This window comes from Pezoporus wallicus, unplaced genomic scaffold (genome assembly GCF_028554395.1).
Source record: "Pezoporus wallicus isolate ANWC-B61680 ecotype Strahan unplaced genomic scaffold, APGP_CSIRO_Pwel_v1 contig_5069, whole genome shotgun sequence".
NCBI classification, from domain to species: Eukaryota; Metazoa; Chordata; class Aves; order Psittaciformes; family Psittacidae; genus Pezoporus; species Pezoporus wallicus.
Genome location: NW_026642361.1, coordinates 6,775,317 through 6,919,495, shown reverse-complemented (window position 1 = coordinate 6,919,495; position 144,179 = coordinate 6,775,317). Strand labels below are relative to the sequence as shown.

At 39.9% G+C, this 144,179-nt stretch overlaps 3 protein-coding genes and 1 long non-coding RNA gene across 6 annotated transcripts; all 4 read left to right on the top strand.

The window, feature by feature from the left end:
• The first annotated feature begins 6,506 nt into the window (after nt 1–6,506).
• On the top strand, nt 6,507–19,847 carry RAB21 (RAB21, member RAS oncogene family). Its single transcript, XM_057429450.1, has 7 exons — nt 6,507–6,790; nt 13,948–14,007; nt 14,192–14,299; nt 15,785–15,848; nt 16,673–16,727; nt 17,165–17,253; nt 18,146–19,847. The coding sequence occupies exons 1-7, from the start codon at nt 6,644–6,646 to the stop codon at nt 18,283–18,285; spliced, it is 663 nt and encodes a 220-aa protein (XP_057285433.1). The 5' UTR covers nt 6,507–6,643; the 3' UTR covers nt 18,286–19,847.
• A 10,834-nt stretch (nt 19,848–30,681) lies between these two features.
• Nucleotides 30,682–63,354, top strand: TBC1D15 (TBC1 domain family member 15). 3 transcript variants are annotated; one of them, XM_057429361.1, is made up of 17 exons: nt 30,683–30,825; nt 40,123–40,221; nt 40,455–40,529; nt 41,258–41,396; nt 42,951–43,161; nt 47,467–47,569; nt 48,567–48,764; nt 50,276–50,404; nt 51,507–51,610; nt 51,917–52,011; nt 53,358–53,474; nt 55,669–55,769; nt 57,059–57,158; nt 57,535–57,632; nt 60,535–60,651; nt 61,214–61,300; nt 61,989–63,354. In XM_057429361.1, the coding sequence occupies exons 1-17, from the start codon at nt 30,802–30,804 to the stop codon at nt 62,193–62,195; spliced, it is 2,004 nt and encodes a 667-aa protein (XP_057285344.1). In that variant the 5' UTR covers nt 30,683–30,801; the 3' UTR covers nt 62,196–63,354. The 3 variants fall into 3 exon arrangements, with proteins under 3 accessions (XP_057285345.1, XP_057285344.1, XP_057285346.1); XM_057429363.1 differs by lacking the exon at nt 30,683–30,825 and adding an exon at nt 31,299–31,319; XM_057429362.1 differs by lacking the exon at nt 61,214–61,300 and having other exon boundaries at nt 30,682–30,825.
• An 8,351-nt stretch (nt 63,355–71,705) lies between these two features.
• On the top strand, nt 71,706–123,290 carry TPH2 (tryptophan hydroxylase 2). The gene is made up of 11 exons (XM_057429472.1): nt 71,706–72,077; nt 75,382–75,534; nt 76,714–76,897; nt 77,006–77,106; nt 79,368–79,435; nt 84,658–84,854; nt 86,651–86,786; nt 92,254–92,380; nt 115,161–115,256; nt 122,620–122,753; nt 122,844–123,290. The coding sequence occupies exons 1-11, from the start codon at nt 71,973–71,975 to the stop codon at nt 123,016–123,018; spliced, it is 1,476 nt and encodes a 491-aa protein (XP_057285455.1). The 5' UTR covers nt 71,706–71,972; the 3' UTR covers nt 123,019–123,290.
• A 15,595-nt stretch (nt 123,291–138,885) lies between these two features.
• LOC130609928 (uncharacterized) lies at nt 138,886–140,205 on the top strand. The gene is made up of 3 exons (XR_008974916.1): nt 138,886–139,105; nt 139,566–139,634; nt 139,982–140,205. It is a non-coding gene; the product is annotated as an uncharacterized LOC130609928 (long non-coding RNA).
• The last annotated feature ends 3,974 nt before the right edge of the window (nt 140,206–144,179 follow it).

Here is a 144,179-nt window from a genome sequence, read left to right as displayed (position 1 = left end):
TAGTGTTCTTTTCCTGCCCCCGTTAATGTCCCTGATGCCTAGAAAACCATCTCCAGTGCCATGATTCTTTTTAAGCCTGAAGTCCAACACTTCAGGATTGCCTCATGCTGTGTGCTCTACTGTTTGGTTTAAGAAATGAAAGATGAGTCATTCGTGAAATACAGCTGACTGTTCATAGCTGGTCTCCAGGTCATTCTATACAGATTTTCTAAGTGGACTGCCACACCATTTCAGTCCCAACTGTACAGGTAGAACACAAGACACAGACAAGTTTCTATGATGAAATTAAAACTAATTTTCTGTTTTGTTTGGTAGTCTTTAATTGATCAGGTTGAAGGAGGTGATCCTGCCCCTTTACTCTGCTCTCGTGAGACCTCACTTGGAGTATTATGTGCAGTTCTGGTGTCCTCAACATAAAAAGGACACGGAACTGTTGGAACAAGTCCAGAGGAGGGTCACAAGGATGATCAGGGGACTGGAGCACCTCCCGTATGAAGACAGGCTGAGAAAGTTGGGGCTGTTCAGCCTGGAGAAGAGAAGCCTGCGTGGAGACCTCACAGCAGCCTTCCAGTATCTGAAGGGGGGCTATAAGGATGCTGGGCAGGGACTCTTCATTAGGGACTGTAGTGATAGAACAAGGGGTAACGGGTTAAAACTTAACAGGGGAAGTTTAGATTGGATATAAGGAAGAAGTTTTCACTGTAAAGGTGGAAAGGCACTGGAATGGGTTGCCCAGGCGGTGTTCAAGGCCAGGTTGGACAGAGCCTTGGGTGACATGGTTTAGTGTGAGATGTCCCTGCCCATGGCAGGGGGGTTGGAACTGGATGATCTTAAGGTCCTTCCCAACCTTAACTATTCTATGATTCTATTATCCCTAGCAGTGTCCCTTTATTGGGTTTTACTAGCAGAAATGCTGCACTCAAGGTTCTCCGTGTCCGAGTTGTTACAATTTTGATACAAGTTACAATGTGTCCAAAACAAGTGATAGGGTCCCGTGTGTAATTTTTCACTCTTTTATGCTTGTTGAATAGATTATAGGCTGCTGTTATTTTTATATTCCACCCATTCAAACTGATCATGCAAGCTTCAGAAGCACCATTCATAGCACATTTCTTCTCTTGCTCATTTCTTGCTGTCAATACAAAGCAATGTAGGTGTCGTTGTATTTATTCTATCAGAACCCTCTTCTGTTTTCACCTTGGTTGCCAACCAGGAGGTCTAATCCTTATATATGAAACCTTCAGACCAGTTCAAGTGTTGGAATGCTGACAAATGCTCCACAAAGCCCCAACCTCACACTCGTAGCAGCCAAGGACCTGACAATTCATACTGCGTGTCTTCTTCGGGGGCCTCTCCCCAGAATAAAAGTGCTGCCACCAAAGTGCTCTACACTGGCTCTGTACCCCAGCAGCCAAACCTCCCAGAGCAGGGCTGCTCTCAGGGCCCCCACACAGGGCTGAAGAGTGGGATCATGAATTAATGCTGGAAGGAGTTACACCACCATTTGTTTCCTCTTCATTGCTTTGAGATTCTGTGCAGTTTCCATGCGATACCAGTATTTAAAGGGTGGCTTCAAAGAAGACAGAGACTCCCTTTTCACAAAGAGTCACACAGAAAAAACAAGGGGCAATGGCCCCAAGTTACTCCTGGGGAGATTCTGGCCGGACACCAGAGGAAAAGTTTTCACTATGAGAACAATGAGCAGCTGGAATGATCTCCCCAGGGAGATAATATGTATTTCCTATAATAAATAAAACACACCCACACATAATTTTGAGTAATGTTGTCAGAGAACACATAGATTATTATTATTACAGCTTAATTATTAATACAGCAAGAACTGCAGCGACTTAGATGGATGGCTTCAAAAACATACACTAATCAGTGAATCATATTCAAGATAATGGCCAAATTTGCCGACACTGAGGCACCTGGAGAAAAACTGTAGGTATGACTAGGAGAGCAAGAATGTAAAAGAGAGGGGGGAGAAAATGAGAGGGTTTTACTTCCTCCTCATTCTTAGCCCAGATCATTATTCCCTCTCCTTTCCTTCTTTTCCCAGGGAATAGCAGAATTGCAATAAATTAATAAACCATTTACCTGACTACTTGAGTCCCTCCTTTTTTCTTCCCCTCTCCCCTCCTCACTCCTCGTCCCCCCTCCCCCCCTTCAGATCTCCAGCATCTTTCTCTAAGCTTACTCTAAGGATGCTGATTGCTCCACCTTGCCATCAAGATTTGCTCTTGCTTTCACCCCACTCTTCCTTTGCTAAAGAGTTCAAGGGATGTTCATTTCGGGGAGAGAAGGAGAAGAAACAATGAACAGAGTATTTAGAGCTGGAGCAGAGCCGTTGGTCCTGCAAGGGAAAATGCCAAGAGCAGGGGAGAAATGAATGGTGAAGCAGCATGCTACTTGCTGTTCCCAGCACATGTCCAGGATGCTGCTTGTCAGTGAGTGGATCTATCAGGATCGCATGGGGATGGTATTTGGCATTGCCATCTGTGCTGCTGTGAATGCATGAAAAAGATAATCTGAAGTGGCAAAGGGTTTAAAACTACTTATGCCAAGGGCGATGACATTTACAATACCTTTTCAACACAGAGAACTGAACTTTTAAAAAATAACCACCTTTTCCTTGATAAGAAAAAATACCAGTTGTCCCTTGCTGGCACTGGTTCCTAGCTAGAAATCAGATTCTATGTTTTACTTGTTTCTACAAATTAGAAACAAATTTCACGCCACATTAAAGCCTCTAAGGACATTACTGAACCTGTCAAGAACATCCCCACAGATACACAGAGGCTCTCAGTGGTGAGTGGGTAAAGCATGTTCAGAAAAATCCCTCTGGGTCAAGATTCTTCTTGAATTAATTGTTCTTTTCAGGTTCACATGCTTTGCTCTTTATCTTTATTCTTCATTTTCAGAACATGAAAAGTCTTTTTTGGATGAAACTGCATCTTTGCACTTTATTGAATTTTCTATCACAGATTTACACAACCCAAACTAATGACCTCACCCTAGATACCATTATTTTTGATTGATGTTGATGTTACCTGTGATTACCATTTGGCAGAACAGTGTTCACTGTCTCTCTGTCTAGACAGATGTTTTTATCAGTCACATCAGAAGGGCAAATGCACATATTTCATTCTGAGCATCTCTCTTTTCCGACAGAACTGAGTCAGTATTGCTAACTTTATTTTAAGTGTTTTGGGGTTTTGTTCTTGTTGTTGTTATTTTTTGTGCAGGGTTTTTTTGTTGTTGTTGTTTTTTTGGTGGTTTTTTTTTTGTTTATTTGATTGGGTTTTGTTTGTTTTTTTATTGTCCTGATTTCTTGCTTTTATGGACATCTATACAGTTTCAAGGAATCATTTGATCTTACACAACTATACATTATTTGGTTGAAATTTCAGTCTATTTTTCTTTTCCAAGTAAATTGGACAAACTCAGAGCATTTTACTGAAACAATATTATGCTCAGAGGTACATTCCAAGGGAAAAAATGCAAATATAAGAGTGACATTATCTGCAAAACAACTGCCACCTTTATAATTTAAAGGAAACTTGCAATTATCCCAGAAATCAGTTGTGTGTTGCCAATGGCACAGGAGGTGTTCAAGTTGTAGGTTCGACCAACTAGGGTATCTCCTCCATACAGCTACAAGCATTTAAGCTTACAGTGAAATTAAAACATCCCACACTTTTATAAGGACACTTAGTAATGCAAGATGAAAGAAGGGTCTGATTTTCACTTTCAGAGATGATGCTGCCTGTGAAGTAAAAAGGTGGAGTAGACTCTGACCAAGAATGATAAAAAGTAATGGCAATGGATACAATGGCACAATTTGGTTTGGTATAATAACATATAGGGTATTGTAGTTTATTTGTGAAATAGAAAATACGCCTCAAAAGGCATTTTTCATGCAGATATCATCAGCAAAACAGGAGGTCTGTAAAACTATTTTTAGGAAGCTATGTAAAAAGAGGAAGCACACAAAGTTAAATGAAAGAGGCACTGTCTTCTCAAATACTCTGAAATAAAATGCACACTTCACAAATTAAGTAAACACTATTAAAATAAAGTAACTTGATATCTTCCACAGATGGTTAAACCTGCAGATTTTAATAAGTCATAGGTATCAGATTACAGAGAAATACGATGGTTCAGGTAGCTCTGACAGAATTTTTTGTTCTCAGACAGATGGGCCTTTTAATATCATTTAGTATTGGCAGCTGAAGTTTTGGAAGGCACAGGACTTCTCGTACAACAAAACAGTAATCACAGGCTCCTGGTGAGAGAGAAGAAAATAGAAATGAGAGAATACAGCAGTTATTCACAGCAGCCAACTGTCAGTGGGAAGATGCATCCTCTGACTGCAGCACAGCAGAGGGTTCCTGGAGAGACAGTCTGCAGGATTGAGCTTCAGTTGGTGCCTTACACTTTGCTGTGCTTTCTGTTAGGAAAACAGTGTTTACAGGTGCATTCAGCATACGGACTTCACAGAGGGTGTCTCTCCTGTTCCCTTTTCTAAGCTTCAGCTTTTTTCTCTCTGGAAGATATGTACAGAACCTGCTTTTGTTGAAAACAGTAAAAAGCTACAAGAACAGGAAACTGTTTCGATAGCAGTCTTCAAGACTTCCTTCCATACAGCCCTGTGGTTCAGCAGATGCACTTGTCACCAGCTATCCAGGAAAGCCTCAATCTGCTGGGCCCTGCAAGCACCTCCTCCTCATGAGCAATGATTTCCATTGCTTCTGGCAACCGTAATCAATCCGAGCCTGATCTTACCTTCTCCTTCCATTCAGCCTGAAAGAAGAATAACTAACATGCCAGTCAGTTTTACTGCCTGTACACAGAAGGCATGACTGGGAGAAGCAAGCATTGCTTTACAGCAAGACAGTTTTATAGTAACTTGCTGAAGCCCCTATGTGCTAATAAAACCGGGAATTTATTTAAAGGAAGATACTCCTGTCGACTGTGTTAGCATTGTGTTGGGTTTTTTTTTCCTCCTTGTCCTAGTCCCTTTATTTACACCTGGATAAAATAGAAGTATTATTTATGTCTTGAGAAAATAAAACCAATCCACTTTGTATGTGAACATAACACTATCCAGTAATGAGGCTTCTTGCTTCAGGAAATTTGATCTTTGTTCTATGTACTTTCCTCTACTCTTTCTCACACAACAAAGTATTAATACTCTTTGACAAGATAAAAAGGAAATTGCACTATGGTGCCTTCCCATAAGCATTATTTTTCTTACCACTAAATGATCCGTAGAGAGAAGTTAAGCTGCAGCACTTTGGATTGGTTTGTGAGGATTGCTTTTAACTAAGGAATGATGTCCAGTTTTACAAGGCAATTACTAGCTCTTGAATGAATGAAACACTACCAGACCCTTATAGTCATGGAACTCAACATTTTTCTTGTGCTTTATTCATCACCTGCTCCTACATCTCATACAGCACTTAACCATGGGCTAGGTTTTCTGCAAACATTTAGAGACTCATATAACTTAGTTCATATGAATAGGGACACTGAAGTTGGAACAAAACCTGTGCTTGCTATGTTTATAATCTGGTTTTAGAGGATTTGGCCTCTGCTCACAGGGAGATGCTTGGTAGATATATGTGCTGCATTAGAAAGCCTCAATATGACATGTAAAAGCAAATCCAGGTGCACTTGTAAATCTTGCATGGGTTTCTATCTCTACCAACAGGATTTATATTAGATATTAGCAAGAAGTTCTTCCCTGTGAGGGTGCTGAGGCGCTGGCACAGATTGCCCAGAGAAGCTGTGGCTGCCCCATCTCTGGCAGTGTTCAAGGCCAGGTTGGATGGGGCTTGGAGCAACCTGGTCTAGGGGAAGGTGTCCTTGCCCATGGCTGGGGGCTGGAACTGGATGAGCTTTAAGGTCCCTTCCAACCCAAACTGTCCTATTATTCTATGGCACGGCACAGCTGTGTGTCACGCTCGGGCTTGCGGCGTTGCCCTCTCGGCACTCCCCAAGTCGTTCCCCTCAGGGCGTTTCCTGGGACAGGCCTGAAGAGCAGCTCCCCCCACCGAGGCCGGCCGCTGCTAGCAGCTGCTTTCGCCCCAGCCGCATCTCTGGCTGCCCTTTACGCGCAGTGGAAAAATCCAGCCGCTGTCGGGACGTGATTCACCCTCCGCGTCCGCGCCGGACGGCCTGCCCCTCCAGCGAGGAGGCCGCCGCCCGCAGAGCTGCCGTCAGGCACGTACACTTACTCGCACCGCTGCTCCCGCCGCCGTGCAAGCACCCACGCAGCAGCGCAGAACCCAACCGATCCCAGGCAGGCCACCGGGGCCGCCGGAGCAGGAGGACGAGCTGCCGCCCGGCTCCGCCTCCGGGTGGTGCGCGTGACCGGGCGGCGCCTGACGTAGGAGGAAGAAGACGCCATTAGGGGGAGCGGGGCTGTCGGTTGGGGGTATCGTTGTGGCTCTGGGTGTCTTTTCTCCCCTACCGCCTTCCCTGGGGTTCGGCGGTTCCTTTCCATCGCTCCCTGTCTCGCTCCCGTCCCTCGGGCCCTCCTCCTGTTCCGTCGCGGGTTCCCCGTCCCGGTGGGCGGCGGTGTAGACCGTTGATGTGAGGCGGCGGCGGCCCGGCTAGACTCGGCTGCGGGGCGCGGATGGCGGCGGGGGCCGGTGCGGCGGCCGGGGGCCGCAGCTTCTCTTTCAAGGTGGTGCTGCTCGGGGAGGGCTGCGTGGGGAAAACCTCTCTGGTGCTGCGCTACTGCGAGAACAAGTTCAACGACAAGCACATCACCACCCTGCAGGTGCGGGCCGAGCTGGGGGCGGGCGGGCGGGGGGCCCTGGCTCGCAGCCGCCGGGCTGAGGCGAGGCAGGGGGGGCGGGAGGAACTCATTGCTTTTCTCCTCTTGTCCTGCGCGCCTTCTAGGGCTGCTCGCCGGTGCCAGCTGCCCCTACGTCTCTGTGTTCGCCGCTCACCGGCCTGCCCCTTCCGCCCTAGTGCCCGGGAAGGGTTGGTCCTTAAACCCGCACTAGTGTTTCGGTGTTTGCCGTCTTGTTTACCGCTTAACGGTGGACGGAGTGATCACTGCTGTGCTTTAAATGGTGGCTGTCCGCTGCCGAGTTTGCTGGAAGCTGATTTCCTGGTGCTGTTTACTCCTCAGACTTAAGCTTTCGATACTTAAAGGCCGTGTTTCTGTTCTGAATACTAACCTCGGTTTTTTTTTTTTTTCCAGTTATGTACTTGAATGTCTTCAGTTGAATCTTGGGAAGTATGATTTGAAAGTAGTGTTATTGTAGTCATTGGTATAGGACTGATGACTAAGTGCTTCATATGTGCTGCATTTCTGTTAATTACAGTCTTTTTCATGTTCTCGGATCTGACTACTTGGGCTACCTAAATACTGCTGTTTAAAGAGACCAGCTTTTACAAAATGGGTTATGAGATTAGGGCTTATGATCTAATAACAGGAAAGATTCTTAAGGCTTGCTTGTCACATTAGCTGCACGAATTTGGCCTGTTTCTTGCTCTGCTAATTTATAAAGAACTAAAAATGTGGCAGGGTGTCTGCTTGAAAGTAATGTTTTTTTCATTACCTGCTAGTGCTGAATGGCTAGTATGCCATGGTAGAGAATAAAATGCTTATATTGTACATGGTCTCAGAAAACATGTTTTAACATACGACCCACAGTGTGAAGTTTAAGTCTTTCAGGATGTCTCTGCTTTACTTCTTCATTTGTAGTGACAGTTGCACAGAATCTTTCTTAGCAGTTGTGTGTGTATGAAAGTGTGGTTTTAGCACTATAATGTTTATTGCTCTTGATATTTTGTTTTCTAAATAAAGAAATAAGCCCTGCCACCGTGTGGGCCACTAGTGGCTTTTGAACACTTTCAGGGATCTGTGAAGAAGAAAATAAATAGTAGGTAATGCTGAAAGAGAGCCTTGGGGTAGTTGTGTGCTATTCCTATATACTTGGGGAAATTCGTGGGTATTTAATAGTGAAACTTACCCTTAAAAAGCAAAGGAACATTAGAGATGTGCTAGAAACAATACAGCAAATATTTCATAAACACATACCTATTTTTGCTATAAAGAGCTAAAAAATTAACATGTTTTGAAGCTTTGTTATCCTATGTTCATACTTCGTTGTTGGATGAATCTGTTCATAGGTTTATTAGGCGTGGTGTGGCATTAGGGAAAGCTGATTGTAGCTCTGATTGCCATAGAGGTAACTGATATTTGTTATGCTATAGAAATGACTGGTAGCCCATAAGAATTACAACTACAGCTGAAGTGTAGCATTGAGCAAACAGTTGCTTAAAGGCCATAAAAATGATTGGGTATAGCTGAATTCTCTTTTTCCATATAAAAAGAGAGGAACTGAGTAGTTTGTCATGTTAATGCAAGTCAGTAGTTTGTGGGTGTTTTTGTGTGCCTTTTTAGGAGGGTGGGTTGTTTGTTTTTGTTAACCATGTTCTTTAAATCTGTAGTGGAAAATCTAAAATTGGAATACAGACTTGGGTCACAAATGTTGGAAAACAGACCTTTAAGAATCTCCAAAGTGCTGGCAGGAAAACATCTCTAGATACTGTGACTGTAAAGCTTTTGGTTTTGACTCTCTGGAGAGGGGTGTGTGTGCTTGTGCTTGTGGAGAAGTGGAAGCACGTGCCCACACCTGATACAGAAATTTTGGTTCTTCACTGTGATTAGGTTTCTCGTTGATACCTGTATCTTTTAACTGACTGCACTGTTTCTTAGCTCATTTGCTTTTTTTTGTTCTTGGCCTCCTTAGACACATATACTTCTTATTGATTGTAAAATGCCGTATCAGTTGCTGTTGAATCTTGCCTTACATAACAGAGTTGTGAAATACCTTAATTATTCTTGGTTTTCTACATTTTACAGTTCCAGAAAAACGTTGGACTAAGTTCTTTCACTAGCAAATTAAGTCTTTTTTCAGATATCCTAGTTTCTCCTTATTTTTTAAACAATGAAGTGATATTTTTGCAAAACATACTTTTTCTTAAGATAGAAGTCTTACTCTGATAAGGTGGCTTTGTTTCACAGCATCAGTTCAGAGTTCTGTACCAAATTATTTTGCTCCAGTAAAGCCAAAATCAGGTAAATACTTAGCTCCTGATTCAGCAAAGGAGACACAGTGATGAATCACATGAAAGGATCACTAAATGTTGAGACAAGAGGCTCTCCACATACAGTGTTCTCTCTTTTAGAATAAGAGAAACTATTGCATAGTGCTTAGTTCCAATATGACCACAACAAAAAGGGTGGTGACAGTGTAGCTTTCTGGAAACTTACTTAGTGATGTTGGCTGGTGCTTCCTGCAGTATGAGCCCAGTGATGGGGGTGAGCACAAGAAGTCTTTAAATTGGTCAGTGTGAATCTTTAATGTATATCTGTACTTTCATATCAGAGTTCTGACGCTTAAGTATTATTCTGTTTTGAAGTTAACCTGTGTACCTGTGAAACTCGCCAAATAGAGTTTCTTTCTGTGCTGGTTACAGATGGCTTTTAGTGAAAGGGAGCTGTTCCTCTTTTCTTTGTGTCCTCTTTCCCTAAATGCTAGCTAGAGGGAAATGGTGAACTGGAACTTCCTTTGAGGTTAGGAGGCTGTTGGGATGTGTTGCTGTAGGTATGTTAGAATCAAGTCATGTCTATGTTAGCATCATGTCGTATCAAGATATCGATAACCTGCATATTGAAATTAAATTTAAAGTAGCTACTGACTCACAGAAGCTGACATTTATCTAGAATAATGTGAACAAACTGATGCAGAAAAGGTAGGGGTTGGTGCAGGTAATTAATGCAATCCAAAATGTGTTTTCAGATCTGATGGGACAGTTAAAATTGGTTCCCATTCACAGAAATATTAAGATCAGTGCTCGTCTTGATAAAATAATTCTGAGCTATAAATTAGTATCGAGTGAACTATGCTGGAATTGCTCCAATAAACCTCCTGGCATTTTTTTAATTTGGGTAGACACTTTGTTAATTATTCAAGATAAATAGAGCTTCTGTGTGCTAATCTTTAAAATGTGTGGTGTGCTGTTAAATATCCAACCCGAGAGACCCGCTGATGGTATATGGATCCTGATTGCTGCGATGGACTTGCATAACCTGGAAAAGCTATATTGGCTGTCTAAGAGAGCTGGGGCTGGGAGCAAGGGGATGACAGTGCCAGGAGGTTCAGTGCTGTATGCAGTGTTTGTATGCCTTGGTTGCCTCTGCTGAAGATGAGGCAGTCAAGGGGCAGGTGACATACACTAAAGTGACTTTCAAGAGAATTTTTACCAGCTGGGTCTTCCTTATGTTCTACTCGGGTCCCTTTATCAACTCCTAACAGGGCCTGATAAACATTTGAAACTGAGCTCTTAGAAGAAAAAACCCCAAATCTTTCTATAGGCACATGAAGACAATGAAGTTTTAGCTCTTAAAATTGCGTTATCCTTTTAAGTGCAAAAGTAGTCTTCAGACCAGTCATAAGACACTAGAGCCAAATACCAGAATTAGTACCTTGCTTCAAAGAGCTGTTTGAGTTTACCTTTGAATTAACTGTGGTCTCACATATTTGTGGGGTTTTGAAAGGCCTAGCAAAAATGAATTGTCATTGTAATGAAAATAATATGGAATTTTATTTATGACTTACTGATTGTAAGTCAAGACACAACTTGGACTTCAATCTGTAGGCACTCAGTTTAGTAAATTCTTGGGAGATTAGAAAAAATGTTTTTAACCCTATATATAATTACCTAATGCTGTCTAGACTGTCTGAATTTCAAAGGCTTCGACCTCTTGGCAGCTGACTTTTTTTTTTTTTCCAAAGGAGCTCCTGACCTATCCCTAAACAGTAGTTAGGCTTTTCCTTCTGTTTTGGGTTCCCCCCCCAGTGGTTTCAATCAGTTTGCCTGATTCATTTATTTGGATTGAATAGTCAGGTGAACTGACTTTTCAGCCAGATTTGTAAGTCCACCTGATTATTTTTTCCTTTCTAAGGGCATAGTCAGTGAAGTAGTAGTAGCCTTGCTCTTCTATGAGACAAAAGGGGGGGGGGGGGGGGCTGTATTAGGTAAATATTAGGTGGTTTGTCACTGTGGCTGTAAACCCAACTTTACTGATAGTAAATACAACAAACTTGCCCATACCTATTAATTCAGTAACAGAATCTGCTAACAGTGTTCAAGTATATGAACACAGTAAAGAAGAATGAAACATTTAATCTGTAATGTAGTATTGACTGTTTCTCACAACATGTTCACAAAGCCTTCTGTTCATTACTAACCATGATTACTTCAAACTGGGTTCTAGTCCTGTTGTCTGACAAACTTTTTAGACAAACTTGCTTGTAATCTGGTTAACTGATACAGGATTGTCACTCTTTAATTTGGTTAAGGGCCTAAGACTTTAGACTAAAACTTGATTGGTACAAATTCATCAAGTTTTAACACAGACAGCAAGTACAATAGCCCAGTGCTAAATACTCTTGCCCTAGTCTTTGTTTTTGTTTTTTTGCTTTGTTCAGAAGATACTAAAAAGCCTTACTTGAATGTATGGGTCTTCTAATACTTGGGTATATAGCAAAGGAAATACTTAGTGCTAAAAAGACAGTATTGCTATCAAAAGCTGTGATGACCCAAAGGACTGGTGATACTTACCTTTATCTGACAGAGCAAATATTAAAGTAGGCTTATCCCCATAGATATTTGTGATATTAATTGGGCTAATGTCTATAGCCATGATGATGTAACTTTATGGATATGGAGTTCTGTGTGGTGGTTTTTTTGTTTGTTTGTTTTTTGGTTTGTTTTCTTTTTAATATAAACTCTGTTCCTGTGAAGGATTTTTCGGGCTTTTGGTTCAGAAATGTGATTCTTGGTCACTTATGTGAAATTCATATCAACTGAACAGGTCTGATTGTCAGTGTTGTGACAAAAGCAAACAATGATCAAAAGAGTTTTTTGTTTAAGATTCATAATAGAGTATCAAGTAGTGCAGTACAGCAGTGTTAGGTAAGCTGGATTCATTGTGTCTAACCATATCTTCTCTTAATGTGGCCCAAGAGTTGATGGATCAAAACTTCTGAAGTCACGTCTAAGCTTTTGGCTTTTAAACTGTGGTGTAGTAGAACAAATTATGATATGAGGACAAGGCACTGATAAGATAAACCTTAAGGACAGCTAGCTGAAAGCCATAAACTTCTCAGAGTTGCTGATTAAAGAACTAAAGCTTTCCTGATGTGTAAGATGTTTGTTAACTTTACTGTTAAGATATTTGTTACGAGTTGGCTGGAGTGTTAAATACTTTTAACGTGCTGTCTAGAGCTTTTTCTGAAGCTTATGCCTCCTCACTGTAGACTGCAGGAGTAGCATTAATGCTTTAGTTGTGTCTAATACAATGGCTATAATTAGTTCTTTGCTGTCTCCTTTTGGAAAGTTTTTGTTTCTCTAGTCTGCCTTCTCTTTGTTGTGTTTATCAGACTTCATGGAAAGCTTTAGAGGAACATACTATTTACTTTGAAAAGAGAAGTTTTGTGAATCGCCTCACCTGAGGTCATACAGATACCAGACTTGATGTTGGGGAAGTAGCTGAAGACCAGAACCTACTCTAGCAGCTGAGTGTTGGATGACTTTAACTGTAATACAGGCTTTGCTCCAGAGAGGTGCTTTGATAGCAGTTTAGGCTGGTGTAAATTGAACTATCAGTACATGTGTGTACTGGTTGCTTGTGTAGTTAAGCAGTAAGCTGGATCAAGCAGCTGATGTGGCCTATGACACTTGTTACATGCACGAGTTAGATCAGTGTCTGGTGAGTGCTGATAGAGCTCATGTTGAACTGTTAAGAGTCCAGCCTAAAATCATCTGGGATGAATGTACTGTAAAATACCCTGAGCTCTTGTTTGTAGCCAAATGCAAGTTGAGGTGAAGCTGAAAGGAAAACTGAGTATAATTTAAGGCAAAAGTCAGAAAACCTTGGCAACTGAATTGTATGATGATAACCTGCCACTGATAGCTTGCGGAACAATGAGAGCAGGTTCCAAATGCATTGACTCCTTCAGACCTTGTTCTAGACTATTAAACTTGTATTAAATTATGCCCCTTTTTAGCCACTGAATTATACATTTGGTATCGGAGGTGGTGTTTAAAAATGTAGGTTATGCAGGCTTGGAGAACAGATATACTCTTGGGCTGCTGAAATTGGATAAACCTTGTGATATACTCTGGTCCTGTAAAACATTTTCAGAAGGTAGTGTAGTAGAACTCTTAGAGAAGTTTGAATGCTTATTCTAGGGCTTTTCTTATCCTGCAGCTTGCTTTTGTGTTAGCTGAAAAGCATATTGCTGAGCCTTCATGAACAGTTGGGGGAGGGGGGGAAACATGACCCATACCCCACCATTGCTCCCAAAAAAGCCCCGCAAAACAGATGGGGAGAGCTGTGGGCTCACTTCAGCAAAAGGAAAAGATACAGACAAGGAAATGTGCAGAATGCCAGTATTCTGAGACTTTTAGTGAAAAACTGTTTTATTTTGATTTAGTAGCTCAATGATAGTGAATTACTTGGTCTCATTCCTCCAAATCAAAAATCCAGTTAGGCTGGTTCCCACCCAAAGTTTGTGCACTCTTGTGAAATGCTTTGAGGTCAGCTTGGACTTATCAGTGTTGTGAATTCAGAGTCTTTACACACGACTCTTATCCTCCCCAAATCATTCAAAACAACAGCAAAAAGGTGTAGTAAATGATTGGCTTAAGCCAAATTTATTTAGAATAGACTCCTGTCAAACTGTAGTAAAATGACTAACTGGCTTAGTATTGACTCAGCCTTCTGGCTTAAAGAGTATTTTGATCTAGAAATCTGTCTCTTATTGATTCAGATGTTTTTATTAGTAAATTAATCTGAAGTCAAATGAGACATTTGTGTGTAAAATTTAACTCATCTGTTTTACTTTCCAGGCATCTTTTCTTACAAAGAAGCTGAATATTGGTGGGAAAAGAGTAAACCTTGCAATATGGGTATGTTCACTTTCCTATTTTCCCTCCCCTAGCTAAATATTCTGTTTTGCTGAAAAATTACTTGGACATATTAGAACTCAAATGTTAGGCACTTCTTAATAAAAGTAAAATTTCAAAGTCTTTGGAGTTTCTTGAAGTATTGTTTGCTTTGTCTTAAATGCTAACAAGTGTGTATTAAATGCAGGATACAGCTGGTCAAGAAAGATTTCATGCATTGGGGCCGATCTACTACAGGGATTCTAATGGTGCCATTCTAGTATATGATATAACAGATGAAGACTCTTTTCAAAAGGTACTGGACAGTTCTTACCTCTGTGGGAGTTGTAAACGGCAAGATAATCTGTGGTATGTGTGTGTAAATGGGAATCTTCTGTTATCAGCAAGAGCAATACATACTACATTTGTGAATTTAGTAGAAGTGTATGTCTTACTAGCCTTCTTTTGAAGGCTGACTTTATCAGTCTAGTGAAGTTCTATCAAGGTTATTCAAAGGCCATTAGAGAATTAGTTGTGAATTACCTCCCATCTAATGTGACAGGCTACAAACATACACCAGAACTGTTGTGGTAGTACACAGTACTGATCTCTAATGTATAAACCAAATTACTGAAGGATATTGAGTGACATAACCTTTTTCAGATCTGAACTCTGTAATACATGATCGTGGAAACATTACTTTTTCAGTGGTAATAGGTATTTGGACTTCAAATCCTCATCAAACCCTTAAATTTTATGGCTAATTATAGCAATATTAGTTGATCATTCTGAGCAGGTGAGGTTTTTACCACCCTTGTGTCAAATCTGTGCTGTCACTATAAGATGTTCCAGCTGAAAACTGGTGACCCTGTTTCCTAAGTGAGTTTGTCTCCGATTAACTTGTGTCAAAACTAGTAGGGCTTTAGTATAGAGGAGTAAGAAACTGTGGTTGTATGGGCAAGGCTTGGGTTAGCAGTGATGGAAGTAGTGTAAGGCTATAGTTGTGCAACAGTTTAAGTAACTCAAATAGTGTGATGCAGGGCAAGTAAAGTGTTTGTGCTAAAAGTTAAACTCTTGCCTTCCATCTGCAGAATTGGAATGACTTGAGTACTACTTTAATGTACTCCTTTTCACGTGGAGCCCTACTTAATAAAATTCTGTGGCTCTTGGAAAAAAAAGAGGGAAGGTTAATTGGCAGAAGTTATTGCATACCTCTGTATTGTGTATATCCTAACTATTTTTAGGTTCTTGATCACCTCGTCATGATTTAATTCCCTAAAAATAACAGTCCCTAAGTCAGTGCACTGATCAGACAACCTCAAAGCATGATAACAGAATTGATAACAGCTAACTTAGCATCACCTGACACTCTTGTCCCATCTGTTCTCTTGGGAAACAAACATCTGTTATAATGTAGCCTGAGCTACTCAGTTCGGGTACCTCTGCCTTTAAAGTACCATTTGTGATCTGTCAGTAAGTGCCTGTTGATAAAACATCTCATGCCTGACCTAAAGTGACCATTGCAGTGAACTTGTTCTTTGGAGTGGGTCTAACACAAGTGTGGTGAGTTATATTTCTGGAGTAATTGAACTGTTTTATTTATGTCATTTGCTCTTAATTTCAGCTGCTGAACAAGAGCCATGCATAGCTATATAAAGAATATTTTGTCCATCTGTGTTGCTCTAAACACATTTGTTTCCAGATTAGAGTAAATGATTAATGAAGGAAATCAGTCAGTTCCACAATAGCTAAGCTAGTAGTAAGTATATCAAGTGAGAATGAACTTTTGTTCTTTTTGCAGGTAAAAAATTGGGTTAAGGAATTAAGAAAAATGTTGGGAAATGAAATCTGTTTATGTATAGTAGGTAAGTCTTTTTTTTTAACATGAGTCTAATGACTGAATCAAAAATGTTTCTTTTAATTAATAGCATTTTGCAAACATTGCTTTGACAGCTTGTACATGTGAAGTGGTGAAGTTTATGTTAATTTGATACTTAATGTTCAGTTGGAGCTAGAAGTTTCTGTAGATCACCTTGAGGAATTGAAGAGTTAATTTAAAAAAAATTAGCTATTTAATGATAGTCATGTCAGAAGTGCATGGTACAGACACCTGAAGACTGTAGTCCAACAGAGAGAAACATAAACCTCAAATGTGTATGATCGTTTTTGTAGGTACTCAAATGTCATGTTTTCTACTGTTTTCAGTGGCATAGGCTGGATGCTTGTCTTTCATAATCAAGTGCTTGGGGAGTGGAGCAAGTCTTAAAACTTGGGTATTTCAGCTCAAACAGAACACAACAGAAATACTGGATTTAGATTTAAAATCATATTTAGTAATTAAAATACTTTCAGGAAGATAGATGTAAGGATATCCTACAAAAACTAGCTCTGTAGCAGGGATAAGCTGCTAATAAATTATGAAAGAAAAGCAGAAGGCTGAATTGGTGGTTTATATGGAGTTACTTAGCTATCTTGATCTCTACAGAAGTAGAACTTCCTTTTCATTGCCTGTAAATGCTTTAGTGAAAGCAGATTTTTAAATCATATCATTGTGTTCCAAATTGAGACCTGTGTAAGATCTTTACTGGGATAGCTTGTAAGAAAATGATGGGGTACAGTGATTACCTGATTACTTCCTTTTGGGTAATTTTGGAGTACAAAGATTTGAAGATTGAATTGTTTCCAACAGGTAACAAAATAGACTTGGAAAAAGAGAGACACGTTTCAGTGCAAGAAGCAGAAACGTAAGTCATGCCAATTACTCACAGAAACAGTCATTGCAGAATTATGCTGGAGTAATACACTTGTGATGGTGTCAATAACTGGCAATATAAACCAGCAGTGCTTAGCTGGCTGCTGTGTTAAATGTTCTGTTTGTATCAGAGTCCTGGAATGTCCTTATTGACAAAAGCATCGTTTGAGAGTTGTACATGGTTAAAGTCAATGCTTTTAGTTTTTTTTAGTTTAGTTTCATTTCTAAACATGAATTTTTTCTTTATTTAATCTGGTGTTTTTCATCAGTCACAGCAGTTTTAACCACAGAATTCCCTTTGTGCAGCACATGTAGATTAACTCTGAACTTGGAATAAAACCTATTGTGATCATCTCCTTGCTTCATGCAAAATAGCTTAGAAAGTTTTAGTCCTTTTAGTACGATCGAGTTCTGTATCTGTTCCTACAGGTATGCTGAATCTGTTGGAGCAAAACATTATCATACTTCAGCTAAACAGAACAAAGGAATTGAAGAACTGTTCCTTGACCTTTGTAAAAGTAGGTATTATCTAGTTTGCTGGTAAAGAGCTCATTCACAAAATGCTAAGGCTTTGTAATGCTTAAAACCATAATGTAATGTAAACTATTCCTAAGAACTTACTTCATCTGAGTCTACTTCAAGCCACTTGTGTACTGTAACTGCTCTGGGAGCTTGATGTATGGGGTGCTTACAATATTGCAACTTCATGCTCTACTCCAAAAATGTCTTATCATTTGTTGGAGCACTAACTGCTGTTTCACTTGTATAAATAGTAACCTCAAATCAAACCTCATGTGATGGGTCTCACTATTGCCTCCTTCAAACCCTCTGCTTCAGTCTCTTTCAAGGATTTTCTCAGGTGATGTCAATTACAAATCATAAACTTGGAAGTTGTGGTGATCCAAATTTTACACAGCAGTCTAAGCAAATGTTAAAAATCAGTGTAGGGTAGCCTTGTAATACAAGGAAGTTGTCATATTGATTGTTGTCTTATGATACAAGAGTTTAAGCAAAACTTCACCTGAATGTCTGAGGTGTAGGTTGAGGGTTTGTCTTGTGGGGTGGGGTGCTATGTGGGTTGGGTTTCTTGTTTTCTTTCTTAACAGGAAGTTTTTGATATGGGTGGGTAAATCTGGCTTTTGAAGTTGTTTGTTCTAGAGCATCTGAGCATCTAAAGTGTCCCTAGTCAACATGAGCTGCTGATGTTTGGTGCTTTAGGAAAAAGATTTAAGTATGTTCTTTCAGCTATGCCATGTGGTACCAGAGTATCACTTTAAGAAGTACTTACTTCCAGATAATAAATAGAACTGATCTTGCTAACTTTGTGCATGCACCTCAAATGGATTAAGATCTCAAAGTCTCGGATCCAAATGCAGTGGAATATCATCTAATACATTTCTTCCTTTACAGGAATGATAGAAACTGCTCAAGTGGATGAAAGAGCAAGAGGCAATGGCTCCAGCCAGTCAGGAATAGCAAGGCGAGGTGTACAGATCATTGATGATGAGCCACAAGTACAGAGCACTGGAGGGTGCTGTTCTTCTGGATAATTATAAAACTGTGCTTCACTGCCCTCTCAATATGAAGACTGCCATATTCCAAGTCACGTGTTCTTTACCAATGGAGTAATAGAATTAACAGTATTTAAAAGTAATCACATGTAACACTGCAGAGACCTTAAGTGCTAAACTAGTGGCATCTGTGACCAGAGAATTGGCATTTTCTACAGTGGTTAACAAAGCAATTACCAATGGCCTTTTTACATATTTTTCGTTAATGAGGAATAATATGCATGTAGAAAAGACCTACTTAAAGGCTTCATTTATATTCTTTTAAATCAGATCATTATTTAATAACTTATATACATTGTTGTTGGAATGGTATACGTTTTGCAGCTCTTTGTATTTTGTGGTAGATTGAACTGTATCACTTCTAAAATGCAAACTGATTTTTTTTAAATTAGCAGATATCTGAAGTAATATTTTTGCAGGGCCTCCACAAGCCTATAACTGTCAACTACTTTGATATATTCTGTTCATTCTGTATGCCAAGCTGGTAAAATACATTGTAAATTACATATTAAATATTTTATCTGCTTTTACAATTGCAGGTGCGGAAATATGTACATCAGTCTTGTCAGTAGTTGTGAAGTGAATAAGTCAGTGAAAGATGCAAGCTTTTCATGTGTATTGTTGAATTGTTCATTCTATCCCCATACCTGAAAAAAACAGCTTTTTTTTTTTTTCTTGGTACATTCATAGCTACAGTATTTTTTTTTTAAGCCTTTTCTGGCAAGCAGCAGTATTTAGAGTATCACCTTAGTGGGAAGAGAATGCTTCCATAGACTGCTGTTTATCATTGAGGTGTTTAACTCCCAGCTAAAACACTTGGTGCATGCATATATCTTGCCTCTGCAGTTACTTTGGCCTCTCAGAATATCACCCAAAGTCAAAGCAGCTGTAGCCCTCATCATCTGGTAGCCAGTAAACCAGGTGCATGGGAAACACTTAAGCTTCACTAATGCATTTGTCTCCAACACAGCATTATAAATTATTAATGAGCATATTTCCCCCACACACCCTGTATTGCAGGACTTGAGTGAGCTAAAGAATTGGCATTAACTAGGACTGCTTCTGATTTGGAGTGATTAAATGGAAGATATGAAACTTGCAAGATGTAACTCTGGGCATACTAGATGGAACTGAACTTACTTCTGACTTGCTGTTTCTCTTGTAAAGTGTCTTGAAGCCCACTTAAGTTTTGGGTGGAGGGTTTTCAGAAAAGGTGTACAAAGTACTTTCACAAGGGACACAGATAGTAGTAGCTGGAACTTCAAAATGTTTTGTGTTCTTGACTTTTTTACTTAAGTTGTCATGCTTGGAAAAACAGTAAAGGTGATGTCTGTGACAAAGTAGAATATTCCTTGGCCTTCCTTTCTCTGAAGGGTAGAATTAGTATTGCATATGAATGCATTGAATGTTGTGGGTATGTTCTGATGCACAAAAGGGGTAGTAGTAACTCATCAGTTTGTGTAAGAGAAGTGTGCTGTCTTCAACCTGATTTTTTTTTTTTTAATTATTTTCTCTGAAATAATAGATGGCTTTGATACAGACATGTCCTGGTGCATTTTTTCACTTTCTGCCTAAACTGTGGTGTAGATACTTTCTATTAAGCCACCATTGTTGTGCTCTTTGGCATGATTGTGTGCATGATGGACAAAGGCGATATGTTCACACTAGTGAAGATAGTTTGACTGCACAGAGCTTTGGTGTGAATCTAAAATTCATGTGTGCATATGTAGCAACCCTGTTAACATTCTTGTGTCTAACTTATCGGTGAGCCTTGCCAAAACTGAAAACCAGGTCAGTTTCATCAAAAACCGGTACCTTCAAGTCAATACAGACACTGACAGGAGGACTGAAATTGGCAAGACTTGATGCGCACAACTGGAATCTCCTCATAATAAGAGTTCCAGATTTTCTGATTAAAATATTTTTTTCCAGTGATGGAAGGGAAAAAAAACCCAAACAACAAAACAAGCAACCGAACCTCAACTAGACTTGATAAGTGGATGAGTCAGAAGGGCTTACGTGCACCAGAGCATATATGCACTCTCCAGAGCAGAGATTTTTCTACTTCATTGAAGTGGACAGATGCAGTTCTGGTCTGGAAAGCAATATTAGGTATTTACCCGAGAGAATGTTACGTTTGACCGCTTTGGAGTAGAAGCAATGTGTAGAATATATTTTGTCCTGCAGCTAGAGTTTCCTTCGGTGTATTCTGTGGTAGGGGCATTCTTTGTGACTTTTGTCTATTACAAAACTAACAAAAGCCATGTTGATACTAACTCTTAAGTCTGTTACAAAACTAAAACTATTACTGCTGAATATTTAAGTGGGGATAAGAAAGCTTACGATTTTGTACGATTTCATTTGTATTAGCAAAATATTTTTTAAATAAATTCTCATAAGTTACTTACAGCATGAAAAACACTCCCTAGTAACCTTCCTTTATTTATGGAACTTAAAAACTGTGCTTCGCAGGGTATCATTATATTAGCTCACAGAAGAAATATGACTTCATGAAGACGGGGAGTTTGGTTTCCAAGACTCAAAAACATGGATTGATTAAACTGAGTAACACAAGACTTCAGGTAGTCATTGTTAGATAAAAAAGACAGTTACAGGAAAAATAATCTTTACTGAAGATACCTAGAGTGTTCTTTGCATTAAATATATAGGAAGGTACAGATAGCTTGGTTTGCTGTATTTGAGGAGGTTCTTACTCAAGTAACCTGGTATTACTGCTGTGAGGCTTGAGTTTTGACAGTCTCATTTGCTGGGAACTGCCTAGATTGTATGGCTGTCTAGCTCGTATGGCTTGTATGTCTTAAGGAAAATTTGTTGCTAACTTCCATTGCTAGAAACAAGCTAGTTTTCTTCTAATAAGAGTGCAAGAGAATAACTGCATCTGTCTTTTGGAACTACCTCTGTTGTGGGATAGATAAAACCAGCCACACCTCCTACAGCTGTTGAAGAATGTAGCAATTTAGTTTCTAGAGTCCAAGCCAGATGAAGAAATCTTTAGAAAAAGGTATGAGGTCATGGAAGGTGGCTGGAGCTCAGATGGAGTTTTCTGAAAATGTTGGATGATGTCAGGAAAGAACAGTTTAAAGAAGCTAAGAGGAATAGGAGCCCTGCTTGAGGACAGATGGAGGTTAGGAATCCCCACAAGCAGTAAGTGATCTGAGTGATGGAGTATGGGAATAAGGTGGAGCCAGCAGTCTGTTATTTCTCTAGACTTTCTTGTGGAAGGAAAAAGAACTAGAGAGACAGGCTAGTAGGAAAAACTGAAGGTGTTGCTTCACTAACAAGATACAACTAACTCAGAACAGGCTTTCAGACACAATACTAACCTACTTAAAACTTATTAGAATATGCTAATTTATGAGCTATTTACAATTAACTGACTTAATCTTAGTTTGCATAAAAGTTAAGCTTTTTTTTTCCTCCTTGACATATCAGGAAATGTATCTTACATGAGCGTAACCTTTACTACAGTTGCGTCAAGGAGCTGCAGATGAAGGCCAAGATCCTTGGCTCTAGTTGCTGCACAAGCTTGACAAAGACAGCCCCAAAACTAGTTTGCTTTTAACTGTGCTGGGCACTGTTGCTCATGCTACTCTTTGAGGGATTCTGCTCAACACCAGGGCTTTCCTTCTGTTTAGGACAAAACTGTACATCTCGGTGATGTACCAGTCTACTGAATTTGGGCTTTTTCTGTCAAATAATGACTGTTAATCTTCCTGCTTGCATTTTTTGGAGCTGTCATTGCCCACTGTATTGAACAGAACAGATATTGGAAGTGACTTAGAAGAAACTGAAGTCAAGAGGGTTGGAGAGTGTAAGAACTACTTTTTTGTCTGTTGCCAAGTAGTTGATATGCTGTGAGAGATCCAAATTAATGTAACAGACCTCTTTTGAGCTGTTGAAACTGTTAAATTGCGGACCCTTTAAGTTTAACTATCAATCCATTCTGAAAGGCCAAAAAATCTGGGACTTGATGTAAGAGAACAAATAGTTTCTCATTTTCAGAACAGGAAACTTGAACTGCCTAATCAGGCTTTCCTTAGTGGAAAGAGAAGAGGAAAGCACTTGATACCTAAAGATTTAAGTGCTGTCAGTGCTATTTGATCATACAAGCATTACAATGATTGTTTTCCTGGATTTTTTTTCATCTGATAAGCTCATATAGTTTATGAGGCTTAATCAAATAGAATCCTTTCTTTGAACATAGAGAAAATGTTAGCAGGGCAAAAGCCAGTACTGAAAACGACATGGGATTTTTAACATCAGGTACCTTGATATTGTCAGATGTTGTAGGAATATTCAATTTGGCATTTGTGGATAAAAAAATTTGGAGGGGAAGAAAGTATCAGAGGCTTCACAAACCTTAACTTTTCTAGTGCATTGCTACAGTTCTTACAGTTCTAGAGTTCTTAATGACATGTTAGATATTTTATGCACTAGTACATTTACATGAAGAGAATTCTGTGATAATTCCAAATGATCATTCAACTGGAGAAATGACCTTCTTTAGCCTGACTGCTGTTCTATCAATGCCTAATATTAAAAGTGAAAAATGCATGTAAATGGATCAATAGAAAAGAGGCAAAATGCATACTGAAAATCAATACAAGTAAAGAGAGGTGGTAATTCTTGTTACTGTCATATCTGAAAATGGTATCTTTCAGTTTAGGAAGTCACAACTTGAAAGTTGATGAACAGTCTGTAATGTGCCTGAAAAATGCTGGTGGTTGTTGACAGTGGCCTGGCTTACAAAGATTTGGTAAGAAGTGAGACCATGGATTTTTTTTGTTACAAATACAGTAACAAATTTCTGAACCCATCTAAGTGTGATGTGATGCAAGACGGCTTTAAAATGCCAAACCAGGCTCAGCAAAGTAGCCTTATGTTATGCTAGTGCATATCCCAGAAGCTGTACTGTGAGCAGGGACCCATCAAAATGCAGCTTTGATTCTCAAAACTGCTATTATACAGCCCAGATTGTAGTTCAACAGCAACTGTTTCTTCCTCACATTTGCCAGTTCAGTGATTGCCCCAGACACACTGCCCCTATGCAAAGGGAGCAGCAAAACCAAGTCAAACATGGAACCAAAGGCTCAAGACTGGGAATTTTTCACCCATTATGTTTGTATTGTACTGGTGTCCCATTTCCACAATGAGTGCTTGAGCACACTTTCCCAGTGAAAATTGCTTTTCAGCTGATGCTCTGGATTTGAACTGGATGGGCATTGCAAGTGAAAATAGGAAGCAACAGGAAAAGCAGGGCAAGATAAAAAGGAGTTTGCATAATTCCTGATTTAGCTGTTATTAGCCCTTTCACTTGCACTTTTATCAGTATCTATATCCTACTAGTTTTGTGTCAGTGTATTATTTTTGTTTGTTAATTTTTTGGTCAAGAAACTAAATTCCTAAAGAGCTTTTTAGGGTAAATGTATTTCCTTTATCAATTTAGTCTTTCCAAAGGCTGTCCAGTATCACATTAAAGGGGCTGTATTAAACAGTGAAGAGCAAGTGTGCTGCCTGTAGTTACACCCTGCAGTCAGAGTCCTATGGTGACTGTTTCAAACAGCAAGAAGCAATAGAGTAACCAATATGCCTCTCGTTGCCAATATACTCGCACGTTGTTTTTTGACGTAAAGCAATTTCAAAACAATCCTCAACCATAAGATGTGCCCATACTGGTTAGAAAAGTTGGCTTGAGGCTTAAAATGACACTAAATTTTACTTTGATTTGAGCCTTCAAGGCATCTCGACCATCCTTCAGTATGTGAATAATGCAGTGCTTGGCACCATGGGACACCAAGTCTTTTCCAGGGACTTAGCTTGTATAGGAAATGGAGCCATCTCTGAAGTGGATTAGGATGGCAAATGACGAGAAGGAAGTCCTGTATTAGAAACACAGACCTATTCTTAGCATTGCTTTTTGAACAGCTGGGATGAAATACAGCATTGACTATTCCATCCTAAAACAATTGTTCTGTTACTTTCCTGCTCTTTCCAGGAAATGTTGCTGGTTGGGGGTGTTGTAATACATATGTAGAAGAGGTGGGGTTATTACTATTTGTTCCTAGCTCTGGCAATACTGTGCCAATTGCACACAACAGGTCAGTTTCTGTTCAGTCATCACTCTTGGATATCTTCCAGTTAGCCTCTGTGGAGGCTGGTGTGGTCATGAATTTCCCTTGCATTGACAAATGCAGAGCATTTCATGTTGATATCTGCTCTGCTTCTTTTATATTTAAAAGGGTTCTTGTTCCATTTGGAAAACAGAGCTATTGTAAACTTGTAATCAGTTGTACCAACCATAATGTTATGGTGAATCTTGTATGTTTTGGGTTGTTTAATGTTCTGGAATTCTATTTAATACTTCATATGCATAGAGTAAAAAAATACCAGGTTCACAAACAGGAACTCACAGCTGTGGTTATGGATACACAAAACGTGACACAGTGCAAATACTTGAAGAAAGTTCATCATTCACTGTACTGCCTACATGTCTTGTTGCATCTCCATGCCTTCACACTCTAAATACAAATAAATGCTGCTGGGGAATGGGATTTCCTTCCTTTTACTGTCAGTCTGTGCATACTTAATTTCTTTTTCCTTGTCCTTGTCTAACTGTGGCAGAAGGCAGCCAAGCATGGAAAATTATGATACTTGCAAGCTCCACTTGTACAGGTTAGGCTTTTTAATGTTTTCTTAGAGAAACAGGCTAAGGCTGTCGTATCTTCATTTCTCAGTTTCTGCATTGTGGTAGAGACAAGATGCTTACTGGTTACAGAGATTATGTTCTTACTAGCAAATAAATTTGGCCAGGGTTTGTAAGTTCTGGCCTTGAGAGCAAATAGCACAGTACAGCTTTCTTCCAGGTGGTTAAGTCCTCTACTATGTTTTAAATCATATTTACATGCTGCCTGCTTGGATTAGCTGTGTTGTTCCCCATGCTGTATCAAGACATAGGTCTGAGGAACCTTAAGTGGTATAATTACATAGAAGAGCATGCTCATGACTAAACAGCAGTGAGGCTAGCTGCTGGTTAGCCCCCCCAGGCTTACTTGGTTGACTTGAGTGGATGTAGCCACAGCCCAATCTCTCTCCTCTCCTAATTGCGGAGTAGGACACAACTTTATCTTTTCCTCTTGCATGTGGAGAAAGAGAGTGTGACATCTAAATCCTTGGGTATCTCCTTTATTGTCTATAATGTAACACACTGAGGACTGGTACCTCCTCAGATATGAGGAACTCAAGAGTAGCCTGGTCTGGAATTTCCTCCTGGGTGTCTTGCTGCACCCAGAGTCCAGGACAGCACCCTATTTACTGGCTGCCTGTTACCTGTGACAAGCTGGAGTAGCCTGGAAAAATTGGAGACTGCATCTGTCAACGAAAGGTTTGGAATATATCCATTTCCTGGGTGTGGGAAAAAAGGTCAAAGGGAAAGACATTTTTGGCATTGTTTGTTACTCTGCTGTGCAGGTTTTGTTCGTACAAATTAACCCCGTGATGGAAGGACTTGACAGAATCCGCACTTATCTTGTGTGGGCCAGCTTTTAATGTAGTTGAGCATGTAGGCAGCTGACACTGAATACAGGAATGGATCTTGAAACTGCTGAAATGGCTGTGTGAACAACAATAGCAGCTGCTACAGCTCTTGGCATGGCATAGCAGTAATAGCTATACTTGCAGCTGTGATGGCAACAGAACTGACGGGAAAGCCTGGAACACTTTCTGGCTTCGCACTTGGTGCTAGCTCAGGTGCTGTGACTACCTTTATGTGGCAGAAGATTCCTTATTAGAGTAGTTGGGTACTTAAAATCCAATCAGGAGTGAGCCATCAAGCTGAAGACACCATCCTCCTTAGATTCCCATCTGTGTAGTGTGTGAAGGGTTGGACTTAAGTATAAGAGCTATAGCCTCCCCTATTGTTTTTTTTTAACAGGCTTATGGAGAAGGCAGAGGAACCTCCTAGCACAACATCAGCCTATGGAACTTGGTGTTGTGAACGATTCAGGTCTATAAACTGAAATGCTGTAATACAGCACTACTGAGTGGGAATGGACTGGTTGGAAAGCAGCTTTGCACAGAACGATCTCAGTGTCATGGTGCACAAGCAGTTGGGGATGAGCCAGTAAAGACTGCCAGCACTATCCTGGCTTGCATCATGAAGAGCATTGCCAGCAGGCTGAGGGAGGTGATCCTTCCCCTCAGCCCTAGTGAGAGACTTCTGGAGTCTAATTCTGGGCCCCCCAGTACAAAAGAGCTATTTGCTTCCTGGAGTGAGGTCTGTGAAGGGCTATCAAAGGTTATTAGGAGATTGGACCATCTGACATACAAGGAGAGGCTGACAGAGCTGGGACTGTTCAGTCTTGAGAAGGCTCAGAGGATCTTGTTGGCATTTAAAAATACACTATGAGAGGGGGTAAAGAAGGTGGAGCTGGTCTCTTCAGTGGTGTCCAGTGAAAGGGCATGACTAAATGGACACAAACTGAAATACAAGAAATCCCCCTTAAGCATAAGAAAAATCTTTGTTAACAAAATGATGGGCCTATCAGCATGTATGTTTTAAATTCTATGTTTGAAGACTGAAGGAACTTTTCTTCCTCATTCTAATCTCTTCTTTTTGAACTGTTTGAGTAGGGCTAGGCACAACTCTAGGATTAGGAATGTTTTAAACATAGTTTTAGTCAGGTCATTGTTTTTCCATGTTTCTTGCTCATGGGTTATCCAGAACTCCATGACGCTTCTACAAGCATTCAGACTCCATTGAGCTGCAGGAATGTTCCAGTATTTGCTGGTCAACAATTTTCTTTTCTTTAATTGTATGTTTCTTATACTTCTTGTTTTCTCCAAGTCTAGTTTCCAAAGCCCCAACTGCTGCTTTTCTTAGGGAGTAACAGAAGCTAGTTTTGTCTCTGTTCAGGTTTTGAGCTGCAACTCGCTAGTACAAGCACTGATAACCTTAGCACACGTCTGGCAACAATAACCAGTCCTAACAAGTTAAATAATCTTTATCTAGATTAAAATGTTTAATGAAATCAGTCTAGAAATCATTCACCATTTCCTGCATGTTTTCACAGCTCACTCTTTCAAAAAATTTCCTGAGTTTCTCTGTATTAGCCTGTTCCCTGCTAAGTGATCCTTTTTTTCCCATCTTTCTTCTGAAGAGTTCTTTTGTCATTATCCTGAGTCACAGTTCCATGTTTGGCAAAGCAACTCTGATTTTGTGCACAGATACATAAACCCACTGTGTTAAGCCCCTTTTCCCCTCATGATGGGTGTACAGTAGCTGTTCCTTGCTGTGGAGCCTCCGTTTTTTTCCAATTCCCACTCTTGTTTAGATTCTTCTTGACTGGCTGTACAAATGAATATGGGAATGCTGGAAGCTTAAGGGAAAATGTATGGAGATGCACAGGTTAGCATTCAGTGAACCTAGAGACACTGTTAATTTAATTAGCATGTTTTTAATAATGGGAACACTGAAAGAAAAAACTTCTAGTAGAAGTACTATTACCGTAGTACTATTAAATCTCATAAAGGAACAAGATCCTGCTGTGATAGATTCTTTAGCTTGGTCTCTAACTTAAGGAAGTTAACTTGAATGGCAGTATCCTGAACTGGCTTTCCCTTAAGTAGCCAGATTTGTTGAGAAGCAGCCATTAATGCTGTAAGGAATAAACAAAGTTTTTCACCATCCTCAGTGGATAAAATAAAAAACACTTGTCTTGTTCAGAGCAGGACATGTAAGTGTCACACAGAGCATGTCTAACCCCCACACATTGGTTTTGATCCCTCTTTCAGTCCTTCATCTGAGAATCATGCTTCTCAGCTGACTGCAGGGTGCCTCTGCAGCTGTGTTCCTGAATCTGCCAAGAGGTCATATGGTCTGTCACAAAGCAAAAGTGACCCTGAGCAACCTGACCCAACTGCTAAATTTGTCCTGCTTTGAGTAGTGAGGCAGACCAGATGATGTATAAAAGATTTTTCCAACCTAAATTATTGTATGATCATATGAAAAAGAAGGACCCTGTCCAGTTCCACTAACAATCAAAGACTAGTTAAGAAACAATACATGGATGCAGACAGATGGAATAGACAAGGAAACAATGAGACAGTGTAGCAGTCAGCACAATCACTGGGGGTTTTAGGTCATCAACCACCTACTTGATATCAGTTTTATTCCCTAATCTAGGACAAAAAGAATAATAAGAAAACTTGGTGCACTTCTAAGTCAATTTTTGCTCCAGGAAGGTCAGCTTGAGGAAAAAACCTTCCACACAACTTGCATGAAAATTTTACAAATAATAGGCATAGTCTAACGTTGTTGACTTGATGTGGAAGCTGGACTTTGGCAGTGAAAAAGCGTGGGAGGTAATCATCCTCAAAACAAGGAAGGGCATTTTATGTTGGGCCCTAAAGAACAGTGAGAGTTGGTAGATGTACAGAAGGAGCTAGATGAGAGGGTTAAAGTGATAATGGGCTAGACAAATTACTTCTGCAAAAGCATTCTGCAGGAGTCCAAGCAGATCAAAATGGTGTCAGCTGCTGTCAGTGAACAGAATGTTACCAGTTAAAAAATGTTCAGCTGTGTGGACAGACAGGAAAAGGTACACTTTGGTGCTGTTGTAAAAGAAAAAGTCTGCAAGGGAGCTAGCTATGTGAGAAAATCCAGAAAGATATCTAAGGCTGAAGCATCAACCAAGCGGTATGCCTCGCAGACAGAAAGATATTAAAGAGAGAGAGATGGGTGCCAAGAGAGTCTGGAGGAAGATAAAACCATATTTTCCGTTAGCTACCTGTGGATGATAAAAGAAGATTTTAATTTGGGTCAGGCTTAATGGCCGTAGTAGAAATAAAGCAATGAGTCATGAGATAAATATATACTTACTGACACAGTTACAAAGAGAGGGAGGCTTTGATTCAATATGCTAATGGTCAAGTCCAAGAGACTGGAGAACTAGAAGTTGGCAGTCATGCTAGTGGAGAGAGCAGACTTCAAGGAGTCCGTTGCAGATACAGGCTAATGAAGCTGATGGGAATCTTAGTTCTGAGCTTCTTCTGGGAAAGGAGCTTTGAAAGAAACCTTGACAAAACAGGTTTCCTCCAGAGAGTCACAACAGGCTCTCACAACTTTGAAGCAAGTCAGTATTTGCCCTGAGAATTGCAAACCTGGGTTTCCATAGTACAAAATACAGTATGGGTGTGAATATAGGTAAAGGAGTTTTTAATTTGAGAAGTCAGAAGCAAATTATAATGCTATTTTATGACAGCGACAAAAAAATCCGAACAACCCAAACCCAAATTAACTTTGCTCCCTCACGGTAGCAAATCACTTCCCTGTGAGCATCTCATTCATCTGTTTCAAATGAACAGTATTTGGGGATATACTATTTGCTAAAAATATTTTATGATAAGATGTTGACAAATGTCTTAAAACATCTTTATTTATAGCTCTCAGGAGGATCAAATGTTGCGGACATTAAGTGAAAGCTAATTAAAATAATACCGTGCATTATAGGTTTTTTTAGGTAAAGACCAACCAACATCTCTTGACATCTTCAGGAGAATTCTTCCAGACTTTATAAATCTGGACACCTGTGAATGCTAATGAATTGCTAGCATGGATGAGATTACCATAATTAAGATTTGGCTTTATCCCGTGATGAATATGAATGTGTTATGTGTCGAAAGCCATCATCTTCAAAGCGGTGTAGTTTTTATTAATGGTAAAAAAGTGGTCTGTGTGCAGCTTAATGGTACATACAGGCAGGTATTTCCTTCATATTTAAACCGTGCAACTGCAGGAAGAGCAATAAAACAACGACAGAAAATACCACGCGTGTTTTGCATCAGTCATTCAACAGGTTGTAATTACAATCTCCGGTAGCACAGAAAAACCTTAAAGATGAGAAAAAACTCGCCTTGTTTCCCCTCACCGCCACACGCGGGATCCAGCGGGGCGACTGCTGCTCTCCCCGCGGAGGAGCCCTGCCGGCACGGGCAGGAGCGCTGCTGTTCCGTGAGCCCCGGCTGGGTACGCCTGTCGCTGCTGCCTTGTCCTTCACTGTCCCCGTGCCCCCCACACTTTCCGGTTAAATCTGTGCGGAGAAGAACCCGCGGACACTAGGCCAAGGCCATGCCTAGCGGGGGCCAGTCTGGCAGGGAGCTCCGTGAAGGAAAAGAGCAAGGAAGAGAAATACCACCACCCTTCCCCTCTGCTCAGGCAGCGGTCCGGATGCTAACGGGCCGCAACCCCCCGCCACGGTCCCCTCACACCGGGGGCGTGGCCTTCCCGCCCCGCACCCTCGGCTGAGGCCCCGCCTCTTCGCGCGTGGCCGCGGCACTTTCCCCGCCCGGGCGGGGGCGCCTCAGTACGCACGCGCGTCGGGGGGAGGCGCGGCTGCGGCGGGAGTGACGGGGCTTGTTGTGGAGCGGCGGGGGAAGCACGTGAAGAGCGCAACGTCATCATAAACACTCGTAGGCAACATGGCGGCTCCTCCGAGCGGCAAGGTAACGGCAGCGCGCTGGGCCCCGCTCCCGCGAGGATGGCCCCGCCGCGCCCGGCGCTGCGGTCGTCCTGGTTGGCGGGAGCCGCGGGAAGGGGAGGCTGGGCCGCTGTGTGGCTTGGTGAGGGCCTGTCCTACCTGCGGGACGCGGGGTCTTACGGGGCCCGGGCTCACTCCTCCGCACGCGGGCGGTCCCGCCCTCTGGCGGGCCTGGCGGTGACGGCAGGCCGTGAACCCGCTGCGCCGCCCTGCGCCGGCTGCTGGAGGGGGTCGCGGCCTTCGGGTGGGACTCGGGCCGTTGCCTGGGGCCTGTCGCAGCTGCTGCTGCCCCAGCTCGCCCCCCGGGCTGCGCGGAGAGACGTCTGCCGTGTAGGAAGAGGCCGCTCTGAGGCGGAGTCGGACAGCCCTGGCGCCGAGGGTTAGTCTCGTCAGAGCAGGCTCTGAGGCCGGGGTGGGGGCACGAGGCTTGTCCCGTCTACGTGGCCGCGTGTCCCGGAGGTGCTCGTAGATGTTCCTGGCGTTTCTCGTGGCCTGCGCGCTGTTAGTGTGCGGGTGTTCTCCCCGGGTGGATATAAAGCCATGTCCGTAAGGTAGTTTGGGAATGTAAAGATTTTTGCATGCCGCCGATCCTTGCCGAGTGTTCCTGAATGAAACAGTAACGCTTGACAAGGATTCAGGTGGCAGTCCTGCTTTGAGGTCACAGGAGAAGGTATTGGCAACTTTCTCTGCCTCCCTGCTCTCCCACCGGCAGATCCGAATTGTGTCCGTGTGGTTTTATTGTAGGAATATTTTTATTCCGTAAGTCCACCTCCTGAAAGTGTCACTTTGCAGTGCTAGCCTCCCGAGCATGTGGATCTTCTATCTAGGATTTAAAATCTCAGTGTAGCATCTGACTGTGTGTAGGCAGGAGTAGAGTGTGGTAGTATTCAGTTTCACTTGTCCAGCATATGGCAGCAACTGATCATTTCAGCTCGTGCTGATTTCGGCATAGGAGAACATAAGTAATTACCTATGTCTGTGCTTCTCTGAGGGTGCTGAGGAGTGCATTTAGCTAGCAGGAAAATTCAGTAGAGATCTTGCTTGTGCCAGTTTGCCATCTCCATTCCAACCAGAACTGGTGGAGCCGGCAGTTTGTTCAGCTGGAGTTGTTACAACTTTAAAGTTCTTTACTGCTGTTAGGTACAGTTAATGTAAAGGTAGCCTTACTGTTTTCCCAGCTGTTTCTACCTGTGCATGCCCAGTTTTTATGTATACAGGGAGAAGTTACTTTTCTGGTTTTGCCCATTTTAATCTCAGCCCAGCAGTTTATTGAATGATGGTAAATATTTTCATTTTGCAGCTTCCCTTCCTCCTGTAGTTTATCAGGATTTTCTTCAGGAAGTTTCTCCTGAAAGCGGCTATATTAGGATAGCTTATATCAGAGGCTAAACCTACTGTGGATTAGTTGTTTGTGAATTTGGTATGTACTCATTGTTCCTTTAAAAAAAAAAAGGCTGTTTGCCTGAAGCTAAATCTCCAAGATATTGCAAAACTCCGTTTCAGTTATTCCACGTCCACAATATAAATGCAATTTGTTAACATAACTTCTAATTCAGTAACATTCTTTGCTATGTGTCTTTTGGTACAGAAAAAAAAAATCAAAGTTGTGTTTTCTCAAGCTTCATGTAGTGGCTGGGCTGGTTTGAAGTTTCACTGCTCTCAGTAGGAGCAGTTCCGTCCTCCTCCCCACCTGTGTGTTGCACTTCTGCTCCCTTGAGTGCTGTTCTCATTTGATCTCTCAGTGATTTGATTTAGCAAGCTGAAATAATACATAAACCTTTGTATGCCTATTTTTGGCTGGATTGGTTTTTTGTTGGTCTAGGGAGCACATTGGATCACAAATTGTTCCTTTGGATGGCAGCAGGATTTTAGAAGTGCTCACAAATTAGTGAAACTTCAGTGCAGGTGAAATAAACACAGTGTAAATTGGTACAGACCTGGCATTCTCACTTAAGGCATTTTGCAACTCTGTGTGTTTCCAAGCTATGGGTGTCCTAAATTAATAACACTTTTCTTTCTGACTGTGCAGTGTTGTGCAGGGAGGTGTTTCAGGTGATAGTTTTCTGAAAGAGTGGCAGGCATTGGTTTATGGGGTGCTTTAATCTCATTTGGCTGATCTTACACCTGAAAGTAATCTGTTTTAATGTGTATGTTCTTTTCTGCAAAATACTACAGAAATTCCCATGGCAATGTATTAGACAGCAGTGATAGCCTGCAGTGTCTTAGCTTTTATCCAATCTTGCTTCGGCAAACCATGTAAAGTGGTTTCTATTACTTTTTTTACCCTGATGGCCTTCCCCTTCTCTGTCACTTCTTTTTAATTTCCCAGACGTTGCCAATATTAAGGGATTCACAACTCTGCTATTTCATGTTGTCTGTGGTTTCTGCTCCATATGAATTATAAATTTGGTTACCTCACATAACTGTGTTTGCTGCTTTACTAGGATTTTTGTTTTGTTTGGTTTTTCTTACTGTTTTGTATCTTGGAAGGTTCCTTTTCAGTGTTTTTTCTCTATATGCTTAGCTTGGTTCCAAAAAACTTAAGTTAATGCTGTTGAGTTTTGGAGTTATGACTCATCCCTTACTAATGCCCATCTGCAGTAGAACAGTCTGAGCTTCAATTTTTTGCCCTTTCTTAGAGTTGTCATTTTTTTCTGCAAGTGACTTGGCAGTAAGGTCATTTATTTTCAGTGCTTTTGGCTTTATGCATGAAAACAGGTTTATTTTCTCTTTCTGTTGCTTAGCAAATGGCAGTGTCCTTAATTCAGAGAACTGACTTTGGACTCACCCTTATAATACAAAATTGTGTTAGAAAATGAGATTGAAGTTGTGCATGAGGAGAAGTGCAAACTTCTGTCTTAGTCTGTTGGTGTATAGGCTATTATTACAGCTGGTCTAAAGACAGTACTTTTTTTTTTTTATGCTCTTGGAGTTCAGAGTGCCTTTGGCACATGGGCTGTCAGATCTTTCTCAAATTACCAATTGACACATGGGCTGTCAGAGAAGTTATTTTTCACTTGCCTGTGTCCTTGTTCTTGAAGTTAAAGCTTCAGAGCTTTAGGTGGCTGAACAAGCTCAGGTGTTTGGAGATTTCAGCACCCAGAAGTGTTTGAGTAGCAGTGTAGCTATTACTAAACAATAATGTTGCAAATATTGTGGTGTTGGGGGGGTGAGTTGTGTTGTATGCTTGTGTGTATGCTGTTGAGTGGTTTGGTTTTATTTTTATAGCCAGGACCAGCAAAGAGATTTCAAATATGATCTGTTAAAAGTAGCTTTGCATCCTTCAGGTAGTCTGTTGGCATAGATATAGCAGATTATTTTAGAGATGTATGTATTCTGTGGTGCTAGGCAGTGTCTTGCTGCACCTTACAATAAAATTTGGCGCCACAGACTCGTATACTATGCATTGCTATGCCATTTTATTAAGGACTCGTTTTTCAGCCTTTATAATTTACTATATACAGAATAATAATCCTTTCTGAATATATTCTATTTCACAGGTTTTCTCCATGAACAAAAACCTATACCTGTCTTTGTGTCTTCTGAATTAAGTTAAAGATTCATTATGCAGGAATGTAAAACAGTTTACTGATAACTGAAATTTCTGTATATTCTTTCTGTTTCTGTTCATTAAAGATTTCCCTTGCAGAAGTCTTCACAGTAGAAATATTGCATTATCACCTCAAACCCTTACTCTTGGTACCCTGAATAGACTTGCATTTTCAGTGGTATCCCCCTATTGCATAAGTAGCAGTAATACTTTGGGGTTCATTTGTCAATGCACCTCAGGTAGAACTTGAAAACTTACTGTTGTTAAGTAGGAAATGTTTCTTATCATATGTGGTTCCTGGTGTGAGCTTTCTCATATTTTTCACAGTGTGAACAATATTTGTAGTATTTTCCCCAGAAGTTGTAGCATATCTTCTGTGGAGAAGAAAAAGTCACGTTGGTCAAGTAATACTCACTTCATGCTTTGCAGAGCACTCAAATGTGCCCGTATCTGCTCCTTGAAAGCAGGTTATTGATGTATTAGATACTTTGACATGCCCAGTGACAGTTCAGCACTAGATATGTGAATAAGCTCTGGGGAAACCTTAGCTATTCCAAAACTATTCCAGTGATGGAGGTGGAATTTAAAGCAACATAATGCAAATTGTTTAAATTGAGTTGTATTTCTTCTAACTTAAAGCACAGATCTAAACTATGATACTTGCAAGAGCAAGAGCATAACATATGAGCAGTCAGTGGACGTGACATCAGCTTGTACTTAGGTGCCCAGCACAGGCAGGGTGGGAGACATGTGGGTAAGGAGAGCAGGACCCTGGGGCTGTTCTATGGTAGCTCCAGATCCTAGCTCTTTTTTGTTGCCTACATTTTACCGTCTTTGTGTGCAGTGTTGTCTTTCACTGGCTGGTAGCACAGGGCTTGTCAAAACAAGCATTTAATCCCCAAACTTTGCTTGTCTTCTAGCATATATTGTAATTGTTGATGTACTATGCTGAAAGCCTTCTGCTTGCCTATGTCCTTGGCAACAAAGAGCTGCAAACATTGCCTGTTGACTGCTCATTGTAAGCAGTACAATGAGCTGGAGATATGAATTGTCCGTGCCGTGTCCTTACCGTATTAAGAATGATACAGTTTATTTCTCAGAAAGCATTAGTGGGACAACAGTGGGTCTTAAAGTTAATTTCTCCTGGACATAGAATATAAATACTTGATCAGTTTTTCAGAACTTAACCTAGCATATGCCGTGACATGTAAATTAAGCCTACATCCTCTCGCTTCCCTCTGTTTCTTTTTTTTTTTATGTTTGGTGAGTAGACAGCTGTTGCTTCATGCAGCTTTCCTGAATTTTGTGCTGTACTTCCCTGATTTTACAGGCCCTCTGCCAGTATATGAGATGGAATAGCTGCAGTCTCGTGTGGCACAGTGCTGTTAATGTCTGACTAGAATGAGCTGTGACTTTCCCTTTGACTTCTGTTGCACCTGTGGAAAAAACCCAGGTCAAGGTGGCTTAGCAGCATTTGAAGCTCTTGCATCAATTTTTAGCTTTTGGTAAGATTCTGGATCAAATAGGCAATAGGTCTAATTTAGAGAGCTGGAAAAATGTGGTATAATTTATGTTTGCATATTGCAAGCATGGACTTGCTTGAGAAGCAAGAAAGACATATGAACATAAACTGCTCAGGAACATATCTGAAAAAATGAAAACTTAAAATTTCAAATTTATTAAAGAGGAATGCTTAAGTCATACAAACTTTTTTGTTCCTAATTCCTCCATAATTTCTTCATAGAAAAAAGTTGCCGAGTGCTTTTCCAGTGATAAGGTAGTGATGCTTCTGATTTGTGGCATTTGAGGAACTTAAGGATACCATAGATGAATAAATCTGGAAACTTTTTTTGCATTAGAACTAGCTTTAAGCTCGTGAGAGGTCTGAAAACCTTTGGGTAATTCTGATACATGTACAGCTGCAAGACAATTAAAATTTAAAATAACTTTTGAGATAGTTTAGCTTCTGTCACGTTACATCTCCTTTTCCTTTGGTTGTGTTGATGTGTGCTTTTAACAAAAACTGCTGGTTTTTTTTTCATTTGTGTTTTTGCTGTGGGACCAGTAGGGTCTGGCTTTCATGTATGTAATAACAGCTAAACCTGAGGAACATTAATCTCTGGAGAGTTCAACAGATGTTTGCAAATAGACATAGAAGAAAACAAATCAACCTTTGTTTAAATCTGTAGTTAGGGTTCTCATGGCTTTACAGCCTTTTTGGTCTCAAGTGTCCGAGCAACATATGCTGCTTTGCTTCCCTAGAGTTCCGTTTCCATGACTGGTACGTTGTGCAGAGCACAGGTTTCTTACTGGGTGGAAGGGTGGAAAGGCATTTGGGGTGAGGAATACCTTTGGGTTTTGATTAAAATCCTAGGCACGTGTCAACTTACCTAGTTGTCAACTTATCTGGCCTTATTAACATTAACTTGTTTTTTCTTCATGATGAACTTACTGATGTTGTGTAGACTTAGAGGAAGGGTGATGTCTCTAATCATAGGAAAAGAAAATGGAAGATTGAGCTTGACTCTACCTACTTCTCACCTTTGGAAGAGAAACCATGATGAAATACGTGAAATAATGAATAGTACAAAACCAAGGTGAGCCAGTAGTGTGTTTTGCTGCTTCATAATACAAGGAGCAGAATTGACTAACTGAACAGATAATGTTCTTTAAAACCCTTGAATTGATTCACACAGTGGACAGTGAGGCCTTTCTAGATTACAGACCTCTGTCTCTGAAGGCAGAAAGTTAATTGATGTTTGAAGAAGACCGGGTTGCTTCCCTGTGCAGGGGGTGTTGACAGGTAATGGTGATGCTGGTTTTAGTCAGGTTTAGGGGGGGTTGTAGTTAGTTTAACTGCTAATAAGGGAGCAAGGTTTCATTATCCTGCCCTGCTCATATCTAGCTCCTTGTACTGTCTTCATATGTGCCAGGATCTCACTACATATATTTTGCGTGCACACCCTACACAAGTCATTAGTATTCTAATGATGCTTCTGTTGTCCTCCAACATTTGCTGTCTGTTTTCCCACATCTTATTTCAAGACGCTCATCTTGCATGTTCTGCAGTAACCTACTGTTCAGGCAAGTGGCAGCGTATGCTGCTGTTGCCTGGTTTGTTGGGCTGCTGAGGCACTGAGCGAAAATACCTTTGTGGGCGTGGGCCACATGGTGTGTGGGCTTGAGCTATACAGTGTTACAGCTGTTGTCTTCTGATGGATGTTTCTTTATTCAAATCTAGCTGTTAGTGTACTGTCTTTCAATTTGATACTTTCCTTAGTACTTGTGTATGTAATTTAACATTACTTTCCCCTCTTTAAATTGACCAATAGCTTGGTCAGTGCTTTAATACCAGAAAACAAAAATCTATCACAAACTACATTTTACTGTAAGGTGCATTTTTGATTCTTCAGCTTAAGAACAGTGTGAAATACAGCTGCCCAGTGTAGCTAATCTTCAGGTACTACCACTATAAAATCATAGTCTCAAATTCAGTTGTGGATTTATCTTACAAAGTAATGCTGAACAGAGCAGCTCAATATTTTTGGTAATTCAAAAATGCTAACTTCCAAAATGTTTTGCAGTGGGAATAGCTGTTAAAGCAATTCCTAGGTAATACTTTGTCAGATTAATGCTATGTTTTTCTTCAAATTAGTTCCATTATTGCATCTTGGAGACTCCCATCTATGTGTGACTTAACGTTTTTCTTCAGTGATACAAAAAAAAAGGCACTTCTAAAGCTCAGTTGTATGAAATGCTTCATAACAGTTGGAAAAAGTAAATACAAGCTTGCACCTGTAACTGGTTAAGAATAAATCCCAACAGCTTGGCCTTCTGGCCTTTCAAGCTTGGAGAATTTTTTCTCTTGCGTAACAGCTCAATCACCTGCACTGTGAGAAGGCCTCTGTTCTACGGATACCTTCCAAATTTCTAAGCATGTTCTTGCTTCTTTGGTTTTCTCTCCTGTGTTAGTGGAGCACGGGGCAGGGACCTGCTATGAAGAGCAGTGTAGAATTTTTCATTTGCATGACAGCTGTAGTGTTGGGAACATGTTTTTGTTTCCTCGAAAGGAAATGTTTATCCTGAGAAATTAATGGATGGAAAATAATAAAACCAGTTACTAGACTGCATACCTTCTAGACTGAGAAGGCATACTCTTTGATATTTACAAACATTGTTGGCAGAAATCCACTTCTGTCAGTGTAACTCTGATACAGATATGTATGATTGATCACTTTTGTTGATACTTCTGACTAGTTGTGGTAATAAATTAGGTCCAAATAGCCAGAAGGGAAAATTTGCATAAATTCCAGAGTTGCCCTGTTTAAACAGGGACTGAACATAATCACAAGTATTTGGTAGAAATAGAGAGACAATATTTTTTGATAGAAAAGATCAAAAACCTGTAATGGAGAAGAGGAAAGAAGGTTTCCAGTATTTGAAAGGTAACTTGATGTTAATAATCCTTCAAGAGGGAGATTACGCTAAGTGACCTCTAGAGGTTTCTTTGAAGTGATATTTTTGTGATTAAACAGAACAGTTCAGAATTGTGTAAAGTGAAGAGAAATAGAAGTAGTAAATGTACAACTGGAAGGACGAGTTAACTGGCTTTTATTGGTATTTTTAAGCTCTGTATTCTTGTCTGGCTAGTTAAGCTTACATACCTAAACTTTTAGTTTAGTGGCCTGACTGCAAATGTGAGAATTTAAAAAAGCGGACAAACAAGTAAGTTCAGAAGGAGATACTGGTATGTTAGTACTAAAGAAGTATAATATCTGTCTCTGATTAGTCAAGTATTATTAGGTTTTGCCTTAAAAAATATGTAATTCTTGAGGAGGTGCTTGCAGCTTGGCTTGAAAATTAACGTGGTTATAAAAAAATTACTGTTACTATTTGATGCATTTAACTTCTACAAAATCTAAGCTTGGTATATTAGGGACTTTTCATACTTCTTTTAGAGAGTTGTTAAAAACAGACCCTGTTTACATTGTTTATAGAGCTTTTAATAGTATGTATAGCATATAGCTTTGAAGCCTGCTGAATTTTGATAGACAAGAAATCTCTGATTTTTCTTTTTTTTTCTTTTTTTTTTTTTAAGAATACTGTGAAGAGTTTTGTACATGCTTAGATACAGAAGTTATGTGGGCAGCATGTACTCCTACAAGCCTCTTTTAGCTGACAGTTACATATTCTGCCTTTGGAATGGAACCTTTGCCATTCATGTAGGCAAAGAATGTAGGATCAGGCCATTATTTAATCTAAGGCTGCAATTTTTTATTTCTGTGGAGCTCATCTTTTGTACACCAGACTTTCCATTTTTAATTTAAATTATGGTTATCATTTCAACATGCTTAATGGCAAGTGGGGGAATGGCAGACTATGTAAGAAGGCCTTTTAATGTTTTACAAGCTGTGTAGTATTTCCGTATGAACCTCTGCCTGCTGCTTTAAAAAATACCAGGTACCGAATGTATTTTTTGTGATTTCGTGGTGAAGTAATAATAGTCTAATTGTTGCTTAGAGAGCAAGTTTAATGTGTTCCATTTTCTACTTTTTCTTGATTCAAGTGAAAGACTCAGATCTTGGGGGTGGGAAGAAAGGAAAGGTAGCACATCCTCTAACAAGGTAGAGGTGCTCAACTTATGTAGGTGAGTGAAGATGATAAATTAAAATACTTGGTTTTTTTTTTTTTTCATTGCTTGCTTTGTTATAGGTTGTGTATGAGCAAGAAGGAGTTTTCATTCATTCATCCTGCAGAAAAAATGATGACCAAGACAACTTAATGTCAGGAGTACTACGAGTCATAGAAAAGGTACTTGAATAATACATTTATGGAAGCTTCACCTGTTTGTTGGTGAAGCACACAATGTGTTTGGGAAATCTTGGGTATCTTTTTAAGTATAAGATTTCATAAATGAACAAACACCATGTAATGTTTAATTTTCATAATTTTTATGTGTATTTATATATGTCACTTGTACCGTGATCTGACACAGGCAGCTTTGTTGTGAGTATTGAATTTTTTTATGATGGTTTGTATTGTAGGAAAATGAAGTAATAGTAGAGTGGAGACCACTGGATGATACTTTGGATACTTCTAATATCCTCTGTGCTGGAAAGGTATGTTTGTTAGTTATCGATGTTCTTCATTCTGTTTCTCCAGACATTTTATTTTGTATTAACTTATGCATAGGTGATCTTGTAACTGGAAGCAAAAATCTATTAATGTGATTATCACTGGTATTAATAGCTATGTGTAGGAATAATTTGTGGACTACAGCCCAGTTCAGGTTATTGCTGTACATGTGTAGGTGACTGTATTTATGTTTTACTTGATTCACATACAAAATAGAAGGGAACTATCTGTATGAATAGTAAAGACCAAATGAATGTGTGTATCACAGTCACCAGTCCCCCACATCTACTATGTTGATTTGCTCTTCATAATTAGACTGAAAACAGAGAGGTACTGTTCTAATGCAAAATAAAAATTGAAGTGTATGTGGGTTCTAAGATGCAGTGATGTGTGGTATTTCAGCAATATTAAGAGGATGCAACTAAGGAAGAAAGATGTAAGTTTTACATTTAAATAAAAGGTTTGTTGTGTTGGTAAAATCTTCAGGAGAGGCTAGGATATTTCAGTACCATGTTGAATTTATTATGTAAATCTTTTCTCTTAGTCAGAAGTCCAAATTTCTTGTATTGACTGTATCGTGTTCCTTAGGATATTAATAGCACAGATTCTTTTAATTTGTGAAAATGGAGATGCTTGTTCTTGTTAAAGCTGAGAAACTAGCTCAATTTTCATGCCTTTTTTTTTTTCTTTTTTTTTCTCTCCCCCTCCTCAGGATTCCAGTTCTGTTGTTGAGTGGACTCAAACTCCTAAAGAAAAATGTTCCCGAGGAGCTGACCGTCCAAGTAGTTATGAAGCAGAATGGGACATGGTCACCACAGTTTCTTTTAAAAAGAAACCTCATTCAAATGGAGGTACTTAAGATATAAGTGGGGTTTGGTTTTGTTTTTACTTTATGGTAACTTTAGGTGAAGAATTGCCTTTTAGGTATAAAATTAATTTTATTAGGAATTGAAAAGCTGTCTGTTGTTTGCAGTATGAAATTAATCTTTGGGTGAAAAAAAATCACTGTGGAATAGCTGCCATCTGCCTCTAATTCCTTTTTGTTTAAATTGGTGGAGAATTGTATTGAAAATAAATGTTAGAGCTAACTTCTTGCTGTGACAGTCATTAGATGATGTAGCAGTTTTACCTGCGTTGGGCTCTCGCATTCTTTCAAATAAATGGTATGATCTAGATGTCATGTTAGAAAGAAAAATGAAAATGTAAGTGGTTTACTACTCAAATGCCTTTCCATGCTGCAGCCGCAGGGGGAGATGGAATGTACAATCATGTGGTACGTGGGTCTTTTTTATATGGTCTTTTTTACTTCAGCAAAATAATATTATAGCTACATCATTTTTGTTACAGTGTCTCAGTAGACATGTTTGGGGAAAGGGCAGTGATTCTCAAATAATCTTTTTTCCCCTCTGATTCTCTCTCTTTTCACTGTACTATTTCTCAGTCTGCAACTGGAGAACATTGTGCTTGTCTCACCATAGCTGTGATGGTTTTAAATGTCATCTATGTCATGTGTGAGTGCAGGGTTTGGACTTTAGTTTATTGATGGTTTTAGGTAAAGCACAGTCCTTGCTCCTGAAATGCTCCTGTGTTTGAGAGGAGCTTTTAGTGCGAGCACAATATAAAGCTAAAATCAGCATCTCTGTCAGGCATAAGATGGTTTATTATGCCACTGGTTTGTATTGATTTTTCATCTTCAGGTGTTAGAGTACATCTTCATCCAAAGTGAGTGTCAGTGGTCACTACCGACTTGGATTATGCTCTTTGCTGCTTCTCATTTCCAGTTGCTGTAATTTGATGGGGGCAGGCTGGGAGGGGGGGGAGGGTCAGGTTCCCTGCAGGCATGCTGGCAGTTTTGTGTCCTCTGGTAAAGTAAAATGTAATCCCTTCTTTTTGAATATGTACAGTCTCGCATGGAGTGTATATATACTTGCACAGTGTGACAGAGGAGTGGGTAGTGGGATTTTCAGTTCCTTCTCCCTTGCTTTGGTAGCTGTCTTACCACATATCACCTGTGCTGTGTCCAATATGTAGCACACAGTATTGTAATGTATACCATGTTTAGTTTGATGAAGCAGTACTACCTGGTGGAGGTGCTGGTGGGATTCATCTTTCTGCTGGAATTTGATACAGCAGTTGTGTGTTAACTGCTGGATCCTTTTATAAACTGTAGGCACAGCTTTAGGGGAGCAGTCTGATCTACTTGTCCCTTATTTTTGGAGTCTGTTAAAAGGTGAGGAGGCACAAAGAGAAATCCAGAAATAGCAGTTACAGTAGTTATGGTACACATTTCATCATCAGAATGAATGCTGGGTTTTGTGCTTGTTTTTTAGGAACAGTGACAGATACAATGCATTTGTAATTGCTAACGCTGGAAGTCAAAATTATGTGGTCATTTTCTTTTCAAGATACTACAGCTCATGCAAATGGCGAAAGCAAGTGGTCATTCGTGTTCAGTTTGACAGATCTGAAGTCAATCAAACAAAACAAAGAAGGCATGGGATGGTCTTATGTGGTGTTCTGTCTGAAAGATGACGTGAAACTACCAGCTCTTCACTTTCATCATGGCGATAGCAAGCTATTGATTAAATGCCTTGAAAAGCACGTTGTCCTGAATCAGTAAGTATCAGGCAACTCTTAATTCTGATTTAAAATACAGATCATTGGTTTAATGAATTTCAGATTAATGCTTCATGATGTCTTCTAAATACCCTTTTTTATTAGTAGAATCAGTTTTCAAGGTGACTCAAACATATGCATGTGGAATGCAGGCTGAAGTTTTAAAATTGTTGGATCAATTTATGAAATAGTTTAGAATCTGTTGAAGTGGTACCAATTCCATAATTACTCAGTAGCTCCCTCTGGCGGGTACAGAAGCTTCTTATGAGCACTTTGTAAATTTAAATCCTTCTTCCTGAGCCACGTGTATTAAATTGGATAATTTGTGTTGAAGTTTGTGATCTTCCACTTGATGTGAATACAGATATTTCACACAGATGTGTGAGGTAAGTTACAGCACTGCCAACTAAATCAATGTGTATATAAATGTTTTCCCTCAGGATTCTGTTCCCTGTAACTTCTTGCCATGGGAAATGTTTCACAGTTGATCTTTATTTTTCAGTCATATGAATGTAAACATAGTTAGACCTTATCATGGTATTAAATACTTGGCTTTTGTTGTATATATTGTGTCACCTTCAAGTTTTTCACTTAGAAAAAATCCTCTATGATTGGCAAGCGTGAATGCAGAATGAAATAAAGTGTTCTGCTCTCACCATGTAGGCATAAGAATAATATAAGAAGGCAGCAGAGTAAATAAGAGTAGGTAGAGCATGAGGAAACAGTAAGGTGTAATAGGTACACCTATAGCAGGTGTAAGATCAGTGTAACAGATAATCTGTTTTCAGAAGTGTTTTGTTAGCACTTATAATATTCTGATGACAGACTGTAAGGTGGATAGTGAAATTGTTGTGGGGAAACACTAGGAAAAACCCCTGTTGTATGGCGAGTTGATGAAAGCTTTATACCCTCATGTAATCTGTTGCCTATATATTTCAAATTTTTAACTAATTCCATAATAGGTATTTAATGGACAGGACCAAGCTTTAAGTAGGCTTACTGAGAGCATTTGACAGTGTAGCAAACTGGTTTGCATTAACTTAATCAAAACTTTGTTCTTGTGATTAACTGTTGACTAGAAACTTACACCTTCTTTCCAGTTAGTCCATTGGAAGCTTTATCAAAAGCAATTTAAAGCTAACGAGTTCATGCTGCTGGGTTTTTTAGTTGCCAGTATTTGAAGAGGTGTGTGCATGTGTCTGTATGTACACAGACATACACATAAAAAGCAATAAGCAACAGAAAAAATTGATAACCAGAATGTAGTACCGAACTACCAATCTGTAGTCATTCTTGAATTAATTTTGTTGGAGTTCCATGTATTTAGTGTTGAGACACCTAGACTAAGCTTATATTTCTTTTTTTTTTTCCTCAAAAGCATAAAATATTTACACCATACTGCTGTTACTGGAGTTACTTTGTCTTTCCATAACCAGGAAGTTTTTTGTTTTTTTTGACTTTAGGGTCGAAAGTTTTTAAAACTACTGGAATCTAACTTACTGGAATACGTTTAAACCATTTTATGAAGCCAGACATATAGGTTCAGTTAAGTGTTGGTCAGTTAGTTACTGCACATAATGTTGAACAGTTTGTGTTTCCAACAGGCATTATTTCCAGCTTTATTGAGTCATGTGCTGTAAATAATTACATTGCACATTACTACGCAAAATTAATGCTTATTGGTGAATCACTGAATGAAAATGAAATAGGTAACTGATTTTGATTCCTGTTTCAAATACTGTCTCTTTCGGATAGTCTGCGGTGAGTGGGTGGTCACCATTCTTCCTTTATTTGACCCAGTGAATTTCTAGCCCTTGTCCTTTGTAGCCTCTTGCCAGGTGGACGTTTCTCTTTGGACAGTGTAAACTAGTAGCTGTCAGGTGGGGAAGGAACTGGATGAAGAGAGGCAGTCATGTCCTTGTGTCTGTTTTTGAAAGAAGGCAGCGGTGTAGAGTTTGCGTGGTCTGATCCAGCAGTGGTACCCTAGGGAGGTCCAGGAATCCTTACCAGATGAAGTTTCTTGCTAAGGTAACACAGGGGATCTTGAGGTGATGTTCAGGCATCTAGGATATGCTGAGCTGCTTAATATTGCCAACTCAACACAGTTCTAAGTATTGATGAACACAACAGCAGATACTTTGGAAACTTCAAAAAACTGAGGCAGCTATGGAAATGAAATTTGAATGAAATTAAGCATTTAGCTGAGCAGGAACTTCCAGTTTTAGTTTTCTTAGCTTTCTCTCTTGCAGTTAAGGTCTGCTTCTGGTACCAAATTCTTTTCTGTGGTCTAATCATGAATTATGATGATTATGTTCTTCTAAGAAAGAGAAAAGAACAAATGTAAGTTGTGGAAATGGCCTACTCCAGTGGCTATACATTTCTGTTGTTTCCTAATGTTTATTTATGCTTTAGTAAATGATATATCTAAGCTCAGAACCTCTTTTCTGGATGCCAGAAGCAAATCCTTGGCAGCAAAATTACTTCTTATCCCAGCCTCTAGTTTATAATACATGGGATATTGGTGTTAAGGCAGAAAGTTCAGCTTTTCTCTAAAACAGCTTTTTGTCACAGGTACTTTCTTCCTCTGTTCCTATCACCTCAAAAGTTTTTTTTCCTTATAAAATGAAACATTGTTGCTGAAATCAGTGTGTGGGAAGTTGCTAAACTTGAACTAAATATTTATAATTTGCTGCTTTGAAGATACCCAAATAACCCAAGTAGCTGTTGATACCCAACTGGCTGTCCAGAGAGAACGTTTAATTAAAATGGAGATAATGGTACAAAGTTCTTTGTTTCTTTTGTTCTTTTAGTTAAGGAAAACATAATACATGACTCAGCCTTTGCCCTTGTCCTGCTTTTTAGCAAAAGTCAGTTGTGCTTCATTAACTGTTCCTGCCTCAGAACTATGACTCTGGTGTCTGGCTGTCTCAAAATGAGATCGCTTGTTGCATTTCATATCCGTCCGTGTTAACAGTGTCCTGTCCTGTTGGAATGGGAGAGAGATAAGGCTTAATTAAAGTTCTTATCTTTGACTTTAATAACATGGTAGATGGTGCAGGTACTAAGAAAAATAAAAGTAATTTTTCTTTCAAAGATGAGAAATAGTGGATTTGAACTTTGGGAGAGAGCAATAAAAGTAAGCCTGTGCAATGGATTAGCATCAGATGGCAAAGTGTTTTGGCTTGCCTAGCTACCAACTCTGAGGCCTGAATGTCAGCCTGGCTTCTGAGCTGTTCTCTCTTCTGTCACATACTGAGCTGTAAATTGGGAGTTCGGGAGCTGGTTAATGAATTGATGGGGCTGGCAGGAGAGTTGGAACTAGATGATCTTAAAGTTCTTTACAAGCCCAACCATTCTGTGATTCTATAGTCTATGCCGGAGGAGGGGGAAAGCTGGAATGTTGGGTTGAGGGGGTGGGAGCAAAAGAACAGATTAAATACTAGTAGCAGTGTGGTTCCGCTGCCTTTGTTGTTACTGTTTTCATCTGCCTGTGCAAGCCTGTCAGAGAAGAAAATCTTACACTGAAGAACAGGAGTGTACAAAGACCTTGAGTTAGGCCAGATTTGGATAGTGTCCATTTAGCTTTTGGATTCTACACAGAAATATACTTGCAGACTGTACTGGGATGGTTCTGTTTCACAATACAATGGCTGTGGTGTTTTTTTAGCTCCTGTCAGTATGAATCTTAGAATTAATTCTAACAGTAGCTGTTTTAATGCGGTTGGTTAAAAATTCATTGATGTGCTTTCATACATTGAAAAGCAATTTGTATTCATTTATGTAATGTTTTACAGGGCATGCTAATGTAAGACTTAGTAACTGGTAAAAAGAATTCCTGAAGTGTATGTGGTGATGTGAGCTTTTTTCAATTCTTCTGTTACATTAAACGAATTTTGGCATATATTGTGTTGAGGCTGACAGTGTCTCACTAAATTTCGTTTCCTCTGTCACCTCTTTTTTTGCCTGTTGTCAAATACAGAAAACTGTAGTTGAAAAAAATTATTTACATGTGGGTGACAAAGTTTATCTTCCAGAGTAATTTCTCAAATATTTCTCAAAAGCATCATGATTTTTCACAGTATGAAAGAGTACAGTTGAGCATTAATATTACGACTAATCTTCTGAAAAATGGAAGTCCTGTTTGTAGTGTTTTAGCTTGTGAACTTGTGCCAAGAACTAAGAGTGATCTTGCATCAAACCTGCTTTCATTGTACACCTGAAATGTGACTTCAAAAAACAGTGTTTTAAAAATGTTTTCAGGAAAAACTAGTGGTGCTTATAGAAACGTTTTTATTTTTATTGCAGATCTCCCCAGGATAAACGGGTTCTTCTTGTGAATTCTCAGAACAAGTCTCTATCTCAGTCTTTTGAAAATCTCTTTGATGAGCCATCATATGGCTTATTACAAGTATGTATTATCTCTGAATTTTTTATTCTGAAGAAATGTCTTAAAAAAAGCCACCTACAGTGTCACACAGACACTGCCTGAACTATTGCCATTGTAGAAGCAATGACTGTGTCCTAAAATGAATGCTTGCTGTAGAAAGTAAACTTGCTTATTAGTTGTTTTATGTGTTCTAAGAAATTCTTAATCTCCCTGTGGTATTATTTCAAAGCTATTCAAGTTGATGTTACCTGCTATTCCATACATTTGGATTCAGATATTTTTATAACAGGGAATAAGGAACAATTTTAGGAGTTACCAAAATGTTAATTAGAATTTTAAAAATTTTTCTTGATTATGTATTTTTTTCCTTGATATTTTTGACAGTTTTGAAGTGATGTTGGAAATAGAGCAGCAAAGAACACAATATTGCGGAAAAGAGGTTTTGGGTTGTTTTTTTTTTTTTTTTTAATGCTGAAACTGCTCATCATTTAGTGGGGTTTTTGGACTTAGGAAAGTCAGCAGCAAAAATTCCAGTGACTTGAATGAGGCCAGAGTTTCAACTAAGTGATTTATTTAATTAAAGAATATATTCCTGAATGAACTGCATTAGTTTCTGGACTTAGTTGTCAAATGAATTTTTTTGTGTGAGATTCCTAGCAGAGTACGTGATGATTCGAGCTGCTTTCTCTGTGAAGGTAGAGAAGCTAGGCATAAAGATAATGTTTTGTGGCATTAATCACTGGAAAGTAAACAGTAAATCTGATCCACTTTTATATGTAGATCATGCATACTGAGCACTCTGATATGCAATTTTTCAAATCAACCAACAGTATTATCTAATACTCAAGATAACATTTTTTTAATCATGTAATGAATGTACTATATGAAACCTCTGATACATGAAACTTCAATAACTTTGAGATGTACAGTATTTGTCCTGTTGTTTTGCTTTGAGTACAAGAATTCCAAATAATCTGAGATTTTTTGTATTTTACTTGTTTTCCTTGTTATAACACAGAAATTGAAGAAAGATCCATACACAGTAACAATGGGAAGGTTTTCCAAAGTCACAAACTATATTTTTGACAGTTTCCGTTCAAGCGACCCTTCAACTCAACGGCGACCACCATCAGAAATGGCAGACTTTCTCAATGATGCTATTCCAGGGCTGAAGATAAATCAGCAGGAAGAACCAGGGTTTGAAGTCATTACACGAGTGAGTGTGTAAATGCATATGAAACAGATGCATTGATTCCTTTTATGCACACCTTTAAAGGAATAAGAGTTGAAGCTTGGCGAGTTACAGTGTTTATGCTTGGTTATTGTGGCGTATGCTGCCCTACCATTTGTTCACAAGAAAAGATCATTGTCAGCTACATCTAGAATGTCATTTTTATGCCTGCAAATATGAGCTTTGCTTTGAAAGAAAGCTTGTCATTGCTGAAATGGGGATTATTGTTACACAGAGTCACTACCTTGAAAAATTACCCATTTCATGTTTAGTGTTTCCTCTGTGGTCAGCTAGAGCTATGTTAAGTAAAATTGGGATATGGATGTTAATAACCAACTTTCTTGGCTAATCATTTTAACATTTCAGTGTGCTTTAAGAGGACTAAAAAGATTAAAACAAAGTATTTAATTGGATGATTAATGTCTAGGTTGTGTGAACATACAGATTTATGTGCGACTTGAACCAAAGCTAGGATGAGCTTGTAATGGCATTATGAATCACTTTAGGCTTCTATTAGTGTCTTTTACAGACAGGTGGAAAAGATTTTTCTAAATGCTTGTGATTACTATATAAGCAGCTTACATGTTTTTAGAGCGTTAAACTGGATTGAATGTTATTTTTTTTCTTGAGTTCAGAATAGTGTTACTAATTTAGCAGTAACTGTATGAACTATGTGATTCTAAGAACTTGCTGCCTAGCACTTAGTTTATTAATGAGAAAAAGTGTAATGACTGCTACATACTGAAAATAATATTAACCCTAATCTGGTAAATGCGTTAGAATTCTAAAGACTTAAAACACAAATTGACTTGATGGTTGCCTTTATCAAAATACTTTTTAGATAGAAAGGAATTACAATGAATTTGCTGTGTTTAAACATGCAATTTGGGAACTGAGAGTAACCCCAAACTGTGAAACTTTAGTGGGTGTTAGGAGTTCTGAAAGCACATACAGTCTTGGGTTTATTTTTATTTTTTAAGGGCAGTGTACCTAAATTGATCTTTCAGTCGCACTGCAGTCTGTGTAAGCTTATCATCTCTGAACCCAAGCTGGTTTTCTGCTCTCTTATGATGCGCTAGTGTGTATCAGGAATGTGCATTTGAAGTGAAGCTTCCTATTGTCCTTGTTTTGTTGTGTTGCATGTACCTAGTTGCATAATGGCTTTTAGTCCATGGGAAGCTAGCTCGGAGGTGTCTGTGGGGGTAGAGGTTATTTAAAACACACACATTCTCTTCCAAAATCTGAAATACTAGTATGTATACCCAGGCCTTCAGCATGGAGTATCTTGCTTTAAAGATCTGCTTGTACTGGTCCACGCTACTTGCTAATGTGGACACAATCATAGATCCTTGGAGTTGCCAGCTGAGGTGTGCACATGTGAAAATGTAGTTGCACTCGGTGTAAGAAACTGACGAGCTTAGTACTCTTTGTGCAATTGTTTAAAACTAGTGAAGCACTTCAGTTGGATTCATACATTGTATTTGCATATGTTTCAGATTGATCTAGGAAAACAGCCTGAAGTTAGTAGAAGAGAGCCTGTGTCGGCTGAAGAATGGGCTAAGAATATAGATGCTGAAGGAAGAATTTTAAATGTCGACTACATAAAGCAATCGATATTCAAAGGGGTAACTTGTTTTTCTAAACTCAGCAACACCTGTGGCTTGATTCCAGCCCCTTTTTCTTTCCTTCACAAACTACGGTTATACTGTTTTCATTACACTTGTAATGCTTCATGCAGGAATTTGAGCCTCAGTATTGTTGGAGAGACTTCATAAAGAATGATCTGATGAAATACCTCAGCAGTCTTGCAACCATACAAAGTGCTCTACAAGGAGAGAGATCTGTGTGGCTGGCTAAAGTGACTGAGTTGGAAACACAAAAGCCTAAGTGCTAAAAAAGAGAAATCAAAGTGCTTTTTAGGAAGACACCAGTGCTTCAGTGTTAGGAAATCAGTTTTTGTTTGTTTGTTTGTTTTTTTTTAATTGAACTGAGGGGTTTTGTAATATGAACGTGAACTTAGTCTTGGTGTTGGAAATCTGAAAGCTTTAGTTACAATGAGGAATTAAGGTGGCCTTGGACTGGTAAACTGGGGAGTGTGAAAGCAAAAGTGTATCATTCTCATGACCAAACTGCAGGAGTTGAAAGAAACTCTTTGGATGAGTGGGATGTAATTCAGCTAGTACGTTTTCATCATCTACAAATGACGAGCATTACTTGGAAACATTTCTGACAAATAAGCATCCTTGAGTAGACACTGGTATTGATTGCTTGGAAGATTCATCTGTGTGTTGGCTGTCTTGTTAGATAAAAATGTTTGAGCAAATAAAAAAAATGAAGGGAAGTCTAGCCTTCAAGATCAGTTAAGCAGTGTGATGTTTAAATTCATAAATTTTAAAGGTCGTTTTGTTTTTTTTGTTTCTTGAAGTCTCTGATGCCTGCAAGGTTTTTATTTCTAGAAGTGAAGCAAAAATGTAGGAAGAAAAGTCTTTTGTAAAAAGTTTTTTTTTTATCTTCTAAGAATCCAGTGCTTCTGCAGTTTTTTGCTAATCATATTCTCTTCCTGCTGTTTCCTCCAAGTATGGTACCTAGACAGCAGATAAGATTTGGCTGCAATGTGAAAGGGAAGCTTAATTAATTTTTATAATTGCTTTTAAATTGCTTTTTAAATTGCTACTTTAAGAAGTATTGTATCACTTCAGGAATGTTTCATATCCATTTTATCCCTAGGGTCTCTGCCATACTTTAAGAAAAGAGGCGTGGAAATTTCTTTTGGGGTATTTTCCTTGGAATAGCACTAAAGAAGAGAGAGCAAATCTGCAAAAAAGGAAAACGTGAGTACAGCGCGGTTGTTTCTTTTTAATTTAAAAAAAAAAGATTTCAAAGCTTCTTTTGTACTTGAGGCATGCAGTGAAGTGGAAGGGGTTTTGGAAACTTAAAAGACAGCTTCTAAAGGCTGTGGAATGCAGAGAAATGCGGAGACTTTCTTAAAAATTACTGTTACATTAAAGTAAAAATACTATGTAAATGGTGGTGGTATCCCATTTATGCCAAAGAAAAATGCAACGAATGAATGCTTAAATAAAGAAAGTATAGTAATTAAGCATGTTTTGGTCTCAAAATTATCTTTTCTTCTTCAGGGATGAATATTTCAGGATGAAACTGCAGTGGAAATCTGTCAGTGAGGAACAGGAAAAACGAAATTCAAGATTGAGAGATTACCGGAGTCTCATAGGTAGATTTAGATTTAGAAATGGACCTAACTGTACAAATGTGCACACTCTTACAATTCAGTATAAACTTGAAAAAATGTAAGCTTTTGAGTAACCTGTATGAAGAGGCACTCAAAGCTGTCCTAGAGGTATCTGAACATTATGTACTCAAAACTTTCTCAGCCAGAGTAATTCAGAGCTTTACATGTCAGTGTTACAGAATGGCTGGATTTTTTAACTTTTTTTCACTTAGTAACAAAAGGATCTTTATTTCATGTTACTTCCTGGTGTAGTTTTACTTGGAATGACATATACAATAATGACAGTGTAAGAATGTGAAAATGCATTTGTCCATATTTTAAAATTTATTATAGGGATTTGTATATGTGCATTCTGACTTGTGGGGGGTTTATACCTACTTCTAAAGACTTCAAGTTCTGCTGACTATTAGCAGTTTGTATCCTCAGATCTTTATGGTAGTGAGATTTGGAAACCATGTTTAGGATTGCTAAATAGTTGTTTCAGGGAACAGGGTAAGATTGTTTTTGTGTTATTCTGAGTTGTGAACTAAACTTTTTTCAGCCAGTTATTCAGTAGGCAAGCTGAAAGGGTTGAGTCTAATCTTAGTAGATCAATCTTAAAGACTGTGTATATTACAGTTTTGTTTCTGTTGAAGCAGTTCGGTTCCTTTTTAAATGTTGGAAATGTAAATGACAGTATTAGGCTTACATTGTGAAATAGATCCAAAACTACAAATTACTACTTTTATTAAAGCACATTCAAAATTTGGCTTATTTCAGTACATCAAATCCTGAATTTTTATTATTCAGGAGTATGCTGTGTGCTTGCTATTATTGAGGCATGAGAACTGCCTGATGGAACAGGCAATTTCAGCTCACTATGAATTGTATGAGCTTAGAAGAATTTATAAACATGCTGTTGTGAACTATCACAGTGTCTCTGAGCTGATCATGTGTTAACTTCCTACTATGGCTTATGCTGCGTTACATAGGTATTCATAAATGGCATTGCATAGCTAACTCACATAAAATTGTTCTTAATCCATGTAGGTGTAAAACATTTTAACTGAATTATAATCAGGAAGTATTCCATAAAAAGTATTAACAAATAAAAAGGGGCAAAAAGCTTTAAAATCTATTTATAAGCAAATCATTTTATTGCAGCCAGGAAGGATTTTCTTTCTTTTAAAATATTCTTTATTTTGAAATACCATTCAGTTATGCAGTTGTCTTAAACACTTCAAAGCTTTGCAGCATTGTTTGAGGAAAAAAGCAGCAGCTTAAAAATCATTCTGAACTCATTTGATGCTGGCTTTGAAAATGTTTTTAAATCTGGACTGTTTCCTTAGAAAAAGATGTAAACAGAACAGATCGGACAAATAAATTCTATGAAGGTGAAGATAATCCAGGATTGATTTTACTTCATGATATTTTGATGACCTATTGCATGTATGACTTTGACTTAGGTAAGTTGTGTTCCTCTGAATGTAAAAGCCTTTTTAGTTTCCAAAATGCAGCTTTGATTACGTTAAGGCCTGTTAACACAGTTCAACTTGTTTTGATTGCAATGCTTTTTGTAACTGTCAAGATGTATAATTTAATAATGTAGATAACTTTATTCAGTTTCTCATCCTGTTTCTTCCTTTTATCAGATGCTTATCACGGGCATCTGAATTCATCAGCTGAGGTGGGATTGGGAATTAAGTGACAGTTTGTCTTCCCCATAGTCCTGTTGGTTGTTGTGGGTTTTTCTGTTGTTATTTGTATTTTAGTATTGAAGCGGGTTTGCTTTTTAGAGTTTTATATGGATTTGGGTCTCTGGAGCTTGAGTGTTACATCCATTTTTACAACTGATATATCAATAAAAATGGTAAACTAGCTGCCACTGCTGTAATTAAAGCTTAGCATACTGAAACAGCTGTTTGTAAACATAGATGTTTACAATACTTCAGAAGATGGTTCTTGAGGACTAAACAGTCTGTCAAATTACGCTTTAGCATACACATCTGTTGCAGAAGGAAGAGCATATAAGGCTTTGCTTTAATCACAGCGTATATGCAATGTGTTGGTTGGGGATGGAAAAGATATTTCTTGTTGGTTCTCCCCTCTACTCCTGCCATGACATTTGGCTGTTGTGTACTTTTTTGTGTGTGTATTCTGTCTCAAAATAGTGTGGGGTTCTAAAAGCTCACTTTTTGCCTTCAAAATCTGGCACAAAGTTGGAACAAATGTTTGATTGCTAGGAAACTTTCTGCAGAGGCATAGTACTTGTCAGCTTTTGTCCTTTCTGTCAAGTCTGTAGAGGAACTAGATCTTTGGCATGGAAAAGAAAGGGAAAACTGATTTAGACTATTTAAGCATGTAGCTCTGTTCCACGTGTCAACCTGCATTAACACACAGTGACATATAAGTGAAATTAAAGAACATGCAACACCCACTATTAAAAACATTGTTTAGATGGCATGCATGTATGCAGTGGATAAGTATTCTGTTTTATAAACAAGCAAGAATAATGGAAATATAGTACTTTTGACATTGTATCTGGTCCAGGCTTCTAAGCTACTCAAACATTCGTACAATGCTGCATTTAATCCTTCAACAGCAGCTGTAGAGGGATTTGAGTAATGCCACAAACTGCCAAATGGGGAAGGGGACAGAACAGCTGTTAATACTGCATTTTTCTGAATGAATTCCGTGAGTCTGTATTAATAAAACTGATTTTATTCTTTAAGAGGCTTTTAAACTGTTTTGGACAAAATTTTCTCTACATTTGTTTTTAATTGGCTATGTTTGGGGAATAAAAGATCTTCTTTTCTTTCGACATATGAACTTGATTCACCATTTATAGGCACAGAAACCTTAAGGCACTTCCTTGAATCAGGTCGGGATATGTTTCATATTTCTCACAAGCAATTAATCCCTTTCTCCAGTTTGATAGGTAGTAGTCTTTTTTTTTTTTTGTTGATAGCTGCTTGATTACGTAGATGGTCTTGGGCTTTGTTTATTTAAAATACCATCCTAGCTGAACAGTTCGACTTCCCTAAATACTGGAATCCTTCAAGCATATTCAGTGCCAGAAAAAAGAAATGCTAAGTGCAGAATTCTACATAAAAGCTATTGTACCGCATGTTTTTTGTGGGATTGAAACTCAACATCTCTTCTTCTCTTTGAAAAGAAAATCTTCAGTTGAGGGCGGGGGAAAGTGGGAAGACATTAATAGATTGTAAATGTCTAGAGGGAAGTGACCAATTCAGATAGAAAGGAGAATAAATACAAGTCTGTATTTGTGATGGTGCAAGGTATATATTTAATATTCTTGAAAATATCAATATATGCTCCTGAGCTCTAAATGAGTACTTTTTAAATTAAAATTCAATTTTTGATGTTAGCTCAGTTTGTATGTGTTTGAACAACTCTAAACCTGTGTTTATATGTTTTATATTCTCTGTAGGTTGGCAGAATCAGCTGCTAAATCTTGTTAGGTCTGCTGGATGTTGGTGGTTATTAATACAAAAATGTCTTTACTGGTGGTTGAGTGGGAACACTATAGTATCTGAACAAACTTGGTTTCAGTCATTCAACACCTTGAAAAATTACTGATAAACTGCTGAATTTAACTAAATGCTTATTTGCCTTTTTTTCCCCTTTTTCTCCTTCAAGGTTATGTTCAGGGGATGAGTGACTTGCTGTCACCTGTCTTGTATGTTATGGAGAATGAAGTAGATGCCTTCTGGTGCTTTGTATCATACATGGATCAAATGGTAAAAAAAGGCTTTTTTTAGCCCATCAAACATATAAGCTACAGACAGCATTTGGAATTAATTTTATTTCATGCATTTCAGTGGGTTTTTTCAATTCTTTTAAAGCAGTCATGTTTGAAGTTATGTTTTCCTTGACTGGCATTCCTTATGGTGGGTTTGTGATACTATTACTGTGTAATGCAGACAAATTCAGCTCCTTGGAAGTTCCAAAGTAACTTGGAGACATCACAGATGAATTTGTATTAATTGTGTCCTCTTGCAGGACTTTGTTCAGGATAAGGGTTCCCTGTCACATCTGCTTTTCGGCATAGGTTAAATGTGTCCTGGGTTCAGCAGTAGCAGTCATTTTTCTCCTTCTTAGTAGCTGATGCAGTGCTGTGTGTCTGACTTTCAGCCTGGGAACAGCACTGATAACACCGATGTTTTTAGTTGTTGCTCAGTAATGTTTACTCTGACCAAGGACTTTCTGAGTCTCATGCTCTGCCGGGGGGAGGGGAAGCCAGGAGGAAGCAGAGACAGGACACCTGACCTAAACTAGCCAAAGAGGTATTCCATACCACAGCATGTCATGCCCACTGTATAAACTGAGGGCAGTTACTCGGAAGGGCTGGGTCACTGCTTGTGTCAGGCTGGGTATTGGTCGGCGGCTGGTGAGCAGTTGTATTCTCTTCCCTTGTTATTTCCCTTATCATTATTATTATTGGTGGTAGCAGTAGTGGTTTGTGTTATACCTTAGTTACTGGACTGTTCTTGTCTCAACCAGTGGGAGTTACATTCTTTCGATTCTCTTCCCCATTCCTCTGGGAGCAGGGGGTGGGAGGTGGGGGGGGGGGGGAAGGGGGGGGAGTGAGCAAGTGGCTGTGTGGTTCTGCGTTACTGGCTGGGCTTAAACCATGACAAAATGCAATTTAGGTTTTCTACAAACTGAAGCTTTTGCAAATTGTTCATGTGGCAAAAAAGTATGTGACTGATAGGAGAATACAAAAAAATTGTCTTTTGGTTTGAGTGCAGTGGTGCTGCTTGGAGGTACAGAGCATAGGCTAATATAAAACCATCACTTATTACATACAAATGTGTTATCAAAGAAACATAATTCACTGCATTAGTTAAACCATTCAGCAAAAGGCAGACATTTCTCGAGGTAGAAGTACAGTTAAATATCCATGTTATATACCTGAAGGGTGAGAACCATTTTTACAATAACAAAACTTTTTTAAAATTAAGAACAGCTGTAAATATCAAAGTTGTCATTGACAAAAATGACAGTGCTAATGTTTCATTCCGTGCAGCATCAGAATTTTGAAGAACAGATGCAGGGGATGAAGACACAACTAATTCAGCTGAGTACTTTGCTGCGTTTACTAGACAGTGGATTTTGCAGTTATTTAGGTAGGTGTATTATTCATGCACACTAACTGAAACAATTTACTGCATTCTGTATGCATTGATGTCCTTGCCAGTCTTTAAACATAATTCCAATAGTAATATATGAATACAGGACTTAAACATTAAGAACGCCTAAAAGATTTCAGTAATTGCTTCGTGCCTATTGAAAAACATGGTGCCCTTGTTGGGGATGTTAAATATATGCCCTCCTCTGGCAAATATCTTTGATTCTGAAACAGGACTACTGTCTTAAAAATCAGTGGTATGATTCTGTACCTGTAAAGTGTGGTTTGTTCTGGGTTGGTTGGTTTGTTTGCTTTTTTCCCCTGTTGTCTTAACCAAATTTGTTGTTTATGAAATGTAACACTTTTATTCCTAGAATCTCAAGACTCGGGCTACCTATATTTTTGCTTCCGATGGCTTCTTATCAGATTTAAAAGGGAATTTAGCTTTCAAGATATTCTCCGACTCTGGGAGGTAAGATGATGTTTCATTGCACAAACTCCAGCAGTCTTTGGACTTCAGACCAAAAAGCATGGATCATTCTGCAAAGTGGTTAATACTCTGATAGATATTAAGCTGATTCCATGCAATGAGCTGAGGACAAACTAGCGTATGTTACATGTTTTTAGCCAAAACAGCAACTTGGGAACTCAATGAAAAATACTCCTAAGAGCTGGTGGAGATAAACTGGCTTTTTCAGAAGGTTTGGACAGGGTCCTTCAGATGAGGGTCTGAAGTGGAAGTAGTATGTGGAGAGTATCGATTACCTTTGACTGCAGAACAGCTTATGCTAGAAGAAGCAGTGTGTGTGTCTGGTTAGTTCTTTGATATTGGTAGTGCTTTATAGATTAAGTGGAATGAAGCACTTGCAGGGAAGTTTCTATGTTAGCCAAAACCATAAAGAGGATGATGTCAGAAGTTCCAGTTAATCTTAATTGTGAGGCCTCAAGATGCCAAATAACATGATTTAAAGCATCCAAATGTAGAAGTTCTGATAGTTCCAGGTTAATGAGTTCTTTTTTTTTTGATTTAGGTAATCTTGGAATCAGATGGAGTAATTCAGGTGAACTGGTATTTTTGTTGAACATTCTTTAGTTCTTTATTCCAAGAAAATTGAGAAGTATGTCAACAGTACCGGTTTACTGTCTAAGATGCATTTAACAAGAGCACAGTATGCACTGAAAACTCCCAAAAAAGAGAATAAATGTTCAGATGAATGGAAGGAGTATTTTCTAGGACATAATGTCCCATTGAGTTGTGTTGGGGAACAGAAGGGTAATGAAAAGAATGGGACGGAGATACATAAAGTTCGTACTATAATGAAAAATAATGTTGTTTCTGGTATAATGGAAAATAATGTTGATGCTTTTATTCACTTTTTCCACTAATGAAAAAGTACTCGCATAAAAAGGAGGACCAGTATTTAAAACTGTCTAAAGTAAATCTTTTTTAGCTTTTTATTATCCTTTGGTGGCATTTACTATCACAGAGTAATGAGGTGGTATTCTAACTGAAGAGGACTAAAAAGTTTATTAATAACATTCATAAATAAGGGAACCAAAATGTACAAAAGCAAAAGAATTCTTTTATTCCAAGGTATAAATGGTAATGATTTTTGGGAGATAAGGTATCACCAATCTCACTTCCCCTCCTCAGTGTGCTATGTCATCTTAGTATGTTTTTAAAGACTAATTTTTCTTTTTAAATTGACAGTGGTATTTTTATTTATATAGTCACAGGCTAGCATGTTTTTATTGCCTCTGTTTTAATGTGTGTATACATTTGCATACAGAAGCACACTCTGTTTCTAGCTCTCAAGTACTTTTTTCTGTCTTAGGAAGGTGAAGGAAACCTATTGATACATCATAGTCTTGTAGGTTCTTTCTAGTATGTCATAATGTGCGTTTACAAGTATTCTGTTTCTTTGCTAGGAGATACGGAAGAGAAAGGGGGTAACTTGTTTTTTTAAAAACAAGCTAATTAAGGAATGGTGTTCATGTTTTTATGTGAAAGCTGGTGTCACCTTTGTCACAGTTGGAAGTCCAGCTTCAGTTATGAATAGGAAACAAGTTTTCTATTCGTAAATATGCCACTTCAGTGGTATCAGTGGGTGTACGTGTGGGATTTCCACAGGCAAGCTGTAGGCATAGGGGAGCATTTCGCCTTTGTAACCAGCACAGAGAAATTAGCAGCTTTTTAGGGTATTTCAGTCTGAGCAAAGTTCGTGTGCTTTTTTGTAATAGCACATGAATTAAGTGAACCCATTTGAAAGCAGTGTTACCCCGTGATGTATTCACTTGCAGAGGGTAGAATGTGGAGAAGAGGAGGTACCATGTGAGATGCCATTCCCAAGTTCTAGGACTTCTGGACCATTTTTGCTCTAATCTATGAATTTCAGGGGTGTTCTTTTGGATCTCCATTTCTGTCCTTGGAGTTGCCTGAGCTACTAGGGTAGCAGTGGATACTTTTTGCCTGTTCCCACTAGCTGCATGTCTTCCAGTGTTTCATCTCAAAAAAAGGAATGAAGAAGATTGTTCTTTAGACTGGTTATTAGACATGCACATTAGAGATGTGAGATACCAGTCCACATTAGCTGGAGTAGAGGCTAAATCCAAGTCATGTCTGCTTACTGAGCAAGAGCTGTAATCAGATTGTGGTAGAAAATGTAGGTGGTTAAATCATTGTTTTATGGTGCAGCAGTGCACATGCTAGAGAGGTGGCAGTCCACCCTGTGTGGGTAAGTTGAGACGCACTGTGTTTGCAGTTATTTGCAATGCTATATGCCACACCTTTTTTTTGGCCTCTGTGGGACCAAAAGCTAATGTGTCTGCAGTAAGTCAGAAGGTAACACCCACCTACCCCCAACACCTGCTGCAAGTACGTATGTTTGGGCTTTTGTAGTGAGGGATTGGGAATAACTTCAACTTTTTTTATAACCATCCCTTCTATAGGGATTGCTGAGCATGATGTAGTTCTACCAATTCACATGTAATGCAGATATATTAAGCCATGCAAATAATTTCTTAGTTTTAAAGACTTCTGTGTAGTTGGTAATTTTAAGTAGGAGGATTTCACATGAACTGAGGCAGAACACACCCATTCACAAGACCGCCAGCTCAGGCGGCTTAACAGCATTATAGTGGACAATCTGGTAGACACAGAGGTCTTGAAGAACCAGATAAGCATTTGGTGACTCAGGCTAATTTTGGTCACTGATTGGCCAAAAGAAAAATTTCAAGTAATGGTATATACTTAGTTGCCTTCAAAAATAGGTTATTGTTAGTTAAGCCCACTTGGCTTGAGGGCTTATTTTCCAAGAACTACTTTCTGGAGAGAAAGCATAAGCATTTCAGAAGTGGTTTTCATATTTTAACAGGTCATGTGGACGGAACTGCCTTGCCAGAATTTTCATCTTCTCCTTTGTTGTGCTATCCTAGAATCTGAAAAACAGCAAATAATGGACAAACACTATGGCTTTAATGAAATATTAAAGGTACCGAATTCTTATGCATTGTTTGAATATCGATTAACTTTCTGGAGTTAATGCAGTATGTTCTTACTTCCTGCTGGTGTGAAGAAAAAGTGAAGATTTGATGTAGATGGATATATCTTCGAAAGGGTTAAATGCAAGCTGAATGTCTATGCATTCAAAATGGTTTATTTGATGTGTGTATTTAGGAATAAGATCATTAACAGATCTCTCTCTTAGACTGCTTAATATGCTTTATCTTAATTTTTGCCTTTTCTTCCAGAATCTTATTTGTTAACTCTTTGAAAATGTGAGCTGGGCGTACCTAGGAGGGCCAGATAGTTTGTCACATTTAGAAGTACTATAGATTCCTCTTGCAGGTCTTGGTGTCAGCCAGCTGCTGCATACTGCATCTTTCAGTACCCATTTGTCAGAGCAAATGGAGCTTATTTAGCATTTTATAGCTTAAGGGGCAAGCTTGTAAGTTGATACTTACTAGCAGTGCAGTACAGTATTAATGTATTTTACAATAACACATATTTACCATTTATCACATTTTTACTATTATTTGTGAATATATTTTTAGCATATCAATGAACTGTCTATGAAAATTGATGTGGAATATATACTCTGCAAGGCAGAAGCAATTTCTATGCAGATGATGAATTGCAAGGTAAAGCTATTTTGAATGTATCTACTGTGAGCATTTATAGACAGTAAAAATATGTACTTAGCTGTAAGTATGCATGTGTGACTTGCAAAATAGCTAATGACTGGGTATGCTCAAGAATGTGCTGTATCTTTATAGCACTTATAATCTAGAAGTCTGTAAGCAAAAAGGATTAATTTTACAGAGTAACATCGTTCACTGGGGAAGAGTAGGATCGTGCCTTTTGGTCGTGATTTTGTAACTCCTACTAGTTAACCTCAGTACAAGTAATTTGATCTTCAGTGTGCTCAAGAAAAAATGAGGTGAAAGGTGCATTGCACTGAAAGCATACCAGGCTTATTAGGCAGAAGCTAATAGTTCACTCAATAAAACTAATTTCAATAAGATGAAGTGTAATAGTTGTTTAGATGTCTAATTTTATAATGAAGAATATATTGTTCATAAGGAATTGATTCCTGAGCCAGACCCTTTTGCTGTTTTTTTGAAAAGCCAGATACAGGAAATGGTAACTTTAATGGAACTAATGCTGAGAGAGATGGTTTCATTACAGCTAAATTCAGATGAATGATTACTTACTACGGCTGGGGCATGGGCTTGGGGGGATGACACCTCATTGTAAATGTCTTTATTTATTTATTTATTTATTTGATTACAGCAATTTTTAGTACTACTTGGGTTTTCTGCTTTTTAGGAATTGCCTCAAGCAGTTGGTGAGATCCTGGGGATGGAAAGCAGTTCTGCAACACCCGATTCAGATAATGGAGAAGATGAAAGCGGAGCCATGTTGACTTGTCCAACGTCATTATATCAGAGTATCTCAAGACCTGTAATTGCTGCCAATGGTACGAGAGACAGCACTCAACAGATGTCTGAGACGCAGAGCCTGACACCTGCGTAATCACAGTTGGTTACATTGAAGAAAGACTTTTACTGAGCACGTTTTTTTTAAGCACTTGAGAGATGGATATTTAAGTTTGGTGTTGATTAAGCTTTTCAGAAGGAAAATCTGTACTGTAATGCTCTCTCATTAAAGCTTTACAACATGACTCAACTTAACTATTTTTGTAGTTTCTTCTACCAAAATAGCCTTTTGTTTCCAATAACATTCCTTAATATTTTTGTAGCCAAGTGCATTTTTCTTTTTGCTGGTGAACTGGAAATGGATGGTGATTAAGCATGAATTTGCAAATTCTGCATTTGCTGAGCGTTCACACGTACTGATTTAAGTGTGAGCTCTTTGGAGCAGATTCACAATAGGAGCTGAAGCTGCTGTACAAAATTTTCAAGCTGAAGAGATGCTGATGTGTTAAAGAAGGATCGTTTTGTAAATGAATGGGGTTTCCCTATCTCAAATGTTTACAAAAATACTTCAAAGTATTTGTTGCTGGTTGAATGTAGATTTGAAGTGGACATTTATACTTACACAGTTGAATGTCCAAAAACTGAATTTTGTGTAACTGGGAGTGGTTGAACAGTATATTTTTACATTAACATATCTTCCCTTTATATATGCATATATATATTTACACACATACAGACACTATATACATAAATGTTTGTGAATACTAAAGAGGATAATCATATTTTCAATATCTGAATAAACTTGACTGTTCATTCATATGAATCAGTTTGACCAAATTAATGCAAAGCTCCAACTTGTGCTCTTTTTCAGAACTTTTCTAACTGAAGGTAACTTTAATGTGAATACATTCAGTCCTACACTTGAGATAATTTTGCAGTTGATTTCTTTCAAACTTTACTAATGTTTATCTTTGCTAATATATTAACTGATCAATTAACTACTTGCCCTGTTTTTATGGCAAGATTATTTGGAGAATTAATAAGCAGATAACTGAAAAAACAAACCACAAACCAAACCAGTAATTGCAATTAACATGAATGCAAATTTTTTTTTTTTTGTACATGCAGAAGGCAGTGTGAGTTTATTCCGTGCCATGCTGATGTCCTTTGACGTTATGTGAAATTTAACATAACTGATTCAGTGTATTTGATATTTGGTAACTATTGTACATATATAAAATAAAAATCAAAGCTGATTTAGTGTTTTTAATTAAATCCTATTTAGAGAAAAAAATCTAGTTGTCTGATTGTTGATATAAGAACATGAGACAGAGGGGATAACTAACAATGGTTAGTCCATTGGTATATTTATTTTGTGAGTAATGAAGAGCAGTGGGAGTATCTTTTTATTGCAGAGTGGAACATGCCTTTCATCTTTGGGCAACTGATATGTGGGATACAGTGGAGCTCTTCTGGAGCAGTTTTACTTCTACAAATGTTATTTGTGCCATCTAAAGCAAATACAAGTAATGCAAAAAGGCTTTAATAGATAAATCAAGTTGTTACAGTAATTTGAGACCTGATTAAACTTCTGTCACAACTTGTGAACAAACACTGGATAGCTGAATTGGTATAGATTTTTTTTTTTTTTTTTAATATAGTCAATGTGCTATCTCTCATCAGTTAATAAGAAATGTCTGATGTGGTGGAAGTCAAGGACTGACAGCTCAGTGTATCTGTAGCCTTTCATTTCCTGTCCAGGAAATTACTGTGAAGCATCGTGCCTTTGTTCGCTGTTGAGCATTGTGCATAAAAGCATTGGAACTTATATAATCAACACTTTGGTTCAGATACACTAAGCAAGTTAGTTTCAGTATTTTTGGAGCACCTAGTTGGCTTTGAAGTGTACTTGCAGAGTGGTTTTGTCAAATTATATTAAGTTGAAACTGTAAGGGGGGGAAATGTCTAAAACAGAAATGCAATGGGCGAGTCTGTCAGTTAACTGTGCATGGTTCTTTGTTATTCAGGATATGCAGCCACAAAAATATCTTGTTATATGCAACATATTAAGAGTTGAAGAAAACCATAACTGACTGAACATGAATATTCAGATGTTTAAGAAAAGCATGTTTAAGTGGATTTCTATAATTTCTTAGAATGAACAGCTATGGCTTCCTAGAAATACTAGCACCCCTTAAAGTTTGCCTTTCCATTTTGGGTATGATTCTTGATCTTTTCCTCTTTGTATTAAGCACATGAATTTCAAGGTTGAGATGTTTGCTCCTGAATTAACAGTGAACAGCTGCTGTGGAAGGCTTGGAGTAGGTATGCTTGCTCTGCCTCCCAACAGTAAGATCAAATCCCCCTTGCAGCATATGTTATCTGTAGTTTCCTTCCTGCCAACCTTGCAAAGAGCTGCAATCACGAAGAGCCTCATCCTCCACTGAACTACTCCTGATTCTTGGGGATGAATTTAGCCTAAGCTGATGAGACAACAGACACTAAGAGGTCTGAATCAGGATCATGATGGCTGAAGAAATGCCAAGGGTTGGAGGTTCCGGATGCACAATTTTGTTTTGTATGTGAATCATTTAGATGGCTTAGAATTAAGAAATATGAACTAGCTGAATGTATTTTTGGTTGTAGTTGTCAGGCTATAAAAGAGGCAGTACTTGCTTAGTTCCAGCAAACCCATTTTGTTTTTAATGCTTTACTGGAAGATAATTATCTTTTGGAGTATTTTAAAGCTTTATACTTTTCAATCCTAGCAGTATACCAGTGTTACCTATTACAAGGTAAAAATTATGTAGGTCTTCTTGAGAGAGCTTTTTCTTAGTTTGCCTGTGTGGGCAATTAAATTTGTTTCAAAAGTACATTGTTGGGGTCTTTTTCTTCTGTTGGAGGGCACTGGAATGGGTTGCCCAAGGAAGTTGTGAATGCTCCATCCCTGATGGTGTTCAAGGCCAGGCTGGACAGAGCCTTGGGTGGCATGGTTTAGTGTGAAGTGTCCCTGCTCATGGCGGTAGGTCCTTTCCAACCCTAATTATTCTGTGATTCTAAGAGGATAGTTTACAAAAAAAGGAATGTTGGCTGAAGCTTCTTGGAGGCTTGGACCAATGAATATTTATAGAATGTTTTTGATATTAGGAGGTTAAAACATGAAAGGATGATATGAAGTTGCCCATAGCCATAGCCATCACTTGACACATCAGTTGTATTGACTACATTTAGGAAATACATGCCTGTCCTGTTCCTCTATGATGACCATGCCTGTACCTAGTGAATGTTATAGCCAGTGGCCTTCAAACGTATGTGAAGTGTGGAGGTATGTGTTCATTGTTGTGAGTAATCATGGAAACTACATGTATGTTATAACAGGTTCTGATTGCTTTAAGAACCGGATGTGGAAATACTGTGTTGCTTGTATTAGGAATTGGGCTTAATTTTAATCTGTAGTTTAATTAAAATTAAGGTGTTAAAGTTCCACAAGCCCAGTTCTTAAAACCTTGAGTTTTATAGTGGAGAAATTTAAGATGGTTTTGGTGCCTCTTCAATTATTCTTTCTTGTTTTTTCTTACATATTACACTATGAAATTCTGTAGCCTCACTTATTCCTCACTACTTTCAAATGCACTCATTAGCACTGAATCAAAGCTCTATTGTTGCGACTTTTCAGGAAGCAAAAAGAAAGTATTCTCTTAGCTTCCATTTTTTGATATATTTTAATTCAAAATGTGAGGCACTTTCTCCTCACTTTTCTAAACAATTCTCTGTTACAGAATTCTTGCCTAACATGAAAAAAAGGTTTTATTATAAACGATTTGGCATTCAGAATTTGGACAGTGAATAAGTTTTGTATTGCTAGCATGATTCATGCATCCTAGTGTGATGCAAATGAAGTCTTACCAAGTTTGGGACTGAAATTCCATAGGTAGGTAAAAAATATCTCTTCTAGTTAGATTGTTCCATGTCAGACACCACAAATAACAGTGCTGAAGAGGTCAGTGAAATGTTAGAAGTGCATCTATGTATTTATTCACGTTACAAATGGGGGTAATGATTTGTTTTGGAGATACATTCCTCAGGCTCAAGATATAGTCAGTATTCTTGTACAGGTGCAACTTAAAGCTGGAGTTTGGTCCATGGGCTGTAGAAAACTGGCTGTTAACATGATTTTGTCTGTGGGTGGCTAAATACTTTAACACATATTTTTCAAACCTGTTGACTTTTCTGAACATTTCCAGTCATTTGCTGGTGCCATCTCTGTCTCTCTGAAAGGCTGCTCTTAGGAGAGAATTTCCATGATCTGCTGTATGGTGGCTGGGATTAAAGCAGGAAATCCCAACCCTTGGTTCTGTGTGTGCAATTACATACTATATCTAGCTCTGCGTTGACATGACTGTATATGAGCATGATAAGGTGATGAGATGCAGATACCTAACTGAGCACTTAACAGACATTTCATATAAGCTTGCTATTATATTTGATTTAAAGATGCTTTCAAACGCACTTTTTATAGTGTTAAAAGATGAGTTGTGCTTCATGTTTAGTGGGACTTGAAAATGTCTGCTATTCAAGTAAGTGATGTTATTGCAGTGCAGGCCTTGTATAAATTAAGCTTGAATTTGATTTTTTTTTTCATTCAAGTGGGGATTTTAAACTTTTTTTTTTTTTTTAGAGAATAGGTGCAATTTTTTTCATGTTAAATCACTATATTCTGGCACAAACTAATTTTCTGATGAATTGCAAACAAAAAATATATTGTAGGCTGTCACTTTTTGCCTCATCCAAAATTAATTTCAAAATTAAATACATATTTCAAACTGTCCATGTAATTCAGGTACATGAAGTCTTCTAGATGGGTTACATTTGAAGAAATTCAATTATAGTATATATTTGGATTATACAGGCTACATGTACCCTACGTTAACATTAGTTCTCAGGCTGTTTCTATATACATATCTTGTTATTAACCAACTAACTGCAGAGCCCTGTTGTTCAGAGCTTAAACTTCTGCCCAGTCTAGCAGTTCAGCAAATGGTGGTCACTTGTTTCCCCCGTGTGGTGTGGTTGACCCAGATCAGCAGCAAGCACCCGCCCAGCCCCTCACCCACTCCCCGCAGGATGGGGAGAGAGTAGAAAGAAGGCAGGATGGCTCATGGATTGAGACAATGACAGTTTAACAAGGAAGGCAAATTCTGCTCCCACAAGCAAAGCACAAAGAGGATTTCATTCACTACTGCCCCATCAGCAGGCAGATGTCCGAGCACTTCTGGAAAACAAGGCTTCAGCACAGGTTCCTTGGAAAGATGCATGCCATGACCATGAATGTGCCGGCTTCCTCCTCTCCCTGAGCTTTTATTGCTGAGCACAATGTTATGTGATATGTTCCTTTGGTCAGTTTGGGTCAGCTGTCCTTGCTGTGTCTGCTCTCAACCTCTTGGGGAAGAAGTGAGAGCATGTTAATAGTGTGCAAGCACTGCTCAGCAACAGTTGAAACATAGGTGGAGTGTTATCAATGCTGTTTTAGGCACAGACCCAAAGTACAGCACCATAAGGGAAGTTAACTCCATCCCAGACTAACTCAGTTTGGTGTGATGACACATTCTTCATGGTATCTGACATCATGTTAGAAAAAAAAGTGAATCCGTCCTGCTGAAGAGGACACTTCTTAAGTGCCCATCTAGACCTGATGCAACATCTAAGCATCTAGTTGCATCTAAGCAACTTGCATTCAGCTATTCTGTTGCTTGTCATAACTGAATAAGATGAAACACCAAAATTTCCAAAACACTTTTTGGTGTATGAATTGGTCCAGATGTCCTTTAGGTTATGTGGATGCATGCCACATTCAGGCTTGGCTGTTTGAGAGCTTTCACATACTCTTCTGGTTATATTGTTAAAGTAACCGATGGAAGAAACCAAGAAAGTCCTTAAAGTACAGATATTTGGGTTCAGAGACTTGATAATTCCTCAAGCAGCAAAGCAGTGCAGCTACTGCTACCAGAAGCGGCAGTCCTGGTTCCTTGTTCTCTGTCCAGTGGCACTACCTCTTTTATGCTGGTATGATTAATTTGCGTAGTGTATGGTGAATCACATGAAGGACCTAACAAATTGCAGGCTTAACCAGTTCTTTTAGCCAGATCAATCATACCACACTTTTTTTTCACTATGAAGTATATACCTGAATATATACATCCGGCAACTTAGTTAAAATCACAGGTTTACAATATTGGAAGGCACTTTTAAAAGCTTGTCAATAACAGAACAGGCTCAACTATCTCCTGCTGAAAGGCATGACTGTCTTCTGCCATTATGTCCATCCATTGAAGGATATGAAAGTATCCATTTGGAGGATAACTTCATAGATCCTGCAGTCTATTAGGCAAGCACTTTTCAGGTGTTTGTGGACCTTCAGGGCAGTTTGAATGATAGCATGTAGCTGGGGATTTTCTGTAGCTTCTGACTCTGCCTTCTCTTGTAAATGTGCAGCTGGTCATCTACAAGTAGCCTTTCCCCTGCCAAGATCTGTTTAAATCTTGTAACTGTTACAGCATCCCTGAGGTAGGTATAGTCTGGGAATTTACAGGTGGTCTCGAGACAGTCACTTAGGCTATTATTAAATAGTACAGGAGATGAGGGTAGGTACTTATGGCTGTTCTCTGTACCCTTTCATTTAGCAGTGAAGCCACCCTTTTGCCCAATCTATTAGTTCTATCTGGACCTGGTTCCTTATCTGTCTTGTGAGAATGTTATGACAGACCATGCCAAATGCTTCACTACCATCAAGATGAATGACGTGTATTGTTTTCCCTTGGTCCACAGAACTGTCATAAAAGGAAATGAGATTTGCTTGGCTCAATTTATTCTCAGCAAATCCATCTTGACTGTTTAATCATCTGTTATCTTCGAGGTCTTTACAAACAATTTTGGTACTTCTGTTTTCTCCAACAAATGAAATTAGACTGGTCTATAATTCTTCAGCCCTTCATCCTCCCCAATATCTTCTTGAAAATGGACATGATTTTGGTCTTTCCCCAGTCTTTTGATGCTTGTCCAATCCCTGAGTTCTTGAAATAGTTATTGATGGCAGAGATCTAACAAGCCTACTCTGTAAGCGTAGTGTCTGTGCCAAGTCATTTGCTATCCCAAATATCCCAGATTTATCTGAAATATTCTCCAACATTGTTTCATCTTGTTCAAAGCTAAAACCTTACCTCTCTGCCCTTCCTATTAATTATGATAGAACTATGGTCACAGTTGATTCTTTCAGCACAGAATGATGTTAAAAGCAAAGAGCATTACATACTTAGATCACTTAAAGTTTCTTTTGTCCTTTCCTTGTGTTTGGTAGTGGACTAATACTTCAATTCTGATGGCTGCTGCTCTATTTATAAAAAAAATTGCTTTGAATGTCCTATACTAATTACTTTGAATTTTGCACTGTAGCCTTTGTCTATGTGTTACGCTTCCTGTATTTAGTAGCCTGGTCCTAGTTTTTATTTCCTGTAAGCTTCTTTTTGAATTGAAGGTAATGACCAACTTATGATAATACTAGTGACAGGGTAGTAGGAGACTATACTTCCTCTACAGTGAAGCAGTTTCCTGATGAAACTTTTTTCCCTGAAACAAGGAAAGAATTGTCTTTTTGCTCTCGGTTTCCTCCCCTTGGGGGCTGTAATAACTGAATTTATTGAAGTCCTCTTTTCAGTTTCTGCTTTATTTTCATAACTCTCTTTTTGCTGAAGAACAGAGATTTTTGAATATCTGCTTCAATGAATTTTCAATTCAAGGGAGAAGCAATCCCTCCATGGGATTAACAGGCAGACAGAATAGTTAAAACAGTTCAACCACTTGAGTCTTCCCCACCTGTGATGTAGTACCTGGTGACACAGGGTACCTTTGTTTTTGCATTCATGAGTCATCCTGAAGAGGTTATGAGCAGAAAACCTTTGCCATGCTCTAGTTACCACACAGAGCTGTGATAGATAGCAAGGCTACTGGGTAGCAGGGTCATTGATTTGTCTGATGTCCCAGCTGCAGGGCTAGCATCTAACAGTAGAGGAAATCATGCTCTGTCATGATGGTAGGAGAAAGTAGGGCTTGGTTTCATCTTTGGAGCAGTTGGAGAGCACAAAGTAATCTCACTCTCATAAATTGTTCAACTGCAGGAACTGTGTCTGTGTATCTCAGGCAGAGCAGGTAGGAATATAAAAGTCCATACCTGCTTTCCCATCATTAAAAATAATAATAAACATGACTGAGAATGTCTCTTGCAACCTCAGGATATGAGACTGGGCTAATACATGAAGACATGCTTTCCTCCGACTGGGAAAAAGTAAAACTTTGTAGTTTAGTGTAATAAAAATGATTGGTCTGCATTACAGGAGCAGGTAGAGGAACCAAATATTACTACAAACTTGTTGTCAAGCAGAAGAAAAGGAGCCTTATTACATTTTACACCTGGGAAACGCTGGAAAAGTGAAGCTAAAAGGGTGTGTTTCAGGCTTCCCTCTGAATTCTGAGGCAGCTCAGGAGTAGCTCTGTCCTGGTCCTGAACATAACACATGATCAGCCATTTTAAGAAAGGGATCATCTAACTGACAATGACCGGTTTGGACTGGAAACTTTTGCTGATTTTTGTTAGTTGTGACGAATGAGAAGATTCCATGATACTCCATGGATGTCAGGTATTTATTCAAGTAGCTCATGGGTAAGTTTTGGAAAATGGAAGAAGTGGGAAGGAAAATTATAGGGGAGAACAAGTGCAACGGTGGGTGACAAAATGAGTGTTTGACCTCAGAATGGTAGTGTAAGAGGAAAATCTTAAGTCAATTTTGTAAGTAGATTTGAGAGACTAAGAATGTACCTTAACACTGCAGTCGTTACTGTTTCAGCAGATGCCTTCTGTGCACTGAAAATTTCTGAGCTAATAGTAGCCTTAAGCAGTAAACAAATTCTTAAAAACAAACAAAAGATCCCCAAATCAAACATGGAAGCATACAAACACCCCCAAACCAAACACCGTGTCCAAACCCAAGAAACTTTACCCTGAGATGTATTTCAGAGGCAAATGAAGTTGTCATATAAATACAGAAGATCTCCAAGATCCGTATGGGACTGTTTTACCCCCATAGGTGTTTAACTGCTTTACTGATGTTGTGGTTAGTAGAGGTTCTCAGGATTGCAGTCTGGCCCTTACACAGCTGATGCACAAACCACAGCCAGTGCTGCCTTGATGGAAAAGCATTCTCCAGTTAAGCATTCTCTCTCAGTTGAAGTAGGCTTTGCATGTTGCTCATCACCCTTAAGTACATCAGGTATGTTAAGGTTTTCACTGCAGGATGTCATTTTTGTCCCTTAATTCCTCTTCTTTGAACCAGCCTGTTTTTCAAAGCAGTACTATACAAAAGGGAGAGATGTGAAGTTTTACATCGAAGAATCTCTTACAATGTACACACAGCTCTTCCGTACGCAAAATCGGCCTCTACCCTTGGCACTCTGTCACCTCGTCCCCTCCGGGCCCTGTCCCCGCACCGCTGAGGCCGTGGCTCCTCAGACCCCCGGGCAGCGCCCTGGGCTGCACGCCCTCGCCTGCCCGGCTTCTCGGGTTGGGTCTTAAGCGGCTCGAAGGCGAAGGCAGCCCACGGGTGCCCCTGCTGCAGGGGAGCGGCGGGGCTGGGCCGCTCCCCGCCCCGGCTGAGGTAAGCGGGGCCCGTGGGCGTCGCTGGCGGCGGCGCTCGTCACCCGTTGACGGGTGTCCCCTAATCGCGTTGCCATCAGCCTCCGCCGGGGCGTATAAAAGGGGCCGCGGCGGGTGAGGCGTGCAGAGCGCGGCGCTGACCCCCCCTCCCTCGCCCGGCCGGCCGGCCCCATGCAGCCCGCCATGATGATGTTCTCCAGCAAGTACTGGGCGCGGAGGGGCTTCTCGCTGGACTCAGCCCTGCCGGAGGAGCGCCCCGCCGTCGGAGGACTCACCGTGAGTGGTGGGGTGGGGAGCGGCGGCAGGCCGGGAGTGGGAGCCGCGGGTCGGGTCGGGTCGGGGCCGGTGCCAGGAAGCCGACCCCTTCCTTGTAACTTTCAGGGGAAGGGAACAATTCTCCCGCGGTTGCAAGGGCCGGTAAAGCCGACTTTGCAGTATAAATCGGTCCACGCTGCCTTAAAAGTGTCCTTAAGTAACTGTAAAAGTTTTGTTAGACGTACAAACTTTCCTGCAGAAATGAACCGGCTTGCTGTAGGAATAATATAAAAGCACTAGGATGCAGTTCAGGTAGTTTTAAGTGCTTGAATTTGAAAGGCTTTGATTAGTTCTCACGACTGTACGCACCAGCAGAATCTGCCCTTCCAAGACACTCAGACACACAATATATAAAGCATTCTTGGCACTGTGCAGATCACACTGCCTCGGTGCCTGTGGCACTTCCGTTGCAGGGCAGCTGGATTTGGGGTTTCCCAGCTTCTGCCGACTCGCAGGCACACAAGGACCTGTGTGAGCATTGTGCAGGGGATGTGCATCTTCCCTGTTGGAAACCCTGTCAGGGGGGAGAAGCGGTTCTCTGTCTGTGAGGTGATGATAGCGGTGCGACAGGTGATCTCAGCCGTGGGGTAAACTTCTGTATACTCACTGGTAAATGTATTTGAATAGGTGTACTTTAATAGCAGTAAAGAATGTTAGTTGGTGCTAATAATCTCATCTGCTTTGAATATGTGAGATGTTCAGGATTATGAAGTTTTTGCCTCCTGTACAGTTTTGCAACACATGAAGGTCCAGATCACTTGAGAAGAACCAACAGAATGCACCAGTTTGTACCAGCTGTGAACTGGCTGGTCATCTTCATAGTAAAATGTGAAATATTTGATTTGAATATGCTTTGCTTCACTTAGAAATACTGAATTAAATAGGATAGATTTGTTTTACCCTCTTTAAATTTGAGTTACTTCACTGAGTTCTGCTATAGATGACTTATTCCTGAGTACTTGTGCTTGCTCCTGTTAATTTATTTTCATTATGGAATTTGATTTGTTAGCCTCTGTTTAGTTATGAAGTGTACTAATGAGCATGGCTGATAAGGTTTTGAGTTCAGCCTTCTCTACTGTGTTCATAACAAATAGGTTTCTAGTTTTTATATGCTTGAAAGGGGTTTTTAGCCATCACTTTGGGTAATGTTTGCTTGAAAGCATTACGGAACCTGTGACAATCTTGGAAGGTGCTAAGTGCTCTTGTTTCCCAGAGGAGTCGATGGTGTTGAGATTCTCAGACACTCAGTTGACTACATGATCCTCAGTACAGAACTTCTAGGAAGCAGCGCACAGTGAAAAATCATGTATGCTATAAAGGTAGAATCTTCGTCACTTCATGTGGAGGTTGGGTGCTTGATGGATGTGAAAAGGACTCAGCCAAATCCCAAATATTGAAGTTAAAACAAAAGTGGCCATCCCTTAAGCTATCCCTGAGGAAACCGCCTACTGAGCAGAATCCTGTAAGCTCAATTACTAAGAAATAAACATGCTTGAAACCTTTCATATATCATTCTAAAAACATAAAAATTTTTCCAGATGGTTTTCGTGAAGTTTAATAGATGGTGAGAAAAGACCACAGAGTCTTTTTGGCATGTCCAGTAACTAGTTTAAGAGCTCACTATTTTTTTTTCTGGGTCACAAAGCACTTGATACTTGTACTTAAACTTGAGAAGAAACTTCTTCTCAGTGAGGGTGATGGAACACTGGAACAGGCTGCCCAGGGAGGTTGTGGAGTCTCCTTCCCTGGAGACATTCAAAACCCGCCTGGACGCATTCCTGTGTAACATTATCTAGGTGTTCCTGCTCTGGCAGGGGGATTGGACTAGATGATCTTTTGAGGTCCCTTCCAATCTCTAGCATACTGTGATACTGTGATAAAAACTTGTGAAATCTAGAAGTACAGGGAGACCCTTTGCTAAAGTCCATTGACATGGGTCCACAGATTTTCACAAGTGGATAGCCTACCTCTAAGGAGAAAATAAGAACAGAGATTTAGTTTGGCTTCCATCAAATGTTATGAGACCTGTTTAAAACTTCATATTTGGATTATTTTCTGAAAGCTGCTTTACTGAAGGACAGTTTAATTCACATGCAATAGTTGTACATGATTCTTAACTTCTATCTTCATGTATCTTTAGTGACTCTATTATGGATGATAAAAAAGCAGTTAGTGTCTCACTGGAGATTTGATTTCTCCAGGAGGCACAACCTGGCTACTGGAAAACTCGGGCTGTTTTTTGAAAATCATGGTTGATATTATAACAATTCTCTATAAATGCTGTACTATTGGCATCTCAACAAGATATTTAAGATGAGAAAATTACATTTTTTGAAAATGCTGACTTAAATTTGGCTTAAAGCAGTCTTTGACCTCCAAATTGTGAGAAGAATGTAGAAGTGGCCAAGGATGGTGTCATTTTCTCCATGTTTTTGAGTTCCTGGTCCAGCTCATCTTCAATGGGAGGTACAGTTTTTTACAATGAGAACCAGCAGCCATTGAATAATCTCCTCAGGGCAGTGGTGGGTTCCCCACACTGGACACTTCTAAAGACTCACCTGGACAGGGTGCTGGAATATGTTGTCAGGACTGTGCTTTTGCCAAGAAGTGTTGGACCAAAACATCCTTGAGGTCCCTTCCAACGTGGTGTTCTATGATTCTGTGATATAGTCTATGCATGTTTCTGTCCTTGTTTGTATAATCAACAGAGGTTTTGGTTTTTCAGGAAAAATGGCATTACATGAGACCATTAACTGTACTAAAAAAGATAACATAAAGCTTGTGTTTTAAATGTGATGATTAATACAAACATACAGACCAGTGTAAATCATTGTAAATTGACTGAAATAGGATCACTGAAATTTTGCAGTGCAATTTCACAGCAATATTCAGGTTAGAATAGCGAAATAGCATCACTGCAGGCTTTGCAGTAATTTAAATCATCTCCATTTGCTTTATATTTATTATTAATGATAGTATTGCCCTAATAATATAATAATATTTGTATCCCAAGCATTCCTATGCTTTTCCTTAAGCTTTTTTTTTTGTGGACTGGCCTCTTACATGATCATCTCTGATAGCTGCCTTTGATATGTGATTCTGGTAAATTACCAATTTACAGGTAAATGCATTGCCATTTAAATTAAATCTGGATGAATTCCATTTAGCTACTTTCTAATAAAATTTTCTCTTTGAGTAAAAAGACTTAAATTTGGGAAATGCCTATTTGCATCTGAGATGATGCTGTTTCTTTATACATTTGTAGCTAAACAGATCAAGTTCTGGGAAGAATGAGGAAAAGAAAGGGATTAAGGGAAATGGCAAAGGTGAATCTGTTTCTGAAGGTGGAAAGACAGCCGTAGTGTTTTCCTTGAAGAATGAAGTTGGTGGATTGGTGAAAGCTCTCCGACTCTTCCAGGTAAAGCCTGCAAATCATTACGCTGACCAGACTGAGGAAGGCTATTGAGGTCAGGTTATTTGTTGGTATAAATCTAATGGACCATGGCAGAAGGAATAGAGTGCAGTTACACTTTGCAGGATTGAATAAAAGTAACTTAAAATTTAATGGACCATTCAACAAAGCATTTTGGGCTTGTGAAGGGTTTTCTGGAATGTGGTTTACGAGCAATACTGATGTTTGTGCCATTTGCTTTAGGTTTCTGGTGTGTGATTCTCAACAATGTAAATTAGATTTGAAGTTGTCTGTGCAGGCCACAATGAAAGGAGGCATTTTCAGAGAGAAGTTCAGAATCTAAATTATATACAGTCAAGTGGTGGTGGCAGTCTTGCTGCAAGACAGTGTTCAGTCATTAAGTTAAATGCACCTTTAAGTGCTTGCAGGGTCAGGGTTTCATGTGTCTAACTAGAATGTAAATGGTGAAGTATTGGTTCCCATATGGATCCCCATGCAATATACAGTTTTTTGTCAGTCTGCTGGTACTGCACGTAGTCTGCTTGACTTACTAATGATTGAAGAGGGCTTTGGGGTGTGTCTAAGGACAGTGGAGGCAAAGCAGTGTGATAAAAGTGTTAGGTTGTTAAGTCTGTGCAGTGCAGTGAAGAGAAAGTGAGCACACTCGAATCTAGTTAAATTAACATTATTATTATGTACATTGCCTAATAAAATTGCATTAGAATTTAGTGTTTATAGCAAATGTAAGTATAAAATTTAAGCATAAAATGCTCCACCCCTGGCAGTGTTCAAGGCCAGGTTGGACAGGACCTTGGGCAGCATGGTCTAGTGTGAGGTGTCCCTGCCTATAGCAGGGGGATTGGAACTAGATGATCTTAAGGTCCTTTCCAACTCAAACCGTTCTGTGATTCTATGCAAGTTATAATCCTATACTTTCTTCTACAAGAGGTTATTTTGATAGATGAAATGAAATCATTAGTTAACTTTCTTCATTAAGAATAATAGTTTTATTTTTACTTTCAGTCTATAGATTCTTCTGTTATCAGTATTGTGTCACTAATTGTGTAAATACAAAGTAAGTACTTTCAATGCAAACACATTTTAATAATTAGGAAAAGCTTTAATGAGGAATATGCCTTCTAGCTGGTATGTCTGTATTTCATCTGTTATTTCATCTTTCCACAGGAGAAACATATAAGTATGGTTCATATTGAATCACGAAAATCGAAGAGAAGGAACTCGGAGGTGGAAATTTTTGTGGACTGCGACTGCAGTAAGAAAGAATTTAATGAACTAATCCAGTTGCTCAAGTTTCAAACGAATATTGTCTCTCTCAATCCACCAGAAAACATCTGGACTGATGAAGAAGGCAAGGCTGCTTTTGTATCACTTGATTTAGACACTGACAAACGTTTTGCACAAGTATCTGCATAGTCTTATATGCCAGTACATTCAACTCCCATTCTGTCTTCTGCAGATCTTGACTGTGTACCCTGGTTCCCCAGGAAGATATCTGAATTAGACAAATGCTCACAAAGAGTTTTGATGTATGGATCTGAGCTGGATGCAGATCACCCTGTAAGTGTAATGTAAAATTGTCTTGTAGATGATCTGTTCAGGTTATTTGCCGATCAAATAAAGAGCCTGTTAACTGCTGATTCTGAGTGCTGTTTTGAACATGTGATTTTCAGAAGGTGGGGATTTAGTTCTCTTCAGTAGTTTCAGTGAATTAATTTTTCTGTAGTAGGGCACTCAAAAAAGAGATCTTCTAGAAAACTTCACTGTTCAACAACTATGTCCCCTTTTGTTCTGCTTTCATTTATTTGTTTTTTTTTTAATGAACTAGTTGATAGAACAGTTTCAAACTTTGAAGAGTTTAGATCAATATGACCTTTGGCTCTGCCACACGTAGCTCTTAGGTAAGAATTGATATTGACCTAGGTGTCAGAGAAGAAACAATTATGAAGGAGTACTTCCTTGGGCACTCAAGAAGTAATTACAAAACAAAATAGAACAAGATGTTCTTGTTTCTGCATGAATGCATCAGATGAGAAAGTGCCTCACGTTGTTTTCGGACTTTGATGACAGGAGACAAGCCTGCATTTCACGCAAGCCGTATGTGCACCCAAATGCTCAATGCAAGAGGCAGAAAAATAGATTTGTTATTGTTTTATTTCATATGACTGATGTCCGTAAATGCTTAACCTCTGAGTCTTTAGATGGCAGATTATTGCAAGGGTTTATGGTACATTTTCATGTGTTACAGATCTAAGTTTCTACCTTTGGACAACTTGGCTGAAAGATGCTGGTGATAGCTAGTTATATTCATTCCTAAAATAGGCTGGATTAAACTGGTATTGTAGGAAATTTCCAGTTGAAAGGAAGTAGGTAATGAACTAAGATATCGGACTATAAGAATGTCTTGTAGTAGAATCAGATTAAACTCTACCTGTAGGTGGTAATCTCCTGTGGGTTTTGTCACACACATTTTTGCTGGTATTGTCCAAGATAGTGAAAAGTGTGTTTCTGCATTTGTGACTGCAGAAAGACCAGTTTGGTGTAGGGGACTTTCTGGTGATGCATCTGTATACCATGGTACTACAGGGCTTGTGCGGACACCTCTCTGGTGACTGCCTTGGCTAAGGAAGAGCAGGTACTCCTAGTGGCCCTGGGTCTGGGGTTCTACTTCAGTGCAGAAATGGCACTCAGGCTGCTGCCTTCTGTCCTGTCTGCTCCACAGCTTCTACAGCACCCATGCCATGGTGAGAGCTCAGGCGCAGACCCTCACACCTGTGTACACAAGCAAAAGGACATCAACATGATGTCCCCTAGCAGCCCCACTTCCTTGTCTCCAATGTGACCTGCCTGCCTATCAACCATGATAATTGTTATCACCTTGTTTGGTTCCCAGCCATCTCTACCATGTGCGAGCCCTTCCCCCCACTGTGGGCCCTCATTTGGGGAGTGCGTTCCTAGATTCTGGTTTCTGCCATATACTTCTTGATGATAAACTAGGATTTACCTCACATTTTCTCAGAATGGAAAAGCCTGTTGATTACCTTCAACCATGAACAGTAATCTGGTTCAAACAGAAGCTGTAGTGGCAGCTCATTCCAGCCTTGAGTCAGTGGCTGTGACGGGCCATTTGATACTCTTTTATGTTCTGAGCTGGTGCCTTCATTAAATACTTGAGTGCTCTGCTGAAAATCTGCCTTCAGTTTTACAGACAATGAAAAAAGACATTTGCATTATATGAATATATATTTTACACTTGGGGGATCTCCTATAAACATAATTTACACACCATTTGTTAGCCTATGTGGAATGCTAGGTGTTAGAGATGGGGGGAAAAAAGCCCTGTGAAATCTGTGATGAGTCTTTCAAAGGCCGCTTCTGGTGTCTGCCTTTGTGGTGGTGCATGGGTGCCAGAGGACCAAAGAGAATTACCCTGTTACAGAACCAGTACAGCACCACTTCAGCATCAGAGCCCTAACCCACTCCGTATTGGTTAACGGTTTTAGTCTCAGTTTCACTACACGTGACAGACTTTTAAATCCCGTGTACCATGTTTTCAGCTCTTGAATGATCTTCAACTGAGTAAGTCAGCACTTTTGTCAGAAGTTATTGATCAGACAAGGAGGAACTCAAAAAAACTCCTGTGAGACTTTGGTAGGGAAAAAAGTGGAGGAATCCTTATCTTTTCTTGCAGTAGTGTAGCTAGTGTTAATCAAAATACAGTGTAATTTAGTACTAAATAAACACTTTAATGATTTATTTTGTAATTCTTACAACCAATTTTCTGTCCTTATTGTGAATTACTCTCTTCTTCCTTGCTTAAGGGATTTAAAGACAATGTCTATCGACAGAGAAGAAAATACTTTGTGGATGTTGCCATGAGCTATAAATAGTAAGTACTGGCATAATTCTTCCCTGTGCTGCTGACTGTTTAGGATTCATTCTTTACTTCATTCTGTAGGATGGAAGTTTAACAGTAGACAAAGTCATCCTTTAGACTTTGACTAGTTTAGTGTAGGCTATAAATGGCAAACCTGATGCTTGAAATCCCATTATGTTTTTGGTACAGATACAGGCAAGTAAAGCATTTGAAAGGTAAGCACTATCTCTTCAGCATTTTATTCATAGCTGCTAAAACTGAAGAAACTCATTTACAAATGCTTGTATGTCTTAATGACAGACTGATGCACTGCTGAGTTGTACATGTCTGTAATCCCTTTGTAATTGGACAAGCTCACTGTAAATGAAATTAGTGTTTTCTTTTCATGTGCTTAGTATCCTGGACGCTGCAAAATGCCATTAATTGTTTTTGCTAACACAGCTCTAAATTTCTCAAAATTCAGTCAGTGAATTTCTCTATAGTGGAAGTGGTGTTGTTACCATGAGTGGAAATCAGAAAACTTTCTGTGCTACCTACAACCACCTACTGTGTTGCAATTTTCTTGTCACAGAAGTATTCAACTAATTCTAATCATATTCTAGCTTTCATTTGCAACAGGCCTAAGCTCTCATTCTCAAGGGAATGAACATATTAGTTTCATATTCTTTTCCATTTTACCACACTTTTTCAGGTTTTAATTCTTCTCCTTTGGGATTTGTACCTATTTAAAGAATATAACACTTTTTTTTTTTTTTTCTCCTTTCATAGAAGGCGCATTCTGTCAGGAAGCAAAAAAAGGGGTGAAGGTTTTTCATTTCCGTTTTTTTGTTTTTCATATAGGGCTAGTATATGGGCTGCAGAAAGCTGGGGGGACAGGAGGATTGACTCTGCTTTGTGACATGTAATCCTGATTGTATTTCTCCTTTATTTCTGTCCCATTCCTGTTGTTAAGCTATTACCAATCTAATAAATTGGTAAGTGCCAGTTCTGGTTCCCCTTTTTTCCACTCATGGTGGCATTTATTTAGCTGGGGGCTCCTGATAGTCATCCAGCATACTGAGCTGCTGCATGCTAGGAGCAGGGTGCTGGTTGGTAGAGAAGCTTCCTAGGCTGACCAGGTAAGTCCTAAGTTTTACAGCTTTCAGATATAAATTGAGACAGTTTTTTTGTCTGTTGATTGATTTATTATCTTCTTTTTTTTCTAGTCTGATGCTTGTGGTAGGTTTAGCTTCTTGCCTAGCATTTCTTGCAGTAAGAAATGGCAAGCAGGTACCTGTGGGTGAGGGCAGACTGTGTGTGTTCCTAGAGCTCTTTCATAAGTTGGACAGTTCTCCATTCACCCATGATGGTAACAGTAGTGCCACGCACTTCACAGCTGCTAAGTTGCTGGAAATACCTTCTTTCCTTCTCCCTCTCAGCTGGTTAAGTGCTGGTAAGATCATGCAGCTGGCTCGCTAGCAGTGGTTGGTCTTCTGCTACAAAGAGGTGTTTTTTTTTTTTTTTTCACTCTGAAACCAGTGAGAAAAATCTTTTCACAAAACTCACATAGAGTAATCCTGCATACCCCCAGAAAAACAGATAAAGGAAAGGAAAAACCTTTTCTTTCTGTAGGTATTGAAGGCTCAAGAACCATTTCTGCAGGCACATTACAGAAACCAAACAACACAAACCAGATGTTATTTGGGGGTCAGATCTTGTACTACAGCAAAACTTCTCAGAAGTGCTCCTTCACCCTATTGATCTTTTCAAACCTTTAAAAGATTTCAAACTCTCCAGTTATTACAAGCAGAGGGAAAACAAAATGCTTCAAGTATTTTTACCCAGGGACTACAAAATCTCTGGGAAGCCAGTGCTTAAAGCAGTTACTTTGAAATGGCAAAAGCTCATTCATACTCCACAGGTCTCACGCTGTGGTTATCTTAACCCCAGGCATGTGCCATGTCTGCTGGGCTATACTGTCTCCAAGTATGCCTGTAGAGACAGCCCAGAGGGAGACATGTAGCCTCAGCATCCTGCAGCTCAGCCTAAGCCACGCAGAGGGAAGGGCAAATCAGCTCGGGAAGGATTCCATGCTGCTACAGCTAAGCTGTTTCTGCTCCCTGTGCTGAGGAGCTGAGATTTTTGACACTACGCTGGAACAGTCTTATCACTAATAACTATTTACTTACTTATACAAAAAGAAAAGCTCTGTTGTAAGGACTGCTTCCCTTAGGGATAAATTCAGAGCATTGTCTTGAAACTCTTAGTGTCTTCCAGGTGAGTGACCTCCCTAATCACTTGCTGAGGCTTGATTCATTTCTACTTTTCCTTTGCCAGGAAAAAAAAAAAAAAAGTATTTTTTAAAAAAACAAAACCAAAACATTTGTTTCCTGAAAAAAATAACAGCTTTGGATGAAAAAAACTGGCTACAAGGAGTTGGCTCTGTAAATAAATTGTTGAATTGAAAATCCCTGATCAGCATTTCCTTTATGAATTGCTACAGTTATATAGTGGTAGATGCTCTGCTTTGTTTGAACATAAAAGAGGCCTCTGTAGTGGAGAGAGAGGGAGAAACACTAAGAAGGGAACTTGGAGAAGCAGCTATTTGCTGGTGCTGGGTGATAAAGGGAAAGACACATTAATAGAACACAGCAGTAAAGATCAGCTGTATGAAATAAATGGGCCAAAAAAAATTTCCTCCTTCCTTCACTTAGCTTCTACCCTAAAGATAGTGAAAATGTGTTGATGTTGCTAATTAATCCTTTGAGACTGATTAGGGATTGAAAAAGTGTTGAGAAAATTAAATCTGGAGGAAAAATACTACGTTTAAGAGGGAATTCATATTATGAGTTGATAGCTCATGACCATGGCAAAATGGAAAGACCCTGTTTTAATAAGGGGAAATAAAAATTCAGGATGGCTTGGCTTGTGGAGTCAGCCACAAGAAAACTGGCTATGCAGGCTGGCCATTTATGTGATTTACTGAAATGTTTGAGTGCAAGGTGGGTCTTGCTTGCTGAAATAAGAGGGCAAGAACAATGAGCTTTGCAGAGCTGAGTGAGAAAGGTATAGGTCCTCCCTCAAGTCTGGCTGCCTTGATCCTTTAGATAAAGAAAGCAATGCCATGATCAGCTAGAAATAAGATCAGCTCTCCTAGGCATAAATCCTATTAAGGAATTAATGTTCAGTGAACCTTACTTCAGTACTAGTGAATTAATTGAAACAATAACTAAGTTATAAACCTTTTAGTGAGCAGGGACCAAGCTTCAGATCCTTGGTTGTGTTATACCTCTCTAGTGGCAGGCTAAATAAAAACCTGAGTTTTTCACCTGGTACACACACTTCTTCCTCCTTGCTGGGCCAGCGCTGACCTGTACTGGCAGCATCCACAGTAGAGGTCAGGTATGAAAAAAAGTGACAAGGCTACTGAACAGTATTCTGGCAACCTCAGGTGGATGGAGCAGTAACCTGCTTGTATCTGTCATGTATGGTACAATTTAGAATAGCTGTTATGTTTTCCGTGAGCTGAAAGGCAGCTTAAGGCTGATAAAGTGTAAAGGTGAAGACAGATACTAGACCTGAAGGACTCACTCCTGCTGCAGAATGGGCGCAGACCCAGTACAGCTTCAGCTGATGAGAAATGCTTCACTGAATGTGTTGCAATTCCTGTCATGTCTGCAAAAGAGTGGCTGAAGGGGAACTAGCGGGTGTATTGTATGTTCAGTGAGTCCTTAACAAGAATGAGTACCTCATACAAAGTAGCCTTTGACTGACAGATAACTGCTGTGGATCGAAATTCTTTGATACAGCGAAAGGCAAGGGGATTAAATGGGAAGTTTTCAATAAAGATGAGAGAGCAGCCACAGTAAGCGTGGGGCAGATGAGCCTCTCTTGTGCACGTAGGGACTGCATAGCAGCAATCACCATATGACATGAGGGCTCATTCCTTGTTACCTTGTACAATGGAGATAGGCAACACTATGAACTGGTCAACAGCCAAGATGGAAAGTTCACCCCCAGCAGAAGCCCAGCACTGCAGTTCCGCTACGGCAGGATTCCCCATGCCCAGTACACCCGTTCAGCTACTGTCCGTGGTACTGGAGAAGCTGCAGCACTGGGCTGGGAGCACCCATGTCGCCAGCCCTGTACAGGGGAGTGGGAGATAGGGACTGATGGGGAGGAGGAGGATCCTCTGAATCCCTTTGCCAATGTGTAGTACATTACAGTGCAGGAAAAGAAGATACTTGCAGAGAAGGCAGATTGTACAGGTTACATGCTATAACATGAATTTTAAATCCAGAGAAAGATTATAAAGTGTATTCTAGGGAGACCTGATAATGTGAGATGATGGCCCATGACCATGGCATGGGAAATTCCTTGCAGCTAAATACAAGGTAGTGTAAATTGGAAGGATCCCTTCATACCCTTCACACTATCAGTTTTGAATTAGCTATAACCACTCAAGGCAAATCCTGGATATCAGAGGCAGGCTTACAGGTACTCTGGAAGGCTTTTCTGTACATCTATAGAAGGGCGAAGAGGCAGGGGAATGGTGCAGAAGAAAGGAAAAAGTAGTTAAAGGAGAGATGTATTTAGAGGCTTAGTTACACCTAGGATAGGCTGTTGGCTCTGAGGTGAGCTTCCTCATGGTGTCATCCTGCATGAATTTGGTGTTCCAAACATATCTGCATATGTAAGCAACCATCTAAACAATAAATATATGTATTTCAGCTGGATCCACACATTTCTAAACATCCATGTAACTGCCTGATCTTCACTTTGTAAAATGCTAGGTAATGATGCCATGTGAATAGTAAGTATTTTAAAGAATGCATAGTAAGTGCAGTCTGCTGATGGTCTTACTGAATCTACAAATTAGACTAAATAAGGATCTTCAGCTAACCACTTGCTAAGGCATCAGTGACAATAAACGGAGAAATATTACTCTGGTATAGGAACATGGCGTATAAGAAATCCATCTTTCTACTATGATATATATGAAGATTAATAGTTTCATTGCTTAGTAAGAAATACGATTCTTAAGAAATGAATGCAATATGTACAACGTAACATAAATAAGAAAGTCTAAGATAAAAGCATCTAGCTGTAATTTCAAAATAGTTTTTAATAGTTTTAAAAGTTTGTGTCTTCCTTTATTTATTTAAATAATGATTTTTACAGAAATTTTGCCATCCTCAGTCTGTCCAGAATCTGGTTGTATTCAGATGTATTCTGCATTATTTTGTTTTTTACAGTGGTCAGCCCATTCCCAGAGTGGAGTACACAGCTGAAGAAATTAAAACATGGGGGGTGGTATTTAGGGAACTTAGTAAACTCTATCCTACCCATGCTTGTCATGAGTATTTGAAAAACTTTCCCCTGCTGACTAAGTACTGTGGATACAGAGAGGATAACGTGCCTCAGCTGCAAGATGTTTCTGTTTTTCTTAAGGGTAAGTTCCATATTTGGTTTGTCAATATGTAAATAGAGTTCCATGAAAATACTCTTTTTTTGTTAGATACAAAGCACATGGCATGAAAAGACTCTCTGCATTGTCAGTGGACTTTAGTTTAGCCAGAAGTATCATTCTGGTTTTGACATTCTCCATGGCAGAAAGTTTGTTGAGTCAAAACAGTTGTGTTTGTGTATTTGCAAGTAGGAATTTGAGTTAAAAAGCTGAAGATGTATCATGTAATGTTATTACTTGATGTTCCTCTCTTCACAGAGAGAAAAGTCACTCACTACAATGAAAAGAAAGAGCAGAGTTAGCTCTGCTTTTCTGATTGTACCACAGGGTGGGAGTTCTGATAACTGCAAGTGGGCATCCCCCTAAATATCCAGGCAGGTAAAAGAGGGAATAAAATGACAAGGTAATTGAATTTAAAGAGGAGAGCAGGTTTGGAGGACAGGAGGCTTCCTGAGTGCTCAATACCTAAAGTCATATTTATATATTGAAAAAAATCAATGTGACTGCATAGGTGATCTGGTACCTCTCTTTAATGTTATTTTTAAAGTGACCAGTATATTACATATTTAAGTTTGAAAATACTCTTATTTTTCATCTGTAATGGAAATTTATCCCATATGGAAGAAGTGGCAGACATGAACCTGCTATTCTTAGCAGGAGAGGAAAAGCCACTAAAGAGTTAATTTAAGATTTTAATTTCTCCTCAAGGATCTTTCAGATACACATGCTTGTTCCTTAATCCTCTTGCTCAGGAGCTTCAGGAGCTCCAGAAGTAAAATATGGTAAAGATGGGTGTTTGGAAAAAAATATTATGTGTTGTTAAATGTTATGAGAGGAATTAGCAATGCATTTTGCCCCAGATATGTGTTGAAAATCTTTAGCTAAGAGAAATACAGAATTTGTAATGAAAGGCTTCCTTTCTTCATCCATAATTTCTGTTTGTGAACACCTGCATCTGGTAGTAACTGTCTCATCACTCTTAGAGTTTGGCTATGTCCTTCTGGGTGTCTCATGTATTGTATTACGGTCTCTAAGGAATGATGCTAAAGTGTATGGTTTCTTTCTCCCTAACTAGAAACTCAAACCCTCACACTCCTTCAGAAACAGGTTTTCAGGCTAAATACAGCAATAGTAGTGTCTATTAAAAAACTGGAACATCCTCCTGTAAACACTTGGAAAGAATAAAGAATGAATTTGGGAGAGAATTGTGCTTTTCAAAGTCACTGAGTGAAATTATTTCCCACTGGGACCAATCTGACAAAGAAACACTTCGTTAAATATTTAAATGAGGATCTCAACTGAGAAAGCCAGTATTTTACTGTCACAAACCATAATTTATCTGTAAAAATAAGAACAGATTTAATTTAATCCTGCTCTGTTCTGTTAGTTTTTAATGTATGTTACAGAAGACATCTTCTGTTTTCAAAATTTCTCTCCCATTTGGTACCAGACATAAAAATCTATGATTTGAGAACATCACTTATGGTACCCTACCATCTTTTCTAGATGAATGTATTCAGACCCACTTTGAAATACCTCAAACTGTTTTCATTAAACGTACGCTATCAATGCAAGGTAGTTCTCCTATATAATAGGTGAAAATTATGTGTGGTGATCTTCAGCCATGATTCTCCATGTCATGCTTCTGGTACAATAATTGACAACATATCACTACCTGTCCTCAGAAACTGATACAATGATATATATATATATATATATATATATATATATATATATATATATATATATAATGTGGTATTTTATTATCTCCTTCACTTCAGAAAGGTCTGGCTTCACAGTGAGACCAGTTGCTGGATACTTGTCTCCCCGAGATTTTTTAGCTGGCTTAGCATATAGAGTTTTTCACTGTACTCAGTACATACGACATGGCTCGGATCCTCTCTACACCCCGGAACCGTAAGTTGCTACATTTGCTTTAGTTTTGAGAAAATATGCTCACTAGATTCTTAAACGACCTAACTGAATTTGTCAAGACTGAAAACAGGAACCTTCCTTCAAGTGTAAAAATCTACTTACACCATGGATGACAAAACCTTTTACGTTGGTGAGCCAGAATTTTATTCAGGGGCTTCTTTTGGACTTTTTGCAAGGCTCTTAAATGACTGGGTTGTTTATATGGTGGGTAAAAAAATTCTATCTGGATTATATTTCATTGAAAAATGGAGTTTTGAACTAAGCATTTTGAACAAGTATCTAAAATTTTATTCTCTGGTGGACAGCTAAGGAAAGAAGTTGGGGAAAGAAAACCCTGAATCAACTGAAAAAAAATGTTTTCAGAATTACGATTTGGTTTTCTTACGTCCCCATTTATCTTTCTTTGGGTCAGACTCCACAGCTGACCTTCATTTATCTCCAGTAACACAACACAAGCAAGTCATGAGGCATTAGTCTCTCAGCCAGGGAGGATATTAGCTATAAAGCCTGTTATAGGGGACATGTTAGAAATAAGAGGCTTTCATGGGACAGCATTGCAGCTTTTCTAAAACAGAATATTGTGAGTTTGGATGAAATATTTCAGCATTTGGTCTCTTGTTGAAAAGTAGGGGGAAAAAAGATCAAAGCGATTGTAGTTCTTGTCGTGTTTTATATATGGTGTGCTCTGTACAGTAATAACAGAACAATACATGTCAGTCAGATAATATGGAAGTAGTTTTACCAAAGTCATACGCTGATCTTTTAACCACAAGGAATGACATTTTCGCAGTGAGTCAGTCATCAGGTGGTTAGCATGAAATTGTAGCTGTTGTTTAGTCAGCTTGGACTACTTGAGTGTATTTTTTTTTTTGCCCAAATTTACACAAAGGATTCATACATATATATTCAGCTCCAGCCTTGCAAACATTTGGATGCATGCCTAATTTTGATTTCATGAATAGACTGCCAAAACCATGGAGTGATATTTTTGGATGTGAAAGGATTAATGAAACCGCGTATTAAGCAGGAACTAAAAATGCTCTAACATTATTCTGGCAGGAGTCACCAGGTGGTGCTGTTATACACTTATCTACTTTTTTCCTCAGCATGTGAACTGGGCAAAGTATTTGCTGAAGTGCTGTGAGGTTAGTTTTGTGTGTGTGTTTTCCTTTTGGGAAAGAGGTGGTAATCCCTGAAGAAATTAATTCATTTCTGTAACCTCTGTAATTATAATTTATAATTTGTAATTATAATTTTAATCTCTTAAATCTGTGGGCAAATTGCTGCAGTGTAAAAGAAGGGTTTTCATATATGATGCTGGACCTCTTCTGATCTATCTGAAATATCTCTAGATATTAAAAAAAGAAATTTGGAAGTACCAGATTTTGCACCCATGATTTCCTCTCCTGTGGGAAGCCAGTGTCTCAGATCACAGCACCTGCCAATATTCAGTAAAAGAAGGATGACATTTATTAACTTAATGCAAACTAGAAGATCATTTTAATCTATTGATAGGGGATTTAGGTACATAACTCCAACAGGAACAAAGGAAGGAACATCTTCCAGGAATCAATTAAGTGTGTCTGTGCTTTTCTTGATGTTCTCTGGTTCATTGATTTGTATATTTGAGACCCCTGTACTTTTCAGGAGGATGCTGCTTACATTCACAATTATGCAGTGTGTTACAGCTGATCCTTAATAGTAATGGCAGCTGCTTTTTTTGTAACCTTTCTGGTCATGGTGCCTGCAAAGTCACTGTGTAGTAATAATAGTTCAGTTTTTGGGCTGAACTTAAAAATCCAGGTTATAGTCTTAGCACCTTTAAATTTAAACTGACAGAGGACTGAAGCTGTCATTTTCTAATGCTGTTACTCTCGTTTTGCAGACCTGTTTCTTCACATAAATTCAATAGTGTGTACTGACTATTAGGAACTCCATAGAAAAATTCTGAAAATACCTTTTTAAATGTGTTTTTCTTTTTATATGTATAGTTAGAGCATATAGTAAGTGTTATCAGAAATACAGAGTGAAATCCCGTTTTTTTTTTTTTTTAAATCAATGGCAAAACTAAATTGACTTGAGAGGGGACAGCTCTTTGTCTCTGCAGTAGCTGCAATGCCCTGAGATCTGCTGGTTGATATACGGGGCCATAACGAGATTTGCTGCAGGTTCCTGGCTTGGTGAATGTTGCATTTCAATGACATAAATCTGGTAAAAAGACTCCCTTTGACTTCAGTGGGCTTTCCATCAGATTTAACACCCAGGCTATAGAGCTAGATACAAATTAGAGAGTTCATTTGGTTTGATCTGTATCACTACTATATGCATTTTAGAACATTTCTTTCTGAGTTTCATTATGTTTCTACTACATTCACAGAGCTATATAGATTTCCTCTGCTCTGCTAACTAATTTACTCCAAGAAAAATCTTTTGCTGTGAAAAGTGCATTACAAAAATCTTATTTTCTCTGAGCAATGTGTGTGAATAAATTAAAGGAACTTAATTATTTTCTGAACAAAACAAAACAAAAGAATCAAGCTTTGGTAGTTAAATGAAGAATTATATTGTTTAGGCTATCTATAAAGGGCCAGGCTGGCAGGGACATCTAAGAGACTCCAGTGACAATACTGAATGGTAGTTGATGGTTCTGCCTGGAAGATTTTGCTTTGTTGTTTTTTTTTTATTGTTGGTCTTTTTTTTTTTTTGTTCATATGATTTTTGTTTCAAGCTCCCCTCTTTATAACTGCATATTAAAAATACTGTTTTGCATAGTTTTAATGGAAGAATCTGCAGGCTAAAGGCATGAGACAAATAACTTCTGCCTCCTCATCCTCCTCCCCTTGTCAGGAGAGACAAGTTAAAGGGGCTAGGCTTTGTCTGTTCTCATTTTGTTTGCAAGGGTAGAAGTGACACAAAGAGCCTGTGTCCCAGTTCAGAACAAGGAATAACACGTCTTTGCTTATTTGTTTCTGGGAGTTGTGGCTTTAGCACAGGAAAACAGAGATGTAGACACTCACGCAGGTACCAATAGTAGTGATGCTGCTGTAGAAGCCTTACCCAAAGCCAGGAATTTGAAGCCAGTTCCAGTATATCTTTGCTCTTGTTATTTGAACTACTGATACGAAGTTAAATACATGTGGTCTGATGCAGTGCAGCATAGGTGAAATACTCAGGAATCAATGTTGATTTCATCAGTGAAGATGAGAAATGAGAATTGGAGTTTGAGCGCTGGACTTCCAGAGAATGGGCTTTGTCGCCCATTTCTGTGTTGGAAGGTGATGGTTGGAGGAGTCAGGTTCCTCCAGTGAATTGTTTGGTTCTGGGAATTCTCTGGGTATATCTATCAGACTACAGACTCATTTTTACTGCTGTCCTTTGCATTGTTAGCAAGCTAAAGCTTGCAGGAGATGACAGAAGAAATTGTTATGTCTGGAACTGGAGGAATTTAAGAAAGGTTATTAACCATTGATGATTATCTGTTCAAGCGATGCAAACCATCTCCTGAACAAAGAGACAGATATCATGCAGAGGCAGTCAATTTTTCAAGTCTGAGCTCCAGTGAGGAAAGGAGTATTATTTAACCTATGGGTCTTGTGGTAGGCTACTTTGATCATCTCACAAGACTCAGAGCATCACCAAAGGGATGTGGAGATCATAAAAGAAAAGCCTTCTTACCATCTGCTTTTGGAGAAATTGGGAATTTCCAGGGCTCTGAAAGGACATGCAATGGTGTAGAAACAAGGGAAGAAAGATTACTTTCAGGACAAGCTTTATCAGGCAGTAGAAAACAAATGCAAACAATTTTCCTTATGTAAGTATGATGTCTGATACCATTCCTGCCCACCTGTACATATCAAACATGTTTTATGGGTGCTGACTAAAAATACTGGCACACAGCAAATTTGAGCACTCAGCCCATATTGCTACAACTGGATCTGTAGTCAGTGTTCATGGATCATGTTTGTTTTATCATGCCAAAAGTACTTTTTGTTTTATCAGGAGCAAGATTATCTATTCACCTCCCTTGCTTCTTTGGGAAATACCTGTGTCTAGGAAGGAAGAGAAATGAAACTTGGTAATTTCTCTGTACCAGTGAATGAATTATCTGTATATGAAATTGGCTTAAACTTTTCATGTACAGCTTCAGAATGGTGCTTGTCTCACCAAAAGGTGTGAATGTAACATGAGCAAATGTTGCTAAGCGTCTGTCAGTGAGGCCGTCTGGGCTGAGAAGAGAAGCTTCTATGTCTCCCTTCAGTACTGAAACTCTATTTGATAAGCTTTTGGTGAAGCAACCTAGGAATGCCAAAAATGCTAATCTTCATTTGCATGCATTGAGAAACTAACTACTACTATCTACCTAGACACAGTTGCTGCAGCCTTCTTGGTGAAGAATAATGAGTAAGGAGACTTTAAATAATACAGTGTTGTTTTTCTGTTCATGATTTATCTGAAGTGTCAGGTTTTCTGTCTTTCCAAACAAAAATAGTTTATAAAAGACAAATTGGATGATTTTGGATAGAAAGCAGAAAACTTGATGTTTTCTCCCTGCCTTTAAAGCATTTGTTTACAGCTTAAGAAAAAGAAAAAAAGATAAAAAAGAAATGTCTTTGAAGAGGCAAAAGCAAAGGAAATGTCAGATCTGATTTTTAAAGTGAACTTTACTACCAGGTCCATTATTTTCTTAGCACAAATGCACCAAAACTTTCAGAATTGTTTGAGAGCTTTTATAGATGATGCATGTGCACTTCTGTTAGGCTGGTTGGCAGTTTTTTGTACACTTATATCTGCACTTTGTCATGGCTAAAATGCACTTACAGGTGTGGACAGCAGTTCTTTCTGAAATGATTTGGCTTCTCTGCTTTTTCTGAAACCTACTTGGTGAAAAGTGGATCAAGTTACAAAAGTACCCAGTAACTGTAGAAGGAACTCAGGACTAAACAAGAAATCAAGCACACAGAAACCACTGTAAATATTACCCTGAATTTATAGTGGCAAGTGGCAAAATATTTGGTTGTGAAGTTGTACCCACATGCAAAAAGAGGAATGGGGAAGAGGAAGAGGGAATGTGTTGGATTTGAACTTGATGCACATGGAAAGAAATGCTGAAAACCGTACTTGTGAGACATCTGGCTTTCCTTTGGGCAGTTCAGTCTTTATGGTACTAAGCCTGGAAGACAGCAGTGATTAGGCCCTTCCATTCAATCTAGAAATGATGGGGAAGTCACAGAACAGGTGGGGTTAAATGATGTATAATCTACTTAATAGAAGCAAACATGGATATTTCTATGGAACCATGCACAGGGAAGAGCAATTACACTGTAAAAAAAGTGCTTCATGGTAAGACTTTTAAAGTAGAGGTCATATAAAATGGCTTACGTTTAATTAATTATGGAATGATTGTGGCATTAATTTCTGTAATGATCTCTTCTACTTTTCATGCCTTTAGGGATACATGCCATGAACTCTTGGGACACGTGCCTCTACTTGCTGATCCCAAGTTTGCGCAGTTTTCACAAGAGATAGGACTTGCTTCACTGGGAGCATCTGATGAAGATGTTCAGAAATTAGCCACTGTGAGTCAAAATCTTTTTATGGCATGCTCTCTCATCTATCCTCTTTGGTTGATTAAGTGATGTGCATTATCTCATTAGAGCTTGACTGCATTTTCAGGTTGCAGATGACTATGATGTGACAGTCACAGAGTTTTAGGTATTTTTCCATTGATTTTAGTAAGAGCAAAGCTGAACGCACTCGTCTTCAGGTTGTCAGTTTTATGTTTTACATTAAATAACCACCAATTTTCAGGGCTGAATGAGATGGATTTTCATGAAATTACAGAATGGTTTAGGGAAGGGACCTTAAAGATCTTCCAATTCCAACCTCCTTGCCATTAGACCAGGCTGCTCAAAGCCCCATCCAACTTGGCCTTGAATGCTGCCAGGGGTGGGTCAGCCACAGCTTCTCTGGACAGCCTCTTTCAGTGTCTCACCACCCTCACAAAGAAGAACTTCTTCCAAATACCTATCTAAATATACCTTCTTTCAGTTTAAAGCCATTACTCCTTGTCCTGTCCCTACAAGCCCTTTTAAAATGTTCCTTCCCAGGTTTCTTGTAGGCCCCCTTTAGGTTGAACTTACAAGGTTTGCACTGGCCCACCTCTTGAGCCTGTCCAGGTCCCTCTGGATGGCATCCCCCCACTCCAGCATGTTGACTGCACCACACAACTTGGTGTCATCAGTAGTCTTGCTGAGAATGCACTCAATCCTGCTGTCTGTGTCAGCAACAAAGATTTTAAACAGCATTGGTTCCAATACCGGCCTCCGAAGAATGCCACTTATCTCCACTTGCACATTGAGCTGTTTGGCTACCTAAAGATGCTGAAAACAAGTAAGCAAGGTAATTTTGAAAATAAAACTACATTTTGGTGTGTGCTCTCATGTCTACACTGTTAGCTCCTCCACAGGTGGTCACTTTGGCTCTTACCACTGCTATTTCTACTCACTGTTCTGATTTGCAGTTGTTCAGTGTATTGTAGTGTATGATGGATTTTGAGATGATGTTGCATCCTTGCTATTGCTCCTGTTGGAGAATATATAGTTACTAACTCAAGGCTGTGCAGCAGTAGATCTAGACTGAGGTCAAGTGCCTCAGCTAGTGGCTGTTAGATGGATTCTGTATTGCGTCAAATGAGGCACATGCCAGTAAACAGTGTGAACTGGAAGATGTGGTGTGTTAAAGATGTTAGATGTTAGATGGCCTGTGTGTTAAGCACTCTCAGGTTGCACTGAAGTGCCCTGTCAAGTTGCCGGGACTCTCAGCTCCTGCCTACCTGTCAGCCCTGTTGTATTGCCATTTCCAAATAACTCATATGCAGCCCTTTGCATGATGACGTAGGTTAGTGATCCTGGTCTATACCACTGGCTCAGTTTAGTTCTTTTAATTTATGTATGCTTCCTTTTGTGGATCCTGTTAAAACTGATGCTGCAAATAATTTAATGAACTATATTGTATTAAAAAACAGATGCATATTGAAATATTTTTGTGTCATGAAAAATTTTGTGAGATCCAGTAGAAGAATTGGCTACTTAAAAACTTACCTAGCATACTAGTGCTTTTCTGTGCAAGAAATGCTGTGGGGATTTAAAGGGTTGGAGGTAACTTGGACACAGTTTGAAGGTGGATTCAAACTGTAATGGTTTTGATGCACTGGTTTAGCAGTGGCTTAGAGTCCCATCGGCTGAAAAAGGCATTTGTACCCATTTGTTTGATTTTAATCCTGCAGCCCTCTAGAAAAAGGCTAGTAAATTTGTTTAAGCAACCATGCTCACTCCTTAGTTAGACAGGCTCAGTGTCTTGGTCACAGCCAGTTCCTCTCATATGCTTCAGGGTGTGTTCCTTGGTTTTCTAATGGATGTTGACTGAGAATAAACTGTTGTTTGTATGGAGGAATCATGAAGGTTGTGTGTCTGCAGATTTGCTAGGAAGGGACTTAGTAGGAAGCAGATCTACCTTGTCACAACCTGCAGCCTCAAGAGACACTAGCTAACTGGCTGTCCCTGGAGGTACTTTGAGGAAAACAGTATCTCCAAGTCTTTTACCCCAAAATAACCTTGGATGACATGGGCCTATTGCAGAAGACAATGTTGGAACTGGTCTCTGTATGGAGAGATATTAATATAGTGACCTCTGAATAAAATATAAATACTTTTGCTCCTCCCTGTCAAAGAAGTTCCGAGTTATGACTGACTCTGTTCCCAGTTACAATGCTGTCATCTGAATAATGAGCTGCTCCTGAATCACAAAGGCAAAAAGAAGACAGCTGAATCACTTTCCCTTATCAGACTGAGAATCTGATATCTGAGTCAAAGTTGATTCCTTCTCCCATGCTGGAAATAGCTCTTTCAGGTGGAATAGACATTTAGAGAATTAAGGTAACCCAGGTGGTGTTATTTTTCATAGAAGCACAATGTGGGCCTGTACTGTCCTGGGGCAGGTGCTTGACAAATACAGAGATGTTACTTGCCCTAAAATTTGCAATGTAAACAGTCAATTTGAGAGCAAGTAGAAAGAACATCTCTCAGCAGTGAGGGTGAGGAGGCCAAGAAATTCATTCAGCTGGGCACCAAATATCACCCGAGCTGCTGTTAACTGACTTTTGCAACATTTGGTCCCATTTGCGTCCTAGATAAAAAACAGAGACGTAGCAAGCTGAGAAATGCCAGCCAAGATCTGAACACAGAAAAGCAGTGCAGGTTCCAGTGAGGCAACTTCAAAGTAAATAGAGAAACAAATGAACAGAGAGAGAACATGCATATTAATGAGCTCGAAGCAGTATGTGCAAAGCAAGCTTGCCATTAGCATGACCTGTTTCAAAAGACAGTGACATTAACAGCTGAGCCATTACATGGAGGACAGTCGCTTTAGGAAGAGAGGAAAACACCTCTTAGGAATTTGGGCCAGAAAGGGAAGAATTATTACAGGTGATTTTGTTATCTTTTGCTCCATTCTGCTTTCAAAAGTCACCGAGTATCAGCTTTTATAGATCTGCTCTTTATGCCCCATTAGTACTGAGGTGCAAAGGAAACGTGCTGGTTTTGTCCCTGTAGAGGTGACACAGTGGATGTAGAGCAAGCTGGAGGCTGGTCCCTGGGCAGACTAGGAGTGTTCAGTAAATTGCAATTAATCACATCTGTGCTGAAGGCAGGGTTTAAAAGGGAGAGCATTGCAGGGACTGATGTTGGCTAGCTAGAGGGAGAAGGATGGCTGCAGGGTAAGATGGTTGACTAGAAAGGATGCAAGCTCCCCTCATCCTCTTGTTTGAGTCTGGTAGTCAGATGGGGACAAGGAGAAAGAAATTGGTTTTGCTCCTTTTAAAACTTACTTAATCATTCTTGTCATGTGAGGGGAGTATTGAAAGAGCCAAAAGACTAGCTTTGCAGTGTTTTTTAGAGAGATGCCATTTCCTTTACAATGTTTTAGAAGAGTAAGAAAGAGAGAAAGCACAAAAACAAGTGACTGAGAGGTATGTTACTGAAACAAAACAAAATATTTGCACAACCCATGCTTTTGTTTGTAGTATAGTATGATGGGGTTACTAGTTAAAGAAATACAATATTAGCCATGCATGTCTTAGTGCTAATTATCATCATCACTAATGTCTTGTGGTACTCTGTGTGACTTTCTAAAACCACTTTCGAGTTGATTTTTCAAGCATGACTGGTCTTTCTTCTCTGACATAGTACAAAAAGAAACAAAGGCTGTCTTTTCTGCTTATGTATCAAACCATAAGCTGTAGAGAGGACTTGACATGCGGTGTTTCAACTAATTTATGTAATATATCATTTCCAACATATTTAACAACATGTAACATAAGGTTTTGTCAGGAAAATTGTACAAAAAATACATCTTGGTTTACACTTCAGTATTACCTTGTAATTTGCAGACTTGGGAGCCAAAGTAGCTGTCTTTGTAAAGCTGCAATGAAATGATTCCCAGCTCCCGCTGAGTTCAGTACAGTCCAGGTTTGGAATGTGGTATGCATAGGATGTGTTTGTGTCTATGAAATTCAGTGGGGCACATTAACTGGTGGTGATTCAGAAAAGAAGTTAGCAGAGTGTCTTTGTATGCAGTTTATCACCAAATCTTACCACTAGGAATTTGGTAATTAGGGCCTAATTAGTTGCACTAAGTTTTTTTCCAAATTGTTTCTTAATGGAAGTTAGGTTGAAACCTTCAGTTCTCTAGAACTGTAAAATTGTCATTGTTTCATCTTTCTCGATAATATTTGTTCTGGTATTTTAATAGCATGGGACAGTAGAAATCAAGAAATTTCTCCTGGTTTTGCTGTCCTTTATGTGGAAAACTACAATAGAGAATTGCTTCTGAATTAGAAGGAATTGTAGAAGATCTTGTAAATGCATTTCAATCCTGTTAGGAATCTAAATGTTTTACCTTGCCCAGATGATGACTGAGGCCAGTGCTTTATTTCTAAAGCTGACTTTAATTGATCTGTGTAAGTATCCAAGCAAAATATTTTAAAGATATATGCTGGGATAAAAACAATGTTTAGAGCTGCCTTCCTGGGAGAAGCCAGCAGTAATTCCCGTGAGTTTACTTGCCTGTCTTCCCTCAGGATCTATGTTATCTGGTCTTGTTGGCTTCCTTCTAGTTCTTCTCCCACACTGAACAACTGGCACATAATTCAGGACAATTACACATTGTGTTTGCTGAGAGGAAAACCAGAATGGAAGAAATAGGAGCATTGCAGATGAAGACTGAGTTGTATTTAGTAACTTAGGCTAGATGCAGCATTTGTAGTCTCACTAGGCAGAACAGACTGTTGCAGTCTCTCATCTTCACAAACAACAGGTTAGATTTCCCAGAAGGGCTCTTTGATAGTGCTAGGCCATAAGTACAGCTTGTGAACTGGATTGCTGTCTCCCCCCATGAATGAACAAATGAAGCCGAGACGAAAACTATGAAAATATTTGAGATTTTGAACATTCCCACTGTGCCTCTGAAAAACCAAGATTGCTTGCATGTTTCTTGTTTATAGTGATAGGCAGTGAACTAACCACTGTTGTAAGTCTGTGATCAGCTCCCCTGCTGAAGTTATTCTGCCATATGAAAATAATTATATAGTGGCCAGCTGAAACCTGGTATTATAATCCAAGAGCTATGGCAGTCACTGAGCATACTGAAGTTTAACATTCAAATCTGCTCAGTCTTTTTACTGTATCTCAATCGCATGCCAAAATTGTGTGATGAATGTGCGAGTGAGCACAGTGAGTACCTTAAGTCCAGTGGTGACATAATGGAGTTTCTTGCTGCTGAAACCTTGTGGCTTTCTTATTCAGTACAAAGTCATACAGGCCTGTTTGAATCAGGAGAGAAGCATAATTTACTGATGGATTACTTTCCTTTGATTGGTGAGATGTTGCTGGCCACACTGACTGCTGCTCTAAAAGCATTCCCTAATTCGTGGGTTTGCTCTGTGTAATGTTCTAAAGGAATTAATGACAGGTAATGATCTCCATTTTTAAAGGGTTTCAGCAATACTTTCTGATGAAGTAGCTGAACCACTGATGTCAAGTCCTTCCTACAGTATGCATAATCAAAGAGGTGAGCAGAAAAGATAGTATGTATATCACAGGGCAAGACTAAAGGCAAAAAAACCTCACAGATTCCAGGGATCAATATTTAATATTTTAGAATACTGCAGTGTTTCCCTGCAGAGCATTTTCACAGTCATCATGTCAGCAATTCATGGCACAAGAACAAAACCTCAGCAGCAACAAAACCTCACTAGCTTTGTAGCTCAAAACCAGAAGGCTCTGTACTACATAAAAATAAGCTGGCATTCCAGAGGAGTTACTACAAGGAGAATTTGAAGAGTTCTGTTGCTGAAATGAGAGCAAATGCTCAATGTTTTTTTTCAGGAATTGTGACAGTTTGTTGAGGCCTTTGTTCTGGCTTTGGAGTGAAGTCTGGATCTGCCAGAATTGCTGTGCTGGTCAGGCCACATGCAGTCATAAATATCTGCTTAGGAGGGATGCAAGAACAGGATGAGGATATACGATTATTTTTAAATGTTTCACAGATTTCCGACCACTCAAAAACTTAGGGAGCTCTTGAGCCAAATGTGGTTTCTACATATTTAATTATCCTGACTGGATTTCTATCCAGAGACAGCTGTTATCTTTGAAGACACGTGCATTTTTAGTACCTATTTTGACAAAGAGCTCTGTGGCTCAACTATTCAATGTCTGGTGAACTACCTATTTCTGTGGTTTTAACCTGATTCCTATTGGCTTTTTTGTATTGGAAGAGAGAATGATTTAATAATCCCTGCATGCTTTCCCTACACCGTTACGACTTTACAGAACTGTTTAATTTTCTCCCTTAGTTGTCTCCTTTTCTAGTTTGAATCATTTGTTTAGTTATTTATTATGTGGAAGATGCTTTGTAACTTTGAGCATGTTACTCCTTCCCTGAACCCTTTCCAGCTAGAATTGGAAAAGAATGTGAGGGAGTGTCTCAGTCATCAGGCAGGAGAGGGGGGTAAATGAGCAGCTTGAACCCTAATCCATGTTGGTTAAGAGCAGCATTGTGGAGTTCAACCAGTTTTGGATGTACTTGCTATAGAAATGGGAGCCTTTTGCATGGCAGGAGGAGTGGATCTGGTGGTGTAGATCTAACGCTATTTGCTGCTTAGAGATGGGAGAAATGGGCTGGGCTGCATGCAGGGGGGAAGTAGGATTCAGTGGATCCATCTTCATCAGTCAGCACTATTATTCAAGGATATGAGTCCCTGCAGTTTCTGATCAGCAGAAGTACAAAGGGGTGATTCTGCTGCTGCAAATTCTGTGATGGTGTAAGTGAAGTAATTTGGTGGAGAAATTGTGTGTCAGCAACTGCATTGAAGGTGGGGAGCTGGACTGCTGATGTTGGAATTGTGGTGGTTTTTTTTTTCTTTCTTTGTAGAGGGTGATATAAAATACTGGTTTGTAAAACATTTTTAAACATTCTGCTTTAACTCATTTTTGGGCTACATAGGTCAACGCAGGACGTGTTAGGTCTGAAAATGAAACGTCTTGTGCTTTGTACTGTGTTACTCAAGGTTAAGATGGTGATGCACCATGAGGGTGCCCAGTTGATCAAGTCAGTGACCTGCTTCTTGAGAGGATCTCGGGATCTCCCTAAAAGACAAAATTTTGCACTCATAAGTAACTAGAAATAGTGCTGCTCTGTAACATGCTTGTATGTTTGTATGCTTGGGCCCAACCCTGAAATGAGGAAGCTAGATGCAAGGGAGAACTAATTTGACTTAATTGAGAGGAGAGAAGGAATTAGAAATTTCACTGTAGAAATAATATGACTCCTTTTAGACAGGATGCAATTTATGAAGATCAAGCCCTAAGCAGTTAGAATCACTGAAGAAAAAGCCTCTAATAAAATAACAAATTAGAGCCAGGCACTAGATTTGCTTTTATTTCTTGTAGCATTATGTTTCCAGAAGTGGTTAGATCATAATCTGTGAGGTTACTGAACTGCAAATGCAAATTTACATACACACAGTAATACATTTTGACATATAGGTTAACAAGAGAATGGTGCAAATTTCACACAGCACTGCCTTGCTAATTATGTTGGTTTATTTTCAGGAGCAACTTCATTTTCATTAAGAAATTGCAGATTCTGCAATAGTAATCTTTGCTGGTAGTTCAGTAGATCACACTCTGAACATTTGCTCTGCTACAACAGTAATGAAAATGAGCATCAAAAAAAAGCTCGGGAAGGATTTGTGGAATTTGAGAGTGTACACAAATGGCAAGCATCAGCCATTTTGGTATTGGATCCTGTTGAAATAGGTTGAGAAGTGGGTGGAAGGAGTCTGTGAATTTTAGAATCATAGTTAGTATTGGAAAGGACCTTAAGATCATCTAGTTCCAACCCCCCTGCCATGGGCAGGGACACTTCCCACTAGACCAGGTTGCTCAAGGCTCTGTCCAACCTGGCCTTGAACACTGCTAGGGATGGGGCATTTACCACTTCTTTGAGCAACCTGTTCCAGTGCCTCACCACACTCACAGTAAAGAACTTCTTTCTTATACCTAACCAAAATCTCCCCTTTTTAAGTCTGAATCCATTACTCCTTGTCCTGTCACTCCAGTCCCTGATGAAGGGTCCCTCTCTGGCATCCTTGTAGGCCCCCTTCTGATATTGGAAGGCTGCTATGAGGTCTCCACACAGCACTATTTTGATAGGGTTTTTTGCATATTTGTTTTCTCTTTTGACCTAAAGTAGGAAATGTATTAGCAAAAAGGCGTAAAGTGTCTCTTATAGAACATATGTAACAGGGACAAAAGAAAGGACCCAGCATAAGCTTCCAGTTATCCTGAGTTCAGCAGTAGCAGTCATTTTTCTCCTTAGTAGCTGGTACATTGCTGTGTTTTTTACTCTCAGCCTGAGAACAATGCTGATAACATCAATGTTTTTAGTTGCTGCTCAGTAATGTTTAGTCTGACTGTTGTGGTTTAAACCCAGTCAGGTAACTTGTTCACTCACTCCCAGTGAGTGGTGCCGAGCTGACAACAATCAAGGTCCGTGTCCGTCTCCCCCCCTCCCTGCACCGGGGCTCTCCCCTTCCCCGCTCCCGGAGGAACGGGGAGGAGGATCGAGAGAGTGCAACTCCTACGGGTTGAGACAAGAACAGTCCAGCAACAAATCACCACCGCTACTATCAGCTAAAACAATGATGAGGGAAAATAACAAGGGAAGAGAATATGATACCACCAGCCAAGAAAACGAGTTCCACCCGGAAGCCCCTGTCCTTCCGGGTAACTCCCAGTTACCCCCACCCCGGGCATGACGTGCTGTGGTATGGAATACCTCCCCGGCTAGCCCGGGTCAGGCGCCCCGTCTTTGCTTCCTCACAGCCTCCCCTCTTCCCTGGCAGAGCATGAGCCTCACAGAGTCCTTGGTCAGGGTAAACATCACTTAGCAACAACCGAAAACATCGGCTTCACCAACACTGTTCTCAAGCTAGAAGTCAAAACACAGCACTGCACCAGTTAACACAAAGGAAAAACATGACTGCTACTGCTGAACCCAGGACACTGACCAAGGACTTTCTGAGCCTCATGCTCTGACAGGGAGGAGGGGAAGCCGGAAGGAAGCAGAGACAGGACACCTGACCCAAACTAGCCAAAGAGGTATTCCATACCACAGCACGTCATGCCCACTGTATAAACTGAGGGCAGTTACTCGAAAGGGCTGGGTCACTGCTTGTGTCAGGCTGGGTGTCAGTCGGCGGCTGGTGAGCGGTTGTATTCTCTTCCCTTGTTATTTCCCTATCATTATTATTATTGGTGGTAGCAGCAGTGGTTTGTGTTATACCTTAGTTACTGGACTGCTCTTATCTAAGCCTGTGGGAGTTACATTCTTTTGATTCTCCTCCCCATCCCTCTGGGAGCCAGGGGAGGAAAAGGGGGGAAGTGAGCAAGCAGCTGCGTGGCTCTGGGTTGCCGGCTGGGCTAAAACCACAACACCAGTGAGCAACAATAGCACAAGCATATTGGGTAACAACTACAGAAGTAATAGGAATAAAGGTTTAAGTAAAGAAAATGGGGGTGGGGGGTGGGGGGGAAGTTCAGGAGAAGTTTGGAATATATTGCTAGTGCTAGTTCCTGAGTGCCCCAGTGCTTTCACTGATACGTTGAAGGATAGAGATAATCCTAGGCTCTATGTAGATACCATTCATACTAACACTACTACACTTAGTTTTCTTTGGTCATAGCACATATATGTGAAACTCACTGCTAAAATGCATTCTTGTACAGTCCAGAACTGCGGAGCTCTCATGATGCTAAAGCTTTATTTATGTACTATAGAACATCCCATACTATGTTAAGAAGTATTCTCAGAGGAATATATAGGTGTTGAAACAAACTAACAAAGTAAATTTTATAATTTGCTCCTTTTTTTAATTGTGTTTGTTTACCTACTTCTGTATGATTCTGTAACACAGAGTGGTAATTATTTGAGTCATTTGCGCAAGTTGTGGAGGTCCTTCATCAGCATCACACAGGTATATGGGGAAGTGAAGGAGTTTAGCATGTGGCAACTCATTTCAGCCATGTCTAGGTCTTACTTAGGACTGAGGAAATGTCTGTGCTGTGTGTGCACAGCTGAAGAAATTGGCTTTATCCATGCTTTACATGGAGCCAGAGCAGCTGAAGAATGCTGTGCAAAACCAGCTTTGGTGGCTGCAGGTAGGGGCTCTCTTGGGAGCAGCTTCCTGAATGCAGATGCCCAGTTATCTGGCTGGAACCTGCAGTGCTGTTAGGGTGGGCCAGCTCTAGGTTCCCCTTGCTCACGGATGTGCCACACTACACAGTACAACCATGGCTGCATCCCTGCACACCTAGCCCTCCCTTTGGGGGTCTGTGGGCCCATCAGGAGAAGAAAGCCAGGAGATTCTGCTTTCAGGCAGAATCCAAAGCAATTATGTGTAATGAAGAAAGTCCTTGAATCATGCACTTACCTTTTTATTGTGTGGAATATTTCAGTAAATAATTTTGCTTACAGAAGGGACATTCATACATGTAGCTACTATGCATAAGCCAAATACCATCTTACGGAAAGAGTCTTAAAATTCATGTCTGTACAAAGCTGAAAAGATACTAAATATTCACAACTATGCACTAAACTGCATTGTTTTAAATACTGGTTTAGGGACTGAGTGTACCACATGTGTACAGTTTAATTCTCTGATCCAGCTTGTTCCTGGGTATTTTCTTTGTATGCACGGATAAAAGTATGGAAATAAGACAAAATATGCTTGGTATCCATGAAGAGCTATATATGCCTAGGGCTTAATTACTTAATGCTGCAGCTTTGGAAGTGGTTCTTGTGCCTGTTGTCATCTTTCTATCAAATTGCATCAAAGTGCTTGATGGAATATGGTCCCATAAATTTTTAATAGTGATATTTTTGGTGTGATCTACCATAATGATTTTGTAAGTATAGCTGAATTATCTATTTATAGGTCCAAGCCTGATGCTAAACATGACCAAGGGGAGGTTTGCCATTGCTTTCAATGAGTTTAGGTCTGTGGGCAAAATACTACCTTAATTTCCATGTATACAGCATCCAAAAGGTCAGTAGAATTGCTGTAAAATCAATGTTAATAATTTACTTGGCAAAACTTGTTATTTTGGAATATGGGTTTCTTCAGGGGAAGAATTGACTCCAGAGGACACATGACTTTGCAGTTTTGTCTCTTCCTCTGTCCAAACCAAGCTCATGTGGTACAGCATGCAATAAATTTTATTAACTACTTCTTAGAGCTGGGAGTCCTTCTGATGTTATTGTATAAAAGTTCTTTTTATTTGTTGACAATTTAGAAAGGAAAGCAAGTGCTCGGCCCGAGAGCACTGTTGAAGCCAAAGAGGGGCCTTGTGTCCATTAATTTTGATTGTTTTTGTTTGATTCTAGCTGTGACTGAAGTTGTTGCAGTGTGAGGTGGGGACAGCATCAAGGTGACAGTGCCATTTCAGGCACACTTTGAACAAGTCCCCCACTCCCTTAATCTGTTTCTTAGATTCACGCTTACTTTGGGATTTTGCTTTTGCATCAGACAAAGCATTAGTTTTGGCAAGATAACCTTGTTTCATTTAGCATCGGTATGCTTTATATTTTCTGTAAGTTGTAAGAACTTTCTATAGATCATCATAGTGTCATTGATAAAGATGGTGTCTACTAATAGTGCTGAGTAGAACAGTTTGAATTCAGAGCTTTTTCAAGACATGATGAAAAGAGTGGGTATTCCCAGATTATCTTTTTTTCCCCCCATAAAACACTTTACTCTTTTTTCTAGTGGTTTTTCTCCCTCCTTTGAATCAGTAGACTGTAATTGTTACAGTTACAGAGTTTGACTATAGAAAATGTCTAAATATATATTTGGCAATACATTTTAAACTTCTAGAATGTAAACACCATTATAAGATAATTTTAATATTGAATAAACCCATTAGATTATGAGCAGATACATATTGCATATCTGCAATGAATTTAGGACCTATATGAGTACAGAGATCTTACATATCAGTTCAAGGTCACTAGTGACCATTTCAGAGTGATCTTCATGTCTTTACTTCTAGACCACAGTCTTGGACTCGGTTCAGTGAAGAGCTGTGATCTCTGCTCACAAGTACTTGCTCAGTATAACTTTTTTCTAACTTGCTGTATACCAGTTCATGTGATTTGCTTTGTGGTTACAGGCTTCTGTCAGGTAACTCAGTGGTGACTCAGTTGATTACTCTGTGGTTACTATAGATTCATTTTACGTGCCCTCACTGCTGAAAATTGGAGCGCTACAAGGAGATACTCAGCTACTTGAAAAGGATTCTGTTTGGGGCCATGAAAACATTTTCAATTTGGATATATTTTTAGTATCAAAATTAATAGATACTTAAAATTCCCAGAGCTACTTTTCTTCTTTGATCTGCCTGTCAGCTTGACAGGAATAGAACTTACACTTTTGTGTCGATGCCTACTACCTTTTTTGGGGGGGTTTGTGCAAAGCAGGCTAAGCAAATGCATTAAGAGCCATAAAGGGGACTCCCTTTGCATTTGTGTGACTAAACAAACATTGAGTTTAAATGCAGTGTTGCTGTTGGAAACTGTGATGTTTGAAAGCAAGTTTTATCTATTAAATCAATATTCAGTACATAGAAAATTAACTACTTGCATCTGTCTTAAATGTTTAGAAAATTAGTGTGGATGCTGTTATTTTTGGAATGAGCTACCCTTTTTGCTCCTCAAAAATAAATTTGAAATGGATATGACTGTAAAGAAATAGTTCATTTTTTCCTTGAAATAAGAATTTTGTAACTTCAGTTCCAGTTGTCCCTGTCTCTTCAATGTGTTTCTGCCCCCGAATTTCAGGTCTTGCAAAAGTTCTGAGATCCTTCAAGCCCCAGGAGGCTGCTCCACTTTCTGAAGATGTGACTTCCTCCATTAGCAGATACATTAGGACTTTTGCTGCTGATCATGGACACAAGAACCTCATGTCCCTCATCAGCTAAAATGTCATGGGAGGCTCAGTGGCTCTTCTGCACCATTCCTCGCAGTGCAATTGCCATATGCAGTAATTGGCTTGACAATTACAGGGGGACACAGCCTGCTCCAGGGAATTGCATTATGAGAAGTGCCATATGCACCTGCTGCCTTACTTAGGGGAATGCCCGTTAGGGAGAGTACTGGGGCCTGTCTCCAGGCTGGCAAGGATAGTTATTAAAGAGGCCTCGCAGCCCGCAGTAATTAATTCTGACAGTGGACTGGGCAGTGTTTCTGTAAACTCTCTGCTTATAGAATGAGGATTGCCTGTACTGTGATATTGCTGCGCCTTTGGTTCTTTTTAATCTGTGAATTTACCTTACCAGTCTATCAAAAGCTTCTCCCAGGATAAGTGGAAGAGACTCCAGTGCCAGTTTTCCTCTTATGCCATTTTCTTAGAGCATTGCAGCATGTTCAAAAGGGCAGACTCTGCCTCCCTAGCCTAAAGTGGTATTTCAGGGAGTGTTGTAACTTATATCTTCTCTTCTGAGTCTCCCTCCAAGTTTGCTTGCTGGGAGGTTGATCCCTTTAGAGAGGAGGAAACTATGTTGAACCAGTGCTGAGGTCTATAGTTAACTGTGGGAAACAGGTCCTGAGGGCTGGCTTAGGCTTTTTGTAGAGATGCTGGCTCTGGATGCCAGAGGAAGAAAAGTGTCTGAGGTTGTTCTTGTCTGTTCTCTGGGTATTCTTCTAAGCAATGCAGTTCACAACTGGGGCAACAGTCTTAGAGTAAATGACTACCTAGAAAGTGGGAGTGTTCTCAGGTGAAGGAAAGCTAAATGATATCTTTTATGTGTACTGGTTCCAAATTCTGCTCTCACTTGGGTCATGCCCGACAGGCTGAGGAAGCTGGGGCTGTTCAGCCTGGAGAAGAGAAGGCTGCATGGAGACCTCATAGCAGCCTTCCAGTATCTGAAGGGGGCCTATAGGGATGCTGGAGAGGGACTCTTCATTAGAGACTGTAGTGATAGGACAAGGGGTAATGGGTTAAAACTTAAACAGGGGAAGTTTAGATTGGATATAAGAAGGAAATTCTTTCCTGTTAGGGTGGTGAGGCACTGGAATAGGTTGCCCAGGGAGGTTGTGAATGCTCCATTCCTGGCAGTGTTCAAGACCAGGTTGGACGAGGCTTTGGGTGATATGATTTAGCGTAAGGTGTCCCTGCCCACAGCAGGGGGGTTGGAAGTAGATGATCTTAAGGTCCTTTCCAACCCTAACTATTCTATGATTCTATGCCAACCTGTCAGTCTTCAAGTCCTTAGCCCTCTGCTACATATAAATCATACTCTTCAAGCTGTAGCATAAGCCAAAAGGCTGAGGGAGCACTTCCAGGATGCCAGCCCTTGCCTATGTAGTGTATAAAATCAGGGTGGTACTTCCTTTGATGGTTTCTTAATGTAAAGTTCTCGTTTGAAGGAGTAGCAGGACAAAGATGTGGAAAACAGGAACGGCAGATCCTGAAAAGACAGTCCCTGCTTGCAGACTGTGAATTGTGAAGGATCATAGTGGGTCGAGTGTGTCACGTAAGGCAGCACAGACTGGAGAGTGTGGCTGGACAGCAGTGACATGTGTTTACTCTGCTTTTCTTTCTTTTCCTTTTTTGTTTCTTTTTAGTTTGACTTTCAGAGGACCCCATCTCTTGGAGTCCCAGCTAACATGTTGAAAGACCTAACTGTGCCTCTTATGTTAGCTCTCTTAGAATTGCTGAAATTTGAAGCAACAGCTTGAAAAGAAATGAGCAAATACTTCAGCTACTGTAGGGAGCGCTGAACATGAATTGATGTTACATGTTGTAAAATAATGTGGAAAGGGAATGGCTCATTATTGCACATCATTTGTTCTTAATAACTCCATATGAAATTAATAAACCTTAAAACCCCAGGTCTTAGAAGTTGTTCAAGGTAAGAGTCAAATGACAGGGAAGGGGAAATAGTAAGGGTGAAGCATTAGGGCTTCAATGCCTTATGTTCAACAAGTGATTTAAGCAGCAGTTCATAGGTTTGATGGTCTCATCTCCTTAGCTGTGTGCTAAGCTTCAGCACTACTAGTTAATTATGTTTTAAAAAGCTAGGAGGTCTTTGACAGTGTTGAGCAAGTTGAGGCAAGTGTGCTTTTGTGGGATTGATATTTTTGTATCATCTCTTTGGCTCCTAGCTTTGGTGGAAGGGAATTGTTGCCTGGCCAGGAAACACCAGCGTTTTTACACAGAAAGAGTTCCTGCTTAACTGTAGAGGTTCTTGATTCTGTGTCTCCAAAGGCCTCCAAGGATTTCATCTGAGGGGTGGACAGACATTGTCTTTGTGCAGAGCAAGCTGGAATTCAGATTATTTAGGAGCAGTTCAGACATGGAGCAGGGTATCCATTGGCTCTAACTCTGTGGGAGCTAAGTGGAGTGGCAGCAGCAGAAAGATCCCAGAAGTGCTTCATCCTCCATTTTCCCTGCCTGCTCTTCAGAGTAGCAAGAGGGCCTCCTTCATGTGAGAATGAGCAATAGAAAGACGCATTCTCTTGAGTGACAGAAAAATGTTAGTAAGGATGCCCTCCATATCTTATTCCAGAAGGTATATTGCACCGGCAAGGTGGGTGACTGCCATACACATTTTCTTGTCTTGGCTGAGCTCACCAATTTTGCAGGTACAGCTTTATTCCTTACCAATATCACTGTAGCATTTTGTTGCTTGAGGTATATTTTCTGTTTCCTTACAAACTCATGATGATAATTCTATTTTGGTTGCCATTACGAGTTTTTCTGCAGAAATTCCTGAAAAAAAGAAACGTTTCATTTCAAACTATTCACAAGGGGTTAAGCCCCGCTGTGCTTGTTGTAGTGTGTGCCCTCTTTCCATATGCCAAGCCTCTGCATTAGAGGAACTTGTATGTAGTGATACTGTGTGCTATGGCTGTCAGCAGAACTGTGAGGGCTGGCCTGCATCTATCCCTGAGTGCTCTAATAAGCGGCACCACATCTACTCAAATTTCTGTTTATAAAGAGATTGTTCCAAGTATTCATCCTTAGTGAAAGGTCTGAATGCAAAGCAGTCAGATGAGGAGAAAAGGAGAATATTATTAAATATATACACTTTGAAATCCCCAAAGGAAGCCTCATTTCAGTGAGCCTAAATACATTTCGAAGTGGCGCACTAAACAAAATACTTCAGGAAGATAACTCAGAATAATTAAACTTTGTTTTCTTATTTGGAAACGCTGTTGGCTGTGAGTAGGGTCACTGCCTTTGTTGGAGGTAGGCGAATCATCTATAATGAGGCTTAGCCATTGAATTTTACTTCTTTTCTGCTTTTGATCTATTCACAAGCTCATCATGAGATTTATTTGTTGTTCAGAAATCTCCCTGCTTTTCTACTCAATAATGTTCCCACATGAATAGCTGTCAAATAGCCTGCATTGCTTGATGTCTGGACTTTTAACGTTGGCTGTACTGGCTAGTTGCCTGGGTTACCTGTGTTATATCTATCTGTTTCTTGTAGTGGAGATTCTTGATACTACTCAGCAGGCTGTGTATTTTGAGTAATTCTAATGTGAAATGCCAGGTGTTTTTTTCAGTGACTATTGATGTGTTTAAGATAAGATTGAAAAATAAGCAACTATTGACAAGTTTATTTGCAACAGCTATGAAGAAAGAAAGCACAAACAAGGAGTCAACAGTATCTCTGAATCAACATTTGCTTGCAATTTGAACAACTTTTACAGAGAGGAAGAAAGCACCATTAATTCTTAGGATTGGTTTCTAAAAATGGGATTTTTAGAGGTCCTTCAGTTGTACATAACTATGTTTTACAAGATAATTAATTACAAGTATATGTGAGATTTAATCTCTAGGTAAATAATTTTCGAGGCCTCTTAAAGAAAAAGGAATTATTCTTGCATATTGTGAACATACTTTGCATATTGTGAACATATTTGTGAAGCACAAATACAGGCTGGCCAGAGACAGGATTGAGAGCAGCCCTGAGAAGAAAGATTTGGGGTGTTGGTTGACAAGAAGCTCAACATGACCCAGCAGTGTGCACTTGCAGCCTAGAGGCCCAACCATATGGGAGAGTGGTGAGGCCCTGGCACAGGTCCCCCAGAGAAGCTGTAGCTGCCGCATCCCTGGCAGTGTTCAAGGCCAGGCTGGATGGGGCTTTGAACAACCAGGTCTGGTGGAAGGTGTCCCTCCCCATGACAGAGGGGTTAGAACTAGGTGATCCTTAAAGTCGCTTCCAACCCAAACCATTATGGCTTTATGATGTAACATATATCTGGATCAAGAATGGTTCATTAAAAATCTTAAATACAATAGAATGAATGTAGAGATGTTTTCTGAAGTATATTTATTTGCCACTGGACTTGCAATTATTTACGCGCATCAATAGTTGTGTTCATAGCAACTAATTTCATACATATGCGTAAAGTGATTGTGCTACTGTGTGTCAGTTTGGGGCTGTAGCACCATCCCATTACTGGTTCCTGTAGTGGTGAAGCATATCCTATCCATATGCTAAGGTTGCAGTCATGCAGTTACTCAATCTCGCTGCCTTTCCTCTCCTGACAGGGAGTGCAAGTGAATCAGGTCTTGACATGGTTGGTGTTCTCAGGACTCATGCTGACAACATCTTTAAAAAGTACTTTTAGAGAACAGATAAAATCTCAAGTTACACATGATGCTGAAACTTGCCAAGTGAACACAGATAATGGTCTCTATGCTATACCATAAGAAAACTAAGCAAAGTGGAATGGCTTGCAAGGCCCTTTTATGCTAGCAGATTTTGAACTACTGACTTTATGACCTTAGCACCCAAAACCCTGCACAAACTGTTTGCATATGTCCCAGGAGGGAGATTCCCAATTACAGAATGGTGTGAATGTGAGGAGTGATTTTCAAAGGCTTAGAAACCAGTAAGATGAAGAGAGTTCAACTTATCAGTCCTCTTCTCCTGCCTTTGAAAATGTCTAAACAGCCTTGAATAATTTATTATTATTCTTAGTCACTTTTTTTTTCTTTTTTGGTAGTCTAGTTTATAATGCAGGACAGTACCTGAACATGAAGAGCAGAGATTGTATCTACCTTGGAGACCAGCCTTGGACTTAGCCAGGGCTTTCCAGGTAGATAGTAGGACAACTGTCTGACTCTTACTATCACACATATATGGGATCAGACCAGGTGCCCCAGTATCTTGTCTCTGATACTTGCAAACTGCAGACATCTGGAGGACAGTGTAGACTGAAAGCCATATGGTAGAAATATTTTCCTGGTATGCTGCTTCAGTTGCTAATGACTTTTGCTTCAGGCAGTCTGGAGGAAGAGATCTGCTCTATTAGTAATTAATAGCCCTTAATAGGATTTTCTTCCGTTGATCCATTTAATAATTTTTGGACCTGTGTAGACAGTGTTTCATGCACTTGACAGTAAAGTATCTTTTGTATACTTTCATTAAATAAGAGAAATAAATTAAAATCATTTTGGTTACTGTCTTATGCTCCTGGCAGTCTTGGTCATTAGGATGATGTCTCATAGAATCGCAGAATGGTTTCATCTGGAAGGGACCTTAAGACCTTGTAGTTCCAACCCTGCTGCTATGGGCAGGCACACCTTCCACTAGATCAGGTTGCTCAAAGCCCCATGCAACCTGGCCTTGAACACTGCTAGGGATGGGGCAGTCACAACTTCTCTGGGCAACCTCTTCCAGTGATTCACCTCCCTCCCAGTAAAGAACTTCTGAATATCTAATCTAAATCTATGCTCTTTCAGTTTAAAGCCATTCTCCTTTGTCCTATCACTACATGCCCTTGTAAAAAGCTCCTCTCCAGATTTCTTGTAGGCGTCCTTTAGGAACTGGAAGGCTGCTCTAAAGTCTCCTCAGAGCCTTCTCCAGGCTGAACAACCCCGAGTCTCTCAGCCTGTCTTCACTGCAGAGGTGCTTCAGCCTCTGATCATCTTCATGGTCCTCCTCAGGACTTGCTTGAGCAGGTCCACATCCTTGTTGTGGACCCCAGAGCTGGATGTAGTGCTGCAGGTGGGGTCTTACGAGGGCAGAGTAGAGGGGCAGGATCACCTTCTTTGACCTGCTGGTCACACTTCTTTTGATGCAGCCCAGGATATGGTTGGCTTTCTGGGCTGCAAGTGCACACTGCTGCATCATGTTGAGCTTCTCATCAATCAGCACGCCCAAGTCCTTCTCCTCAGGGCTGGGGAGAGTCTCTTGTCTTAAAAATTCTTTTCAATCCTTTATTTGGCTCTTTGATTCTTCATCTTACTTTGCTGGTTTGGGTAATGGAGGTACATTTTAGGTGAAGGCTCTTCAAGAACTACAGAATTTTTACAACATCCTACTTCAAAAGCCTACCTGTAGGTAGCAAAGCCACACTTCATTCTAAAGATGAGGTGGAGCTGGGAGTAGGGGGGGACAACAGGATATTGTTGAAGGGCCATGTGCCTAGGGCTGGAGGTTGGGGAGTATACCAGAAACATGACTAAGATTTGAAATCAGAGTCTGTGTGCCCCATTTTGCTTGCATTCAGCATGTACTTGCATTCGGCAAGTAACCACATATAACAACAATAATAAGCTATTTGCCTTCAGGTGAGGCTTTAACAAATCTATTATTCTCAACAGCCATTTCTTTGTCCTATCGTTCCCACTCCAGTGTCAGTTATAGTTATCTCATATAAAATACAGATTACCACAGTCAGTGTGGTTTACCGTACAAAGAGAGTGATTAAGTGGGTATTTCTGGGTCTGGTCTTATAAAACGTGTCTCTGTATAGTTAACATTCAACCTCATCAGGTGCCTCCGTGTTTGTAGACTTGAGAGCACAGCTTGCCAAAGCCTGCGGAGTCTTGTAAGGCACTGAGTGAGCCTGTGAGTAGAGGCAGGGGGGAATCGTGTGTTGCTGACTAATGATCTGAAGATGGCAGTATTGGGTGAGCTATCGCGTTTTCGTAGCTAAGCAGAGGTCTCTTAAATACAGAAATTGTAGTTGTTGCATATGGCAAATTTATCAAAAAATCAGCTTTTCATCTGAAGGGCTTTTCTTAATGCTGTAGCTTAATACCAGAAGTTAGTAGTAGGGAGATGTATTTTATCATCTGGTCATTTTGCATGCATTTTATTTGAGTTAGTTATCCTGAGAGTGCAAGTTTTATCAGTGCTGAAGATAGGCTGTCATCAGCGAGTGTTGGCTCATAAATATAATAATAGTATATTTTCTTATAATAGTAACAATTGTAATAATTTTTGAACTTAAGTAAAATAAAGCTCTCTTTGTGTGCTATGTGTCTATCAAGGAGGAACTGCCATTGAGGTCTCCCTCTGTCTTAAGCACACCCTACTCCATGGCAGCAAGGACTGCTCTCACCTTTGCCAGTGTTAGCTCTCTGCTTTCTGCCCCTTCATTCCCCAACAGTGCACCTCCTCAGGAGAGTGGAGATCATTTCTCTTCCCTCCCTCCACTGTTCCTATGGATTGCTAAGTGGGAATTCTCCTGTGGGCAGCCTGACATTGGTTTGGTCCTTCTCAGCCTGAGAAAGGTCTACAGTAAAAGTGTCCCACATTGAGGAACAAAGTCATGGCTGCTCTTACAGATCTATAACAGACAAATACCAGACCATGCCCTTTTTAGCTGCAGCTGGTTTTAAGAATGGAAGTGACCGTGATCACCACTGTATTTTATCAGGATCCCAGTCCTGCTGTGTATCTGTCAGGGTGTTCATGTTCAGAGCATAAGAACCACTACCTGGTGTGTTGTTTTAAGAGAGTTAATGGGAAATTCGAAGGTGTTAGTGGGATTTAAAGTGTAAAGCTGAGTGGTCCATTGCTGACAGTGCCGGCATGTACAGAAGCAGGACTGTAGGTAGCCTCCTGAAGGTTTTCCTGGCAAAATATTCAGGCAGGGAAGCTAACTTTGTACTCTTTTTGGCAGTAGGTCTCTCAGCTTCACTCATCATTCCTAGTGATGCCTTTGACATTTTGTGCACCTGGCTATTTGTCCCTGAGGTGTCTTTTTTAGAAACCAATTGTCTTGGCCTTCTTTTAAATGACGACATCAGCTCATTACATCTAATAAAATATTTTATAACAGTTTGCCTTTATCTGAGTCAAAAACAAGGCCAGTGGTGGAACTTTGATTTTTTTTTTTTTTTTTTTTTTTTATTGGCATTTTTTTCTGGTCAGAGTTGTGCTTTCACCTCCCCTAGTGTATATCTGTGCCTTTGCTGTGGTGGAATCTGACTCAAGGCATTTGAAGTCACCACAACCTTTTCTTCTTGCCAGCTGACTTAGCAGCTGTGGATTAGACACAGGGCTCATATTTTTATTCTTTTTTATCACACCCTTCTATATAGTGCCATGCTGCATGAATCACTAGCTCTACAGGAACTTTTATGAGGCAGAGAAATGACTCATTTGTCAATTTCTAAACATTTGTTGAACTTAAAAAAGCTGTTAATTTCTGCTCTTTTGCGTTTAGTATGATGCTCAACCTGGAAGAGTGGGGGTTTAAGAGGGAAATGGATGAAAAATAAGTAATCATGTTAGGATCCATTCTCAAGTAATTCAGAAAAACTAAAGACATAGTGCCAAATACTGGGTTCTTATCCTAAATTCGTATTTCCTGCAAAGACTTGTAAATCTGTTCGGTTCAGTGGAGTTGTGTCCTTTTGCACAAAACCTGAAATTGTCAGGTAACGTAATAAGCACACATGTATATAGATCTGTGTGTATATATGCAATATATGTAATGTTTTTGTTCAAGTTAGAAATCAACTTCCTAAAACCTTCATATGTAGAAATAGTTACTAGCTTAATCTCAACTGTTTGATCTAACATCAGAAAGTAATCTTGATGTGTCATAGCAAAACCAAACTAAAACATGGTACCATAGGAGCAGAAGTGACTGTCTTCTTTTGCATTTAGCGGTCAGTGAGCTATCTGTGCTTCTTATGGTCTTCCTAGCATTTAACTTTGTTGGGTGGATACAGCAAAGTTAGTTACAGTACTGTTATGCCAGTTTAGCACCTCTCTTTCATAGTTCCTCATCAGTTCGTTATCAGATATGTTACCTGATTGAATGTAGACCTAAAGAACAATTGTAATGGATTGGTCAAGTGAACTTAGTCAACTGACTGTAATTTTCTTTCTGTAATTCAAGAAGCCAAGTGGCATATTAGTTCTTCATTTATGACAGTGTAAAATCAAGTGAAGCCTAAGGCCTTGGCTCAAGAAGGCCCTTAAACACATACATGTAAGTAAGTTAATTCTAACTCAAGAAAGTACTTCAATATGTGACACACTTTAAAGTGGCAACAGCTCGAGCTTAAAGCTGTGTGCTCTGAACTAGATCTCAGAGATATTCAGAGGCTTCTAGATAGGCAGACCAGCTACCTTGCAGGATTTTATTTTAAGTCACCTCATTTATTTCAGGAGGTTTCAAAAATCTCTGCAGATTACTATCAGTGCTTTTGATACCTAAATGATCTTGCTTGTCTGTTCCTAACTGGCCATTCCTGTGAACTGATTGGGTTCAGAAAAAAAGCAGAATCACACATTTTTGTGCAAAGCTCTGCTACTGCAGACCATGACATTTAAAGTACTTAGCAGTAACAACATACTTTATCTGAATTTATGTGAAAGACATGAAATTCTGAAGAAGTGGGGCAATCAAGCGAATATGGTACCAATTGTCATTGCTGAAGTGCCTGTTTGCAGCTGCACTATATGTATCTTTGTTTTGCAGTGCTATTTTTTTACAATTGAATTTGGCCTTTGCAAGCAAGAAGGACAGCTACGTGCTTATGGGGCAGGACTTCTGTCTTCTATTGGCGAATTAAAGGTATGTGTCCTTAAAGCAGAATCAACTTTTTTTTTTAATTCTTAACAAAATAATAGTTGGATGTACATATTTTGACTTCCAAATAGCAGCTAAAGTTGTCAGGATAAAAAGCTTACTTTTAAAGTGTGATATTGACCTAAAAGCTTTGTTTGAAATATCAGCTGGCACTTGAAGCATGAAATGGATTTGTAAGGCCCAAAGTACCAAAGCAACTACAAACTACAGAACTAGTTTCTGTTTGAATTTGCATTTCTTGTAAAAAGAGGCTCGTAGGTTTTAAAGGTGAGTGTTTCTTGAGCTCTGAAAACTTTGTTTAGAAAAGAAGCATATAATTTTACAACATACAAAAAATGTTTTGAAATCATATGTGGTTCTGGTGTAAGTAATCCAGCGTATTTCAATTGATTCATTATTGATATTAAAAGAACAACATTTATTAGGGTCCTGATTCAGTAGTTTAATCATATTTAAAGTTAAGGAATGGATATGAACTCATGCTAGATTTGAAGTACATGCCAGTGTGACAATACCTAGAGCCCTATTCTTATAAATGTGAAAGTGTTTAACCTTGCATGATGTGAGTAGTTGTAGTGGATCATTTGTTGCCTCTTTTTATGCCTAGAAAACATAGAGAACAAGCAAAAAGTATTTTGTCACAAGTCTAGTATTTTGGGGCATAATACATCTCTCTCTTGGGAAGATGGGAGGGAGGGAGAGGGAGTAGTTCCATCTTCTGGCACCTAAATGAACTCTTGGTGGCTTTTCAGGTAAAGATTTGGTTTTAGAAAGCATGTACAGAATAGTATATGTATACAGTATATGTATAATAGTATTTACAAACTGTTTTGCAATATATCTGCTGTTTATTTATGTTTAACTTCTCCCCACCCTCCTGCACTGGCTTTTTTGGTGAACTACCTAGCAGTTTAATAGAAGGATCTCAGTCTCTTCTTTCATGTTCGTTTCACCTGTAACTGAGAATATTCATGGTGAAGCTCATTAGTCAAATTGCTATTCTTTCATTAGTAGAAAAAAGGTTGAAGAAAATTGCCTTCTCCAGTATTTTTCTTTGGTTGCATTACAGCTGCTCTAAGTTCATTGCGTACTTCAGCCACAGTGCTCTGTATTAGCCTAGTAATATTTTATACTCACAGTGCAAAGATGGTTAGATGCAGAGAGATGAATATGTCTCACTTCTTCTGGCCCTACAACATTCAGTGCTAAGCCCCAAACTCCGTGCAGGAGTCTGCAGAGAATCGGGTCTTTATTTAAACTAACAGTTACAGTCATTAGGTAATGACCCTGAAAGTACCTGTCACATCATTTACAAAATCTAAGGGCATAAAAGTGAGGAGATGAATAGTCAAGAATGAAATAAATCTTTTACCATCAATGTCATAAACACATTATTCTTGTCAAGTCCGCATATTTTGTTACCTCGCATTTGTGATCCCAAATCTGTGTTCTTCACTCACCAGTAATCTCATAGTATAAATGCAAAGAATAATCCTTTTGAAAAGCAACGGCAAAAATTAAATAATGTGCCCACTAATGGACTATATTGATCTGCTTCAAAGGTATGGCCATATATCATAATAATTTTACCATAAATCAATAATATTATATACTTTTCTATTATTCTACATATATATTTCATACATGGGAAGTCAGAAGGGACTATTCGATCATCTGGTTTGACCTCTTGTGTATCGTAAGCTATTAAATTTCTCCAGATCTTGCATATACTGAGCATAGGGACTTAAGTTGGACATTTCAGTTATTGAGAAACTAAGGACTTGTGTGCTGCAGGCACAGAACAGCACCATACCACAAATAGCCAGTCTCCATGAAGAAAATGGTAAGGTGAAAAACGTCTGGGGCTGTGCTCCATGGTAGAAAATAAGGTAAAAGGTAAGGAAAAAAATGTAAAACACTACTAAGTTTTCTGCTAACATGACCATAGGGAAAGCTGTTTCTACACCAGAAACCTGGCAGTGAATGTGCTCTTCTTAACAAGATACATCGGGCAAATGCTTAGGAAGGAAAATATCTGGCTGCCCATGGGATTGGTGCACAGTCTTGCATCAAGCCGTACAAGTTTCTGATGTTTCCTGGGAAAGCAAACTCCCTTACTTCCACCTCCTCGCACCTATTGGGAGGGAAAATGTCTTCTTTAACCTGAAGGTGTCTGAAAGATAATGCTAATATAACAGACTTTGGTTGAGATCCTGATAATATCAATATCCTGATTCTAACTAAAATCCTCATGGATGGCAGGAACTGCTCTCAAAATGATAACAATACTGGATATTTCTGTGGTGAGTGGGGATGAATAGAAAACTGAGATTGCATGGTTATGAAATCTGACCCTCATGTGCAGATCCCATGCTTCTCACAGGAGTTGGAGTGAAGAAGCCCTTTCAGAAATAAATACTGCCATTCTTAAGACAACAGTGATTGTGAGCCTGTTGTCCAGTCTCTGAAGAAGTTCAAATACTTATTTATCCTTGCCACTAGGAAGGTAGATTTTGTGTCAGTGTTGAGTTTTGCTGCCTTGATTTTACAGGCATTTGATAATAACATGGTTTTGTCAGCCAGAAGAAAAGCTGTTCTCCAGCTGCCCACCCTATTAGCTCTCTTTTCAGTGCAACAATATTATTTAAAGGACGCAAAACAGTGCCTAATTTTATGGATAATTTTTAGAAATTTCTAGAAATAAATGACTTGCATTATTTGAAGGCTGGGAATGGCCTACAGTATTTGGGCCTTTCAGATGAATGAATGGCTTGTTCAGTCATCCCGGTTTCTATATTACATGTCTCCGGTCTGCAAATCTGGTAAACAACTTCAGCAACAAAGAACTATAGAAGCTAGAGAAATGTGGGCACCAGCCTATCAATATAGGATTTTCTTCAAGTCTTTTTCCTCACTCAATACTGAGACTTCAAATTTCAGAAACTGAAAAATGCAGCTCCTGATGTGCATGTTATGGAAGCATGAGGCAAAAAACTTTTAAAAGCACAACAAAATAAGGAGAAAGAGAAGATTAGAAGTGAAGCCTGGGGGGAAACAAATAGTACAGTAAGTAGTTATAAAATGTTCTGCCTAATGTAGTCAGGTTAACTCTAGCTAATGCTATTACACAGTATATATTTGGGGCTTAGAGATAAGGCAGAAATAATGTACATTTCAATTATTAAAACTATTTCTAAAAAGCAGTACAAATGTCTTTGGAAACTTTAATCCATTTGCTTTGTATGATGCTCTCTTGAATTCTTTCATTAAAGGAGTCTCCTATTAACTTTAGTTGGCTGTAGATCAAGTCATATATCCCTGTTATATGCTTCTATATTTACCAGAGAGGTAGACTTCAGATCTTTCTGTATAGATTTTTAAAGTCAAATGTGATGTCCATATACGATGTCATATTTTGTTTTAATGATAATTTATGTTAAGGAGAGCCAGCATTAGCCTTCATAACCAAAATGATTCAAATAAAAGCTTTGACTCTGTTTTCTGAAGAGGATGAAGATGATGGAGAAAACAGCTTCTGGATCCCAGGTGCTCATTTTAGTGGCCTTTTTAAATAGAGAGTCTTTCCCTTATTTGTCTAAACAATATAGAAAATTATACCGATGAAAAAAAGAAAAAAATCTGGTAAAATCAGGACACTGTCAGATTTGCAACCTGTGTTGTAGATAATCAGAAAAACCTTTAAGAGCAGGTTTTCCAATACTCTGTTCCCGCCTTGAAATAATAAGGTAGTAAAATCAGTACTGGCACACAGACAACTTCTCATCTGTGTCCTTATTCTGCCCTCCTCTACTCCGCAGACAGTGCTGTATTTATAACTCATCTGAAGTTTTCTCCTTGCCAGCTGAAGATTTTTTTTTTTTTTTTTTTTTTTTGGTGTTTTTTTTTTTTTTTTGGGGGGGGGGAGGGTGTTGGTGAAACTGGAAAACTCCAAGTTATATTATTACACTCAATTCTTTGTACTCAGAGGAGAAATTGCAAGACCAAGCTCTTCCTTCGTGTGTCAATGGTAGTGGTCACTTAGGAAGTGATTAATGGTTCTCGGCTCAGTGTAAATGCCTAGTGCCTTCTGAGATGCCCCAGTATATCTGACCAGCTCTCTCCAGCTGCCACTTTGGAAATGCATAAGTCTTCTTTAGGACTTGTGCTGTATCTTCCATCCCTATACAGATGCATCAAACATCCTGGGCCCTAGAGACCTGTGGTTAGGTACCTCAGTCGGTCTCAACCTTTGATCTAGAAGGTCATTGAGGCATTTCTTTAGTGCTGTGCTTATTTCCAATATGGCAGTTGTCTGATTCTTAAACTGTCTGGTTGTCTGATAGTGCTGCTTTTCCTGGGAATCAGGGATGATTCATTTGGAATTTTCACTCCAAACACTTGTTGCATGAACTGAATGAGAATCACCAATGGCCGTATTAGCACAAGCAGTACAGTTTGTATGAATGGGCCCTTAGAGACAGTTATAACAAATGCACAAGATGGTAAAATGCTCTGACCAAATGCTGTTTTCCTTATGATTGTTAACCTTGACATTTTTTTGGATAACTGAAGAGGTCTCCAATGGAGAAATCTGTATTGGATACTTGCTTATTTGAGTTCAACGAAGAACTGAATGTCCAACCAGAACATAAGTGAATAGCATGCATTAAAAAATATAGCTTGGAAGCTTTTAGACTCACCAGGTAGTTTTTCGTTGAGATTCTGTGCATCATAATGTTGAAAGTGCCAGACCTCTAGTTTGGCTTTGAAACAGTGTCCTGACCAACCTAGTTCACACCAGGCAGTTTATGTTCTATCTGAAGGTTTGTGTGCAGGTTCAGTTCAGTTTCTGAGCTCTGCCGTCTCTGGTGTCAGCATGTCAAGTCAATAGTAGACATCAGAGGCACTAGGCTGCAGGCTTTGAAAACATCTAGATTCACAGAGATGTTTCCCGTTGCTTTAGTAGGCATGCCAATGCCTGCTTGATGCAAGAGCCAAAAGACAGTATCCAAGAATGGAGATAGATAGGTATCTTGGGTGTGAATTCATCAGAATGTAGGCACTTCATTCCTAAACTGCATCCCCAAAAATAACTTATCGGTTGTCACCTAACTTTGAAGGCATGCCTGAGTCCTTACCCTCTGCTTCGAGGTTGTATGTTTCCTGGTTTCTGCACATCCCAGTCTCTGCAGAGTTGCTTTGTGAAGCAGCACCTCTGCCATGCGTAAACTGAACTGGGATCCAGAAAGTAGGAGTCATTTCATATACAAGATCTGAAGAGAATAACCAGAAGGGCTTTCTCAGAGCACATCCACTGTGATAAAGAATTAGCTTTTTCTTCTCTCTAAACTCTCCCTTTTTATAAAATCGGTGCTAAGTGACCAGAGCAGTTGTTCATGATGTAGGAGCCACAGGCTGAATCCTTTCTCACCTCTGATGTCTTATATCCCAAGGAGTAGGACTAGCCCAGCAGAGGCCATTAGTGAGTGAAGGAGAAGAGGGAATCACAACACTGTCACCCTTTCTGTTGAAGCTGTCACAGTATAGGAAAGAAACCATGAGCCAGAAGTGGTCACCTACTGATTTGGTTCCTAAGAAAATGTGACCCATATCACTCTCGATCCCCTGCACAGCGCATCACCCAGAGTTTTAAAACTGTGCTTTAGACATCTGAGGCATCAAGTCTCACCTGGAAGTATGAAGGCACCTTTAGAGGAGTTGTTTTTAGCTATAGTTAGCATCCCAGGTCATTTTAATTCCCAGTCAATAAAAACACATTCATTTTGGTAGAAGGAGGTAAATGCCTAAATTTACAGCCACTCAACCACATCATGGCTCTGAAGGGAGAAAGTGATGACAGATATAGAAAGCAGCCTATGGTGAGCCTGTTTCTGCAATCCATTTAGAAGAGGATGCTATTCAAGACGGGCCATTTTTTACTTTATTTTTTCAAACCTGTTTAACTGATGGCTGGCTAGAAACGGCAAACCTTGTGAGAAGGAAAAGATACATGTACTAAAGAAAGTAAATTCCCTGACATTTTAAGTTTTCGTACATTAATTTTTCATGTATTTATTTTTGGAGATAGAAGAGGTGGGAGGAAGAGGTTCTTGTTCCAGTTTTATGTCCTGTTATTTGGAGACTGCAGGTTGAGAGCTAGTGTGATATTTTCAGAGCCTTTCACAGGGATTTAGAAATGAGCTTAAGCAAAAGCTTGGATAAAAGGTGTGGTGAATACCTTAATATTAATACCTTACTCTGCTATAAAGAGTGTCCATGAAGAAAAAAAAGTAAAGAAATAAGAATCACCTTTGAACGTCAGGGATCTGCTCCCTCCCTGTCATTTCTCCATGGTTTTCATGTACATCTTCACTATGGGTATATATTAGAAGACTGAAAAAGGTTGAAAGTTGACCTAAATATGCTTTCTTTCCTTAGCTTATACTTCTATACAGAGCACTGAGAATGAAAATACATGTGCTCTAAAAATTAAGGTAGATCCAAAAGCTAATACAATTATTCAAGTAGAAAGGGGGGGCTAGAAAAAGATTGTGTTGGAAAACATCTCAGTACCTGATTCTCAGTTTTGGAACTTCTGCATCCTTTCTAGTGGTTTGTGCCTGTCACATGAAAAGAAAGGCTAACTGGAAATTTCTTCTCTGGGTAGCAGCATTTGATGCATCATCTGCCCATAGTCTGCTCTGTACTTATTTGTGCCTTTTTATTTAGTTATTTTTTTTTTCTTTACAGTACTATATAGAGCATTATTGCTCAGCAGTACGTGGCAGAATGTAGTGCATATCGTCAGCATGCAATATAAGTGGGCATTATTTAATTGGTTTTCAGATATATAGTTTCTTAAACTCACTGTTAGGAAAATAGTATATGATTTTGGCCTGGAAATGTAAAGCACAGATTATATTAATGGTTTGGTCAGGCTCAGTTCACCCACCAAGATGATCATCAGTTCTGCCAGTTAAGTGACATTTTGGGCATATACATATTTGTAGTTGTACAGATAAATTTTTAGGAATGATTATTTGATGACTTTCCTGTTTCCAGCTGAGGATTTATGTTTGTATGCCTACATGGCAGGTGAATTTCTAATCTCCTCTGTATTATTTTAATAATCATTTTTGGGGAAAAATTACTCTTGTAAAAAGAGCTTTTTTAAGTAACAAATGATTTATTCTGCTCAAACTGAAAAACCACTGTGTATGTAAAATGAGAGGCTATTAACTAAAGGGAAACACAGCACAGTGATATAAAAGCTATATATATGAACAGCTGTATAGATGCACAGCAGTATTGAAATGCAGTTTAAAAGATCCTCTTGTGTATTTTGCAGCATGCTCTCTCTGACAAGGCCAATGTGAAAACATTTGATCCAAAGACAACCTGTTTGCAAGAATGCCTTATCACTACCTTCCAGGAAGCTTACTTTGTTTCAGAAAGTTTTGAAGAAGCCAAAGAAAAGATGAGGTAAAATATTTCCCTTGACTCAAAAATCTAGTTTTCTCTTCTTTAGCAGTCAAAAAACCCCAGATATGTTAATTTTGTTTTTTCTTCCAGGGACTTTGCCAAATCAATCAATCGTCCCTTCTCTGTGTATTTCAATCCATATACACAAAGCATTGAGATTCTGAAGGATACCAGGAGTATAGAAAATGTTGTTCAGGACCTCCGCAGTGATCTGAACACTGTATGTGATGCTTTAAGCAAAATGAACAGATATTTGGGGATTTGATGTTTGTGGCACTGTAATTTGCTGTTAGTTGCTTTTTTCTGTAGCCAGTCTTGTAACATCACATGATACGGCTAACTTCTCAAACCTATCAATTTTCCCTTTGCAGCTTGGCCTATGGCTTGCATCATTGTGTAGCTCTGTCTGATTGTAATGTGCAGACAAACCAAGGCAATGCTAATTTGTAAATGCAACATGGAATGTGGCAAAATATAGTCATCAATTCCTCAATACAATGTCATGTAGAAGTACACCATTAAAAACTTACCCGGCAATGGTTTTGTTTCCATAAGATGTTTCACTTCAGTGTATAAGAAACAGTTGCTGAATTCATTGTCTTTTTCTTTATAATCCTTTTCCTCCCATAGGAATCCAGAAAGAAATATTTGCAACGTTTTAATTTTCTTTATAAGAGAATCTGTATTTCTTTCTGTAGTGTGAAGACAATGTTTTGCCCATATATCTGTAACAGAACTGAGTGTCTCTTGTGACTGAACAATACAATTTATATACCAGTGCTGAGATCAGGAAGGCTATGTATCAGTACTAAAAGGTCCGTGGAGGTTACAGATTATGAGCTCTCACACCTGACAAATGTTCAACGTGGCTGAATAATTGCAACATAATAAAAAAAATGGAAAACCTCTGACAATTGGTGTAGCAAGGTAGTTCTAGTTCCTTCCTGTGTTACTGATGAGAGTCCTGAGCGTACTTCCTCTACAAGGGCCATATGGGAATAAGAGAAGTGCTTGTGTTAATTCTGGGTTGTTAGATGTGTATATAAAGCCCTTCTACATCATTGTGTGCCCTCTGCATTCCCTTGTCTTTTGAACATACTTCTCTTGCATTTCATGCATAATTTGCCTTTCCTCATTATGCCACAGTCAACCTTGACATGGCCATGCATGAATGGGTCTATGCTGTATCAGTATCAGCACATATAAAAGGGTGAATATGGAAGTTGTTATTTAATTACAGCCAAGACAATTATCAGTTAGTAGATTACTTGTGGGGTGATTAAATCATGGAGACACCCAAGCTGCCTAGTTTGTACCAGATGGATGCAGGTAATGCCTGAATTAATAAAGTCTAAGTTAGCAAGCTCTGACAGAAGTACAAGCTCTGTCTGGGGAGCATAGTGCAGAAATATTTGAGCTGGCTCTTATCTGGAAGCAATAATTATGCATGTCTTTCCTTTATCTGGGTTATTCTCTTCCCCTATTAGCCAAGATAATGGAGAGCTGGCTCTATTGTATAAACCCTTCTTAGTGGAAACCACATGGCTTATGCAGATCATGTCAGTATAGGTGAAAGTGTTATAGCTTACATGCATGGAAAATAGGTATTTATTGAAGCTGCTCTCACAGCTGAAAGAGTCATGCAGATAGATACTCTTAATTGTTGCTAGCAATTTCAGCATAAAAAGAGCACCACTTGATAGTACCAGCATATCCTTAAATAAGAGGCAGATCTATAAGATAATTTTTCATTGGGAAATCTGCCACCTCCTCAAAGATAACTATGAGATAACAGAAAATGCTCTTTTCTCCCTATGATCCCTGCTACATTCCAACGCTGCTGTTAATAGGGTGTGGAAAAATCTAGTTTTAGATTTAACTGTGACTGCCGTTGGTACAGATGAAGAGCTGTTGAATTATCCCATGGGGATCAGCATGCCGGAGCAGTTTTTAACTTCCTGACGTTAGTGCTGACTCTGTTAGCTACCACTTATCACAGAGGAATTGCTGGCAACCTTGGCATGGAAGTTTGTCCTTTTTTTTTTTTTTTTCCCATGGAATCTGATAAACCCCTTTTAGCCCTTTCTGGAGAAAATGGACTGTATTGAGATTTGCTTTAAGTGGTCTGAAAAAATCATTGTACAAGGAATAGTAGATCTTACTCTGTTCAAGAACTAAGTATTGTTGCTTGCTTAAGTAAAATAAAGCTGCAATGAGTAACAAAGTTCCTAGCTTGCAAAGTTACTGCGGCTTTCCCTTTAATCAGAATAATGCAGGAAAAGTTGAAACATTTATAATATCTGGATTTATTCTTGACTTTTCTGAACAGCTTAAAATAAGAATTCCATAGCAGTAAAACAACAGAAGCATATCTTTGTTTTGTTTTGTGCTGTTACTAAGTAAATCTTATTATGGATTAGGGAGAAACCCTTGAAATCCAATAGTCATTTTAGGACTAATGATGGCAAGGAAACTGTCTACAATGAAGATATAATGTCAATGAAACAGAACATTGTCAAAGGATAATGGGCTCTTGCTGCTAGATATATGCTTAATCCAATGATTTTATTTCTATTATACAACATGATTAAAAATAAATTAAATATAATGGGCTGAGGAATAATAGTGACTTAGACAATTTCTCATTGTTTTTGCATAGTAAAGCTGCCTTCCTACAGGCTGTGGAGCAAACTGGCTTTGGGCTTCAGCCAGCCAGGAGCCAGGACTAGGAAGGAATGCTTTAAAAAGTGCACTATTGCACTTTTATGAATCAAATAGTTTCAGCTTAGCTGAAATTCATCTCTGTGGTTTTTATTAGCAAATTAAGATCAGCCATGCAGCAATCTCCTACGATGACAAGCTCATTTAGGCATAATGAGAGAATTATTGACAGTTATCAGATTATACTAATGTTTCATTTAAAATAGGCCATATTTATCTAAGGTGCTTGTTTAGCTGTAGTGAGCTGGACTCTGGAAATTGGACTTCTGGCTTAGGCTCATTTATTTCCTGTGTAATTCTGAACTGATGCTTTATGGGTCTAAGATATATGCACTTGCTTTGCCTGCACAGAGTAAATGGGCCCAAGCTTAATGAATGTAAAGCATTGCAGTGTTTACTACCATGGAAAGTCTAAAATGAAAAACAACACTCTGAGACATGGCAGCAAATACAAATACCAACTTTCATTTGCAAACCAAGACATGGTTCATGCATTTCATTTCATTTGTTTGGTAGAGGGGATGGAGTGGGAAAGGTGTTAACACAATATATTGTGTTTTCCCTCTCTACTTTTTGAGGCCTGTTTAGAATCCTGTTTTATGTTCAGCCGTTCAGGACACTGTCACAAAGTAAGGTCTTTTCCTTTTTTTTTTTTTTTTGTTATTATATTGTAATGTAATGAAGAAAATTCCAGAAATTCACTGCACTATAAGGTATATTTATGGCTGCACTGTAATGGATTACCGAAGAAAGTTTCCTATCTTTGTAAAGGACAGCCTAGCTCAGAGAGCTAAAGCTGCTGAAGGGTTTCACCTACAGGCTGCTGGTACAAATCCAGCCCAGTCAGCAGTTACTGAAAGCTATCACCCACAAGCAGCAGCCTAGCTTCTGTGTGATGAGCTGGGAAGCTGGGATTGCTTAGTTTGGAGCAGAGGAGACTGAGGGGAGACATGATAACCTTTTTCAAACACATCAAAATAGCTGCAAAATGAAAGGGACAAACTATTCTCCGGCCTCAAGGGCTAATGGACTTACACTGCAGAAGAGGAGCATTAAGCTGTGTAATAGTGAAACATGGGGGATAGATTGTCTAGGAAGAACAGGTTAGGCTGCTATCTCTTAGGAATGATATTAGCACAGTCAGTCCCATCTTGAGACCAGGGGAGAGGCTATAGACAACTTGAAGTCCCTTAGAGCAACTGCTTGGAAAAGTCTTCAGCTTCCTTATGAAAAGACTCCAGCCAGCTCACAAGAACAGCAATGGTCAGCAGGCACCATGGCGGGGCATTGGGAGTTCACCTGCACTTCTCCCTCTTCCTTCAGGCATTGCCCAACACTAAAGAGTGGTTCTTCATCTTTCCATCTTCCCTTAGGGAATTAATAGAACCACAGAATGGTTTGGGTTGGAAGGGACCTTAAACGTTATCCAGTTCCAACCCCCCTGCCACAGGCAGGGACACCTTCCACTAGATCAGGTTGCCCAAAGCCCCATCCTACCTGACCTTGAACACTGCCAGGGATGGGGCAGCCACAGCTTCTCTGGGCAACCTGTGCCGGTGCCTCACCACCCTCATGGGAAAGAAGAACTTCTTCCTAATATCTAATTTAAATCCACCCTCTTTAAAGCCATTCCCCCTTCTTCGATCCCTACATGCCCTTGTAAAATGTCCCTTTCCAGATTCCTTGTACTGGAAGCTGCTCCAAGGTCTCCCCTGGGCCTTCCCTTTTCCAGGCTGGACAAATCCAACTCAGCCTGTCTTCGTAGCAGAGGTACTCTAGGCTCTGATCATATTCATGGCCCTCTTCTGGATGCACACAAGCAGGTCCATGTCCACGTCCTTCTCATTTTGGGGGCCCCAGAGCTGGAGGCAGTAGTGCAGGTGGGGTCTCACAAGAGCAGAGTAGAGGGGGAGGATCACCTCCCTCGACCTGCTGGTCACGCTCCTTTTGATGCAGCTCAGGAGAAAGTTGGCTTTCTGGGCTGTGAGCGCACACTGCTGCATCATGTTGAGCTGCTTCTTCAGAACTTCTGGAGTGTGACCAACAGGTCAAAGGAGGTGATCCTGCCCCTTAACTCTGCTCTCGTGAGACCTCACTTGGAGTATTGTGTGCAGTTCTGGTGTCCTTAACATAAAAAGGACATGGAACTGTTGGAACAAGTCCAGAGGAGGACCACGAGGATGATCAGGGGACTGGAGCACCTCCCGTATGAAGACAGGCTGAGGAAGTTGGGGCTGTTCAGCCTGGAGAAGAGAAGGCTGCATGGAGACCTCATAGCAGCCTTCCAGTATCTGAAGGGGGCCTATAGGGATGCTGGGGAGGGACTCTTCATTAGGAACTGTAGTGATAGGACAAAGGGTAGTGGGTTAAAACTTAACCAGGGAAAGTTTAGATTGGATATAAGGAGGAAGTATTTTACTGTGAAGGTGGTGAGGCACTGGAATGGGCTGCTCAGGGAAGCTGTGAATGCTCCATCCCTGGCAGTGTTCAGGGCCAGGTTGGACAGAGCCTTGGGTGACATGGTGTAGTGTGAGGTGTCCCTGCCCATGGCAGGGGGGTTGGAACTTGATGATCTTAAGGTCCTTTCCAGCCCTCAGTATTCTATGATTCTGTGATCTTAATGTAATTTCTAACCATAACCATTCTATGATTCTGTGATTCTTGTTAACCAGCACCCCCAAGACCTTTTCCTCATGGCTGCTCTTAATCCAGTCTCTGGCCAGCCTGCATTTGTGCTTGGGATTGCCCCAGCCCAGGTGCAGGACCATAGAATGCATGGTTGGAGCGTAGCCTTAAATGCTGACAATGGTGCTCTGTTTTAAGTTCATAGGACATTTGAGCGAGCCCAGTGCGCAAATTAACTGCTAGTTAAGGCTACCCAGAGGCAGAAGGCTGATAGAGAGCAACCAGTCTTTGTTGTTTTTGTAAACAAGGTTTAAAGGTTCTCAACTTTATAAACACAACAGAAATGCATATTTCATCCTGTATGTGCTACATCTGGGCCGTCAGGAAGACTGTGCTGCCTTGAACAATCTGAAGAACCTGGAGTTCTTCCAAGCTTCTGAGCCTGATTGCTCCAGCCACACATCAAACTTGTGTCTTGGTGAAACCTGAGCACAGAACAGCCTGTTCTCCCTAACTGCCCTGGTTGCCACGGGAAAGAAACCCACTGGTGTAGTCCAGAAGGGGGTTTTGGTTCAGGCCCCTGACACAGCTGGCCAGGGACCCTGAGAACCAGACCTGCTGCTGAGCCCGGTGTCACATTGAGGGTCGGGTAAGGATTAGTGCAATGCTCTTCCATTCAGGAAATCAGCTTTCCACCCCAACCTGGAAACTTCTTGTTTCAACAGGACAGACTATGCATTTTTAGAAATATGGCAGCTTCCCTTCTTTCTCAGGGGGAGCCATTACCATATTTCCAAATGATTTTCAAAGGGGGGTAATTCTGGTACTGTGATATAATGTCTGTGCTCTGTGGTATCAATCACTCCAGCTCTGGAGATGTTTCACAGATAAATTCTTGCCTTCTCTGTGAAGAGTAGGACAACAGTGACAGATTCCTTTTCTGGGCTTCAAAGTATATTTGAGACACAGAGTTAAGAGAGATTCTGGTTATACTGGTGAATATTTATTAGTAATGAGTCCCCCTAGTTGACATGGCGAGGACTGCAGAGATGTCCTTGACATCTTTACTGGCAATTTTTTGTAACTTAACTGATCTTGAGGCTAAATAATGTCCAGCCCAGTTGAAATACTCCATGAAACCTCTGTTGTTTCATTTTGTAACTCATCCTAGAGGAAACCACAAGTAAACATGAAAATAACCACAATTTGTTGATGTCTATTCAAAACAACTACATTTAGTTTAAAAAGGCCCTCCAACACCTCAGAGTAAGAATTCGTATTTCTTTGCTGACAACTGAGATGGCAAGACAAGACTAAAAATGCGTGCTGGCATCTTCTTGGGATTTGGCCTGGGGTGGACTATTCAGGTGGAATAAGTGTAAAATGGGTTACATAGTCACGTACTTCAAAGTGCAAGTGGGTGATGGAAATTCAGGTGGACATCTTTTAATGTACTCAGAAATTTCAGAAGTCCAGGAAAAATAATGGGGAAGAAGCTGCTGTTGCCACGCTCCACCTTTGGAGTAAAAGCTGTTTGCAAAGCAGCAAGAGGTAGATTTCAGTCTCTGTTAAACTGGCACATGGCCTGAAACATAACCCAAATACACCTACATCACTGCCTTCTGCGTTAGCTTCAGCATGAATACAGTTCTGATAACAAAGCAACAATTAAGCACTCTAGAGCCAAACAGTCCTGCTTCTTCACACGAGACAAAATAGGTGATTTGGCACCAGCATGGCACAAAAAAAATCACTTTTATTTCCTAATAAACCAGTTCTGTTTTCTGTTTCTTTTGCAAAATTCCTTTTGAAACATGTTGCTGTTTTATTTTTCCATAATAATTATAAAGAGATATGTTAATTATGGAAAGGTTGGTGCTCTTCCCACTTTCTGCCTTGAGCTTTTCTTTCGGTTGCCACTAAGCTCCCTTCCCAGTCTTGGTGCTTTACATGAAAGTAGAGTAATGCTGAAGGTGTGATGGTGTCATTTTCCATGGCTTGATGGGTACACCTAAAATGCTACCCTCCCTCACCATCCCTCCTTGTAGTGAATTGCTAGCCTCACAGATATGAGTACAACCAGTTAATGGTAAATGGTAAGTTAAATGATATTAAAATGGTAAGTTAAAAAAGGTCATGCACACAGTGGAATTGCCACTCTAACAGAATTTGTCAGGAGGATCAATTTGCTTTTGGTTGAATTCCCTTTTAATGATTAGCCCTGACAGATTACGTGCAGGTAAAGTGAAAAAGCAAGTGTCTTGCACAGGAACCAGGGAGTGAAAATCTCAACTGCTCCAAAACCAGCACGTTCCAAGAGGCATTTCGGAGACAGTGCTAGTCAGTTCAATTATAAGTAGCTCAAACAAGATTTCATAGTTGCTGGACTGAAATGCTACATTTTACCTTAAGGTCTCAATTCAGTCACTGTATTCTGAGATAGATCTGTGTCTGCTGGAGCAGGAGCTAGAGCCATAAGTCAAGCATACGAGGTCTGTTCCTTATTTCATTTGCTGGCATTTTTTAAAAGCCTCTTTGGCAATGTTATCTCCAGACTAAAAATGCAGTGCACAGAAGATGCAGAGGCAACAAGATCTAATCTTTTCCAAGATCTCATTCCTTCCTCCTAGTGTTGGTCATGCGTCCAAGGAAAGACACTTGGTCCATGCTCATTGACAAGAGCAGAAGTTAGGAAGCCACTTGAGTCTCAAAGCAGAGCTCCCACTCCTTGTTTCTCCTGTGGCCTCAAATGACCACTTTTCATCTTCTGTGGGTTGCTTTTATAGAGCAAACCCTCAGGCTGTGTGTGTGGGTGTCTGTGTAGCAGGATCAATTAGTGTGTGCCGTCATATGTGCAGGGAAGTTAGCAAAGAGAGGTTGGAAAGTGCCAAGAATTTTGTTTCATAGCTCTCCTTTCAGATCTTTTTCTTCTCATACCTCAGTTTGGCTTGAATAAGACCCAACACAATGAATGGCCACCAGCACCATCCCTGTAAAGTACCAGGCACAGTGGGAGGTGTCCCTGCCCATGACAGGGAGATTTTAGCTAGATGATCTTAAGGTCCTTTCCAGTCCAGCCCATTTCATGATGCTATGATAGACGACACAGTCATCCTTTCCAGGTCTCCCTCCCATTGCAGTCATCCTGCAGAAGCTGTGCAGGTCATTCACAGCTGCACAGTGTCGCCTCTCTTCTCTGAGGTGAGTAGATCTTCAGTGGATCTGTGGGTTCCCACTGCTGTGCACACCCAGGCCATTGCCATGCAGAGGTGGGCAGCCTACTGCAGGTCTGAGGATGAATACGGTTGGCAGCACATAGTTCTGCCTGAGATGCTAAGCCCAGCCTCATTGCTGGAGTGAAGCCCTCCAGGAGAGTCAGAGCTCTCAGTTGTACCAATGCACTTTTCCTTGCCCTACTTCAGAGGCAGAATTGCATTAAGCAGCTTGCTTAGGAACCCTTAACACCTGGGGGACTATTAAAAATGTCAAAGGCTCCCCCAAGCTTACAAACACAAGGAATGAGCATGAGCAACTGTGTGGTACCTGTGGGCAAGTATTGATTTTCTCATCACAATGTCAACACAAAGTCTGGCATACTAATGGATGGGATTCATGTGAATTCAGTTTTGATACGCCATCTCTCAAAAAGCTCAGGAGAATTGAAATGGGGGCTGTTTGAAGCTGGATACGCGGAGGGGCGTCTATATAATTACCTGTGTTTTCCTGCCATTACCTTATTTCCAAAGGAGAGGAAGAGCACTGTATTTGTGAACGCTGTGTAAAAGCTGTTGCATTTTCACCGAGCAATAGCTTGGTTTGTCAGAGTTGGGAATGAACGTGGTTAGAGGGAGCGAATTAAATCTCAAAAGTAATGCCTCTGATTTGCAGAAGGGAAAGGGGAAGTGCTAAGTGAATATAGGAAATTGCAGCATTATGCGTTGTGAGAGCAATTCTTTCCATCCTTGTAGCTAATGGACTGAACAGAAAGTGAACAATTTGTTTCATACAATGATTCACCAACACTCTGACAGGGTTTCCAATTCTGAGCTCAGCTTCATATTCAGCTCCCTGTTTACTAGTGAAATAGTACAATTATCTGTCTACCTCTTACATTTTATAAACAGCAAGGCTGTGGTATCTGAAGATAATAAAAATAACTGTATAAATCCTGGTTGTTTAAGGCTGGAGGGAAGGGAAATGAAGCAAATGTTATCTTTCCAGCAGTCTGTTGGAACACTCCTCTGAAAATGAAGTTAAATTCCCTGGGAAAATAGGTCTGAAAGAAAAATGCCAATGGAACTTGGTTTTCAATTTCTATTTAATGTTTTCCCCATCCAGGTTTGTGAAAGGAAATCACAAAATGTTTCCTGTTTGAGTCCACTTGTCAAATTGTCGATAGTAAAGTAGCCAGAACTGTTACAGCTGAATTGGCCACATAAAGCTCTGGTGAAAAAGGGATGCATCTCCCAGAGGCATTTAGTAAATGTGCTAAGCTGCTTTACAAGACAGGATGACATTTTTCTGCCTTTAACCCCAGTTTTACTGAGAGTAGAAATCACTTGGACTATAAGGAGGTTCAGTTTTTAGTCTGGAAATGATTGTGAGCCAGCCCTGACCGCATACGTTTCTTGCTCATGGGGTCAGTGTTGGAATGGAACAGCCTTCCAGAAGAGTGTAATTAGTCACTTGTTAATATTGACTATTTATGATACATTAAGGCTTATCAGGGCTATTTGGAAAGAGATTCTGGACAAATATACTGTAAAAGGGCAATTTCTGTCCCAAACTATGCATTCAGTAGAGCTCTTAAAATCCAGTGAGAGTCAATGGGTTAGGGGGAAGAAAGCAATGGCTATAAAGATAAAAGCTATTAATAAATATAATGATCTGCACAGCTGAGGATTTGGGAGTCTTACTTCAAATTACATAGCTAAAATGTAAAAAACCCAGCAATTACCTGTTGCTGCTAGATAGTGATGAGACTGTCTATGGGAGAATCTGTGTCTACCTTACCCTTTATGCTCATCGTAAGTATAAAGTTGCTATTAAAAATGCTTTTAGTCTGAAAGCCACTTAAATTGGTGGTGGCAGCAGCAGTCGGTGTGGGTGCTGAAATCTAGGCACTTGCTGAGGAGATAGGGCAGGCAGCAGAGAGAACCTACCTTGATGGGAATGGCACCTGTCAGTGGCCTCAGAGCAGCTGAAGAGCATGAATTTCATAGCACCCATTTTGCACATTTTTCCTGGAGACCCAAGTGGGGAGCTTTATAGATATATCTATAGAGCTATAGATGTATCTATAGCTCTATAGATATAATGGAAAAGGGATAGAAGATAGACAAAAACAGAACATCACCTTGCTAGGGGAGAGAGATTTAAGATTATCAGTAGCAGAAGAACTACCTAATCTTAGCATATTAAGAGAAAAAAGGCACCATTTTTTGTTAGTTTCTTACAAGTGCTAAGCCATTAGTACCTCTGTCCTGGCACAGGAGGAGAATTGTCAGTTCCAGTGCTACGTCCCTCAGTGGCACTGGGACAGAGGTGCCCATTTAAATGTCTGCTGAGTCTCAGGGTGATTTTACTGCTGCCCTTTCTTGGAGCAGTACACTGGGCCTAGCTGTTGGCAAACTGGACAAACCAGGAGTACTGGCTTCGTGGTTGGGAATTTGCAGTGGTACAATTATTCCACTCCTTGTAAAACACAGAAATGCAGCATTCATTCCCTTCAGATTGCAGGAGTGAATATGGGGCAAATTTCTTCTATGAGGAGTTTACTTACGGTGAAATGAAATGTAGCCTGTGAGAGCTTTTCTCTCTAAAATTAGCCTTGGGTAACTACTGCAGATGTAGTATTACTAGGTGTCTCCATTCAGCTGGGCAGCTCTCACCCTGGATCTTTCTGACCTTATTAAGTTCCAGGCAAACCTTGTCAGGGGTCTGAGCTTAAGTGAAATCTGCCATTTTGATTAGCTCTGGAATAAATCACACATCTGGAGGAGCAGGAGGAATATGTCTCCTTGCTGTGATGGTCATTGGCAGTTAGGTGACTCTTTGAGCTAAGTATAGATCACAGTGGCTCCTAAGGCTGTCTTACAGGAGGTCTGAGCAAAATTTGCACAAAGCCATTGCTGTTACTAAGGAGCTACAAGAGATTTCTCTGGATTCCCTTGAATTCCCGAGTTTCTGCTTTCTACTGGGCATAGCATAAGGGAAAGAAACCATAAACTGGTTTTCCTTTTGCTGGTAAACAAGTAGTGCAAATGAAAAACTTCAATTTCCAGCATCACCGAGTTCAAGAGAGTGACTGCTCTCCTGGCCAGCCTCTCTGGCAGTCTCACCCCAGAAGTTGTTATAGACAGCATCTGTGCCCTTTGATTCCATCTTTAACCTTACTTTCAGTTGCCTGAGGTGCTACAGCATGGTGAAAGATGACTTGTGTTTCCCTTTCAGAAGACGGCTTCATCTTTGCTGCTGTAAAAAGGACCTTTATTTCTTGCAGATCCCTGTACAACGTTTTGTGCTAAGATGACAGACAGTACATCTACATTCACACATTTGCCTGAGTGTTTGCAGCCTGCACACCTTTCACTGTTGGGCATTTCCCAGTACTGGGATCTGTAAAGCCCTAAACAAAAACTACTTATTCTAGTCTTATTAGAACACTAAAGCAAACAAGCAAACTGGTATTTTATTGCCCTCCTTCCCTTCTGTGTTTAAATTACTATTTACCCTCATTAATCTAGTGTGTGGCTCCTCAGTTAGGCAATACAGTTTTTCAGTGTGTGTATGTATCTACATGTAAATTGAAAAGAGGCCAGATTATTTTCTGAGCAGATTTTTCCATGGTCTCCTATGCTGTAATTGCTGCCCAGGGTTCTGCAAAGTTGCACATGCGGTTCTTCTGCAGAAAACAGAGCAAACATAACGTAACTAACCCATACTGACTACCAGATGCCTCAAAGTGTTCAAGACTTGTAGCAAATTACTGTTTTCTTTGGTCCGTATCCACCCTGCCTTCTGATGCCTTTCCCTTTGATGCCCTGCGACCTCACTGTGAATGCTGTGCCTTCTGCTCAGTGCTCACATGGACAGATGGACAGTGGTGCCAACAAGGGACCTCGACAGTCAGTCCACTAGACTCTCACTTGTCATTCCTTAGGATGATAACTGATTAGCTAAAGCTAATGATTCCTGACAAGTGCTTAACTACACTTAAAGAAATACTGCCTCTGTGAAACCAGTCTTTTGGTAGATACCTAAGCTTCATTTTGCTGATACACGTTAGTAGCTGTACTTTACCAGCTGATCACATCTCATAATTACAATTACTTGTCCTGGCCCAGAGAAAAGCTTAGTTCATTTGTCCAAGTATTGATTAACTGGTGTAGTCAAGATTACTTTCCTTCGCAGAGGATGGATAACCATTAATAATGTTATAATTACAGCGAAGAAAGTATGTTGATGAGGGGCCAGATTGGAACTTCAATAGATAAGGAGACAGGCATTGTTTATACAACCCTGAAGAATCTACAGCTGCTGTGTTAAAAGGGGTAATTAACTGCTGATGACAAGGGGCTGTTCACATCCGTGGGCTGCACCCAGGGGGCTCTCCCAGTGGGAGTCCTTGGAAGTCAGTCACCGGCTTGGGGCAAGGCCAGGAAAATATTTGCCTGAGTGACAGCTCCGGGCTGACTTGTGTGCGGGAGTGTGAGGAGGCAGAGCCACAGGCTGTGTTTTGGTATTGTGCAACCATCAGCTACAGCCGTACCCATGCAAAGGATGGGTGGCGTTTAATTCTTGCTCTCTGTCTGCTCTGGTCAGGCAGCAGGGGAAGGAGAGGCCAGGTTTTACACCTGTGGTAGGTGCCACAGCACAGAGAGGCACCAGGACTTCCTTCTTCTCTCCCCCCCTCCTCATGTGAATGCCCTCGTACTCCAGCACAGGGTGTCTCCAGCACTCCTGACCCTGTCAAGGTGACAGCCCTACTCTATTAGCTGGCAGACACATGAGCCTGGAGGGAGAAGGAGGAAGAAAGGCCGTGCTGGGGTGTGGGGAGGCCACACAGGGCAGTGGCACAGGGGAGCTTCCAGGAAGTTGGGGCTGTTCAGCCTGGAGAAGAGAAGGCTGCGTGGAGACCTCATAGCAGCCTTCCAGTATCTGAAGGGGGCCTATAGGGATACTGGGGAGGGACTTTTCGTTAGGACTATAGTGATGGGACAAGGGGTAATGGGTTCAAACTTAAACGGCGGAAGTATAGATTGGATATAAGCGAGAAGTTCGTGACTGTAAGGGTGGTGAGGCACTGGAATGGGTTGTCCAGGGAGGTTGTGAATGCTCCATCCCTGCAGTGTTCAAGGCCAGGTTAGACAGAGCCTTGAGTGATACGGTTTCGTGTGAGGTATCCCTGCCCATGGCAGGGGGGGTGGAACTAGATGATCTTAAGGTCCTTTCCAACCCTAACTATTCTATGATTCTATGAAAACCACAGATGGAACCTCATTCTCCTGGACTTCTGGAGGTGATGAAGTAGGACATACACCAAGAATATAGCTTTATGGATGAGGTAGAAACTGAGGATATTGTTATCTGGAGTCAGTAAGTTCATATCCTCATTCTCTTTGACCCCACTAGCTAATTTCAATGGTCTGTTCCAAAATCAGTATCAAAACACAATCTGCTGTTCATCCATCACATGGAAAAAATGTGACCATTCCTACAGAATAATGATTTCTGTGGGCAGTGTGCGTTGGTCCTTGTATTCCCTCATACAACCCGCTCTTCCACACAGGTCCATATTGCTTTATGTAAATTCATGTTAATCTCAGTCTCTGTGCATGTGGGCATATTTCACCCATTTGATAAAGACCTAGGGAGTCACCCCTTGCTATATACTTTATATTCAAAAAAGCTGGGGTTAATTTGATGCCAGGAGAACAGCTTTTAATTCTCCGTCTCAAGGCATTAAACTACCAACATTAACTTTCTGTGCTCAGCTCTTGGGGTCTACAAGGAAATGGTGTGAGCAAATTTGATGGCAGGCATATTGGCATGTGAATGTAAATCAGGTAGAGAGTTGTAGGCAAAATGAAAATCAGGCTGAGATGTGTGGTGCTTTTCAAAGGAAAAAAAAGTGAAAGAAATTAAGCTTGAGCTGCATTTTTGTTCTCACAGTGTTGATAGTTTGGGTGGTTGATCTGAATGCTGTGGGTGAATTGTTTGAAAATAGTAGGTGACGAGTTTGTTTGTTAATGAAAATGTGGAGGGCTCTTGTGTCCCGCTCAGAACTGCAAAATCTTTTTGCCACAGTGCAAGTCTTGCCATTGATTTGATGTATTTCTGTCAGGGACCTGTGTTCTCTTCCTCCCCCACTCTCCTTAAAGTTCTCAGAAAAGATACAGTCCTTTATTTTTTTCTGATTTGGATCCATAATCCAGTGATGTCCTTTTTATTTACAGATTAAGTGCTGAGTAGTGAAATGTAGATAAGCAATGATGTGTCCAACTCACAAATACTGATTGCATGCCTCCTCTTTACCACTGCTATCATCACTGCAGAAGCTTTGTTAGATTTTATGAGGTACTTGTAAAAGTCAAGAGATTCCATGGAATTTTACCTTTCTGTTAAAGCTAAGGGAAAATACCTCAAAGCTTGGAGCCCTCTTCAGCAAAATCGTTGCAAGCAGGTCCTGCTCTTTCTTAAATTGGCAAGGCAACAGCTTGAGCATATCCTCTGAGTGCCAGTGTGACAGTCTGATCACCTGAGGAGAGAAGTGTCTCACAGACAGGGAGATCCCAAACCATTTGGGTAATTATAGGTGAAAACTAACAGCTTGCCAGTACAGATTCTTGAGTGCTGAAGGCGAGTGCTTACAGTAGGAGCCTCCACAGTACAACTGCTGCATACAGTGATTCTGCAGCAGCTTGTCCAGGGGCCCCCCTGGGGAGAGCATGTGTTGTAAATAGAATAATCAGGAGATAATAAATGTAATGGACAGTCATTTTGCAAGCTCCTGACCAGCTGGAGTTGAGAGACCCCATGCCAGCTAATGCAGCTACATGATTGCCAGGTGCTGGTTGAGCATCTAACTGGGCCTTTCGGCTGCAAACCGAAGTAAGGCTCCTTCTATCCAAAGGTTGTTTATAATGTTCCTTGAGTGCTTTTCCCAGTAACATTTTCATCTTCCACCAGCCTAATCTTTCCTGCTCTCTAGCTTTCACCAGGAACTGAATAGAGTACCAGTCTCATTACAGAATGGAGAGCCACTTAAAATCAACCTTAATATCACCAGCATCAACATCAGGAATGACATCAGGCTGTCAATTTTCTATTTATGTAGGAGTTAATTAAAGGGGTAGCCAGTTAGTAGGAAAATAACCCAATGTCTTCAGCAGGTCTTTTCCTGAATTTAGGCATCAGTGCCAAAAAAGAGGGCATGAAAGTATTGTTTAGGCAAAGTGTAGACATCTAAGTCAAAAAACATGGAAAACACAACCTCTTTTCCTGCTTACTAAAGATATATGAATTCTTTAAGTGCCATAAGGATTAACTCTGGCATTTCCCTGTTCTTAAATCTCTGGAAAGACCCAGAGTTGCCACTGTCATCACTCAGTTGCTGTGATTTCCAATCAGGCATTTCACTGAGCAAGTCTCCTGGAAGTCATGAACAGTTGATTGGGACTAGGAAGACTAATTTCACAAAATCAGGAGAGTGTTGTCTGCTCCTTTTAAAACTCAGGCAGGGAAACTCCTTTCTCCTGTTCTCCAAAATTCAGTGGCCTTCTGGAAGCAGAGCTGACCAAAGCTATAAAAGGTCTTCTGCCTGAAAGAAGAGAGTCAAGCACCTCTTCTCTAGGCTGGACATTGCAGCTGCTGATGCATGGTCCATCTCTGCTAAGAACTCAGGCTCTGTGCATCAAGAACTGGAGGGAGCAAGATGAAGCCCAGCGTTAGGACAAAGTTACTTGGATTTTACTTTCTCCTTAGCTTAACTACCACTACTTAGAGTGAGTATTCCTCTCAGAGGTACAGTGGGAATTTGAGTTAGCACAAGAGCTATCTTACCCTGATTAAAAAACGTGAAGTCTCTATGTTGTTTAATGGAGATACTGGTATTTTGGCCTCCTTTGTGACCAAAGGAGAAAGTGATAACCCTTTATTTCAGGGGAAAAGGGGGTGGCTGTCAATATGGCAGGCTCCATGGCACTACCTGTGCTAACAGGCAAGTGGCAGCAGACAGGCACAGTGATGGTGTGACCACAAGTGGCCCCTTGCACCTGTACAGATAGGATCTACAGGCTGGCTGTAGTCTTCCCACATACCCTTGGGACACCACAGCAATGACTAAGATGGTTAAAACTCATGATATTGCATTTTATGTGCTTATTACTGATGATGTCTGAGATAGATAGTGAAAAACCAACTACAATAGCTTTTTTTCTGCTTTTTTTTTTTTTTTAATTTTAGGTTCCAGGCTGAGTTTGGAGGACAAGTAGTCTGGGAAAAAGCAATGAATTCCTTTTAACTTTTAACAAGGTGAGTAGATGTGGAAGTCTGGAAAAATTGTAAATATGGAATCTGACTGTGCCATTTTCTGCAAAGATATTACCCAAACTAGAACAGCTCTTAAGTGAGTACTGAACTGTAAAGATGAGCATGGATTGGAGCTGTTTGGAAACGTTCCTTTAGTTTAGGGAGAAATGTCAGTTTTGCTCTATAATTTCATGTAAAATAACTCTCTTGTGTCTAAGTGAGTTGAGTTAAAAAGACTGGTGTGAGTGCATCACAGAGTACCAAATCTGTTAAAACTAGTGAATTTCTAACTGTTTGCCAAAAAAAAAAGTCCCAGCCTAATTAACCTAATGTTTTCTGTCTGTCTGCAGGCAGCCTTAACCAAAAGCATGAACCTTTCCACTTCATTCATCTCAGTGAAGTGCCAGCTTCGCACTCCTTGGTTTCACTCAATGTCAGTGCCACTTGCTTTATTGCTGAGTGTTTTATCTGGAGGTTTGGAAGGGGTATGCTGAGATGTGCAGGGAAATAAAAGCACAGGAAAGAAGAACAATGATACAGAAAGGAAGAAGGCATCAGATGTCTTCTGCATATGGGTGACGAGTCCCTCTGGTGACTGCAGAAGAAATGGGAGCTGGAGCTTTGTTTGTCTCACCCATCACAACGCCCAACCCCCGAGGGCAGCCACTTCTGTTGCACTGATGCCAAAGGCAGAAGTCTTTCCCCAGAGCCATCCGAGATTGTCCCTCCTGCAGAGCAGGCTGGTTGCCTCTCATCCTTCTTCCTTGTCCCACTCTTTCTGCTGTAGTAGTCTGAGCCATCATGGATACCAGTGCAAGTGAGTATGTTTAAATAGCCTGAGTGCTGTTAATTGGAGACGCTGGCATTGGTATTGACACCCCAGTGGCTTCATGGAGACTTAGGTCTTCCCCTGTCTGTCCTGTATCCAAAGAGCTCCAGTCTGCATTTGGCCTTGTCTCCATCACAGTGGCCTCTTCCCTGCTTTCCCCCTTGCCTTTTCCCAGCAGGTTTTCAGCACACTGCAGTCAGACATTCTTCTCCATGTCATTTGGCTGGGATTCTTCGTTCTTAGTCTCCATTTTTTTCTAAGCCCCTCTCATGGCCTATAGCCAGAATGGGAGAGATGTAGTCACTTTTGAGGGCTGTGACTCCTGAAACATCTCTAATGCTTCTGGTGCAAATGATGCACCTTTGCACAAGTTTTGGCACCTTTGTTACAGATGCATGCAGCTTTCCTCTTCCTGCAGAGAAAAATTCAAGGCTATGATGCAAAATGTTTGGCTTTCTTCTTTTAAACCGAACAACCAAACCTCGTGGGTTTTTTTTTTCACCTCTGTCTCTGTGTTGTAGCTTTTTCACACCTCTGTGCTTAAAAGCCCCTTCAGAGGCACTAAAAGGAGTCCCTGCTTCTTTGGAGAAGAGGTGGCTTAAAAAAGGCACAGGACTGTGGGGGAGAAATGGGGCTGTGGGAGCTGAGTGAGGCTGAGCCAAGCCAGAGGAAAAGGCAGCACTGACTGAAGTCAAGGAGAGGGAAGGGCCTGGAGGGGTAAGGAGTGAGGGCTGTTGGAGCCTGTCCTCCATCGACTGAATAAACAGCCCACATAGCAATAACAAATAATTTTATGAGGAGCTAGATAAGCTTTTAAGGAGGAAAAATGGTCTGGGGTGTAACTGCAAATTGAGGAAAGCAGCTGAGATGGGTTTCCCTGTGGCCGTCTGTCCTCTATTTGGCAGCAGCTCATTTGTGAAATAAAGAAATCAGGAGTGGTTTATGGTGCTAAGACATGTCAATGACTTGCACTCAGTGAAAATCATTGATGTTTCTGCTTTAGCTAGATTTTGCTACTTGGACTTGACAGCATTTCACTGCCTGAAATCCTGTTTTGTTAAACCTGGCAATGAGTAAAATCACAAGTTCCTTAAGAAAATCCTCTGGGCTTGGAAGGGGAAATGTTCATTACCCCTGTAATTATCAGGTAAACTCCGCTTTGGTGGGACACTCAGTGCTTTCTGACTTACCTCCATTCCTCTCCTCATAGCCCCCTAATTACCAGGTGCCACTCAGACTGTAGTTTGCCGCTGTTTGATGCACACTGTAGAAAACTGATTATGTGTCACTGAAACGCACTGAGAGCCAGGCCATAAATATTTCCATCAACCTGTCTCTGTACCATCCCCAGGACTCTAGTTTCTGGAATACAGCTAATCCCTCAATATGCAGTTTGGGTTTTGGTTTCTTTGGAGCTGACCCTTATGCAAAGGAAATATTACCTTGGGAACAGGGTTGAATGATAGTATTATGGACCTACTCTCTTATTTCCTCTTTATTTTATGATGGAAATGTAAGATGTTGTGAATGGTTCATCATAACATATGCCAGCAGAAGCATGCCAAAAATAACAATCTGAAGCAGCACACGGTATGTAACGCTTGCATACTTCTCCGAAAGATAGAGAGATCATTGAAACAACACATGTCAGATGCTATTACTGTCATATTGTTGGGGCCATCTGTTAGAGGCCAAGATCAAGACCTGCTGCTTTCCCTGGAACAGCAGCTCCACAAAGGACTGTGGCAAATTAAGCTGTATCTGCTCAGACCTGGGAAGCTCATTTGAGGGGTTTGCTTGTTTGGTTTCAAGATTTCATCAGGGATAAACCAAACAGTGTATTTTGGATATTGCTCCAGGGGAAGTCTGGGGAAAACCTTTTTAATTCTTTTTTGTTTGTTTGCTGTGTGTGGGATTTTAAGGGCTAAATAGCAGGTACAAGGTAAGGACTGAATTGTCAGGATGGGAGGTGTGCATCTGCACCCAAAGTTGTGCTTTTGGAAAAACATGTTCATAAATAAAGTTCATAGGAGTGTGCATGTACAATTATTTGTAGCTAAACAATAATTTGGCAGCAACCTACAGTTGTGTTTGCCAACCAATGTAATTGACTATACACCCAGATTTTCAAAGCATAGACTTTTGAAGTTGCATATGGAATTTGGATGCCAAATTCTCCTGGTGGTCTTCAACATCTCAACTAGAATACCTGTAAATCTGCTTATAAGATGAAGTTCTGTATAATTTTGGATCCACAGGGAGTTTTGCTACTGACAGCAGTGGGCTGGATTTCACACATACACTTACTGTATCAATATAGCTACTAACACACGCACATCTATACATATAGATATATGTTTTCAATAGTATTAACATAATGGCACAGCTTTTAGTCCCACTGCATTCATATAAGTTTATGTAATGGACATATGTTTTACTGACATGTTTTGTAATAGTTTTAATGTCCTTGCTGATACCAGAACACTAAAGAATTAAATGTATTGAAGTGGAAGACGGAAAGTCGCTGTTCTGAAGACAGATGTGGTTCAAGTGCCAAGAAATGAGGGCAGTTTTCAAATGTAGGTAAATGACATCATAGATATATAGATATATATTTTTGTGGAGGTTTTTTTTTTTTTTTTTGCTGCTTGTTGGTGAAAGACTTGGACCCAGTTCCTACCCATTCTGCACCTCCCAGTTAGTGGCAGATCTTGCACCGCAAAAAAGCCTTCAAAGCTTTGCTTCAGCTCTGATGCAGGAAGAGCTTCTGTTTTGAAATCTCAGGTTGTGCTACAGCATATGGATATTTTTCCTGCAGATTCATGATGCACATGTTCCTCATGAAAGCATCCTTCTGTTCCTGGAGGAGCCCAGCACAAGGGGGTTTGCTAGCCAAAGACGCCCTCCTAGGGAGGGTGCAGGAGAGGACCCCAGGGAGGAGGAGGTGGCTCAGAACTGGTACCAAAATAAGAAATGTGCAGCAGGAAGATGTCTGTTTTTTTGCAGGTCAGGAGGGGGGATGTGTGGGGTGGAGGAAGGACTGCTGGGGATTCACTGCCGGCAGCACCACATCCTTCTGCTCACTGGATGTTTCCGTGTTTTACCCAAGGGTTGTTTCATGTAAAATCTGTGGATAGCCATTAGAGTTGGGGTAGGATCCAGGTCCCCATTTCCAGGAAAGCACTCTCACTGCAAAGACAGGGACTTGAAGTTTGTTAACTGTGCCTTCAGGGGCTGGAGAGAGAGGCTTTGCTTGTGGAGGTCAGACTCTCTGGAAGGGGCAGTAACTTCATGCTCACAGCAGTTTTATGATCTATCACTGTTCTTTCCTCTGGGTTTCTTGTGGGAAAGTGGTGTCAGAAAGATGCTGCTGCAGCCATTGCTGGTGAGGAGTAATGATCCCAACTGCAGCACCCTCTTACACACATACCACTGTCTGGGGATACTAACAGTGCAAACTGATTATGCAGTGCAAAAGTATCTAACAACCTTCTATTTATTTCCCTTGCAGGAGAAATTCCCCAAGTAGGTCACTGTCGCTCCTCTTAGCCATTTTTACTCATTACATGTTCGAGCAAAAGTGTTTGAAATACATTACTGGAAGCCTTGTTTAATTGAAATGAGTTGTGTCCAAACTAATTTGGAAGAGCCAAGAGTGATTTTATGACATACTGGAAAACTCTTGGGTCCTTAGAGGAGGAACTGAAAGATGGCATGGG

Bases quoted from the DNA above. Each gene is read 5' to 3' on its own strand.
- RAB21 (XM_057429450.1), top strand. From the start codon at position 6,644: ATGGCGGCGGGGGCCGGTGCGGCGGCCGGGGGCCGCAGCTTCTCTTTC. The intron at 6,791-13,947 runs GTGCGGGCCGAG...TTTACTTTCCAG, and splicing joins AGCACATCACCACCCTGCAG to GCATCTTTTCTTACAAAGAA. The intron at 16,728-17,164 runs GTAAGTCATGCC...CTGTTCCTACAG, and splicing joins TCAGTGCAAGAAGCAGAAAC to GTATGCTGAATCTGTTGGAG.
- TBC1D15 (XM_057429361.1), top strand. From the start codon at position 30,802: ATGGCGGCTCCTCCGAGCGGCAAG. The intron at 57,633-60,534 runs GTAAGATGATGT...ATATTTTAACAG, and splicing joins ATATTCTCCGACTCTGGGAG to GTCATGTGGACGGAACTGCC. The intron at 61,301-61,988 runs GTAAAGCTATTT...TCTGCTTTTTAG, and splicing joins TGCAGATGATGAATTGCAAG to GAATTGCCTCAAGCAGTTGG.
- TPH2 (XM_057429472.1), top strand. From the start codon at position 71,973: ATGCAGCCCGCCATGATGATGTTCTCCAGCAAGTACTGGGCGCGGAGG. The intron at 72,078-75,381 runs GTGAGTGGTGGG...ATACATTTGTAG, and splicing joins CCGCCGTCGGAGGACTCACC to CTAAACAGATCAAGTTCTGG. The intron at 84,855-86,650 runs GTAAGTTCCATA...CCTTCACTTCAG, and splicing joins TGTTTCTGTTTTTCTTAAGG to AAAGGTCTGGCTTCACAGTG.